At 35.9% G+C, this 144,179-nt stretch overlaps 5 protein-coding genes and 1 pseudogene across 13 annotated transcripts in view; 3 read left to right on the top strand and 3 right to left on the bottom strand.

The window, feature by feature from the left end:
* The window catches only part of LOC140517023 (P2R1A-PPP2R2A-interacting phosphatase regulator 1-like), a 39,009-nt gene extending 17,883 nt beyond the window's left edge, over nucleotides 1-21,126 (top strand). Inside the window, exons 4-8 of the mRNA XM_072627871.1 lie at nucleotides 4,903-4,995; nucleotides 5,124-5,212; nucleotides 10,103-10,167; nucleotides 11,933-12,029; nucleotides 20,557-21,126. Coding sequence (XP_072483972.1) covers nucleotides 4,903-4,995; nucleotides 5,124-5,212; nucleotides 10,103-10,167; nucleotides 11,933-12,029; nucleotides 20,557-20,707 — 495 coding nt within the window. The 3' untranslated portion in view covers nucleotides 20,708-21,126. The remainder of the gene's footprint in view (nucleotides 1-4,902; nucleotides 4,996-5,123; nucleotides 5,213-10,102; nucleotides 10,168-11,932; nucleotides 12,030-20,556) is intronic.
* Nucleotides 21,127-45,540: 24,414 nt separating this feature from the next.
* LOC140517015 (RNA-binding motif protein, X chromosome-like) lies at nucleotides 45,541-53,748 on the bottom strand. The gene is made up of 9 exons (XM_072627857.1): nucleotides 53,590-53,748; nucleotides 51,660-51,779; nucleotides 51,358-51,464; nucleotides 49,081-49,249; nucleotides 48,051-48,203; nucleotides 46,947-47,061; nucleotides 46,720-46,872; nucleotides 46,542-46,630; nucleotides 45,541-46,100 (listed from the first exon to the last, which is right to left on the bottom strand). Exons 2-9 carry the CDS (start codon nucleotides 51,763-51,765, stop codon nucleotides 45,784-45,786), a joined length of 1,209 nt encoding a protein of 402 aa, XP_072483958.1. The 5' UTR covers nucleotides 51,766-51,779; nucleotides 53,590-53,748; the 3' UTR covers nucleotides 45,541-45,783.
* Nucleotides 53,749-59,944: 6,196 nt separating this feature from the next.
* LOC140517019 (PHD finger protein 6-like) lies at nucleotides 59,945-90,475 on the bottom strand. 3 transcript variants are annotated; one of them, XR_011971441.1, is made up of 8 exons: nucleotides 89,047-90,475; nucleotides 88,797-88,840; nucleotides 80,778-80,923; nucleotides 80,476-80,619; nucleotides 67,775-67,879; nucleotides 66,626-66,759; nucleotides 61,198-61,335; nucleotides 59,988-60,074 (listed from the first exon to the last, which is right to left on the bottom strand). XR_011971441.1 is itself a non-coding variant. In XM_072627866.1 (7 exons), the coding sequence occupies exons 1-7, from the start codon at nucleotides 89,178-89,180 to the stop codon at nucleotides 59,945-59,947; spliced, it is 837 nt and encodes a 278-aa protein (XP_072483967.1). In that variant the 5' UTR covers nucleotides 89,181-90,475. The 3 variants fall into 3 exon arrangements, 2 of the variants coding, with proteins under 2 accessions (XP_072483967.1, XP_072483968.1); XM_072627866.1 differs by lacking the exon at nucleotides 61,198-61,335 and having other exon boundaries at nucleotides 59,945-60,074; XM_072627867.1 differs by lacking the exon at nucleotides 61,198-61,335 and having other exon boundaries at nucleotides 59,945-60,074; nucleotides 80,778-80,920.
* LOC140517018 (PHD finger protein 6-like) lies at nucleotides 90,475-136,548 on the top strand. Of its 7 annotated transcripts, none has more exons than XM_072627860.1 (11): nucleotides 90,475-92,185; nucleotides 93,996-94,160; nucleotides 94,324-94,425; nucleotides 105,579-105,712; nucleotides 105,919-105,962; nucleotides 113,836-113,981; nucleotides 114,140-114,283; nucleotides 126,879-126,983; nucleotides 127,999-128,132; nucleotides 134,685-134,814; nucleotides 135,036-136,548. In XM_072627860.1, exons 2-10 carry the CDS (start codon nucleotides 94,023-94,025, stop codon nucleotides 134,812-134,814), a joined length of 1,077 nt encoding a protein of 358 aa, XP_072483961.1. In that variant the 5' UTR covers nucleotides 90,475-92,185; nucleotides 93,996-94,022; the 3' UTR covers nucleotides 135,036-136,548. The 7 variants fall into 7 exon arrangements, 6 of the variants coding, with proteins under 6 accessions (XP_072483961.1, XP_072483964.1, XP_072483963.1 ...); XM_072627863.1 differs by having other exon boundaries at nucleotides 90,489-90,573; XM_072627862.1 differs by having other exon boundaries at nucleotides 90,489-90,573; nucleotides 91,620-94,160.
* On the bottom strand, nucleotides 96,198-96,822 carry LOC140517017 (G kinase-anchoring protein 1 pseudogene; annotated as a pseudogene).
* A 4,500-nt stretch (nucleotides 136,549-141,048) lies between the features above and the next one.
* Nucleotides 141,049-144,179, top strand: part of LOC140517016 (RNA-binding motif protein, X chromosome-like) — an 8,122-nt gene continuing 4,991 nt past the window's right edge. Inside the window, exons 1-3 of the mRNA XM_072627858.1 lie at nucleotides 141,049-141,173; nucleotides 142,932-143,051; nucleotides 143,247-143,353. Of these exons, the coding sequence (XP_072483959.1) occupies nucleotides 142,946-143,051; nucleotides 143,247-143,353 (213 nt within the window). The 5' untranslated portion in view covers nucleotides 141,049-141,173; nucleotides 142,932-142,945. The remainder of the gene's footprint in view (nucleotides 141,174-142,931; nucleotides 143,052-143,246; nucleotides 143,354-144,179) is intronic.

Here is a 144,179-nt window from a genome sequence, read left to right as displayed (position 1 = left end):
CTGGGCACTAGGGCAAATATGATGACAGGAATGTTCAAGACTTAAACCCAGAAGAAGAAAATTACTTCAAGGCACTTACAAGCAAAGCCACAAAGCAAAGAACAACTTGTGCACAAGCTAAACCACAGTTCTTGCAAAGTATGAAGCCAAAGATGATAAAGCAGACCCTAAATTGTTTTAATATGTTGTATGAAAGCACTGGAGGGAAATTTTGGAAAAGAAATGAGACCTTTGGAAAAAATAATTGGAAATAGAAACAACAGCTTGGCACAAGAAGTAAAAAAGTAAACAAAAAATACTTCGTCAGCCAACAGAAACCCTAAAAAAATAAAATGAACCAAAAGAAAAGTCAGTGACCTCATGTGGCAAGAAATATTAAAGAAAAGCCAAAACATGGAAGAATAGAAGAAAAATGAAAGGTATCTCATGTCAGAAACAACTGATGGGTAAAATATTTGGAGAAAGATAATTTTAAAATCATTGGATTGCCTGAAAGCCAAGGACTCCTTCCCCACTCTCTACCCCTTAAGGGGTTTCGACATTCAGCAAATAGATACATTTATTTCAATACATGATAAAAACTGTGCAGATTTCTAGAACCCAAAAGGAAAAGGAAAATAGAAGAATCCACTGAGCACCTTCTGAAAAAAAAAAAACAAACCAAATTGTGAATTATGACAGTTGTTATAGCCAAAATCCAGATATATCACAAGAAAGGAAAAAGTGCAAGCAGGCAGAAAGAAAGAATTTGAGCATCAAGGTGCCACAATCAAGATAGCAATTACATTTAGAAAATATGTTAAAAGAGTAGAGAGTTTGGAAGACAAAATTCCGAAAGAAATAAGACAGACTCTGATGAACAATTCACTCATCAAAATCGATTATAGTCACGTAGGACATAGGGAGGGAGAACACATGGACCTTCAAAAGAGTACTTTTAAGTATTCCTGATGCAAAAAAAACCCCCGAGCTTTTCAATATAAACCCAGGAGTCAAGAGAAACATGAAAAGATAAATATGAGGAACGCTCTTGAGGGGCTATCATTGGCATACTGCTTAAAATCTAATATAGGAAAATGGTACATGTCACTTCAGATCCCTATCATCATTGGCTGTCACAGAAGTATTGCGGTTTCATGGTGTGTCATGGTGACACCATCTCAAAGAATTCAGAGTCAGACCACCTCGGATCCAAGACATTTATTGAAGACTGATGCCCCTCAGAAGTGGACTAGGTTCCAGGAGGAACCAGCAACTTCAGAGAAAGCAAGATGGGTTTCTTATAGGGCACAGATGCAACTACATAACAGAAATTATGAATATTAAAAAGGCAGGAAGAATTTGTTAAGGGATTAGGTAATGGGGAAAGGGTCCCTTCTGTGGTTTAGTGGTCAAACATCCTGTTCATACGGCTTTCTGATTGACTAGCTGTTATCTTGACTGGTCAAGATGGACAGTTAGGTATCGTGTCCTGTCTTGGATGGTTGACGTGATTGTGGTTGAGTACAAGGACGTACCCGTTCAAATATGTGAAATAGATCTGGGGGCAATGGTTATATTGAGTCTGGGGCCTGAGATGTGGTTAAAGCTAGACTGTGTGGTCAAATCAGGACATGCCTGCTGTTCCACAAGGAGGTTAGAATTGTTGGGACTGGAGGCAGCTTTTTTAGGATTCCATCAGAAGGAGTCTAATAAGGATGTGTTTTGATGTTTGGATGATCTTAAAGGATGAGTAGGAATGGAGGAGAAAAGGAATATATTTGAAGGGAAAAGAAGAAGATCCATATACTATGCACTGAATGCTGATGGTATAGGGAAAGACAGGCCAACAGCCCCTCTTCTCAAGGATCTCATGAGCTAATGGAGTGGAGAAGGCTAGGTACAAAAAGATCTCTACCCGATAAATTCAAGATAAATCTCAGAGGAAAGGGATTGAGATTAAGGAGGACTGAGAGAGGCTTCTTACAAAAGGTAGAAATTTAGTTGAAGAAATTTAGTGAAGGAAGTCTGGGAAGCTGGGAGATTGGGATGCAGAAGGAGAGCGTTCTAGTCATGGGTGCCAGCCGGGGAAAATGCCTAGAGTTGGAAAATGGAGCATCTTGTGAAGAACAACATGTCAATGTATCATAGTGTTTGTGGAGGGACATAGAATGTAAAGAGATTAGAAGGGTAGCTAAAGGGCCAAGGTACGAAGGGCTTTGAAAACTAGGATATCTTATCTTTGATCATGGTGGGTGGGAATAGGGGTCCTTTGAAGTTTATTAAATAGGAGCATAATAATGGTGAGATCTTCATTTTAGGGAAATCAATCTGTCAAGTGAGTGGAGGATAGATTGATTTGGGGAGGGACTTAAGGCAAGACCAGGTAGTAGGGTTTTTTATTTTTTTATTTATTTTATTTTATTTTTTTAATTTTTTTTAAATTTATTTTATTTTTTTATTTTTTAATGTTTAACAATCACTGCCATACAATTGTGATTTTATCCCCCCCACCTACCCCCCACTCCCCCCTTCCCTCCCCACGACTGCATACAATTGTGTATAGATTCTACATATACTTTCCTATTGAGTATATTTTCACTATAGTCATGCTATGTAGTCAGACTAAGCTAAATGAAAGAAATCGTATAACAAATCAGAACATGATACACAAACACATACACATACACAAACATGATCTGTTACATTATGTGAGTGACTTCCATATTTCTCTCTCTGAGTGTGGAAGGCATTTTGCCTTGAGAACCACCATTGGGATTTTTTTTTTTTGTAAGAAGTTCTTGTGTTATTACAAAAATCTAAGTCTACCAGAAAAAACTCTCACACACTGTGGTCGTTGCTGTGCATAAAGTTCTCCTGGTTCTGCTCCTTTCACTCAGCATCAGGTCATATAAGTCCTTCCAGGCCTCTCTGAAGTCTTCTTGTTCATCATTTCTTATGGCACAATAGTACTCCATTACATTCATATACCATAATTTATTCAGCCATTCCCCAATTGACGGACATCCCCTTGACTTCCAGTTTTTGGCAACTACATAGAGTGCTGCTCTAAATATTTTTGTACATGTGGGACCCTTTCCCATTTTTATGATCTCTTGGGGATATAGTCCTAGTAGCGATATTGCTGGGTCAAAGGGCAGGTAGTAGGGTTTTGTAATCAACCAGGCCTGGTGATAAGGGCTTGCTGCAAGCTGTCTCAGAGAAAAGAAGGAGGCACGTACAGTAGCACCTCGGTTTACGAATTTAATTTGTTCCAAGATTCTGTTCATCATGCGATTTTTTCGTATTGCAAAGCGAATTTTCCCATAGGAAATAATGTGAAGTCACATGATCAGTACCTCATCCCCCAAAACATTCATGTAAAAATAATTATATATGTATATATATATAGAAAGTACACATAATTATTTATGATTTTAAGTAAGCGTTTTGTCCCTCATGCACCTGAAATACAATAGCAATGATTAATGCACAATACGAACCAAAAATAAAGTAAATTCACCTGCACTTTACCTTTGAAAAGAGTTGTGGCTGGCATAAGGGAGTTGAGAGGGAGGAGGAGGAAGAAGGGATATTGCTTAGAAGGAGATTGAACACTGGGGACATTGGGGAACAATGGGGATTTCAGTGTCAGGAGTGTTCTCTCCTATGCTACTTTCACTAAAAGCAAGACTAACATTACTGTCTTCACTTTTTTTCATTTGTTCGAATCACTTTCATGTTTTGACTCAATGTGTTGTTTTTTTTCTTTACGTTCGCTTCTGACTAGGACTCTATCTAATGATACTTCTTTTTGACATTTTTTCAGACTCACAGAAATGTGACTTTGCATTCTAGTTAAAAATATTTGTGGTTCTCCTTGCTACAGCCTTACTTGGGTGACGTTTTTCAACAAAATTTTGCACTTTTCCCCACATCTGATAAGTTTCCCTACTCTCACTTGACATGAGGCAGTCCTCCGAATTCTCCACCTCCTCCTCAGATGAGATATCCTCCGCAACCGCTCCCTGATCTCCTCATGCAGATCCATCAGTTCGTTGATCGTCAGCTCCTGGCTGTGTTCTTCCACTGGCTCTTTGTTCTCGGTTCGGTATCATCTGCTAACTACTTCTCACTGATCCACATGAGAAGCAGCTTTTCAACATATTCTGGAACACGTGGCCTTTGCTTTGATATTCTCGTGACCCCTTTCGCTGCATCTACTGCCTTTATTTTGTCCGTCTTCCTCAAAAAGGTACAGATTGTAGATGCATTATAAAACCGTGAGAGGTCGGTCACACGCACGCACGCACGCCAAATTCATGCTTCTCAGTGATTTCTTTTTTTTCATTTCCAACGTAGTGGTCTCCTTCTTCTTTGCACCTTCCTTTTCAGTCTTCTTCTTCATTAGAGCCAGTGTTACAAACATTGTTGTAGATCTCTGTCCTTACCCTACACTTTTACGCAAACACATGTGAACACCCTTGCAATGGTACTGTTAAGAGCGAACAGCGCTACCTTCCCGAAGGGTCAGCGCCCTTTTGGTTACCTGGCTTTTCCAAGAGATCAGTAGCATTTCTGATTCTTTGGTTTCCTTCTGCGGTTATTGTGTTTTGTTGTTCTCAACATACCAGGTCTTATGAGAATCGCAATGCCAAGAAATACTTCCCCCCACAGAAAAGGATTTCCTGGAGACTAAGTAAATGTCGACTATGGATCATATTTTGAGCGTACTAGATCTTAGAATCATCTAGTCTAACTCCCTTATGAGAAAACAACCCAGGGAAGTGAAGTGATTTATAAAAGGCTACATAGATGGGGCTTCTGATTCCAAATCTCTTTGCATTACATTAAATCCTTTCAAATGTCTTGAGTCTAAATTAATTGACTATCTGAAATTTTGTAACTTTAAAAAAAAAATAGAGTGGTGGTGATGCCGAGAAGTCATCCTTTCGGAAGTTAATTGATTTCGTTCCAGTTTCCCCAGCACCTTCACCCACCAGGGGAGTTGGCAAGGTAAGCCAGGAAAGCAGAAATTTGAACCGCTTTACGAATCTTTCTGGCAGTTTTCTTTTGCTTCGACTTATTTCAAATTAAAAAAAAAAAACATTGTTTGTTTTCCTTAAACTTTTCCTTTTTTAAAGCAATGTTTCTCACCATCATTACAAAGTTTTGTGAGCAGCAGTGGATTTCCTCCAAGTCCTATTCCTAGCCAAACAAGACGATTTACAACGTAAGTACGTATGTACTGCTCAACTGCAAATTCTTTGATTTCACAGTTGTTAGGACTCTCCCTTCAATAATATAAATTGAAAATCCTTCATGCTTTAATACCAGATCACAAGCTGTCATGATCAAAAAAGTTCACTTGTTACACCACTAACTAACGACAGACCTCTCTTTCAATATTAACTGGTTTAATGCTTGGAATACAGGCGTAACTTTCTAATGCAAGACCTGAGAACCTGGTACAATGTGGTAAATTTAGTGCTACTTTCAGAGTTTTGAAGAATCTTGACTTGCTGTAGGACTTCAATGGAGGCTCTGTAGTTCTTGTTTTTGTTTTTGTTTTTACAAATATAAGTATTTTGAACACTTTTTTCTACATTGTGAAATCATGGGGCTGTATTCTTCACACTTCAATAAACTATATTCATTGAATGCCTTTTACTATTACAATATGAGGAATTATTTATCCACTAGTAATACCCTAAAATTCCACTTGCAGCTATTATTTATTACATTGTTTCCTTCTTCCAACTTTCTCATAACACAGTAGTGTTCCATGACATTCATATACCACAACTTGTTCAGTCATTCCCCAGTTGATGGGTATCTCCTCAATTTCCAATTCTTGGTTACCACAAAAAGAGCTGCTATAAATATTTTTGTACATGTGGGTCCTTTTCCCTTTTTTATGATGTCTTTGGGATGCAGCCCTAGAAGCGATATTGCTGGGTCAAAGGGTACACAGTTTCATAGCCCTTTGAGCATAGTTCCAAATATGTCTCCTAAAGGATTAGATCAGTTCACAACTCCACCAACCATGAATTAGTGTTCCAATTTTCCCACATCCTCTCCAACGTTGATCATTTTCCTGTTTTGTCATGTTAGACCTTCACAGAGTTGTCTTGATGTACGTTTGTCCAACCAAAGGTGATTTAGAGTATTTTTCATATGACTATAGATATCTTTAATTTTTTCATCTGAAAACTGCCTGTTCATATCCTTTGAACATTTAGCAATTGGGTCATGACTTGTATTCTCATAAATTTGACTCAGTTCTCTAGGTATTTTAGAAATGAGCCCTTTATCAGAGACACTGGTCGTAAAAATTGTTTATCATTCATTTTTAAAGCTGAGTTCCAAATTCTCTCCCTTCCTCCCTCTTCACCCCTTTACATTAAGAAGGCAAGCAATTCGATGCAGGTTATGCACGTCTAGTTATGCAAAACATATCCATAATAGTCATGTTGTCAAAGAAAACACAGACAAAAAGAAGTATGTTGCAATCTGTATTCCGACAGCATCACTTCTTTCTCTAGGGAAGGTTAACATTTTTCATCAGAAGTCCTTCAGAGTTGTCCTGAATCATTGCATTGCTGAGAATAGCTAAGCCATTCGCAGCTGATCACCTCTTAGAGCATTGCTGTTACTTTGAGCAGAGCACCTTTCATTTTACATCAGCTCAGATACGTCTTTGCAGGCTTTTCTGAGAGCATCCTGCTCACCATTTCTTATAAAGCAATAGCATTCCATCATAATCACATACCACAGTTTGTTCAGCCATTAATGAATTGATGGGCATCCCCTCAATTTATGATTCTTTGTACCCAGAAAAGAGCTGCTACAAATATTTTTGTACATATAGGTCCTTTTCTTTTATCCCTTTTGGCATTCAGACCTAGCAGTGGTATTGCTATGTCAAAAGGTATCCATGGTTTTATAGGCAGAGTTTATAGGAACTTTGGGCATAGTTCCAAATCGCTCTACAGAATCAGGTCACAACTCCACCAGTAGTGCATTACTGTCTCATTTTCCACACATCCCCTCGAACATTGGTCATTACCTTTTTCTGTCCTATTAGCCAGTCTAATAGGGATGAGGTATCCTCTGGATTGTTTCAGTTTGCATTTCTCCAATCAGTAGTGGCTGTAGATAGCTTTGATTACTTCATCTGAAAACTGGTCATATCTTTTGATCATTTATCAACTGGGGAATGACTCTTATTTTTATGAAGTTGACTGAGTTCTCTATATGTTTAAGAAATGAGACTCTTATCAAAGAAACTTGCTTCATAATGTTTTTTCACAGTTTCCTTTGCTAATAATATTTCCCACCTTCCTATCTCCACCCCATTTATTCCAGTCTCTTTCTCCTTTCACCCTGTCCCTCTTTAAAAGTGGGTTGCTTCTGACTTACCCCTTCCCTCAATTTGCCATCCCAGCTATCACCGCTACCCCCCTTCTCTCTTTTCCCCTTTCCCTCCTACTTTCCTGTAGGGCAAGATAGATTTCTACACCCAGTTGAAGGTGTATATCATTCCCTCTTTGAGCCAGTTCTGATGAGAGTAAGGTTCACTCCCCCTCACCTTTGCCCTTTTCCACTCCACTGTAGAAGCTTTGGCTTGCCTCCGTTATGTGAGATAATGTGCCCCATTCTACCTCTCCCTGTCCCTTTCTTCCAATCCATTCCTCTTTCTCACCCCTTATTTCTTAGGTATCCCTTCATATTCAACTCACACCCTTGCGCTCTGTTTATATATACTCCTTCTAACAACCCCAATAATGAGAAAGGTCTCATGAGTTATAAATATCATCTTGCAGTGTAGGAACACAAACAGTTTAATCTTATCTTTTTTATGTTTCTTATGAATCTTGTATTTGCAAGTCAGTTTTTCTATTCAGTTTTGATCTTTTCATCTGGAATGCTTGAAAGTCCTCTGTCTCATTGAATGTCCAACTTTTCCTCTGAAGGATTACATTCGGTTTTGTGGGGTTGGTGATTCTTGGTTGTAATCCTGACCCTTTTGTCCTTGGGAGTATCATATTCCAAGCTCTCTGATCCTTTAATGTAGAAACTACTAAGTTATCCTGACTGTTGCTCCACCGTACTTAAATTGTGTCTTTCTGATTGCTTCTCCTTGCCCTGGGAACTCTGGAATTTATAACATTCCTGGGAGTTTTCATTTGGGGATCTCTTTTAGGGAGTGATCAGTGAATTCTATCAATTTCTATTTTCTCTTCTGGGTCTAGAATTTCAGGGCATTTCCCCCCGATAATTTCCTGAAAGATGATATCTAGGCTCTTATTCTGATCACAACTTTCAGGTAGTCCACTAATTTATAAATTATCTCTCCTGGATCTATTTTCCAGTTCATTTATTTTTCCAAGGAGCTATTTCACTTTGCCTCCTATTTTTTTTTCATCTTTTTATTTAATAATTTCTTGGTTTCTCTTGGAGTCATTAGCTTCCTTGTGCTCCATTCTAAGTTTTAAGGAATTATTTTCCTCAGTGAGCTTTTGGACCTTGTTTTCCATTTCTTCAATTCTGCTTTTTAAAGCATTCTTCTCCTCACCGGATGTTTTGGACCTCTTTTGACATTTAGCCTAGTCTGTTCAACTCTCTTACCATCTTTGGGCTGAGAGCTCCAGACATAGCCACCGCTGCTGCTGATTGATTCACTCCTAAGTGCTGCTCCAGCCTGTGCTGGACTGTGCTCCTCTCTCACTCTGCTGCAACAGCAGACGTTTCCCGCCAGAGTTCTACGTTGTCATGGGCTAGAAATATGTTTTACTCCATCTTTTTGTGGAGAATTTGTCGAGAGTCATTTTTAAAGGTATTTGGAGGGGTTTGGGAAACAGCACAATCAAGAGCCTGTCTTGGCTCCACTTCCCAGGAAAGCTTCCTGATCATTACAAAAACAACTCATTTTTAATTTTTCCATTTACATCATGCATATGTTTTTTAATGTTTCTCTTTATGTCACCTTCTATCAGTTCATCCAAGTCCTCCTAAGTTTCTCTTAATTCTTCATATTTGTTTTCTTTTCCATATTTGCTTTCATATTTGTTTTTCTTATCTAGTCATTCCCAAATTAGCGTACTTACATTTTGTTTCCAGGTTTTTTTGCTACTCCACAAAATGGGACCTCTCTTTGTGACTTTAGCCTCCTTGGATTTCCATTCATAATCTTAGGCTAGGGGTAGGGAACCTTCAGGGGGAAAGGGAAGCCTACAGGTTAGGTTCCCACCCTGACTTAAACAGTCTGGCAAAATTCCAGGTGCTTTTTTTCTCGGTGGTTGGACCATTCCTAGTTTATTTAAAGCTGAGGTGGACCACTTTTAAGAAATGGTAAAACTAAAGTGTGAGTGTCTCCTTGGACAGCCAAGGTAAAATGAAATTTGGGCTCATGAAAGCTGAGGAAGCTAAGGAACTGACAGGCCTAGAATAGTAGCAGTTTCTCCATTATGAGCAATGAAATACAGGGCATGTGGAATAAATAATAATTGAAAAAAATCATTGAATAAGGCCAGAGAGTGAGGAAAAACACAATTTTACCATTTTAACTACAGATGAGATAGTATGGATGGGTTTGCATTCTCTTTATTGGTAGAGAAAAAATTCTACATTGATGTGATGCTGGATGTAATATCTTACCTAGCATAGTTGTCCTTAATGATTTCCAACACAAGCGCATGTTGAGCATTTAATAATAAAATGTCTGATACACTCAAGTAATGCTTCAGTAACATTTACCTAATTAAAAATTGAATCCAGCACAGTTTGTTTTCTCAGCCAGATACTACCTAGCTTCTTTTGCTTAGAGTTTATTTTAAACAGTATAAAGCATCTTGAAAACAGGAAGGTTCTGTTTCAAGATTCATAACCTTGAAATAACTTTTTAAAGCATTTTTAAGGGAGCAGTGAAATATGAGAAATGGGCTACATAAACCATAATTATATGATTATGATTAGCTGATAGATCTGGAACTAGAAACTTTTCTCTGAATTGTAATAACTTTTCCTTTGTCTTATAACTCTATTCTTTTGTTACTACTGTTATTTCTAATTATTAATGACATATCTACCACTGAAATTATACTGTTACATATAACTTTAGCAGAAGAAGCCACAGTCCCGTCAACTGTATTAGACCAGGGATTCTTGGAGCAGTGAAAAGAAAAGGTTCTGTGTGTATACCCGAATTTCAAAATAGAATTGTAAAATTTATTTAGAACATATTTATCAGTCTGTTGTCATTCCATCTCTCCCTCTGCAACTCCAAACTCTCACTGCTCATCTTTACCAGGACCTTTGGCCATCACTGTTATTCTCTTCTCCTTTTCCCATCTTGACCATTTTATCTCTATACTGTTTTCTTGCGTTCTTTGTCCCTTATATTGCTGTGCCAGGCCGTGAAGCCTTTCACTATCTACTTCTTTTTTCATTCCTACACACTCCAAATTTTTGTTATCTAGCCTCAGCTGGGCCCTTTCTTTAAGTGACTGTCCCACCTCAGCTTTCCCAAAATGTTTCATCTCTCCTGAAACCTCCCATACCTTTTCCTTTCCCCATATTCTTAGCTGAGAACCTTACCCTGTGTTTTTCTTTGGAGGAAAAAAAAAAACGATACCTCCCTCTTCACTACTTTTCATATCACATCACAGAGATGCTTTCTTGCTGCTGTGTTTGCTTTAATCTCTGCCTCATGTCAAAAGGCTGTTCTCCTTGCCAATGCAGTAATGCAACTAATGCACAACTGACCGCATTTCATCCTGTCTTCTCCACAGGTTTCACCCTCCATCATTCATAATAGTAATAATAGCTACCATTTATATGGTGCTTACTTGTATGTGTCAGGTACCATGCGTAAGCATTTTAAAATTAATGTCGTATTTGATGCACACAACCTGGGAGGTAGGTGCTATTATTATCCCCATTACAGAGATGAGGAGACTAAGGCAAGCAGGGCTTAAGTGACTTGCCCAAGGTGACCATGGATGATAAGTGTCTGATGTTAGAATTGAACTCACATCCTCATGTCCTCGGGCCCAGCTCACATATTCCATTCTCTACACCTTTCATTTAGAAGCATGTTTATGAAGGCATGAGACAAGTCTTTCATTAAGGATTTGCTACATTTAAATCTAGAATAGACTCTTTTGACACCCCCAAATCATGTCACCTACACTTCAGTCTATTCTTTCTCTGTCCCAAGAGAACCCTCTACCATCCTTCCCTCCCTCTTTCCAGCTGTATCTCTTTTATATGTACATGGCTTTTCCTATACACGCCGGTGATACCTCTATAAACAAAAGAGCCTCTAACCTCAACAAGTTTATATTTTAAGCATTTTAACAAAAAAAAAGTATTAAAAATAAAGTATTATAAATCTGGGAAAGTAAGTGTAGATTTGCTGCCCGTTTTTGATTACAACAGTTGCCAGAGTTTGTTTCTTTCCTAAACCGTTAGCATCCTACTCCTTTTCAGCTATCTTGAAAGTCAAACCTTCAACGGACTAAAAAAATAAAAGGTCACCTTCAAAAGGAAACTTTCTTTGTATACTTGCTGTAGTTGCTCTAATTTTCTCCTCCTTGTTTTCTTTATTGCCATATTTCCTTCCTTGTACAATATATCAGAGACTGTGGTGTTGTAGCCTAAATGTAATTAATGCATCCACTTTAATTTGTTTTAAAAGACTTTTCTACTTTTAATCTGTTTCTTATTTTCTGCCCAGTTGTAGCTTTAAGTGCTCTGGGAATGACGTGACTTAGTTTCGTCTAATTTATTTTAGTTTCTTTTAATGTTTTTACTTCACTTAAATTTTTTACTTCCATTGCTTTTCCCGGTCTCATGAAGTGATTCCACTTACAGTGACAAAGAGAGAGGGAAATGATAGACACATAACCAAGCAGATTGTGAGTACTTTTTCATTGCTACTCTCCCACAGGTGAAATGGAAACAGAAGATCAGCCAAAGAAATCTTTTCAAGGCATAACCAACATGCTTTATTCTGATGTTACACATCTGTCAGAGCTAAATGCATGGTGAGTACTATCTTTGATTGATATTGATTAGATATTAATCAGTAAAAGAATTTTTTGAAAGCATCCTAGTTTGAGTTTTTTCAGAAAAAGCTCAACTCCTGATTTCTAATATGTGAATACGAGATCTGACATTCAGTACAGTCTTGATTTCACTTGCCCTTGACAAACCCAGCATGGGACTTACCTTCACCATCCAAATGCTTACACCTCTCACAGATAGGGATAACTGAGTGCTACTGGAAAACAACAATGGTTGCCAGCTATTACAGAACATTTCTTTTATTCCTATCTGTTTGATACACTTTCTATGGAAACTATTTCAAACTTCCTCCTGCGCCCCCTGCACTCTTCCTTCATTCTCAGTAGAAGTCTTTCCTAGTTTAATTGAGCAAATATTCCTCATCTCTCCTGTCCTCTAAAGCACATCTTAGCAATAATCACAAATTCCACGTGTGTGAATTGTACATTATTAGATACTACTAGAAAAAAATGTGTAGCAAATTCCTTCTAAGGACAAAAGATCACCTACTGCAGTAATTATACTGGTAATAATCATTAATTTGATAGCCATTCGACTCTCCTTTGTAACTTGCTTCAACAAAAACCAATCACTTTCATCTTACATACTCAAAATTGTATGCTATATCATGTCCCGTCATTTATTTATTAGTATCATGCCCTAAATCATGAATAATAAAACATAAATGCAAATCAAACCCACCTTGTGGTTTTACCTCATGCTCTGCAAATTGACAAAAACAACAAGAAATGGCAATATTTGATGTTGGGGGTGTGGGGATGTGAAATGATAGGCGTCACAATAATACATTATTGGTGGAGTTGTGAAATGATCTAGCTGTTTTGGAAAGCAATTTGGAATTATGAAAATAACGTGACTTAAATATTTGTACCCTTTGAAAGGGAGGTCCCTTTACTGGATTTATATATGAAGGAAGCCACTGATAAGAAAAGATTTCCCAAACACCCCCAGAATAATTACAACAGCTCTTTTTGTGATAGCTAGAACTACCTGGAAATCAGCATTTCCCATCAACTGGGAAAGGGCTACACAAACTGTGGAATACGAATGTAATGGAATACTGTTGTGATGTAAGAAGTTATGTGAGATGAATAAGAAGAATTATGCAAAGATCTGTATGAACTGATGCAGAGTGAAGCAGAGTCAAGCAAAGAGTACATGCAGCAACAGTAAATGGAAAGAAAGTGACAAACCAAAAAACTCAAAAGTAAATGTTACAAAATGTGATAAAACTCATAAGATGAAGCAGGTCTCAAATGAAGAGAGAGGAAAACCCACTGCTTTGTGGACGTGGAAAGACCACAGTTTTTACACATTGCGTGTTTCGAGATGTTTTTAAATCCATTAATCCAATGTGCCTGATTTTTAGAAAATAATTATTTGTTAGTCAGGATGATTCTCTAGACGGAAAGGAAACAATTATTTGTTAGCCAGAATGATTCTCTAGATGGGAAGGAGTAAGGCTACTTGGGATAACTTCGATGATGTCAACAACACAAGATAGCAATAGCCAGTTTTCTTTTTTTAATAAGATCTGAATTTCTTTTTTATTTTTCCCAGTTACACATAGAAACGATTTTAAGCATTTCTTGTTACATTTTGAATTTCAAATTCTACCTCCCCCGCGCCCCCCCCCCCCCGCAGCCCCGTGAGACAGTAAGAAAATTGGTGTATGTTCTACAGGTGTAACCATATAAAAATATTTCCAGGGTAGTCATTTTGTGGGGGGAAACGTCGAACAAAACAAACAAAACAAAGGAAGTGAAAATAGCATGTTTTGGTCTATATTCAGATGCCATCAGTTCTTCCTCTGCATAGAGACAGCATTTTTCCTCACGAATCCTTTGGACTTGGATTATTGTGTAGCTGGGATGAGCTAAGTCATTCACAGGTGTTCATCATTCAGGATTGCTGTTATTGTGCACAATGCTCACCTGGTTCGGCTCACTTCACTCTGCATCAGTGCATGTAAGAGTTTCCAGGTGTTTCTGAAATCAACCTGCTTGTCATTTCTCATAGCACAATAATATTATATTCCATTATAATCATACCACAACTTGCCCACTCATTTCCCAGTTGATCGACATCCCCTCAATTTCCAATTCTTAGCCATTATAAAAAGAGCTGCTATAAATAGTTTTTTGGAAATAGCTTCTTTTCCTTTTCCTTTTTCTTTTTCTTTTTTCTTTTTTTGGTTTAAATGCCCTTGGGACACAGACCTAGATGTGGTATTGCTGGATCAAAGCTATGCACATTGTTATAGCCCCTTGGGCATAATTCCAAAGAGATCTCCAGAATGGTGGGATCAGTTCACAACAGTGCATTAGTGTCCCAGTTTTCTCACATCTTTTCCAACATTTATCATTTTTGTTCTTTCATTATAACAGGCAACCTGATAGGTGAGAGAGGTGGTACTTCAGAGATAAATGTATTCTGGAAACAGTTCAGGGATCGAGAGCAGTTCAGATCTCCTGCAAAGCAAATGAATACTTTAATCCCAAAATATTTTGCCACCACACTGTTCACAATATTTACGAAACATTTCCTTGCCTTTAAAATTTAATCCCCATTTTCTGTGCAGGTTTTAAAGGCAATCTTTTCATGATGTCTCAATATATTAGCAAGTACAAATACTGTGATCCTGTCCCCCATTTATAGGTGGGAAGTAGGTCATGGAGAGAGAGTCACTTGCCGTAGGACATAAAATTTACTTGTTTTTAGGGGTGGAACTGAATTGTGAGATCAAGTCCAGTGCTCTTTCCAATATGTCTGGCTGGCTCCCAATCTGATCTTCAAGACTATGAATCAAGAGCAAAAGAAATGCGGATCATTCTTCTCAATGGATTACAGTTTACTATTTGTGCAAATCCACAATCCACACTGTTCTAAATAACAATCTATTTCCATGCCTCAGAGTTGTTTTGTGCTGGGGCTTTGTATTGTTCTAAGAACAGTAATCCTCCACAGAATGAGTTCTTTCCTAGCCATGTAAGGTTTATGGGTTTTTCATAGTTTTGTAAAAAATAATAATAAACAGTAATTATCCAGACCTTCACTGATGTTCTGTGCTGAGCTCTGCATTGTTTTTCCCTCCTTTCTCAGTGAACTCAACATCTGGCTCATTCTTCCTCTGATCCCAAGCATTGCTTACATATTTAAGGGATTCCAGTATACAGACTGATGTCCCCTCAAACGCAGTGGCCTCTCTCTTGCCATAATTTGCACATTCACTTCCTACCCAGCAACAAGCCACAAGTCTTCTACTTACATGATCTAGAATCCTTAAATTTCTCTCTGGGTAATAATTTCCTGTCCTTCCACCTTGGCTTCCACCTCATAAATCTATTCTGGACTTTCATTAGGATGTGAAGTCGTCCTGTTACTCAGTGCCCTCCTGCTAAATTATTTCTCGTGCTCTGACTTCATCTTCCTCCCGCTGAAGTCTAGGCATTAAACATAAGCCATTCAATCAAGTAAACGCTGTCCTTTACCAGTGAAGTAAGTTTTCTTTCTATAATCTTTGTCTATGCTTCTTCCCTGAAATTTGTTTTGTTCTTCTGTCTCTTTAGCACTTATGTAATAGTGATGACAGTGGGCACCTTTGCTTTACCCTAACCTGAGTAGAACAGCTTCTGCTTCTCACTTTCAAATAACACTTTTCCTTGGCTTTAGAAAGGCTATGGTCACCATATTTATGAAGAGTCTGTGGTTATTCTGTATTGTGAGAAAGGGATTTTTTATTTAATGAGATAATTACATATTATCTTACAGTTTTTGTCATTCATGTAGTGTGTTATGTTTATAGACTTCCTGCATTGCTCTTATAAATCCAGATCACCAGAAAGTTAGAGAATTAGCTACTCCCTTCTCCCAGTGTTCTCTCGCAGAAAGTCCTTAAATGAAGAATTACATATGAGACATAGGACAGTTAGAAAATTATTGCCACACGACAAGCAATAAAGAAGACTAAAAAGGTAACAGCCTTAAGAATTAAAAGTGGAGAATTAAAGCAAAGCAGCTAAGAATGGAGAAATACTCACTGGAACATTTCTGAGGTGCCACCTTACACCCATCACGTTGGCCAACGTAGCAAAAAAGGAGAATGACAAATGCTGAAGGGACTTGTTGGAAAGTAGGTGCGTGGTGTATATTACTACAGGTGTATCGTTGATAGAATAGTGTAGCTATTATGGAAGGCAAGTTGGAACTGGGCTTAAAATCTACTAAACTGCATATAGATATATATACACATACAGACATACATAAACACATATATACATGTCTGAACACACATATTTATACATATAGGTCTAAACATTATATACACACATTTTCTATATATGAAACCTGTACATATAAAAATTTATCAACTGGGGAATGGTTCTTTCTTTTATGAGTTTGACTCAGTTCTCTATATGCTTGAGAAATGAGGCTTTTATCAGAGAAACTTGTTTTAAAATTTTTTTCAGTTACGTGGCTAATTGTATCTCCCTCCGTGCAACTCCCGCCCGCCTCCGCTTTAATTCTGTTCTCAGTCTTCATTCACCCTGTCTCTCCTCAAAATAATTTTGCTTCTAACTACCCTCCATCTGTCCTCTCTTCTCTCACCTCTCCCCTTCTCTTATTCCCTTCCCCTCACTCACTCACTCTCACCTCCCACTCTTCCCCCCTATGGCACCTACACCATATCCACAGCGCCTCCCGTGCTCGTGAATATGCTGGTGCAATTCTGAATCGTGAAATGCAACAGGTTCTACTCACGAAAAGCAGAACCAAAATATTTTTTTTTTGGACACCAGAAAGCCATATCCATCATAGTAACAAAAATCTTTATGCAATAACAAGGTAGAGAGCAGCTTCCCACAAACCAGCTCCATTAAGCAAATCAGAAGCATGCTTCCCTTAAACAAAGAGCCCTTCTCTCACTTGCAACCAGCTGCCTGCTTTTAGAGTTCAGTTCTGATTGCTCTCTCACTAGCTTGCTCTGCCTTGGCTCTGCCTCTTCCTGTTCCACTCATTCAGCAACCTTCTCCCATCGCAGCCTGCTTGGGATTTCATGTGACCCAGGCAGGTGAGTTGGACCTATTAACGAATGGTAAAGATCTTCCCATTTAAATGAGCGTGATACCCTCCACTGGAAAGACTTTTTCTTGCCTCTTTTGTGTGGGATATTGCCCCATTCTACCTCTCCCTTTCTCCCAGTACATTCTTCTCTCACCCCTTAATTTTATTTTTAGATATCATTCCTTTATATTCACCTCACACCTATGTCCTCTGTCTGTACACACCCCTTCTAACTACCCTAATAATGAGAAAGGTCTCGTGAGTTACAGACACCATCTTGCAATATAAGAAAGTAAACAGTGTCACCTTATGATTTCCCTTTCTTATCACCAACTTACATTGTTGTAAAAGTAGCTAAGTGTCATAGCAGATACAGTGTTAGGTCTGGAATCAGGGAAACCTGAGTTCATCTCCCAAGTCAGACAAGTCACTTAATCTTTGTCTGCCTCCATTTGCCTAGTGGAAAGTTGAAGTAATACTTTGAGCACCTACCGTCCAGAGTTGTTGTGAGGATTAAATGAGGTAGTGTTTGTCGAGTGCTTAGCACAATTCCTGGCTTATAGCAGCCACCATAGAATTGCAAGTTTTTATTATTAGAGGATTGGGTGGTAGTGCCTTTAAGAAAAAGGGGAAAGTTGAGATAAAGGATATGTTTAAAGGGAAGAATAATGTGAGGTGTCGTTGATTTGCATGGGAATAGGGTGATGGCTTCCTAATTGGTTTTCCTTTCTCAAGTCTCTCCTTTCTCCCCTCTGTCCTTCACATAGCATCAAACAGATTTCTCTAAAAGGCAGGCCAGACCACATCACTCTCTCCAAACGACAGGAGTTTCCTTCCATTTTCAAATATAAATTTGGTTTGGCATTTAAAGCCCTTCACCAGCTACCTGCAACCTACCTTTGTAGCCTTATTTTGTATTTTTCCCCCTTTTTCATCCTCCTCCCACTGGAATTTAAACTTTCTCCCTGGTAGCCTGGTGTTTTGTAGGTGAGCTTTAGAGAGTCAGCAAGCATTTATATTTGCATTTTTAAATATTCACTATATGCAAGACATTATAATAAATACTGAGGCTACAAAGAAAGGACAAAACATGGTTCCTGCTCTCAGGGAGTTCACAGCAGGGAAACAACATGCAAACAGCTATTGTACCTTTAAGGAGTGGATGTGTGGTTGTGATCTAAGTCAAAGATAAACCTCAGAGGGGAGAAGGGAGAGAAGGAAACAGCAACAGCCTCTTGAAGAAGATGCATTTTGAGCTGCATCTTGAGGGAACCTGGAAATTAAAAGGGAAAACATTCCATGCATAGGAGGCCTCCAGTGAAAATGCACACAACTGGGAATTGGAGTGTCATGCGTGAGGAACAGCAAGGACAATATAGTTGTGTCATTGACTTTGTGGAAGCCGTTAGGTGTGAAAAGACTTCATTAATTTCAAGCCAGCACTCCTCAGTCTCTCGTACTGTTTCAACAAAAGTAATTCACCCTGGAATCACACTCCACAATACAATCCAGTCCTGTACTTCACACACTGAAGAGACCCTTTGCCCCTAAGTCTTCTGATGGGTTGGTTCTCTAAGAACCTCTGTGTTAAGGAGGAGCCATGTCTTCATTCCTTGGCAAGTGCATTTCTGAATCTCCCACACTATATACTGACGGCTAACGATAAGTTCAGGGGGCACTCTAGGAATGCTGGGTTGCCACTGGAAAGAGTGGAATAAAGACTGGTGAGTCCTAGTGTCCTGAAAGAAATTCACTGAAACAGGTGTCTGTTAAAGAAAGACATTTATTGAGGTGACACCCAGTGGGCCTGCTCCCCATGAAGTACAGCCCTAATGGGTTCTACTCCATGTATGAGACAGAGTATAGGTGGTGGGCCTGAGGAAAGCAGATTAGCTGTATTCTACATACAGTTTGACGGGACAGAGAAAAGGGGAAAAGGAGAAGGGAGAAGGGTCAAACACAACTCTGGAATGCCTGGAATACCAGGTAGGCCTGAGCTGTCTTTGTCATACATACAAACATAAGAATATCAGGTAAAGGGGTGCTTTGTGAAGGGGGCTTCAGCGCATGGTCTCTTTTGATCACTCCTCTGATTTTGCACATCCTGTCAATCTTACCTCATATCTCACATCTTGTATTCATGCCTTGAGCACTCTTTTTTACCTCATCACCTACACAGAGTAACATCATTACTCCAACTCCTTTCCTTTTTTTCCCCTCCTCTTTATGTGTTTTCTCCACCTCATTAGGGTGTAAACACCTGGAGTTCGGACACTTTCTTGCATTTGTATTTCCAGTGTTTAGCACAGCACCTGGCACATAATAAGCATGTAATGAGTGATCACTGACTTCACTTGAAGGTCAGAAAGGGTAATATTGTGAAGGGCTTTAAATTGCCAGAAGACTTTATATTTAATTTTGATAAAAAAAAGGTTGTAATTTATGGAGGAGGAGGAGGAGGAATAGGTGACATGGATTACAAAAATCACTTTGGAGGATTTGTAAAGATAAATTTGGGGCAGTTAGAAAGTTATAGCGTTGGTGGTTATTTGAGTGGAGAGAAGGGGGCACATACTAGAGTAATTGTAACAGGACTATAACTGATTGGTTACGGGGAGTGATTGTAAGTGATGATGCCAACACTTCAACTGGGTTAGAAATGGGAAGTTATTTCCATGGGAAACTGAGAAAAGGAGAGGGTTTGGAGGAAAAGATAAAAATTGTGACTTGGACCCATTGAATTTCAGATGTATCTATCAGACAGGTTATGCAGGTGATTAGATTTGTTAATTAGAGAAATTATCTGCTTAGAGATGATTATCAAATCTGTGGAAATTCATGAGTTCAGCAAGCAGTTTTATTACGTAGAGATAAAAAGATGAGAGCTCCTAGGACAGACACATCCAGTAAAAAGTACTGAGGAGTGGGACAACATCTGGGAAAAGAATCTGGAGAAAGCAATGTCATGAATACCTAGAGAACTGAGAGCATTCAGGAAGAGTAGATGCACTTCATAAATACTTTTTTTATTCATTCACTCCACTGCACGGTGCTGCCACTTAATTACTGGAGCAAACAAAGGAAACTCTTTCTGTCAAATCTTATGATTACCTTCCCCCTCCCCTCCCCCCCACCAAAAAAGGGAAATCCTCGTAAAGTGATTAAATGTGTAAATTGTACCAGCTTAGGGATCAAATACTTATTTGAGGGAAAAGAAAAGGGTATTGTCAGAAGGACGTTCAGCTTTGCTAAGCAAACACAAGAAGAAAAAAATTCTCGTTTGTCTTGAAATTGTTTTCCTTTTAATTTCACTCCAAATGCCTTTAAAGACAATTGCACTAAATATTTTTCATCATATTTGAATTATTTAGTGGGGCAAATCATTTCACACATCTCAGCTTCCGTGCCATTTATTTCTTCCAGTTTGTCTTCAGATACCTTTGATGGAAATAATCCCACTGCTGAATCTTCTTGCAGTTCACCAGCTAAAGTCCCTACGACCACTGATTCTCTCATACCACCTTCTGAATCCAGCTCTCCATTTATGTCAGTAGATGAACTTATATCTAAGTGATCCTCCTATCTGAGACTTAGTTTTTCCAGTGAGGAGATATCATCCTGGAGTGAACATGAAAGTCTGAAAACAAAGGTTTAGTTATTTCCTACATGGCTATACTCTGTGTCTTTGGATTGTTGCTGTATTTTTTTTTTTTAATTTCCAGAGAACTTCACAATGTTTTCCAAAACACAGGCACGGAGTATTAAGAACACAAGTTTTCTTTCTAGTCACCTATGACGAATAAAGGAAATGGATACCTCGTTTGGTTTAAAAATCCATCGGATGGGTTTTTTAAAAAAATATATCAGAGTACTTCTGTAAGCCCATTAAAACTTCACTGCTGTACAGTAAGAACTCACAAAAACCATCAAAGAAAAATTACATGACCTTCCATAGTTTCAATGCTAAGTGAACTTTGTTGTATTCTAATTTTTTTCAGCCCATTTCATTGTAGGCAAATATTTATTGAATGCTTGATAGAAGATGTTCCCAGTACAGTGGAAGTCATGACTCTAAATGTTATTATATAGCTTTTTGATGACTCTTAAAATAACTAGCATATTCAGTTACAGGGAAGCCCCTAATATTTATTTATGTTTTTATGCTATGAATACACTTATTTAAACCACTAACTACTAATTTAAGTTGCTAATATTTGTTGTAAATATTGTCCCTTCCTTTTATTAGTCTAAAGTTTTATGAAGAAAATTGATTCTGATAAAATACAGTCTTTAATCCTTTTCAAAAAGATTTTGAAAATTATGTACACTTTCACCTAATGGGTATTTTAAATAATTATTTCATTACTGTAGATAAGGCTAGATAAGAAATAAAAAAAAAGAAAGAAAAGAAAGAAATTTGCCTTTTGGAAGGTGATTGTTGACAGTTCAGATGACTATATTACCATGTCCTGGTCTGATATTTCCCCCTTACTCCAGAAATCTTGGATGTGTCTTTTGATTTAGGGGGTGGGAGGGGGTGTGGGGGCAGGTGATACAAACAGTAAAAATGAAAATAAGAAACGAGAAAAATAATTGACTCAGGTTCCACTCCAACAGTCATCTGCTTTGAACAATTTTGAATTTTTATGTATGTAAAAAGCTAATTATTAAAATTGTGTTCTTAAAAACCAGTATTTTATTATTTAAGAAGTTGGTAAGGCTTTTTTTTTTTATCAGCTACAGAGAGAATAGCTTGAATAAAAAGCCAGTTTCCAAGCACTTTTTATACTGACACAAGTATTACAGTAGAATAAAAAAGCCAAACAACTGAAGGTGGTGCCAATGAAGATTTGAGATGAGAACTTTGCTGAGCTTATATATGAGTTTTCATCATAACAGGATTTGTTTTTCCTAGTTTTCCAAGTTCAGATAACTTCTTCCCTAGTCAGAATTAAAAATCACATGTAAAATCACATGTATGACTTACTTAAGGTGTCCTTTATACTACTCCATTGTTGTCTATGCATTTTTGTTGTAAGGTTCATAGGTGTTGTGTTATAGACATATTTAATAGATGAATCCTTTACTTAGAATTTTTTTTTACATCATTATTCAGGCCATAAAGTTATTTAATATTACGAGCTAGTTGTGCTAAGGTTTTGTATTCTTGTTATGTGAGATTTACCAAAGGTTTGCTTTTCTTTCTCTTCTGGAAAGACTATTTAAATTGTCTCTCTTACAAGCGTCCTGAAATAAATTACAAAGGGGCAAGGTCAGGTTTGTGCTACAGATTTGTTATACTTTTCCTCTTACATGCAAGGTGGTGTTTCCCGCCCCCCCCCTCCCAAATTCCAATAAAAGAAAAAATGAAAAGCAACTGCTGTTTTTACTTAAAAATTGTATTGACATCATTGTTTTTATAACCCTCCCTCTCCTTAACCACAGGTATGCTGTTCCTTCTTACAATGAATTTTTTTTAAAATGAAGGGAAAAGAGCAATTCTTCAAAACCAGTCAGCATATCAATTAGTCATCCAGTTAACTCAATAAAGCATAAACTATGTACAAGTCATTTTCTAGCTCGACGTTTAAAAGCAGTGGGTACCGGGTGAGCCTGGAGTCAAAAAGATTCCTCTTCCTGAGTTCTAATCAGACCTCAGGCACTTATTGCAGTGTGACCTTGGGCAAGTCACTTAACTTGCTTATTATTATAATATAATAAGCTGATCATTAATGCTTATTTGGCACAGCGCCTGGCACATTGAGATCTCTAGAAGTGCAAGGGTTCTCAAGTAAGGTTTTCTGTAGAAGCCAGCCCTTGAGCTAAGACTTAAAGGAGGCTTCCGGAATGGTACCTTAAGATTGAAGTGAAGAAAGCAAATTCCTGGTATAGGAAATGACTAGTGAAAAGGCAAAGAGATGGTAATAATTTGTGAAAAATAGAGAGAGGGACAGTTTGACTGGAACATTAGCGTGTGGGAGAGATAGTAAGTGTACAATGAAGCCATAGAGATAGATTGACGCTAGTTTGTGAAGAACTTTAATTAGAAGCCAGGGATCCAAACAAAGGTCAAAGTAGTACCTTTGGGAGCTGACGATCTAATGGAAGAGACAACATGAAAACAACTGTGTACAAAAAAGCTGTTGATAGTTTAAATGGGAAATAGTTTATAAGAAAGAAAGGAAAAGTCTTGTAGGACTTAAAGGGATGGGAAAGGTGAGATTTTACATAGCTGGGACCTTTTTTTTTTGAAACTTGACCGGTGAGAAAATTTGTTTTGCTTGGCCACATATGTTTGTAACAAAGGATATTATTTTTATCTTTCAAGCAAAATTTGGAGAGGAGGAGGATGAGATAGTAATCTCAGTCTTGATAATTACAAATGAGGAATTAAGAAGTAGTATGTGGTGAGAAGAGTTGGAGGAGTAGATATCAAGTGGACATCTTGTTCTTGTCTGATGTGGACAAAAGAGGATTGAACACAGACATACACAGAAACACATGGATAAACATGCAAAATAAGTTCGACGTAGAACTATATAAGTCTTAACAAGGAAACAGGCTGGGATGGGGATAGGGTTAGGGAAGGAAAATACTGGGGAGAGAACAGTAGCAAGCAAAGTAAACTGCCTGATCCTGAAAGGGAGAATTAAAAGGGCAAGGAAAAGGAAAAGAAAGCAAGAGTAACTTAAGTGACTTGAATATGCAAATGAGAAGTGTCTAAACCAATTGATATTTGACTTTAATAAAATATTGTGCTAAAAGAAATGATGGAAGAGATAATTTCAGAGAATCTTAGGTAGTGAGAATTGACACAAAATGAACAGCAGAATTGTTTATATGGGTATATTTATATAAGTGTGTAATCATTTTACCGGACATAAGGGGTGCCACAGTGCACAGAGGGCTTGGCCTGGAGTGAGAGAAATTCATCTTCCAGAGTTCCAGTGAGGCCTAAGACTCTTACTAGCAGTGTGACCCCGGGCAAGTCACTTCACCTGGGTAGCCTCAGTTTCCTTCTCTGACAATCAGTTGGAGAAGGAAATGGCAAACCATTCATGCATCTTTGCCAAGAAAACGCCATCTGGTCAAGAAGAGTTGGATGTGACTGAAAAATAAAAATAATCTTTCTAAAAAAATGGCTTTGAAAGACAGCAACGTTGATCAAAGTAACGACCAGCAATAATGACCAATAATCTCTAGAAAGTTTATGATGAAGCCATTCCTAACACAAAGAGACATACATGTTTTCAAACAGGTAAATTTTCATGGGGGATTTTTGACTATGCTTATCTGTTGTTGATGTTTTTTTTAAAGGCAAGGGAATGGAGTTGATTCTCAATTTTTAAGGGGGAAGTAGCTCCCCCATCCAGAAGAGGTTCACTTGAAAGTCACTCTTTCACTAGGGATGATGAAGGAATAAAGGCCATTGAAAAAATTTTTAAAATACTTAGAATAAAAAAATAAAGTTCAGAAAGGAACATAGAAAAGCAGAACCATTTCAAAAGTTATAAGTAGGACTGTTGTATAGTTTGGGGTTTTTTTTAATCAAGTAGTGTTAAGTGGAAATACTAAAATTAATGATCTAACCATCAGATCATAGCACCTCAGTGGACTGCCATGGAGAAAATAGGCCAGTAGCTAGTGGGGGGGGGGGGGGGGGGAAGTATACCTGTCCTCTTCACTGGCTTTCAAAATCATTGACATATTTCCCCTGAATAAAATGATGAAAGAGACAGCTTCAAAGAAAAATGGGAATCTTTATATCAACATGAATGGTGTGGTAGGATGGAAGCTGAATCAGTGTAACAATTTATGCAAGGATGACACTGTTGTAAAAACAATCCACTCTTAAAGATTTCAGATCTGAGATCAATTGAATGACCAATTATAACTTCAGAAGAGCAATGATAAGGTATGCTTCCAACCTCACGGCAGGAAGGTGGTGATCTAGACATACAAAAGAAAAAAAAATATTAATTTGGTTTGCATGGTTATAACTATTTGCTACATAAGGAGGATTTTAAAAGTTGGGTATAGGGATAATTAGGAAAGTGGGTGGAGAGCATAGTGAGAACGATGTTTTTTCAACAGTGACCATCCACTTAAAAAAATGAGAAGCTACAGGAGGTTTGGAAGTACACAAAAGCAAGCAAGTGTTAGAAAAACCATTTTTACATAAGGGACATAATTAGTTTAAAATACAATCTTTTTATTCATAATCATTTTAGGGTTATGAAATTTTTTATTTAATATCTTAAAATGTTGATTAAGTTCATGATTAAACATAAAGTAAGAAGACTGAATCTTAGTTTAGTTATATCCTAGTTCTTTCCAATGGCTTAGAGCAGAGTTTATCTGAGCTTCTCAAGATGAACTTTTCAAAAACTCTACAAAAGTGGAATAACGGATGCTTCTCTATGGAGATTAAATTTCCTGTCCATTTCCCCCTGACATTTAGCAGCAATATTTACATCAGGCCAGTAACCATATCAGAGGAAGGAAGACAGACCTATGTAGATCTATACATGATCTGTCTTCATTTTTTTTTTTTACATATGTGCATCTGAAATATATATGAATAGTAAACATATGTGTATCTGTGTGTATGAAAAAATGCCCCGTATTCATGGGAAGATTAACTACCAGAGAGATGCTGATAATGCAAGTACTATTTTTCCCTTTATTTCTTTATATGACAGGAAGCTGGAGGCTCCCAAGTTCTTTGTCCCATCCAACCCAGTGAAGCCTGAAATCCTATAAGATGTTCTCCCAGTTTCATCCTTGCAAAATAAAATTCAGTGTTTTGCACAGTTTTCTTTCTTCCAAAATTTTTATCTTGTCCCATGGATTCAGGGATGGAGACCAAACTCTGATTTGGAAACAAAGGAATTATTGGAGCTTGTAACAGAAACAAGGTGTAAAAATCATTGAATACAAATAGTTCTTAATGCTACTTAAAATGGTTCCATTGAAAGACATAGCAAGTTTTAAAAACAGTTCCCCTAACTACCTGGGATATTAATAGGTTTGGATCGGAATGCAGGCCTTTCTCATGTCCTTTGCGTTTAAAAGAGGGTCAGCATGAAAGTAGCACCAAAAGGAGAGAAAAATTGCTTAGCAGAACACTAGGTATTTTAGTACCAATGACTTGCTGAAGGCATGGCTGTAACTGCAGCGCTCTGCCCTCAGATTGGATGTGGAGACAAAAGGTCTCACAAGTCACTAGACATTGAATGCAAAGTTTACTATTGCATGGGTCTTCCTACCTCAGATCTCTTCCCACTATAATTCGTGCTCCATTTGACCACCAAAGCAATTGCCCTAAATTACAGATGTACAACACAACACACACACACACACACACACACACACACACACACACACACGCTTCCATATCCAGTAGCTCCAGGGTTATAGGGTGTATTCAGGGAAATCTGGTACCTCTAACGTGAGGGTCCTGAACCTTTCTGAAGTCTGCTTTTCACTTTTCGTGTCCACCTGATTCACCTAACTCTCACCTAGAGCTCCAAGAAGCTGTAGCATTGCAGCCACACCCCAGTAAACTATTTCAGCATACAGGTTAAACCTGATTGAGGGGAACCAAGAGGTCTCAAACTCATTGTCGAACTGGAGTGTGTCTATCCCAAGCAGGGATAGACACAGTTCCTCTGGTGGAATGGGCATATGAAACCAATTGGTTCCAACGGCAATAGCAGGTGTTGAGGAGCTTGGCTAGAGATCAAAGATGTCAAAGTTATCCATCACATCTTGAACCATCACCAGTCATCTTGTCTCTGTCCTGTCACGGGACTGAGATGAGTCTGAGTCAACTTTGTGCACCTGTGCCTCACTTAAATCCAATTTACTGCATGAACATCACCCATACCATTATACCAATTTTATTTATCTCAAAATCCTGTGGCAACAGGCCAGTGATGAAGAAGCAGGTATGGATACACTGGGAGCCGTAGTCACAACCCTGCACATGGGGGCCCAGACCACAGAGTCATCTTCTCCCTGGAAACAGTAGTGGTATTCAGCAGTTCCCTGGTTGTCTGAGTGACCTTCTAATGATCACACTGCTCATCTCCTGGTCTGAGGAAGGAGCCAGAAAAGCTGCCTTAAAAATTGTCTACTTACTCAACCCTTTCCTTATTACCATGAAGGCAAGGATCCCACTATGCAGTGGGAACACAAGTGTTACAAAAACATCTGCAAAGATGATTCCATTCACCATCAGCACGTGGAATATGTGCAGATTTATAGACAAGACAGCATACAGCAGACCTGAAAGCAAATAGCTCTTCTTGTGTGAGAACTCAGCAGATATCGCATCCAAATAGCAGCCCTGAGTGGATCAAGACTGTCAAATGAAGGTCAGCTTGCTGAAGTCAGAGCTGGATATATATTTTTCTGGAGTAGCCTCAGGCAAAGGGAGCACCATGAAGCTGGCATAGGTTTTGCGATCAAAACTAATCTAGTCAACAAGGTTGTATGCCTACCAAAAAGAGTGAATGAAAGGCTCATGACAATGCAATTGCCGCTTTCAGGAAAATTGTCACCCTCATCAATGCCTATGCTCCCACCATGATGAATCATGATAAGGTCAAAGAAAAATTTTATGAAGACCTGGAGACCCTGATCATCAATGTGTATAATGGTAATTTAAATGAGATCTTTCCCATTCATTAATAGGCCCATGTGACCTGCTTAAATCACATGGAAGCCTAAGTCACAAGTAGTGGGAGGAGCTTGCTGAAGGGGTGGAGCAGCAAGGGTGGAGTAGAGCTGGGAGGAAGTGAATGAGAGCAGTTAGGGCAGAGGGAGAAGAGGATGCAGGCAGGCACAGGTAGGCTCATGACTATTTGTTTGTGGGAAGGGCCTGGAAGGGTGGGGAAGGCTTGACAATGGTGTTGTCCCTGCAGTACTAATGTGTATTGACTTCTTAGCTGTTATGATGGACTGGCCTTTTTGGTGTCTGAACAAATGGCTTTCTTCTGCCTTCTCTATGGAGTCTCTTATAGTTTGCAATTGAAAGCTATGCAGGCATTTTCATAGTCACCCTTGGGGCTGTGAATATTGCATGGGTGATAAAATGTGCCAAAAGAAGACAAGCTGATAATTCTGGGTGACTTTAATGCTAGAGTAGGCTCAGACTCCTAGACTTGGCAGAGAGTCCTAGGGAAGAATGGAATTGGAAACAGCAATAGCAATGGTCACTTTCTAATAAAGACTTGTGCAACTCATGACCTTGTCATCACCATCGCTGTCTTCTATTTACCTAAGTGCAATAAAACTTCATGGATGCATCCTCACAGCAAATACTGACATTTAATAGACCGTCTGATTGTAAGGAGAAGTATGTGAGAGTGATGAAGGCAATGTGTGGTGCAGACTGCTGGACTGATTATAGAATTATCCTCTCCAAGCTAAATATTCCCATTCAGCAAAAATGGCATCTGCAAGACAAAATGAATACCAGAGGAATTAATATCAACAAATAAAAGCTGTTCTCTAAATGAGAACACTTTGTTGCTAATTTGGAAGGAAAGTTGAGCCAGCACATACTTGGCAGCAGTGGAACAGAAAAGGAGTGGGCAGCTTTCAGAGCTTTGGTGTACAGCACTGCATTTGCTCATCTGGGTCAGAACACTCACAAACACCAAGACTGGTGTGATGAAAATGATGGGGAAATTCAGAAGCTACTAAATGAAAAATCAGAACTCCACAGGGTTTACCAGCAACACAATTCATCCGTCTCTAAGAAGGCAGCATTTAATTCCATCTAAAGTAAAGTACAAGTGAAGCTTAGAGACATGCAGGATTCTTGGCTCAGTAAGAAGGTAGATGAAATCTAGTTATATGCTAATCCAAATCCAAAGTGCTTTTATAGTGCGCTAAAGGTAAAGAGCTATGGTGCATCTCAACTACTCAGTGCTGATAGAGCTGCATTGACTAATGATAAGGAAATTTTTCTAGACAGATGGGCTGAACACCTCCATAGTGTTCACAACAGACCATCAATTAAAGCTCCCTTTTGTTGCAAAGCACCTGGTGCTGATTCTATTCCAACTGAGATTTACAAGGTAGGGGGTCCATTGCTCATGCAAAAGATGGCTGAAATTTCATGGGTTATTTGGCAAGAAAAGGTTATCCGCCAGGAGTTCAAGGATGCCTCCGTTGTCCATCTCTATAAAGGTAAAGGAAATAGGTTTTCCTCTGACAATCACGGGGGGTGAAGGGGTGTTTTCCCTTAGTCATTGTTGACAAGATTCTTGCCAGAGTCCTCCTTAATAGGTCGAACCTTAAAGTGGAAGATAGTCACCTACCATCCAGTGTAGTCTCAGAAAGGGCCAAAGAACAGTTGAAATGGTGTTTGCTGCCCAACAAGTCCAGGAGAAATATCAAGAGCAGAGAGAGGTCTGGACACAAGATCTGACCAAGGTCCTTGATACTCTCAGCCATGAAGACTGATGGAAAATTATGTCAAAATTTAGTTGACCAGAGAAGTTCATCAGCATTGTACAGCAATTTCATGATGACATCCTTTCTATATATTCCTTTATATGCTGTTTACCCCATTAGATTGTAAAGTCCAGAATGGCAGGGAATGTCTTTTGCCTCTGCATCCTCAGCACTACTCATCTGATCAAAGGAAACATAGCTCCTGAGACCACGACAACCTAGTCCAAACCAAGAGAAAGAAAATATATTACAAGCATCCAGAAAGAAAGGAACCAATCAGGATCACACAAGATGTGGGTGTATATGTATAGAGGGAGAGAGTCGGACCGTTAAAGGACAGAAGAGTGTGAAATTAGCCTACAGAGGAAGGAAGGATAGAGATAAAAAGCATTTACATAGTACCTACTATGCTGTGGACATGAGCAAAGCACTTTTTTGCAAATATTATTACAACTGCTATCTCATTTGAACATCACAAAAAGGTAGGTATTTTTATGACCACCATTTTGCAGAAGAGTAAACAGAGGCAGACAATGACGAAGTGACTTACTCAAGATCATGTAGCTAGTATACTGTCTGAAGCCATATTTAAATTCAGGTCTTCCTGACTCCAGTCCCAGTGTGCTGAGAATCCCACTTCTAAAGTAAAAGTACTAAAAATTCTAACAAAATACCAGAGTTCTGAACATTCCTAAAGGAAAGAGAACGTGCATGAGAGAAAATGAAAAAAAAGGGGGGGGGGAGATGTTTAACGAATTAAAGGACTTTCAGGTATTTTGATGAAAAAAAACCTAAATGGAAAATTTAACCTATGGGATTCACGAGAAGCATAAGAAAGAAAATATTAGAGACCAATTATAAGGATTATAATGTCAGACTGTTTGCTTCTTATGTGGGAAAACATTTTCAGTAACTCTTAGGATTATCATTATTCCAGCAGTGTGAAAGAGCATACCTAGAGAGAGGGCTTGGTGATGACTTGAGTATTATCAGATGATGTTAAAAAAAAATGAAATTAACAAAGAAGGCACAAATGGAAGGATTGTTGCAGTGGAGTAGAGTACAGCATAGAAGACTGGCAGTGCTAGAACCTTATTCTCAGTAGAAGTGGGTTAAGGAAGGAATAACATCTAGATATGTACAAAAGTCTTCTTAACTTGAAATATCAGGTAGGGGATATCAGGTAGGGACTCTTAGAAAGTGTGCTAATTAGGGAGGCAGAAGTAAATTTGAGGAGGGATAAGGTAAAAGAGAAGGAGAGAAAGATAAATTGAAGAAAAATAGGAGGGAGGGAAATACACAACTAACAATTATAACTTTGAATGTTGACGTATCAAAAGTCAGACTCAACAATATGTTACTTGCAAAAAACTCATTTAAAAATGAGAGATTCACACAGAATAAAAATACAGGGCTTCAGGTGATGCAATAAAAATAGGGGTAGCAATCATATCAGATGTAGTTACAGGGAAACTGCATTATGATAAAAGGTCCCATAGGATAAATGAAGTAATGTCAATACCTAATCTATATGTACCTAATGCTATAGCATTCAGATTTTTAAAGGAAAAGCTGAATGACTTACAGAGAGAAAGAGATAGCAAAACTGTAATAGTGGGGAACCTCAATCTTCCCTTCTCAGTACTAGATAAATCTAACAAAAGAAAGATGTCAAGGAGATAAATAGAATCTTACGTAAGCTAGCTGTGATAGATATCTTAAAAGAATTGAATGGAACTATAAAGGAGTACACCTTTTCCTCAGTGGCATATAGTAGGTTTACAATGATGAACTATTTATTAGGGCACAAAAACTTTATAGTTACATACAAAAGAGCAGAAATATTAAATGCAATCTTTTTGTGGCATAGTACAATAAAAATCATATTTAATAAGGATCCATGGAAATGGAAATTAAAGATTAGTGGGAAACTAAACAACCAAATCTTAAAGAATGAGTGGATTAAAGAACAAATCACAAAAATAATCAATAATTTCAGTAAAGAGAGTGACAATAAGACAATATACCTTTGGGATTCAGAAAAAGCAGTAGTGAGAGGAAAATGTATTCTCTGAATAGTGATACCAGTAAAATAGAGAAAGCACAGACCAGTGAATTGGGTATGCAATGAAAAATACTACAAGGATAAAAAACAAAAAGAACAAATTAAAAATCAGCAATTGAATACCAAATTGGAAATCCTTAAAATTGAAAGTGAGATTACCAAAACTGAATCTGAAAAACCATTGATTTAATAAGTCAAATTAAGAAGTAAAAACCCAAATAGTTGGTTTTATGAAAAAAATACTAAAATCAGATAAATCATTGGTTCATATGATTTTTGAAGAGAGAAGAAAATCCAAATCATTAGCATAAAAAATTAAAAGGGTGAATGCACCAAAATGGAGAAGAAATCAAAGGAATTATATGGAGTCATTTTTGCCCGATTACGTGCCAATAAATTTAACAATTCAAGCAAAGTAGAAGAAAACCTGCAAAAATATTAACTGCCTTGATTAACAGAATAGGAAATAGATTGTCTAAATAAGCCTGTTTGAGAAAAAGGAATTGAGCAGATCATAAATGAACTTCCAAAGGGAAAGAAAAACCAGCCATGCCAGATTAATTTACAAGTAGATTTTAAGAAACATTTGAATATCAACTACTTCCAATATCAAATAATTTGGAATAAGAGGGAAAAAAAGGGAGTCCTACCCAACTGCTTTTATGAAACAAATGTGGTGCTGATACCTAAATCAGGAAGGCCAAAAATAGAGAAGGAAAATTATAGGCCAATTTCATTATCTAATGTGGATGCAAATTAAATAAAATTAAATAAAATACTAACTGGAAGACTTCAACAATGTCTCACAAAGTTTACATATAGTCACAAAGTGGGATTTATACCAAGAATTCAGGATGGTTTAACATAAGGGAAACTTTTAACATAACTGATTGTGTCAATATTAAAACTAATACAAAAATCATAAGATTATATCAATATATGCTGAAGAATTTTTGAAAAAATACAAAGTTCATTCCATTAAAAATAGTGATGCCCAGTCAACTTGAGGTTTACTGGCTAGATTTCTTCCTTTTTGCCTTTCTTTTCTTCTTCTTTCCTTTTTTCCTTTCCTTTCCCTTCCCCAAACATCAAATCCATTGCACTCTGAAGCTCATAGATTGGACAACACTAGGCCCCAGACTAAGCTCCACTTAAGGGCTGTTTTCTGGACCCTCCTGGCTTAAGAGTGACTGTCAATAGTAACTGTGGCTGTTTCCCTCCCAAGCTGATGTAGTTATTTTTCTTTGCCTCATTAAAGGGGCCATCCCCTGACTATTTATTAAACAGGCCTATGCACTGAATGGGCATTACCTCACTCTAAGTGAGTACCTGAATAGACCTTGGCCTAAAGCGGCCAAGGTCTCTCACTACATCCTGGGCCATCTGCTGTCATCTTGGTGAATATCTGGTCACTGGATTTAAATGGTTTCTGAGGACAAGTGAGGCTAGTGACCTTGTACAGCCTGCCCTCACTCAAAACAAAGTCAAGTGCACATCATGTCGTCATTTCTCTGATGGCATGGTCTTCTTCAGAAACGAAGGACAAACACGACACAACAACAGCACAACAACTTGAAAACACAAATATAAATGGATTTTTTCTTAAAATGATAAGAAGCATTTGCTTAAAATCAGCAGCAGTCTTTATTTGGAATGGGGACACACTAACCGCCTCCCCAATAAGATCAGAGGTGAAAAAAGGTGGTTATTTTCACTGTTATTATTCAATATTTTATTAGAAATGCTAGCAAGACCATGAGAAGAAAAAGAAATTGAAGAAAGCAGAATGGGTAATGGGAATATTAAACTATGTCTTTTTTCAGATAATATGATTACAATTGGAAAATGCTAGAGTTTCAACCAAAAAGTTATTTGAAACAAGTAATCGTTTTAGCAAAAGTAGCAGTACATAAAATAAACATATATAAGCCACCAACATTTCTATATATTGTCAACAAAACCCTGCAAGGTCATAGTAAGTGATATCCCATTTAAAATACTGACAGTTTAAAATATCTCGCAAGACAAACCAAGGAGGGGCATAATTATAAAAATACTCTTTTGTACAAAGAAAGTCAGATTTAAATAATTGGAGAAACGTTCATTGTTCATTGGTGGTCAGAGTCAATACATCAAAAATTACAATTCTGCTTTGATATACTTATCCAATGTCATCTCACTTAAGTTGAAAAAAAAACTTATTTTAAGCCAGAAAAAAAATAAAATTTATTTGGATGAAGAAAAGGTCAAGAATATAAAATGAACTGAAAGAATAGAAGCGTAGAGGAAGAAATAATGATTAAAACTATCTGGTATTACTAAGAAACAGAAAGGTAGATCACTGGAACAGAGTAGTCATTCAATACACAATAGTAAATCATTATAGTACCCTTGTGTTTGATACATGTAAAGATGTAAGCTTTGGGGATAAGAATTCATTATTTCAAGAAGCTGGAAAATGTCAGTACAAACATACATAGAACAAATGGCATAGCATCTAAATTTTTGAAGGAAAAGATATATAAGTTACAGTAGGAAATGATAAAATTATACTAGTGGGGAACCTCAACTGTCCCCTCTCATGGCTAGATAAATCTAAACAAAAAATAAACAAGAAAGAAGTTAAGGAGTTGAATACAAAGTTTAAAATGTTAGGTGCAACAGACTTCTAGAGAAAACTGAATGGAAATATAAAGGAATATACTTTTTCTCAGCAGTTCATGATACGTACACAAAATTGACCACATATCATGGCAAAACCAAATGCAGAAACGCTAAATGCATCCTTTTCAGATCATAATGCCATAAATATTACAATCAATAAAAGGGAGTAAAAAGATAGGTTAAAAATTAAGTTGAAACCAAATAGTCTAATATTAAAGAATGAGTTTGTCAAAGAAAAATCATAGAAACAATAATTTCTTCGGAGGGAATGACAACAACGAGACAACATAACCAAATTTATGGGGTGCAACCAAAGCAGAACTTAAGGGAAGGAAAATGTATTACTCTAAATGCTTATACTGACAAAATTGAGGAAAAAATACAGATGAAGGTCATTGCAACTAAAAAGACTAGAAAGAAAACAAATTAAAAATCTCCAGTTGAATGAAAAATTGGAAATCATGAAAATAAAAGGAGAAATTAATGAAACTGAAAGTAAGAAAACCATTGAACTAATAAATAGAACTGGAAGCTAGCTTTGTAGAAAAATCTACAAAGTAGGTAAACCATTGGTTAATTTGATTTTTTTAAAAAAAAAAAAGGGAAAGAAGAGAACAAAAATATCAGCATCAAAAATGAAAAGGATAACTTCACTACCAATTAAGAAAAAAATTGAAACACTTATTAGGAGTCATTTTGTCTAATTAAATGTTAATAAATCTGACAGTCCCGGGGGAAATGGACTGCCCAGGTTAAGAGCAGAAGAAATACCATGCTTAAATAATCTATTCTTAGAAAAAGAAATTGAACAAGCCATCAATGAACTCTGTAGGAGAAAGTCCCCAAGGCCAGATGGATTCACAAGTGAAATCTGCCTAACATTTAAAGAAGAATTAATATTAAGATATGGATTGTGCTATATAAACTATTTGGGGAAAAATAGACAGAGTCCTACCAAATTATTTCTATGACAAAAATGTGGTGCTGATACCTAAACCACAAAGAGCAAAAGCAGAAAAAGAAAACCCAAAGATATAAGGTTTGGGAATAAGCACTCATTATTTGACAAAAGCTTCTGGGAAAACATGGAAATAGTAAAGCTGAAAGTAGGTACAGTAGGTACAGTATCTTACACCATATAGCAGGACATGGACAAAATGTGTATGTGATGATTTGCAAATAGTGAGTGAAACCATATGCCATTTAGGAATAATTTACCTCCCAGATCCATGGGTAAGGGAAGAATTTAGGATGAAACAACATATACAGAGCATTACTAAAGATAAGATAAAAACAACCAATTTGTACAAAAAAAAAAAAATTTCTAGAAATCCTTTTTGTGATGGCAAAGAATTGGAAATTAAAGGGCTGTCCATCAGCTAGGAATAGCTGAATGAGTTGAGGTATACGGTCATAACGGAATATTATTGTGCTCTAAGAAATGACAAGCAGAATGATTTATATGAAAGACTTACATGAACTGATGCAGACTGCAGAATGATGCAGAATATCTTAGTTATTTTCAGCAATACAATGATCCCTGATAATCCCAAAGAATAAATGATAAAAAGTACTATCCAGCTCCAGAGAAAGAACTGAATATAGATTGAAGAATACTAATTTTCACTTCATTCTTTTTTCTTTATCTCTATTTTTTCCTCCTTCTTTGTTTCTTTCCTCTTTTTTTTTCTTATGTCAAGTCTTCTTGCACAAAATTACGACCATGGAAATGCTTTACATCATTGCAAATGCATAACCCATATCAAATTACTTACCGTGTCAGGTAGAAGGCAGAGGAGGGAGGGAGGAATAGAGTTTAGAACTCAAACATTTATTTTAAATGTCAAAAATTGTTTTTAAATGTATTTGGAGATAAAATTTTAAAAAGTTTTAGATGGAAAGCAGAAAACTGGGTGGGAAATTTTGTAGAAAGTTTCTCAGATAAAGATTTCATATCTCAAATAAAGAGAACTTTATCAAATTTATAAGAATAGGATTTGTGCCTCATCTGATAAGTGGTCAGAGGAAATGAACAGGTGGTTTTTTAATGAAGAAATCAAAATTATATATAGTCATACTAAAAAATGCTCAAAATCAGCATTGGTCATAGAAATGCAAATGAAAACAACCTTAAGATAATATTTTACACCTACCAGATCTGTTAAAATGATAGAAGGGGACAGTGACAAATGTTGGAGGCAATGGGAGAAAAATTGGGACACTGATACACTAATTGGTGGAACTTTAAAGTGATCCAGTCATTTTGGAGAACAGTCTGGAATTATGCCCAAAAAGTTATTAAAATGTATAAATCCTGTCATCCAGCAATTCCACTAGTAAGTCTCTTTCTCAAGGTGATTAGAGAAAAAGAATCCACATTTTCTAAAATGTTTATAGAGCCAAGGTGATGGAGAAAAGACAGGGACTCACCTGAGCTCTCCCCCTTCCAACACCTTTCAAACACCTCTAAATAAGGCCCTAATGGCAGAACCTACAAAAGGGTGGAATAAAAAACTTTTGCAGCACAAGACAACTTAGAAGGTCACCAGAAAACAGGGGTGAGGGTGAAGCTCAGTTGCAGTGCAAGCAGTGCAAATATGGTTTCTGGACCTCTTAGCCCACAGATGGTAAGAGGGGTGGACAACTGATCAAAAGATTACAGGGGTCTCTGTTGTCACTGAGGCAGGACCCGGTTGTTTTTTCCACACTGAAATCCAGTCACAGTGCTGGGTGGCAGTCCCAGGGCAAGGAGGGGCACTGGCAAAGCAGAGCTTGTGGCCACATGCTCCTCACAGTTTCAAGTCAGAAAAGAGTGTTTGTGGCCACTGACTGACCAGAGCACAGGCCAGAATAGGAGTAAATATCCTTCCCTAGATCATACTAACTTGGAAAAACTGAAAACTTACAGGTCCTTAGAAGTGTTTCTGAAAAGAGCTGCACAAAGCCACTGAAGTCTGGGACAGTGAGTCCTCCACCCTCATTTTCACATGCATTTAATGGTCATGAAATAGGTTGGGAAATGAGCAAACAGGAGAAAAAGATCCTCTCTGTAGAAAGTGACTGTGGTGACAGGGAAGATTAAAAGAGATACTCAGAAGACAACAGATTGAAAACAGCTATATTCAAGGCCTCCAAAAAAAAAAAAAAATAGGTCTCAGGCCATGGAGAAGCTCAGAAAGGATTTTACAAATCAAGGAAAAAAGGTAGAGGAAAAACTGGAAAGAGAAATGTAGTAAAATGAAAGAAAGATGGACACAAGAAAACATGGAAAAGAAGTCAAAATACTGAAGAAAATAACACATTAAAAAAACAAAACAAAACCACAGCAGTTCAAACAGTCAAAGAGGTCTAAAAAGCCACTGACAAGAAGAATGCCTTAAGAAGCAAAATTGGACAAATGGAAAAGGAGATACAGAAGCTCACTGAAGAAAGTAATGCTTTAAAAACTGGGCAAGTGAAAGCTAACAGCTTTATGACAAATCAAAAACAATAAAACAAAATCAAAACGAGGAAAGAATAGAAGACGATGTGAAATATATCATTGAAAAAAACAAGTGACCTGGAAAATAGACTCAGAAGAGATAATTAAAGAGTTATTGTACCACCTGAAAGCCATGATCAGAAAAAAAGAGCTTAAACACCATTTTTCAAGAAATTATTAAGGAAAACTGCCCTGGGATTCTAGATAGAGAACTCCAAAGGAACACTCCTAGGAATATTATAGTCAAATCCCAGAGTTCCCAAGTCAAGGGGGAAATACTGAAAGCACCCAGAAAAAAAAAGCAACTCAAATATCTTGGGGCCACAATCAGAACAACACAAGATTTAGCAGTGTCTGCATTAAAGGATGGAGTTACTAGCCAGCAAAACTGGGGTATATTCCTTCAGGGAGAAAATGGACATTCAATGAGATAGAGGACTTTCCAGCATTCTTGATGAAAAGACCAGAGCTGAAGAGAAAATCTGACTTTCAAATATGGGCCTCAAAAGAAACATGAAAAGAAAATGGAAAAAGAAAAGAATGAAAAAAGAAAAAGGAAGGATAAATTATAAGGGATTCAATAAACTCTTTACATTCCTACAAGGAAAACTGATTACTTGCAACTCCTAAAAACTTTCTTACTAGTTAGAAGTAATGTGGATGGGGGGGCACAGGTGTGAGTTGAATGTGATGGGCTGATTATCATTAAAATAAAATTAAGGGGTGAGAAAGAAGACTTCCCTGACAGAAGAGGAAAGGGAAAGGTAGAACAGGGTAAGCCATCTGACAGTAAAAGGGACCAGAATGAGATTTTACAGTGGAGGAGGAAATGGGAGAAGAGAAGAGAGGAGCATGTGAACCTTACTCTTATTAGAATTGGTTTAAGAGGGAATAACAGACACATTCAGCTGGTTGTAGAAATCTATCTTACCCTTCAGGGAAGTAGGAGGGGAAGGGGGTAAGGAATGAGGACTGATAGAACAGAGGGTGAATTGGGGGAATGTAAAACTCAGACGTAAAACACTTTTGAATATAGAAAAAAGGTGAAAGGAGAGACAGTTGAATAAACAAAGGCAAATAAGGTAAATTAAAATGGAGAAAAATACATAATTGGTAATGTCGACCTAGAAGTTTGGTTAAAAAAGGCAAAAAGACTAAGTGCATATTGTTTATTCCCTTAAAGCTAGCAGTTACATGATCATGGAGTCAGAAGAACTTCTGACTGCCTAACACAAGAATGACCAGGCTTAAATCTGTTTCAGACAGTCCAAGGTTGTCTGTGTCCTCCTCCCATGAGTGATTAACTATGCCACGAGAAAGAAATTTGTTAATTGGTTAGGTGGTAAATACAAGAAGATAAGAGAGTGAAGAAGGTGTTGATTGAAATTACAACTCAGAATATCTGCGTTTTCTTTATCACTAATACGTCATAACATAGAACATGCCCACAAAATAATAATAATAAAAAAAAAAGTCCCACTATTCACAATAGTGTTTCAGTTTCAGGGTCTCAGAAGGAATGCTAAGTCAACCCCATCTGGCCTTGTTGATGTAGGAAGAGGTATTCATTCTCTGGGTTTACTTCAGAGAACAATGAGACTGTTGGATCCAGGCATTTCTTAATTCAAGCTCTGGCCCTTATTAAAGTCCAAAAATGATATTAAATATTGTCAGTAATTATTACTGTGAAAACAACTTTACAGCAAGTGTTCTCTGATAAAGACCTCATTTCTCATACATAAGGAGTCAAGTTTATAAAAATAAGAGCTATTCCTCAATTGATAAATGATGAAAAGATATGAAAAGGCAGTTTTCAGATTAAATAAGCAAAGCTACCTATAATCATATAAAAATCATTAAATTACTATTTATTAAAAATGCAAATTACAACAATTGAATATGGTAATATGATAGAAAAGGAAAATGAAAACTCTTGGAGGGGATGTCGAAAAATCAAGACATGAATGCAATGTTGATAAGATTATATACTGATTCAACCATTCTGTAGAGCAATTTGGAACTACATCCAAAGACCTATAAAACCCTTTGACACTACTAGGTCTGTGTCCCAAAGACGGGGGGGAAATGGAAAAGGATCTCTATGCACAAATACATTTATAGGAGTTTTTTTTTTTTTTAACGGTGGCAAAGAATTGGAAATGGAGGGGATGTCCATCAACTGGGGACTGGACTGACTGAACATACAGTACATGATTGTGATGGAAAACTATTGGGCTATAAGAAATGACAAGCAAGACACTCAGAAAAACCTGGAAAGACTTATACGAACTGATGGAAAGTGGAATGAGCAGAACCAGTACAACATTATACATAGTATTAGCAATATTGTATGGTGATCTGCTGTGAATAACTTAGCTATTCTCAGCAATACAATGATCCAAGAAAATTCTGAAGGTCTTATGATGAAAAAATGCTGTCTCCAGAGAAAGAACTTACAGAGGCTGAATACAGATTAAAACACACTTTCTGTTTAACTTATTTGTTTTTCCGTTTTCCTATACAATATGACTAACACGGAAATATGTTTTGCGTGACTGCACATGTATATATCAAATTTCTATATCAAATTCCTTGCCTATTCAACAAGGGGGGTGAAGGGTGGTAGAGAGGGAGACAATTTGAATTCAAAGTTTAAAAAAAGTTAATGCTAAAAACTGTTTTTACAAGTAGTTGGGGGAAAATAAAAATTAAATCATTAAAATATTTATAGCATCTCTTCTTATGGTAGAAAAAAAAACCTGGAGAGTGAGGATATGTCCATCCTCTCCAGTTCTTTGCAATCACAAAAAGAGATGCTATAAATATTTTAATTTGGTCATCACTGAACAAATTGTGCTATATGATTATAGTGGAATAATCCTGTGCTATAAAGAAGTCATCACTTTCAATGGCTGATCTTTAAAAAAAACAGTGGAAAGAGTTGAATGAAATAATGAAGAATGCGATGAAAATCAACAGATTCTTGTATACAGTTACTGAAATGTGATTCAAAGAAACAACCATGAATGACTACATTATTTTGATTATTATAAATGCTGAAATCAACTACAAGGGATCTAAGAAGGAAGAAGCTATCCACCTCCAGAGAAAGAACAGTTAAACAGAAATTTGTAAAGTATGGTTTAATGGTGGCCTTTTCTAGTGCAGGATGGGGAGGGAGGGAGAAAAGAATTACAAGTATATAACAGAGAACAAAAGGAAAAAAGAGACGGAATAAAGCAGAATTCCCCTTATCACTATAAGGCTAAATAGGGTGTGGCAGAATCAATAGCTTAATCCTGTCCCCAAGCCAATTAAAACAGCTGTCCTCAAGATTTTGCTTATTCTAGGGACTAGTTCAGGTAGTGATGTCACTCCCTGGTTGCCTGAGGTATAAAGCAGTCACAGTACTCCGCAGGCATTCAATGAACCTGAAATGCCCTCCTTCAATTTGTATTCTTTTTTTAAATACCTTTCTTGTACTTTAGATGAATAAATCTTCTTTTGTTAACTATGACCTAAGAGTATGTACCAGCCTGTCAGAGCCAGCCCAGTGGGGATAGCATAGACCTCGCTTTCTTCTGAATCGAACAAAGGAGGGCTGAACAAACACACAATCACTCAAAATTTAGGTTACTAAAACATCACAGTGATACAGGGAAAAGTGAGAGGATAAAATCAGAAGGAAATATTAGTTGTAATATAATATAATCATTATATATAATTATAATTATGTAATATACAATATTAATATATGTAATATTAATATAATCATAACAATATAATATGATATAATAATAAGCAAAACAACATTTGCTAATTACTAAGAGGGGTTAAAAAAGAAACAGAGGCAGGAAGATAAGATGATCAGAGTATAGATAAGAGGAAAAAGTGGTAATGGAGAGAAGCAGATCATTTACTACCCTTTTCTTTACAAGGTGGCAGGAGAAAGAAGAGAAAAAAAGCATAGCAGGATGGAATGAAATACACAATTAACGATCAAAATTCTTATAGATGTTATCTCCCAGGTCAGTCCCCTCCTTCCCCTTCCTTCCTCAAAGAGATTAATTACCTGGCTTATGATTTTTCTCTCCTCCCTAAGTTTGCCCTTTCACTAGGAGACTTTAACAGACTTGTCAATTCTCCTTCAAATACCACTCATTTCCTCAACCTACTCTCATCCCATGGGTTACATGTCCACTCTACCTCAGCCACCTACAAAAAAGATTATACTCTTAATGTTGCCGGTATCCACATGTACAAGCTTCATGATCAAGAACCCTAAAATCCCCTTATCTGGCTCTCTGCCTTCCCTTACATAGCTGCTAATGTTTATCTGCACTGTGACCCTTAACCCTGTTACTCCTCAGTTTTCTCCCAGGACTGGAGATCCTGCAATAGATCTTCTTCTCTCCATCTTGACTCCTTTTTTAGTGAAGCAATTCAGCTCTGTCCTCTTCTCTTGAATACCTCGTACCCTTATCATATTGTTGATTATGCTCAGTCAAGCCTCAGCCTTACAGTTTTCATACCATGTCTCATTTTCACCTTTTCTCATTTGTTTAAGTTATTTCTGTCATGTCCAACTCTTTGGGTCCCCATTTGGGATTTTTCTTGACAAAATGTGATTTGCCATCTCCTTTTTCAGCCCATTTTACCAATGATGTAACTGAAGCAATTAGGGCCATTATTTGCTCCAGGTCACATAGCTGGTTGGTATCAGAGCCAGATTAGAACTCAGGCCTTTAGATGTAAGCATTTGGACTTTATTTCCTTTTGAGTGTTGTTTTGATCTTCCTTGTCACCATGGTCCCTTTCTAGGGTCAGGAGTGTTTTTCTGTTTATTCACTTCCCAGCCCATTTCTTGACTATTAACTGTACGCTAAAGTGGGGCTCTGTTTCCAGCGTGGGTGGCTCACTATCCCAAGTTTTGTGTGCATCTGTCTTCAGATACTTCTAGGGACTGTTGACCTGAAAACTTGGTTAAAGAAAAGGCACAGGCTAAATGCATACATTTCATGATTTAGTTAATTAATTCCCTCTTAAAGATAGCAGTCATAGAGCTATAGAGTTAGAAGTTACTCTGACTACTCGGTACAGAAATCTTCTGGCTTATATACATTTTACTGTGGGAAAGGAACTCTCTTAGGTGGACAAATTGTAAATTTAGCGAGACAAGACAATTAACAAAGCAATGATGGTTGGGCCTTCATGATTCCAGGCTGTGTAAACATGTCTCTGTGACACACGATAAGAAAGTAAATCCCACTACTCTAGGGGCAGGCTTCCTGTCGTAAACAGGTACTTGAAATAACTGACACAGAAAAGGGTAAACAAAGTTTCGACTGAAATTACAACCCAGGACATCTTTTTTTCTTATCACTAAAACGCCATTAACATTCTGTAACTCAGAATATGTGCACAAAATATGAAGATATGGAAAATGTCCCACTATTCAGAGAGGTCAAAGGCCTTGCAAGGAATGTCAAGTCAGCCCTGGCTTGCCTCTGTTGACATAGGAAGAGGCACTCTCCGAGTTTGCTCCAGAGAGAATAAAGAAATCATTCCAAAATTTTACATTAAATGTTATCAGGACCTACAAGTTTTCAGTGCTTCCAAGGTAGTATGTCCTACGAAGTGCATCCTCATCTGCAGGCCTGTGCTCTGGTCAGTGTGCATCACAGACTCTGCTCCTTATTTGAATACGGTATTGTACATTAGATTGTAAAGTCCTTCACCTTTGTTAGTAACTACTTAGCATAGTGGATGCTACATCTTTCAGCTTGATTATCTTCCAAGTCAGGTTGTTGTTGTTTTGGTAACTCAGCTCCTCTTCTCCTGTCTCCCCCTCCCCTTCCTTCTCCTCTCCAAAGGAAAGTAAGTTTGGATGGACAGAGGATGCCCAGTTAACTTGAGGTTTACTGGCTAGATTTCTTCCTTTCCTTTCCTTTTCCTTCCCTTCCCTTCCCAAAACCTTAAACCTACTACACTCTGAATTGGACCATAGATTGTACCACACTAGGCCCCTGCCCAAGGTCCACTTAAGGGCTGTTTTCTGAACCCTCCTGGCTTAAGAGGGAATATCCACAGTAACTGCTGCTGTTTCCTTCCCAGCCACATTTAGTTATTTTTGTTTGCTTCATTAAAGGGGCCATTCCGTGACTACTTCTTAAACAGCCCACTCATTGAATGGGTGATACTCCACCCTTAGTGAGTACCTGAATACACCTTGGCCTACAGGGGCCAACATCTCCCTTTGCAACCTGAGCAACCTCCAGTCATCCTGATGAATATCTGGTCACTGGATCCAGATGGCTCTGGAGGAGAAGTGAGGCTGGTGATCTGCACAGCCCTCCCTCACTCAAAACAAAGTCAAGTGCAAGTCATGTCATCATTTCTCTCATGGCGTGGTCTTCTTTGGCAACGAAGAACGAACACAACAATCTGTGAATAGCAATCCCATTAGATTATAAACTCCCTGAAGGTATTTTATTTTTCCCTTTTTCTTTGCTCACACCTAGCACAGTACTCTATCATGTTAGTAAATACTTGCTGACTTTTAATACAGAATCATAACAGGGTCTTTGCTTTAAATCATATGGATCAGTGTCCCAAAAATTCAGCACCTAAGATGGAGAGAGTGGGAACAAACGTATGTTGGAGATATTGTGCTAAATATTTTACAGAATCTCACACCGCATCTGCAACATTGCTGCTATTAATATTAATATTAAATTATTAATAGGTATTAAGGAAACAAAAGCATAGCTTAATTTGCCCAGTGTCTAACAATCTGCATCTTGACCACTCTCCCTGACATTATCTTCCTTTTATATATGCCTTTTCAGTACTGTATGTATTTTACATGTTACATGCTGTTCCTCCCATTACATTACACATCAAAGGCAGGAATTATTTGGGGCTTTTTTTTTTTTTAAATGAGAGTTCCAGTTGATGTCATTTCAGTCTCATCGCATCTTCATGACCCTATTTGGGGTTTCCTTAGCAAAGATAACATAATGGCTTGTCACTTCCTTCTCCGGCTCAGTTTACAGCAGAAACTGAGGCACACTTCGAGATCCTCTTTCAAAAGGAGCCACTTAACTTGCCCAAGGTCAAAGGACATGTGTTCCTGACTGCCGCAGGCCCAGCGCTATTCCTAGCTGCCATCCTCAGGTACAAACTGCTAGATAAATTACCACTGCCACTAATTTCAAGAGGCCTGATGAGGGACATTAAAAGTTTTATCACCAAAGTCACATCTTCACCTGTTCTGAGCTCATTTTTAACCTTCATATGAGTATTCCCACTACTTTTTTTCACAAACCACAAAAAAAAATATGATCTCACATTGAGAAAATGACAAATCTTTATAAAACATTCTACTTAGCAGTTATATTTTAAAGGCATTTATCTGGTGTTTTGTAGTGTCAATGTAAAATGACAAAGTTTTCATTTTTCCAGGACAATTTCTTGAAAATTTATGCTGTATTTTAGTTTTACTCAATACCTAGAATTTTATATAAAGTTAATTCTTAATACATGAGCACATGTACACGTGTGTGTGTGTCTGTGTCTCTATTTCCCCCACCCTCTTAAAAATCTGGTATGGACTAAAACTAGGACAAACCACCCTCAAACCACAGAATTACCCTACCAGTTTAGTTTCCATTTTAAATGTCTTGGTTACTTCAATCTCAGAATATATAATTCAGCATGAAAAATGAAAGAAGCTCAGAAAAACTTTACTTTCAAAATCACAACACTTAACTTCAAATTTTATAACACCAACTTCAAATGTTGTAATTTAACAACTGCATAAGAGAAATATAAACTCTTTTTGAACTTTTAAAGACAATTTTAGCTTTCTTTAACAAAAATGGTAGTAATCTTCTGTTAGGATGGAGAAAATAAAACTCAATTCTTAAATCTCTTTGAAAAGGCATTTTGGTCGCACAAGCTCATATTTCTTTTAGTATCTGCTTCTGCCTCCTCTTTCAGATCGGCTTCCACCACGGCCATCACCTCTTCGTGCGCCACGACTTGAACTGCTGTATGAATCATGGGGGGCAGGATATCCCCTACTCATAGCAGAGGGAAGCCCTCTCTCTTGTCTGCCAACACAATCACGACTACTTGAATAGATACCACTTCGGCTACTTGAATAGCTTTTCTGACTTCCACCACATCCATATCCATATCCATCTCTTGTGCTGCTATAATCTTCATAGCGACTACTTCCTCCATAACAGGAAGGCCCTCGAGGAGGTGGAGCTCTACGGGAATAACCTGCAGAATCAATAGGTAATTATTAAATAGCAAATACCCAACACTGAAATCTAATTTTACAAAAACACTTCATTACTTTTGGCCTTTACAGCAGATTTATACAGAGGACAGTAAACAAATTTAATGAGGATTAAAGACACAAAATACGTAATAAATATCATCTTTATTTTAAGACTAAAGCAGACATTTTTCAGAGATAAGCTACAATTTTTCACTACTAATCCTCCCTTGTACTTTCTCCAGCATTTTCACCACTGGGAGGAAAGGCAGTGAATGCCAATTCTTTCACGAAGACTTTAAAAAGTTTAACTAAAGCAACTCTTGAGAAAATAAAATTTGCAAATTCCTCAAGCTAGCAAAAGACTAACTGGATACTTTTAAAAAACTTATTAATAAAGGCTGTGGGCTTGTAGTTTATGATCTTAAAAATTGTGTTCTTACCATAACTCTCATAAGAATCTCTGTAGCGCCCTCCGCTTTGATGATCTGAGTAATCTCTATCACGACCTCCACCATAGCTGTCACGGTCACTGAATACAGAAAATGTACTAAAGTAAAAACTACTAAAGCTTAAATCATGTACATCCCCGTGAAATAGACCAATTTGGTGATACTGCACCTATATCCTCTGGATGTATACTCATCACGTGAACTTGAATGGCCATAGTCACGGTATACATACTCCCTTGGAAGAGGAGCATAATCTCTGGGATCCCGAAAACTTGCATAACCTCTGACATCCCAAGAACTTGCATAATCTCTGCTGGAATAACTAAAATTAAAGGGCAAATTAGATAACATAAAATGAAAATGAGATGCTCAACTAAAATATTATATTTGATTTACCTCTCTTTAGTACTGTAACTGTCATCTCTTGGTGACATATGCACATCTCTGCGTGAGGACAATGATTCTCGTCTTGGAGGACCTCCATAGCTATCTCTTCCACCAGACAGTTGCCCTTAAAAAAAGGTTGAAAATTTTCAAACACCATTTGAACTAATGTAGGTTAAGTGGCAGCTACAAAAAAGATGAAAAAAAGTCAAGTGGCCAATTGAAGTAAGGATAAGGAATTAAGACTAATAAATGTTGATAAAATTATCACCACAACAGTTCCTCCCATCAACAGTCTTACAGGAGGGATAATACAAACTCACATGAACTTATATGCACATAAGAGAACTGGAGGACTGGAATAGCGAAAACTAAAGTAATCAGACACAGATATTTAATGACTGTGAGACTGTCTGGAAATCATTTCACCCCTCTAAGTATCAATGTGTTTACAAGTACTAAGCCATAAAACTCAGAATAAAGTTAGGATGTGGCATAAAGTTAGGAAGGCAGACTTCTGGAAATATTTGCTAGGTGAATGAAATATCTGACCTCACAATTACTCCACTATAATCAGGGAACTGTGTCCACTCAAACCTTTGCTTTTTCCAGACTTAATTTTATGCATGCAAGAACATTAAGAAGGGATCCAAACTACACAACTTTGCTCTATCTACCTTTCAGATCACTTTCTCCCATTACATCCCAACAAACACTTCCTCCTGCCAACAATCTTGTGGCATTCTTACTAGAGATTGTTCTTTTTCTCACCTATAAAATGTCGAGCCACCTTTCAACCTCAGCTTTCATGATTCTAGAACACATCAACTATCCTTTACTGTAATTATGAACACACTTTCTATGATTTTTAGGAGTGATTTTGTACTGTTAACATTTAAAGTGTGTGTAAATATATTTTATGCCTATCACTTTAATTGTCTCAAAGAAAGAAATACAATGGGTTTTTTTTTTTTATGACAGAAACTTAGTATCCGGTAGTCCTCCATATGGAACTCTCTTAGATATATTCTCTCTTCCCAATGAAATTTTATTATTAAAGTTACTCACCCTAAATGATCTACATATATGAAGCTTTCCAAAGTACAGAGAATTTACCTCTTCCTCCCATTTGTCTACTGCTATACACTGGTCCAGAAGGTGCAGATCTTTTAGGTGAAGGTTGCCCACTTTGTGGAGGTGCACCCCTTTTAACTAGGAGGGGCCCCATGGAAGAACCCATGTTGAAATTAAGAGAATATCCACTGTCATCTATGCCAAAAAAGAAAATTGAAAAAAAACTTCAGTATGATTACCATCAACTGAATCAAAATGTATGATCAATAATACTGAATTTCAATTTCAATTTCAATTTGAATGGTATCTATTTCTTGCTATAGCTTATTCTCACCTCACATATTTTCAAAAAAGCAGTAAATTTATTTACCTGGATCAGACTGATACATACCATCAACTAATAGTCCACTTTTAAAAATGTTAAGACTCCAGCTAAAAACAAAATCATTATACAAATATTCCAATCCCATGCTGAACATCACATTATCATAAAGAAACAAATCTGAATTCTTAAAGGTGCCACCAACATACACAAAATCTTTCAGAAACTGCCAAACACCAATAAGATGATAATTAGAGCATAACCGCATGAAGCGTGAAATCACAAAATTTTTTCTGGGTTTTGGAAAGATTTTTATTTCCATCAGTAAAGCACATAAACATATTATAGATTTTCTTAAGTCTTGAAGAAACTACTTCTCTATCAAGGAGCTCAACTATATGACAATAATCTTTTTGCTGTACCTAGGAATCCACATGATTTACGATACAACAAAATGAATTTTTTCAAATATATTTTCAAAATTGGATATAATTTTTAGTGGCATTTCTCTTCTTTTCCCCTTTGAGGGAAAACAAAAGCATGACAAAACATCAACTATAATCTACTTTTTGGGATCAAAAAAATGTTACCTGTATTTTAAGTTTTCAAGAAAATAAACTTCACCCACATTTGCACAGAAAGTGGTTTTTTCCTCCTTCTTAATTTAAACTAAACAAAGGCTCATTTAACAAAAACAAATATTTTGATGTTGACTTTTTTGTCAGTTTGTGCATTTGTTTACTACATTACCCATGTGCCCTCCACGAGGTGGCCCTCTTGCTTCACCACTACCTCCTCTTCCATGTCTAAGACCTCTTGGAGGACCTCTGCTTCTTGGAGCGGGTGGTGGCCCTCGTCTACCACTTTCAAATGATGGTTTGTTGGCTTGTTCCACCTTAATTGATTTTCCATCTAAGGCCTAGAAGGAACAATTATTTTATCAAATATTATAAATACCTTCAGTTCCAAAAGCTCACTTCAGATTTGTTTTCAACTTGTTTTTAAATGCTATTTTATTGTTCAGTTTTCCTGAAAGACAGCATTGAATTGACATCTTCTGATAAATCTTGCAAATACTGGACAATTTTACAAAACCCAAGAATAGCCCCTCAAAAATACCTGTGTTTGGTGTTCTTATAATGACTTTAAGAACTCCCTCTTGTATCAAGAAAAAAAAAAAAGGCCCACAGCCACCTTGTCCTGGTTCCTAATTTGAAATGGGTTATGTAGTAGGAAAAATGTTGGATACCAGGGTGAGTAAACCCACATTTTAGCCCCACTTACTAGTTGCATACAACCTTAGTTAAGTCAAATTAACCTCTCTGGTCCTCAGTTTGTTTCATCATCCACTTCACAGGGCTGTTGTAAAGCAAAAATGAACTTTGCAAACAGAAAAATCATTATGAATTATGGTGATCAAATATTTGAAATCAATCATTCTGTAATTTTTAAAGAAAATATTTTATACATTTTTATAACTTTTAAGCATTATGGTCAATAAATAGTAGCTTGATGTACTATTATCTATCTATCTATCTATATTATATATATAACTTACTTACAAAAAGCAAACAAACACAAATTGCCTTTTGTTTTTCTTGGCCTCAGTTATACACTAATATTACAAACCATGAATATATGCCATACATTAAATTATTCCTTTTTGGGAGGGAGAGGAAATTTATTTATAATAATTGCCTATCTCCTTTGCTGATTTGCTGCAGTCCATTTCAGCTGTTTGCAGTGTTCTTTTAGAGATGTTATATTTTTGCAGTTTTTATCACCACTTACGTACTATTTATACTAAGATATTTATTTTTAGTTATCTCACTTTTTATTCAAAACACTCATGTACTAAGAAGTGAACATTGCAGCATTGCTCAAATTTTAAAAACAAGTTTATTTTTGCCTATGGAAATGTGAAGCTGTTACTCCAAGTTAGCCAACCAGCTACCTACAGACACCTTTCATCTCCCTTCTTGGTTAATGTAAAATATTTGTATAATTTGATTTCAAAGGATTTTTTGGAACTCATGGTTTAAATGTTTTAGAAGTCAGTCCTTTTTTCTTTGAAATTTTCTGATTATTGGCTTCTGTGATAATTCTTTTTTAAAACTTATTTGAATTGGATTGCTTGAATACTTTTAATTTCTTCTTCCTATGATTCATAAATATTTTCTAAAGGTTATCAGATAAAATGCAAACTTGCTTTTCATCTAGACCTCATCTCTTATTATGACTAATCAGTAATTTTTCTGTTACAATTGGGTAAGCCTCCTTTGCGTTTTAAGTATCACACTCATCCAATGTATTTATTCATTTTTAATTATTTTAGAATGTATAAAAACATGAAGTGTAATAAAGCTTCCAAAGTGGCTGGGTTGGATTCCTTTGACATAGTCTGGCACACAAAATTATAATTTAATAAGAACTGAAAAAGAAGAAATTAGTTTGAGTTGAAACATTTTAAAAAATGGATTGAAATAAGGATTTTAAGGATTAAATGTGATAGTTCTGTAGTTGATAATATATTTAAAAATCTGTGTCATAAATGATGTTGTTCAAACCACTGCATCCTTTTGTATAGAAATCGAAATTTGAGTTTAAAAAATTAATGAGGTATTAACAGGGAAGAAGACTCTGCCTTTGCGTTAGGATGACACCGAACTTCTGACGACACTGTAGTTATGAAAGAATATAGTAAAGAGTGTTATTCATCGAACTGTCATCCTGATAAAATAAAGGATACACTAAAATCAGGATAGGTGCAATTCGTGTTTCAAGTAAATGACAGAGACCTTGATGTAGAGAAGTACTTTGATTCCTTAAAATACTATTTTGAAATGTTAAGTTATTTAAATTTTGGAAATAATTTAGGAAATTAAAGGTTGGGGCTTTTTTGAGACGATGCAACCATTGTGATGTAATTTATCCATACAACAAATATATTTGCCTAGGATCTAAGTGGAATAAATTACAAAAAGGAACAAGGCTGGAATAAAGTTAGAGGTGTAAATGAAAAATTACCTTTCCATTCATGTCTCTTGCAGCATCTTTTGCAGCAGCAGGACTCTCAAACGTAACAAAAGCAAAGCCCCTGGATTTGTTGGTTTCCTGATCTTTCATCAATAGAACTAAAGAAAAAAGTTTTTAAAGGAAATTTGTATTAAGATATTAAAGAAATTTAGAGATATTAGGTAAAGATTTTTAAGGGAGGTTTGTCTTAACTTTTCAGATTTGAGGAGCAAGGCATATTGGATCAATTTTATTTTCTACAAAATCTGAACCAATTGTAGTATTTGCATGGGAAGTATGTCATTCATGGTTACCTTTCACGATGTGGCCATATTTTCCAAAAACTGACTCAAGATCTTTTTCATTCGTTCCTACATTGAGTCCTCCTATGAATAACGTCCCTGGACAATGTGCTTCCATCACTGTTTTTAAAGCTGTAAGGAAAATATTTTGAAATTCGGTTATTTCACAGGAATGTCCTTAACCGAAAACTTTTATCTAGTTATCTTCACAAAATTTCAAATTGTGACTTTCCAGTTTTTAAAAATTGTGAAGGGTACAATGAAACGCTATGTGGTCTTTCTCAACGACTCTGACTAAATTTTCCAGTGATCAAGTTTTTAACTAATGTTTCTGTGAATAAATTTTACCTCAGACTAATTCCATGGACTCAGAGCCTGAAGCCAAGTGAGGCTCAGGGCCCAGGAGGGAGGGGGCGGAGGGAGGCGAGGAGGGAGGGGCGGGGCCGGGCGCAGAGGAGGGAGGGGGCGGAGGGAGGCGAGGAGGGAGGGGCGGGGCCGGGCGCAGAGGAGGGAGGGGGCGGAGGGAGGCGAGGAGGGAGGGGCGGGGCCGGGCGCAGAGGAGGGAGGGGGCGGAGGGAGGCGAGGAGGGAGGGGCGGGGCCGGGCGCAGAGGAGGGAGGGGGCGGAGGGAGGCGAGGAGGGAGGGGCGGGGCCGGGCGCAGAGGAGGGAGGGGGCGGAGGGAGGCGAGGAGGGAGGGGCGGGGCCGGGCGCAGAGGAGGGAGGGGGCGGAGGGAGGCGAGGAGGGAGGGGCGGGGCCGGGCGCAGAGGAGGGAGGGGGCGGAGGGAGGCGAGGAGGGAGGGGCGGGGCCGGGCGCAGAGGAGGGAGGGGGCGGAGGGAGGCGAGGAGGGAGGGGCGGGGCCGGGCGCAGAGGAGGGAGGGGGCGGAGGGAGGCGAGGAGGGAGGGGCGGGGCCGGGCGCAGAGGAGGGAGGGGGCGGAGGGAGGTGAGGAGGGAGGGGGAGGGAGGAGCAAAGTAAGGTGCCCGCAGAAAGGCGGGGGAGAGCAAGGAGGGAGGCTGGAGGCGGGAAGAAGAGAGGGCGGAGCCTGGGAAGGTGACAGTGGAGGCCAAGGCTGAGGGGGGAGGGGGAAGGGTGACTAACTTTCAGTAGTATTTTCTATTTCGGTAAATTTAAAAATGTTTTCTATCCCATTGCCTCAGAAAAGCTTTGATAATTCTGCGGTTTTTTTACCTCAGAAAAACCTTTTTTGACTCACATTTAAGCACCTGTCGGGTGATAAAAACTGTACAAAAGTGGATCGTCGTCCTCATACATTATTTAAGCACATGCTGAACACAACGAATTCTTTACAAAAAACTGGCCATTATGTAATGAAATATCTTATTCCGCACACATCTTCTTATTCTCCCTTTGATTTTAAAATGCGTTACCACGCGCCCGTTTTGAACTAAAACCACGCGCCCATGGATGACAAAATGGCGCCTAGCCAATCCCTAACACAATTCAGACCTCGTTGGGCCCTCATCCTTTTTGTGTCTCAAAACGGTCAAGAAGCAAACTCGTACAGGTTTTTTATAAACTGGATCCGTTTTTTACCTCAGAGTTCCATGTTTTCTCGCTCCCCCCCTCTCCCGGAACCCCGCGCAGTTCGTACTAAAACCTATCGCGAAGAGAAAGCTGTGCTAACCCCAGCGGTTGTTTAAGGCTCTCGTACCTCCCCAAACCCCTCACCTTTTTTCCTCCCCTCTAAATTATTTTTAAAAGACCAAACAGCAACCACGGGATGTTCCCACGGTCTAACACTGCCACTGAATATATTTTGGTGACTTAGGCTACCGGCAGTTTTAAATCTGTACCTTTTTGAAGTCGACACAAATTACCAGAAAAAAACACGAATTTAAAAGTAATCCCCGGTGATGAATAGGGTAGTTGCGTGTCTTTTCCAAGGACCAAGACACCACGAGTCTCTCACAAAAGCCTTACCTTGTCTTTCTTCGGCAGACACCGACTACCTACAAAGCCGCCCAGCGTCCCAACGGCGCAAGGAATAGCCCCCCCAAAGGCGGACGTCTGATTTTATGCGGTCTGAGAACGAGGCTGAAAGACCCGTATGCAAGACGTGCTTTGCGTCTAGTCTGCAGGGGTGGGGGCGGGGGTGGGGCTGCGGCGGGGGTGGGGCTGCGGTGGGGGTGGGGCTGCGGTGGGGGTGGGGCCGTTGCCTAGAACGCATTCTGTTTCGTTCTAGACTACTTCCCAATTTTTGGCTTTCGGACTCTCTAGAAATAAAAATTGAACAACTATGAAAACAATCAATTTCTCTCGTTAAATATAATCAACCTTTTATCCAAAGATTTTTAAAATAGACAAAATTCTTAACCATTGGATTAACTTTTTGATTTGGAAACTGAACCGCATCAACTTTAAAGAACCTCTCAGCAATATTTTCTGTATATATTGAAATATCCAAAGAGAAAAATACAAAAAACAGAGGAATACCAATTTCTGTCATCAAAATCCTGCTAATCACTGAAAAAAAATACCAAATGTTAACACTCCTTTTCTCATCAAACCACTGCCAGCAATCATCTAGCTGCTTGCCTTCTTTCTCCTCATAATCTAACACAACATTAAATTTAAACAAGTGAAAAATGTGCAAAAGAAAGCCACAGTACCAAATACAAAGAAGTGCATTTCTTGAAAACATGGAAGAGCCTCATTTATTCAACTCACATTTTTTCCTGAACCGAAAACAGATCACTAATGAAAAAAAATTTTGAAAATAAATTTACCAGGTGAAAAAAGTTAAATCAAGGGCAAATCATTTCAGCATCATAAAAGATGAGGAAAGGCAATAAATTAAATTATATTGGAATGGAACTTAAAATAATGTAGGACAAACGAATTAAGAAGAAATAAAAAATTTCAGTACAAGTATAATGAAATAAAGGAAAGCATACGATACTTTAAAAGAAGAAAATTAATAACTAGAAAAGAATGTGTAAATCTAAAATATTACTGGTCCATGAAGTTAAGATAATCCCAAATTTCATTACCTTTAAGTGCCAAACTAAAATTTAACCTTGATTGATAAATTACCTAAAAATTCTGGGGTTTTGAATTATGTAATATGCCTAAATTTAAGCAAAGCAAAATTTGTCTTTTAGTGGCTCTTAGTTTTGCTCTGATGCCAGAGACAAACTTCATCTCTCTGGCACATTATGCTCCTCAAAATATTATTAAATACCTACTAAAATACTTGTTACTTGATTAATTTGTTGCTAGCCCAGGAGAGTAAAAAAGAACAATTGCTTCTTTATACCTAAAAATTATAACTTTTTTAATATAGAACAAAATGTTATTAGTATCTTTATGAATTCTAAATCAGTATCAATAAAGGCCTAGACACAACTGAGACAACTCAACAACAAAATTAAATTGAACAGTAAGAAGGATAGAAATGTATAAGTAAAATGTTTTGATCAACTAAATATATTTATTATCCAATCCAGGAAGATACATTTTTTTTTAAAGAGGAAATTATAAGTATTGATTGAATTAATAGTCAAAGAATCATAGATTAAAATAGTAATCTCTTAATATTTACAATTACTATTTAAAGTCTATTACTATTATTATTTTACTGAGCTTTTGAAGCAAGCTGTTGAACTTGGAGGTCTTTGGGTATTAGTTCTTGATCGATGTAATTACTATTAGATCATAGTTTTTAACATGGGATCTGTGAACTCTTTTTCCTTCCTTCCTTCCTTCTTCCTTCCTTCATCCCTCCTCTCTCTCTCTTTCTTCTTCTCCTCACTTTCTCTGTCTCTCTCGTCTCACTTTCTCTTCTCTCTCTTTCTCTTTGTCTCTTTCTTCCTTTCTTTTCTTGTCTCTTCCTTTATCTTTCTTTCTCTTTTTTTCTTTCTTTCTTTCTTTCTTTCTTTCTTTCTTTCTTTCTTTCTTTCTTTCTTTCTTTCTTTCTTTCTTTCTTTCTTTCTTTCTTTCTTTCTTTCTTTCTTTCTCCAACTAAGCCCTGGTGACCATCACCTATGACCCATAAAGGTACGCACCACTTTAACCTTTGCTTTATTATTTAAGAGTCAAGAAATTGTTGATCGTTTCTATAATTTGTTGTTTAACCCACTCTTTCTTTAGGGTTAGATTGTCTAGTTTTCAATTAGTTTTTGGTTTATGTTTCCATTGCCTTTGATTACGTATAAGTTTTATTGCATTATGATCTAAGAAGAATCAAAGGCATGCATGTTTTAACCACTTTAGTTGTATAATTCCTAATTTCACAGTTCCACCAACAATGCATTAATGTGTCTGTTTTCCACAACCCTTCCAACACTTAATATTCCCACTTTTTGACACCATTGGTTACAGGATGTGTGAAATAAAACCAGTCATTCTGACATGAATTTTTCTTTAATTAGTAAATTGAAACATTCTATTAAATAATTTTCGATTTTTTGAAGACTATTATCCCTTGATTTCTTAGCTACTGGAGAACCAGTGGCCTATATAATCTAAAATATTAAACTTAATCAGAAGAAATCGTATAAAAAGATTTTATTTTCATTCAACTATCCTTCTTACAATCCTAAATGCATTAATTTTGTTTGTGCTCTTGAATTTCATGTTGAATTTTTAAACTCTCAACAAGGTGGAGCATGCCATAAAAATGCGACTTTTGCTTTGCTAGTCTTCTTCCAATTGTCTTGTGGTTCAGAGTTGCAGCTTACCCGACTCTAGCTTTTGGTGAGCGTTGTGGACTGATGTGTTTTATTGTATCTTTGTCAAGAAAAACACAAATGGACTGACGAAGAGTTGGACAAGACTGAAATGCCTGAATAACAAGAAAAGGATAACAGAGCAGACAAACTGCTGCTGAAAAGAGAACGTAACAGTTTATGGTTTATGTGGAAGGCTTTACTTCGGCTGAGAGAAGAGTCACTTTTGTCAGGTGGCACAGGGATGGAAGAGGAGATAAGGAGGGAAAATATCTCTGATTTGAGAAGAGAAAGAGAAAAAAAGAAGGAGCCTTGAATTGCTTCTGGTTTTTCAATGAAGTATGAGGTTCTCTGTTAACAGAGTTGGGGGGAAGGGTGTAATAGGAAGCTTGAGGAGAGATGAAAAGTTTGGAAATCGTGCCTGCGGTGAGATATTTGAGATAAATTGCTTAGGGACATGTGAAGAATTTCCCTTCTGCTGTGGGGGCCCTTTTAATGTTATATAATACTAATTTGTGGACCCAGTTAGTACGGTGTGGGGATAGTTCTGTTTAATAGTATAGGAAAATGAATGAAAGCAACCGATGGTTGGAGTAATCCAAGGTTAGAGCTTGTCAAGGCCTGATCACTGAATGACAGGATAAACGAACAAGGAATTTGAGCGCAGGGAGGATAGCTGTGAGTTCAACTGGCACACAAAGGGGTTGAAATGGGTTAGAGAGAAGAGAATTGCTAGTGCAGAGATAAAGGCTTGAAAAAAAAATAGAGCGGTGGAGAAAGGGGTTGCAAGGCAGAAGTTGGAAAGATAAATAATTATGATCAGGTTAAGAAATTTTGGAGTTTATGGATGGATCATTGAGGAGTAATGGAGCAATCAAAATGATATAACCGCCTCTGTAGTTGAGTTCAAGTATAAAATTAGGTCATGAGAATTGAGTAAATGGAGCAATTGGTAAATCAGAGTCCTTGAGGGAGAATCAAGAGGTATACAGAATTCCTCTAGTATGAGGACAGTTTACAAACCATTTAAACATTTTGATTTAATGTTATGAGCTCAAAATTCTATCCCTTCCTCCCCTGTCCCTTCCCTGAGATGTTAAGCAATCCAATACAGGTTACACATGTGTAATAATGCAGAACATTTTCATCTTAATTGCTTTTTACAAGAAAACTCGAATAAAGGGAAAAAATGAAAACAAAAAAATACATGCTCAGGATGCATTCAAGTAATATCACTTCTTTCTCTGGAGATGGAGAGTATGCCACATCATTAGACTTTGGGATGGTCTTAGGTCATCATATTGCTGAGAATAACTAAGTCATATACAGTTCTTCATCAAGCAGTACTGCTGTTACTGTGTACAACGTTCTAGTTCTGTTCACTTCATTCTGAATTATCTCATGTAAGTCTTTCTATCTATTTCTGACATCATCCTGTTTTTCATTTATTATGGTACAACGGTATTCCAACACAATCATATACCGCGGCTTGTTTAGCCATTCCCCAGAGGGGTCTCCCTTTGATTCCAATTCTTAGCCACCACAAAAAGCACTCCTATAAATATTTGTGTATAAATAGGACTTTTTCACTTTTTTTAAAGTGAAAGTTTTAAAGTAGAGAAATACCATAAATTGAGCACGGAACACAACTGTCCATTCTACTATTAAAAGTCTCCATATTCTTAGGGCAGACATCCCCTTAACTCTGAGGTCCATTTATTACCCTCAACCTGGTCTACCACATCTGCTGAGGTGGTTTCACCAGGAGTGCCCTCTGTGCATACTAATACTCTTTAACAAAGTACGGTACTTTTCTATACTAACAAGTACTTATAAACTATATTACTACATACATTCACAAAAAGAACATGCAAATATTAGTAAGAGTTCATTTATTGAATCAACAATACTACTACATGGTTGCCAGTAAAATATGTATGTAGGTATGTCTGTGTGTGTGTATCTATATATGTACATATATATGTACATATATAGATATACATATATACATATACACACACACACATTAACAATTATATGTAGAAATAAAGACAATAGAAACAAAAGTATACATACTTGTGAGGAAATGTGCTTCCTTGTTTTACTGTTTCATGTCAATGTGAAGAAAAAAGGTCTTTTACTTAATCATATTTCAAAAACCAAGAATATATTGTCCAATATTTCACTTTTTAAAAGTGTAACTTATTCATCCAGTGATTAATTTTGAATTCTCTTAACTTGACTCTCTATGGATAGGCAACACTCCTGAGGCAGAAATGTATATTATTCTAATGCTATGAGAGAATTTAGGCATACATAAATTTCAGAGGGTGAGTTATTTTTAAACTTTGTATGTGTGCACATACATCTTAAAGGAATAACATAAAATTAAAGTATTTTACTAACATTTCTTCAAAAATGATAGTATTCCAAAGTAATTTTAATACGTTACTCAGAATACAGGATCAAAAAGTTTTCTTTAAAAAATGTAACGAATATGTTTATATGAAACTTCTAATGAAAACTAAAATAAAAACTGCATACCAAATAATTTTTACTTTTACTGAAACTACCATTCAGGGCAGAGGGTAAATACAAGATTATAGAACATTTAGTTAATTACATATTACAATTAGTACTCAGCAAATCATATTGGGGAACAAAAGTATAATTTTTGTAGTGTAAGGCACTTTTAACCAAGGATATTTGACAAAATACAAATGTACTTAATTATAATTTTTACATTTATAATTAAAGCAATTTCTCATAAGAATTTAACTTTTCTTTTTAAGCATATTTTAGTTGCCAAAAAAGACAACAGCTAGACTAACCAGATATCAAGCCACAAATTACTACATTCAACAACTCATATCAAAATGTACTTTTAAAAAATTTTGTTTATATAACGTTAAATTAGGTAACACCATGAAGCACTTGTTACATTTTCTCTATTTAAAATAACATTGGATAAGTTAAATAAATAAAGGAATTACTGGCAATCATTTTTGAAGCCTAATACAAAAACAAACTATAAGGACTACTAGAAAACTTAAATCAACTTTTCTAAAATACACTTTTAATAAAAACATTTTTAGGGACTAATTTGGAATTTTACTAAATCACATTCAAAGTAATGGATAGTTTATTAAATTTCAAAACTACATGTAATAAAGGAAAATTATACTTAGAGAAAGGGAGCCACCTTATTTACTTTTAAAAGGTATTTTCTTTTTATCATTATGCAAAGAACACATTAATGGGGTAACACAATGTTGTAGACAGAAGGTGGTACTTGAAGTCAGTTTGACTGTTGGCTCTCCAATGCTTAAAGCCATGAATTTGATGGTAGTCAAGTGACTCGACTCCTCTGAGCCCCATTTTGCACATCTGCATTGTGGGGAAAATAAAATTTTTATGGTTAAAGATAACCAATTGTAGTACACTCACTTTTACTGAAAACACATCATATACATATTATTAAATAACAAAAAACCTTATTGTAAAATACTGTTGTTTTGCATCAACTGCCCTTACTAACATAATAAATGTTGGAAATAAAACACAGTAACATGTCTTTGTGATTAGGCAACCAGGATTAACTCTCTTACCTAGTTTCCATTAAGTTGCTGTTGAGAAGGGTCACAACAGTCAGCCACTTCTTTTCCTTGACTTTTGCTTTCTCGTTCTTCATCTTCTTCATCTCTCTCATCAGTGCCACTATGGTTTTTACAGTATAATCTAAAAACAGCAGAAGAAATAAAACTGAAATGTTCAACAAAATCTAGCTCATGATGAGGTAAAGCTAACTCTCTACTGAGGACATGTCTGTGTATATGTATATCTGAAGGGTCTTATTTAGAAATTCGCAGAATTTCTCTGTCCACTCTTCCCCTCCAACAGATTATAAACTGCAAGCTATAGTGTGAAACTACACAGAAGAATGTGATACTTGATTTCTCAGTATTTACTTTTTTAAAAAGTTTGAATTTTATTTTAACCTCCACTAAATAATTGAAATCCATAACTTTTTAAAAAACAGGAAAAATATTCTAAATATCACATGTAAATGCACTTCTCTATAAACTTTTGCTCTTTTCTAATCCAACATTAGTTGGTAAATGAGATAAATTAGCATAAAGTGACACAGGCCTAAGACGTTTTACAATCTTTTATTTTAGACTTGATGAAAATGATTGCTTAGGACTTAGGGACCTTAACTCTGCCACTGATTCACTAACTAATAATGATTAAAGTATTATCTATTATAAGTTAAAGAATTAAATATAGTTACAAAATTCAAACAAAATCTCATCTTAGAATCTTTAACCTTTAATAATACAGAAACAAAGGAATAAATAACAAACAGAATACTTTCTATTGTAACCTCAGACACGTAGAAGACAGCTGGGGGATCTTTACAAGTCACTTAATCTTCACTTACTTCAGTCATCAAATGAGGGTATATACCTACCACATGGGTCTGAAAAGGATCACAGCAGGCATTTTTTTCAAAGGCTTATTTCTTTACGTTTGCCTTTCTCTTCCTCTCCCCCTGTATTCTATGTCCACCTCTAGACTTGAACAAAGCTCCAACAATGCTTTTTGGATATTTTGTTGGGTGAAATATGGTATCTTAGAATCCTTGCATTCTGTATTTTTCTGATTTTTTAGGGAACTTAAACATTTTTTCACATGTCTCCCTCTTTGTAAACTGTATTTATTCACTTGGACTACGGATTCTTTGTTGACTGCATTAGACTTTGGGGGTTTTCTGGGTTTCCAGATACTGGAGTGGTTTTCCACTTCCTTTTTCAGCTCATTTTGCATGGGAAACTGATGCAAATAGGGTTAAATAACTTACCCAGGCTCACACAGTCTCAGATCAGATTTGAACTCAGTTCTTTCTGACACTAGGCTTGGTATTCTCTCCAGTCTACCACCAAGCTGCCTCAACAATGGATGTCAGAAGCCCAGTCTAAGAGTAGGCAGCCTCTGGAAACTTCAGTAGAATAACAGAAGTTACCAAAGAATTAAACTTTATCAATGAATGGAGAAAGATGACACAATTAAGTTCAATAAGTGGAATGAAGTTGTTAGTGAGGAAGAAAAAAATACAATGAAATTATGTTACTGTGACTAAGGAAATAGATGATTCTTCACGAATTTCTTCTCTAATCCTTCATCACAGACTGGAAATAACTCTGGGTTCTGGATAGCCATGTGAGCATGAGTTCTATTATTCTAAAAAGATCTGAAGTATGGTTCTGAAAACAGATTGCTCCTGCTTTCTGAGGATGAGCCTACCTCGGTATAAACTCTTTGGCCATGGTACCCATGAAACAAGAACAAATAGAAAATAAAACTTTAAAAAAATCAAGGGGTGAATGGCCTCTTAAGAAAAAAAGGGAAATTGCAAGCATTGCTATTTAAAAGATCAGAGCTCAATAAAAAAATTTGATGTTCAAATACATGACTCAGGAGAACCAAAAAAAAAAGGTAAACAGGAAAGAGAAAACAACAAATTCAATAAGGTTAAACTGTTTACATTCCTACACAGGAAGAATTTCTAACCCTTAAGGACTTTTTAAGGACTTTACTATTATAAGTGTAATTACAGGGTATCTACAATTAGTATATGCAGACAGAAGGGATGAGAATAAGCTGACTATGATGGGATGATATAAAATATTAAGGGGTGAGAAAGGAGAAGAAGGAAGGAAGTAGCACTGGGGAAAGAGGCAAAGAAAAGGTAGAATGGGATAAATAATCTCACATGCAAGAGGTGTGAAAAATCTATTACAGTGCAAGGATGCAGGGCGTGGTGGTCAATATTTGAATCTTACTCTCATCAGAATTGGCATAAAGAGGGAATAGCATACACTCAGCTGGCTAGAGAAATCTATCTTGCTCCACAGGGAAGTAAAAAAAGAACAGGAATAAGAGAAAGCAGGGATGACAGAAGGACGGGTGGACTGAGGAAGGCCCTGGCAAAAAAAAATGAAACACTTGTGAGTAGGTACAGGTTAAAATATGAGAGAGAGAGAAAGACAGGGGAGACAGAGAGAGAAAAAGACAGAGAGAGGGAGAGAGAGAGAGAGAGAGAGAGAGAGAGAGAGAGAGAGAGAGAGAAAGTAGACAATTAGCAGGCATGGGTAGCAATCTTGATTGCAGACAAAGCAAAAGCAAAAATAGATCTATTTGAAAGAGATAAGGAAGGAAACTGTATCTTGCTAAAAGGTAACATGGACAATGCAGTAATCTCAATACTAAACATATATGTACCAAATGATATAGCATCTAAATTTTTAAAGAAGAAGTGAAGAAAGTTACAGCAGGAAATAGCAAAATTAAACTTACTGGGGGTCTCAACTCTCTCCTCTCAAAATTACATAAATCTAGCCAAAAAGAAGAAACAAGAAATAAAGAGGTGAGTAAAATATTAGAAAAGTTAAATATGATAAACCCTCAAAGCTGAATGGGAATAGAAATGAATATTCCTTTTCCTCAGCAGTCCAGGACACCTGCATAAAATTAATCAAGTATTAAGCCTGCAGGGGTGAGGAACCTGCAGCCTCAAGGCTACATGTGGCCCTCTAGCTTCTCAAGTGCAGCCCTTGACTGAATCCAAACTTCACAAAACAAAGCATAAAAACCTCACAACCAAATGCAAAACAGCTGAAATGTTAAATGAATCACTTTCAAATCATAATGGAATAACAATTAAATTCAGTAAAGCGCTGTGGAAAGACAGGTTAAAATTCATTGGAAACTAATTAAATTAATTAATCTGAAAGAATGAGTGGGTCAAAGAACAAACGAGAGAAACAATAATTTTGATTATATTGAAATTTTAAAAAGCTTTTGCAGAAACAAAAGCAATACAACCAAAATTAGGAGAAAGGAAGCTAGGCAAAAATTTATAGCAAATATTTTTGGTAAAGGTCTCCTTCTCAAATATAGAGAGAACTGAGTCAAATTTATAAGAATACAAGTCATTCCCCAATTGACAAATAGTCAAAGACTATGATCAGGCAATTTTCAAAAAACAAAAAACAAAACAAAGCTATCTACAGTAAAAGAACTCTGAGGTACCATTTCACAGCTCTCAGATTGGATAATATGACAGAAGAGAAAAATGATAAATGTTGAAGGGGATGTAGGAAAACTGGGACAATAATGCATTGCTGATGGAGTTGTGAACTGATTCAGCCATTTTAAAGAGTGATTTGGAACCATGCTCAAAGGGCTATAAATCAGTTTCCTTGGATCCAGCAATGCCACTGTGTCAGTCTCCCATGTTCAGTTCTGTCTCTTCTTGGTCCACATAAAGTTTCCTCAGGAGATGTGTAAAATGACCTGGTACTCCTGCCTCTTTAAGTATGTGCCACATTTTGTTGGGACCCACACAGTCAAAGGCTTTTATGTACTCAACGACACAGAAAGAGATGTTTAATTCTGGCACTCTCTTGCTTTCTCTATAACCCATCAAATGCTGGCAGTCTGGTCTCTAGCTCCTTTGCCTTTCTGAAAACCAACTAGCCCTTCTGGTAATTCTCAGTTCACACAGCGCTGAAGCCTAGTTTTCAAACTCTTAAACATAACCTTCTGTCATGTGAAATGTTCAGTAATTTGATCATTCCTTGGCACTGCCCCTCTTTAGGATTGAGACACAGACTGATCCTTCCCAATCCCGTAGCCACTGTTGAGTTTTCCAGATCTACTGGCATAACGAAGTGCTTTAAACAGCACCATATTTTACCGTTTTAAATAGCTCAGTGGGAATTCCATCACCTCCACTAACCTTATTGTTAGTAACACTTCCTAAACCGACTTGAATTCATTCTAACCAGGATGTCTGGCTTTAGATCAGTAACTACATCATCTTTCTCTGATAGTTCCGTTGTGTATGTTTGCCACCTCTTCTTAATCTCTCCTACTTCTGTTATGTCTACCAATATTTTGTCTTTTATCATGCTCATTTTTGCACATAATGTTCCCTCAATATCTCAGATTTCCTTGAAGAGAACTCCTGTCTTTCCCATGCTTCTGTTTTCTTCTATTTCATTCCATTGCTCTTTTAAGAAAATCTTCTTAACTATCCTTGCGATTCTCTGGAATTCTACATTTAGTTGGGCATGACTTTTCCTCTCGTCTAGACCTTCTGCTTTCCTTCCCTATTTATAAAGCCCCATCAGGCGGCCATTTTTCTTTCTTATTCTTGCTTATCTTTGGAATATTTTTGGTTGCTGAATCCTGTATAAGATTAGGAACTTCTGTCCATAATTCTTCAGGCACTTATCTTTTGGATTTAATCCCTTAAATCTATTCATCAGTTTCACTTCATAAGGGACGTAATTCAGGTCATGCAGATACAATCTGGTGGTTTTTTCCTACCTTCCCTACTTCAGCTTCAAATTTATAGACCTGCGTTTATTGGCTTTTGAAGATATGGAAAACATGAGCATGTTAAAATGCAGTAGCTAAGTGCTCATTCAATAAGGAGAGACTGAAGGATAATAAAAAGAGCTATGACAGAGGAGACCAGGGGATTACTTGTGCATGTACAAGTACACACCTTGAAAAGCAGAAGGGCTACCTCTTCATGGGAAACAGGGGTAAAGGAAAAGAGAGCAGCAGGAGGCATCTGAGGTATAGTATATGAGGAAAGAAGAGAAGGAGCTTAGTAAATGGTCTCAGTTTTTTCTGTGGAATTTTTAGCTAAGATGATGGGAAGACGGGGAGACAAAGGAGGTCTGACGATATGAAAGGGTCACTGTGATGAGTAAATCAGTGAGTTACTGAGGAATGTATAAAAATACAGCTTCACCATTACCGATGAGGACTCTCTTGAGATTATTTAATATGAATCTGTAGTGCATCCAGTTAACATTGTTTTTTGTTTTTCTTTAGCTTCATTCAGGAGGATGGGAGCAAGAACAAAGCCAGCTGATGTCATTACTACAAGGGTGATGGTATTAGAGAGAACCAAAGGATGAAGGAATAGGAGGACATGATGAAGATAAACAAAGCATGAGGCTGCATGGCAGAAGGAGAGCTGGAATGATAACAGACTATGATCTGATCCCTGATAATGGAATTTCAGAACTTATGAACATGGAAATTGGTACATTTGTGGATAATGTGGATAACTGCAACATCAAAAGTGTGTCCATGTCTGCGCGTGGTTAAGGGTAAATGTGGTAGAAGGTCATGGGAAATAAGTAAGCTGAAGAACATTTAGTTTAGGATATTTGGAGAAGTATCAATATGTATGATGAATTCCCAAAGTGTGACAGTAGGAGTTGGAGAAGGAACATGAGTCAGGCACTAATGTTATTAAAGGAAGAATGTCGTAGGGTAGTAGTTAACAGCTACAAGATTTTTTTATTGGGGTGTAAATACAGACGCAGAAAACTTCAGGTAAGTGGAATTACTAAGTGACAGTAGTAGCTGGAGAGCCTATAAATGGCATGGAGAGGAAGGATTATTTCAATTCTCCCAGCTCCAATGGTGTATCAAGGAGAAAGAGTGAAAGTACAATCAATGCTAGAAAGAGTGATGTAGATGAACTTTATCCACTGTACTATGATGTAGTAAAGAGAGAAACAGCAAGATTTGGCAAATGATGTTGGTCACGTCCTTTAAGGAAGGATGCTGAGAGTTGGGAGAAGGCCTTCGACAGAGACAAGAAAGTTCGTTAGAGGAGTGAATTTGAGGGAAAAGATAGATAAATTATCTTCCAAACATGCTGAATTTGAGCTATCTCCAAGACATCCAGTTTGAAATGTTCAAATGGCAGCTAGGGATGAAAGACTGAAATACAGGCTGGAACAGTGAGGTTGGAGAAAAAGGAGAGAACAATATTACAAAAAACTCAAAGAATTTAAGAAAACATCCAGAGGGTGATCAACAAGCAGATAGTTCAAGGAAGATCAGGACTAAGAAAACACTGCAGATCTGACTAATAAGAAAAGCACTGAAAAGAGCTATTGTAGTTGAGAGATGAGACCCAGAGCAAGATTTCAAAGTCTGCTTAATATGTGAGAGGAAAGGACACAAGAGAAGGGAAAATCATGAATGAGTGAGAATAGCCTTCTTTTCCCTTGAAAGTCCAGAATTTACCAAATAGCAGAGTTACTAAAAAATATTTCGTTAAAGTAGATTTTCTCTCAATTATTTCTCTCAATTCAGACTCTTCAGAGCTATGTTTGGAAGGAGTCTGGAATAAAGTTCTCATACAACTCAAAAGAAGGGACTGGCATTTTGTAAAGGATCATTTGGTGGCTTACTTGTAAATTCCTCGTGACATATTTTCAATATATTTAGCTTTGTCTTGTACTCCACAGTGGTAATGGTATGTTTTCACACAGGCTTTTATCTCACATCCAATAGTTGCACCAGGTTGACCACAGAGGGTACACTTCTGTTACAAGAGATAGAAAAGAGTGTCCTTACTAGGATTTAAGTTAAGTTCATAATTCCTGTATGACATAATTGAACTACCTTAATTCAGATATTTAAAACAGCACAGTCAAACTACTGTAATGCTTTGGGATAATCATCTTTATCAAAACCGTATTATAAAGCGGTTTCTTGATCCTTCTAATAATTATTAAATATTTATTGGAAACCACCTTGTTGCTTATATTCAGGAGCAGTTTTCCTACCAAAACTTAATACTCTAACATAAATAAGATAAATAATGCCTAATAAAAAAAGAAATTTGCCCAGTAAGAAAAGTTGTTTTGCGTTACATATATATGTTTTAGGTTTTGAAAGGCATCTCTTAAGTGTAGTGCTTCAATGTTTTAAAAAAGTTACCAGGCTTCTAAGAAAAGTTACAGAATTTCTATCTGTTAACTATACATATTTCAAATAATTTGCTTTCTTCATTTCAAAAATGTACCCAGATTATGTGAAGATCATTATATCTGTATAAGATATAACTCATAAAAACAATGCATTCATAAGGACAGAAGAAACTGCAATTATCTTTAAATAAAAGAAAAATGTGTCTAAGACAGCTATAAACACATTACAAAAGATAAAATAAAAGTAAGTTGAATGTAAAATGTAAAAATATTAATTGAAAAGAAATGTTTCTCCTCTTTTCCAGGACCCTTCATGAGGTTATGAGAGTGCCAAATAGTTAAAATTAATTTAAATAACAGAGTACAATTTCTCACAACTCTGTACGATATATTCTATGCCTACATCCGCTACACATATGTACTCACATATGTGTCTATTTGTTTGGGAAAAAACTGCCCACATGATTCCATTTTTTACAACTTTGAGAAACAGAGGCTGTGAATAAAGGAAGAAAAGTAGCTGTTAAGTTACCGTTGAGGCCAATGTGATCATTTTCCAAAAGCTTTTAATATAAAACACTGGCCAGGTTAACCTGAATCAGTTTTGAAAAACAGAAAGGTACGTACCATCCGTTTTCCTCGCTTAATCTCCTGAAGCACAGTTTTAATATCAAAATCACCAAATTCAGCCCGTGATGTTGTTGTAAGTTGAACTGTGCCAGAAGAGAATAACTACAGAAGAAATCCAAATGAATCAATTTGTTTTGGCTAGTATGAGACAATTTTTTCATTAATAAATTAATAAATCAATAATAAACATAAGTGCCCTTGATATGCCTTTTGTAATAATTAAGTTTAAAAAATGTGAAGTATAATTTAACATTTTTTTACATTTAAACATTTTCTTTTTAATTTACAGTATAATCAAGCATTTCTACAATAGTAGAATAAAAAAGATGGTTGCACATGAAGCTACAAATGCACAACTTGCCATTCCTTTCAAATATAGAAATTATCATGTAAATTTCATTCTTTTCTTCCCTCAACCCACTAGATGTCCTAGACACAAATAGGTGTGTGTGTGTATTATCTGCCTATCTGTATGTAGTATGGATGTATATACAGCTGTAAAATTTTTCAGTTCTTTCTCTGAACGCAGATAGCACCACTATTCATATGTCTGTTATAGCTGATTTGGATACTTAGACCAAAAAAAGAATCACTTATTCGGTTAAAATCTGCTAGGCATAAACTGATAACTCAAGGCTGTTTTAACTTGCATTTTTCTAATCAGTAATGATTTATAGCACTTTAATTTGCTGATAAATTGTTCTGATGTCTTCACTGGAAAACTGCCTTTGACATAAGTCTGATAAATTATGTGTTCCACATTCTTCTGATTTTCTTGTAAAATCTCTTTATATCTGGGTCACATATCCATTTTGGTAGATGGTGTGAGATATTTGATCTGTGCCCAGTTTCTGTCCTGCTGTTTTTCAGTTTTTCCATCTTCTACCAAATAATGAATTCGTATCCCCAAATCTTATTTCTTCACAGTTGTAAAATATGTCACTTATTTGCTGCTGTAAATTGTATGTCTATTCTTCCACCCATCCCAGATAGTTATGATAATTACTCCCTTATAATACAGTTAAAGATCTGGTACTGCTAAACATCCTTCCTTTAATTTTTTTTTGTCATTTTCTTTCATATTCTTGACTTTTTGTTTTTCCTAATGACTTTTGTCATTTTTATTATGTTAGCCCTGTTATTTCAATCTGATTTGATTTGTATAAAAAGTGATTTATAATTTTGCTTATATTGCACCTAAAGATTATCTGATAACCTAGCTATAAAAATTCGTTCATAAATTAATATGAATAGGATAAAAACAACTTTTCTATGTCATTTATAGTAAAAGCACTGGGGTTTATAATATTTAACCCAAAGCATAATAAAATATTTCTGCTTGGATTAATTGCTAATGCTGAAAAATGGTTAATTCTTCTACTTTTGCTTAAAACTTTTTTTAAAAAGGCTTGACACCTTCAGACTGAATGAATAAATTAACAAATAGGCATGTACTCAATACTTATTATGTGACCAACAGTGTGCTAACTATGTAAGGTTAATCAGAGAGTTAAAGATCTTCCTCACCCATTAATGGGCTTGCCCTTTAAGGGAAGCTTGATTAGGGGAGACCCACACCTTTTGTTAATTTCTAATGCACTGCTTCTCCACTGTTGAGATGCACTCTGGCTCTGTAAATTGTATATATACTCTGAGGTGAGGTTTTACTTTGGGGCTTAGAAGGTTTGTGTGCCATACAAGAGTCTGCACAGTCACTAAGGAGCTCCCCAGTTTTGAAAACCCAGATGCTGGCCTTTCCCTCTCTGGTAACTATGTATTTGTCTGTTGATCTGTAGATTACATCTGTGATGTAGGTACTGCTTATAGTCAGGTAGCTGGAAGCCCTGTCTGTTGATCTTTATTTCTCTGTGTTTTCTCTGAAGTCCAGGGTGCTGACTTTTCCCCCTGGACTTAGTGAATGATATAGGTGCTTGATTAAAGTAATTGTTGACCCCTCAAAAGTTGTCCTTCCTTTTACAAAAGCAGATCCAAGAACCTGTACAAGCAGCTCCTCCTGGATGTGTCAGGGTGCTTGTTTTTACAGAATACAATACAAAAAGCAAGATAATTCCCATTCTCCAGAAGCTAGCTGTATGCACCTGGGCAAATCACTTAACTTCTGTTTGCCTCACTTCCCTCATCTGTTAAATGGGAATAATAGTACCAGAGTTGATGTAAGGATCAAATAATATTTGTAAAGCACTATGTGTATCTTAAAGAGCTATATAAGAGCTAGATATTGTAAGTGTTATTGTTGTTGCTTCTCTTCCACTACCACCACTATAATTATCATTAATTATTACTGAGACAACAAAGTTCAACTACTGGAAGTGTTTTTAAAAAAGTCTTTCTCCCCAGTCAACCAGCATTTTTTTCTCTTTCCCGAAAACTGTAGGGGCAGAGGAAATCAAGGTAATCAAATTAGGGAAAATCAAATTAATGTCCTGTTAGTAAGACTATGAACTGGAACGATCATTGTGGGGGGAAAAAATTTAGAACGATGTTTCAAAATTCACTAAACTATGCATATTGTCTGAATGAGCAACAGCACCAATAAGCCTAAATGTCCACAAGAAAAATGTTCTATAGGTACAAAAAAAATATTCATAGTGACATCTGAATGGAATAGAGTACTTAAAAGAAATTAAGCAAGGAGCGATTCACCTTAACGGGATTGATACAGTAAAGTGAGCACAACTAGGAGAATGATTTGTATTCTAACACTATAAGAGCAATTAATTTTGAAAGACATGTTTCCACAGGTTTGATGCTATCATTTCCCCATTTTATAGAAGAGGAAATTGAGGCAAACAGGGGTTAAATGATTTGCCCAGGTTCAAACACCTAGTGTTTGCTTACACAAATAAAGGCAGACGTAAATAATGGAAGAAATATTAATTGCTCATGGAGGAGGGCCAAAGAAACATAATAAACATGTCAGTCCTACCTAAATTAGCTTAAATGGCGCCATGCCAAACAAACAGCGACTAATTATAAAACTTACCTCCAACAACAAAAGGTACAACATCAAAAAGTCAAGAAATGCCACATCTCAAGTTACATTACAAAGCTGCCGTTTTCCAAACAATTCAGTAATGGGTGAGAAATAGAGTGGTTGATCAGTGAAGCAGATTAGGCAATTAAATTTTTGACGAGCCCAAAGGTCCCAGCAACTCGAGCTCTGGATAAGAACTGCTGAGAAAATTGGATTTAGACCAACATCTCACATATATACCAAGATGAGCTCAAAATGGATGCATAATTTCAATACAAATAGTGACAACATAAACAAATCAGTGGAGCATGGGAATCACCTGACATATCTATGCATAAGAGTTCATGGCCAAATAAGACAGAGAGAGTTTCTAGTGAGAGCAGGTAGAGTGAAAAAGTTTTTGCACAAAAGAAACCAATTCAGGTAAAATTGGTGGGAAAGAAGTGGGGTGGGAAAAGTATCCATCTTTTGGATCTAAACAAAAATCTTTATAGCAGCTCATTTTGTGGTGGCAAAGAATTGGGAATTGAAGGACACCCATGAGTCTGTAAATGTTGAACAAATTATGGTCTATGTAAGTGACAGAATACAATTGTGCTACAAGAAGCAATAAATAAGACGGTTTCAGAAAAAACTGCAAAGAAGCATAAAGGGATGCAAAAAAAAATAATGACCACCACAATTCCAAAGAACTCATGAGGAAACATGCCATCTGAACTCTACACAGAACTCTGCACTAAGTGCAGAATGAAGGCTTTTCTTTTTTAAGGGAGGAGGTAGGGGTTTGGGTAGTAAGAGAATTCATTTTGTATGATTACACACACTAATAAAAGATTTCATTTATGACTGAGCTTTGGGAGAGGATTCTGGGAAGATGGCAGAGTAGGTCAGAAAATTCCAAGCTCTCAAGAGCTTTCCACCTCGATACAGTTAAAATGGCACCTTAGGGTGAACAAACAAAGCACGGATGTAGTTAAGTGAGAATAGGGGCACAACTGGAGTCTTCCTGAGACAATCTGTGAAGACGACGGAAGAAAAAATCCCAGGATGAGGTTTGGTCTCCATGAAGAGCAAACACACTCAGGCTATGTATTGACAAGCATTCATTATGTTTATTTGGCCTCCCCATGAGCAATTAATACTTCTTCCGTTATTTACACATTTGCCTTTGTGGAAGCAAACACTACCTGTTTGAACCTGGGCAAATCAACTTGTGGCACACAGTGAGAGAGAGACAGAGTGAGAGAAGAGAGAAACACAGAGACAGATGCAGAAGCCAGAAACTAGGAGAGAGAACAATGGGGGAAAGTAGAAATAGAAAAGTTCATTGATCACCAGTTAAAAGAGATCCTATGAGGAAGAGTCATAGGAGTATCAAAGTCAAATTCCCAAACCCCCAGCTCAAGGGTTAAAAGCATCAGGATTAAAACAATTTAAATACGGTGCTGCCACAAGTAGAATCACACAAAACCTAGCAGCAGAGACATCAAAGGAACCTCAGATCTTGGAACAATCAGATATCAAAGAGCAGAAGAACTGGGGCTCCAGCCAAAAATGTCGTACTCAGGCACAGTTACATATTATCCTGAATGAAAAAAAAAATGGATATTGCATAAACTCTCAGACTTTCAAGACTTTGTTTAAAAGAATGCTGAACTTAAAAGAAGATTTGACATACAAGAACCAAGAGAAATATAAGGTACATACCAAAGACTGATTCATCGTGATAATGTTTAATATAAAATTTTGGAATAATCTCTTTGTTCTCTCTGAAGCAAACTCAGAGAATGCCTCTTCCTATGTCAGCAAAAGCCAGCCAAAGCTGACTCTGCACTCCTTGGGAGACCTTTAACCTAAGACACTATCTTGAATAATGGGACTTTCCTTTGTATCTTATTATCTATAGACACGTACTATGTTATGGCATATTAATGGTAAAAAAAAAAAAAAATAGGCATCCTGGGTTTCTATTGAACATTGTTTGCCCTTTCCTGTGTCAGTTACCTGTTTGGGGCAGGAAGCCTGCCACTTACTAGTGATGGGATTTCCTTCCTTCCTTATCACCTGAGACATATGTTTACCCAGCTTGGAATCTCAAGATTTGACTGACATTGCTTTGTTAATTGTCTTGTCTTACTGAACTTATGATTTGCTTAATTAGGAGAGTTTCCTTCTCATGGCAAAATGTACTTAAGACAGATGTTTTCTGTACTAGGTAGTCAGAGTCACCTCTGACTCCACAGCGCTATGTAACTGTTTTCTTTATGGGGAATTGATTAATTAATTAAATTATAAAATGTATGCATTTAGCCTGTTGCCTTGTCTCTAACCAAATTTTCAGGTCAACAATGGGAAGGAATTCATAAGGACATTTTACTGTGATTTATTTTTATTATATTTTTACTATATATGTATATACATGTACATATATATATACATTTTTATGTATTATTTATTGTTTATTTTTACTATATATGTACATATATATGCATACAAATATGTAGATGTAGAATGTATGTCTAAGATTCTTATTAATAATTGGTCAGCTCACAAGTAAGACTGGGGAAAACCTGAGTAGATGAATTTAAAAAGTAAAGCAATTTAGGAAGAGCTAAAAAGAGTAATTATTTTATACCAATGAGGTGCAAGAGTGAAAGAATCTAGACTGAGAAATTAGATGGGGGAGAAAGGATGGTAGTTCTGGTAACTTACTTTCAATGGGAATGGGTTTAAGAGGGGACAATTCATATGTATTTAGAAGTGTGTTAAAGTCTTCTAAATTCAGAGGAAATAAAACAGTAGAGGCACAGGGAGGGGGAAGAGTTCAAGGGAGGGATCTTTAGAGGGGAGGGGGAGGGAATCCTTGGAGGGGAGTAGGCAAGTAATAGGAGGGCAAGGTAGTGGATAGAAGTAAAGTAGAAGAGGCAGATGGGTTAGGAAACAAGATATGCAAAAATAAAAACAAAAAACATCAGGAATAGAATATGTTTGGGAAAGCACATATGTATATATCTATAGCTATAGAGAAACATATCTAAACTTTAACACTCTAGGGGAGGGGAAAGAAATAAAGTTAAACAGTGCACAGCAGAGAACAAAAGAACTCATCATGGAAAAGATCGACAATTTTCAATGCAACAAGGATTATTTATTTATATAGGCTTTCTTGAAATGGAAATTTATTGTTGGCTGCTATGCAAGACATGCTTTTTTTTCTTTTTAACTTTGTATTTAAATTCCAATATTTAAGTTTATGATATGGTTTTGGTTCTTTTCTCTGCTGTGTATTTGTATTGAGGTGTTTGAGTCTAAAGTAAGAAAAAGAAAAAAAAAAAAAAAGAAAGCTCTTACCACTATATAGAGTAGGGCACTTGGAAAACAATTCTCCAAAAGGCTGAAAACCAAGAAAAATGTAACCAGTAAAGGTCAGTATTATCTCAGAAGGGGGAGAATGAAATTTTAATGAAAGAATATTTCCAAGTATTTCAGATTAAAAAAAAAAAACCTAGAATTTAGAGTGAAATATAAAATGGTAAATATGAGAGAGTAACATTAAGGGACTATGCAATTCAATAAATGTTGAGCACCTACTATGTGCCCCAGGCACTGTGCTAAGCACTAGGGATACAAAAAGAGGCAAAAGACAACCTCTGCCCTCAAGCAGCTTATAATCTAATGGGAGAGAAAAGCAAATAAATACATACAAAGAAAACTATTTCTAGGATTAATAGGAGATAATCAACACAAGTGAGGCACAAGAATTAAGAGGAACTTGGAAAGGCTTTCTCAAGAAGCAAGAAGTGTTTCAGGCATGAAAGAAAGTTTCCAGGAGTTGGAAGATGAAGGCTCTTGTTCACAGAACAGCCTTGAGGGCAGTGACACTGATCAGAAGAGTATGTGTTGGAAAGTAAGGAGTAAAAAGATGGGGAGAATATGAGGAGGGTCAGGCTAAGAATGGCTTTGAATGAGCATTTTGTATTTGATCCTGAAGACACTGGAGACTGCTAAGTATGGAGACTTGATATGGTCAGAACCACATTTTAGTAAAATGAGTTAAATGGATGAATAAACGATGGACTGGAGTGGCGAAAGAGCTGAGGCAGTCAGACTCACTAGCAGCTTGGATATGAAGGTGAGGGGTGTTGACCTGAAAACTTGGTTAGAGAAAAGGCAACAGGCTAAATGCATACATTTTATGATTTAATTAATTAATCAATTCCCCATAAAGACAACAGTCTCTCAATCCTATTATCCAGATTATTCCATTTGCTTTTGCATTTTAACCATAAGACAAGATAGCTCCTAAGTTATTATTTTTCACTAGCATAACTGTACCGGAATCCTCTTCCAGCTTAAACAAAGCAAGGAGGTTAATGACTAAACTTACAATTTGATGGAATTATGTCTTTGTTTCACAAGTTGTTATTCTTCCTGGAATTAAATCTTTTACATATAATAAAAATTCACACGCAAATTTTAACTCTGACTTAGACCATAGAATGACTACAAATTCAGATCAAAACAGTTTAATTTAACAGTATATTATTTTTGAAATTTTAGTAGGCCTCCAAGAATCACACATGATTTTTCAAAACATTTTTTTTCTAAAAGTATTTCCCTTTCTTAAAAACAGTTGAAACTTTATTTTGATATTCACTAAATATTTATGAAGGAAACTAGTTGGATACTTCTAAAATGCTTGATATCTCTTTTTTTCTTAAGCAAAAATAAACCCTTAAAACTGGAATTCATTAAAGCTGAGTTGTTACAAATATGCTCTTAAGTTATATGAATTTCCAAAGTATTATAACAAACTGAATTCTTAATTATTGCAGTATTCCTAGATGTAAGAGACTGACTCACAGAAAAACACTGTTGCTTTTTAAATCCCTTTTTTTTTTTTTAACAATGGGAACATCTTAAGGTGAGTCTTAAGTAGTTTACAAAAATTTCTGCACATGTTCTAATTTCAGATAAAAATAATGTTAGCTTTACCAGTAAGATTACACAAAAGGTTCACATGTTTTGCTGGTCACTTGTTACTGACCACAGAAATTTGCTATAGAAGGAAAAAGCAGGGACATGTGACAAACCAAATGTGACAGGATAAAACATTCTTTACTCTGTTTGAATTCAGATGGGAGTGAAATTCTCCAATGATGCGGTATCTATTTCGTAGCCAGACGCAGGAATAGACAGGTGAGAAACATTCCTTTTTAAAGGAACACAATAGGGAAACTGAGCCAGGGGGATCCCATCCTAGATTGAGTCTAGAACTGTCCCCTTGGTGTTTCCTTTCCAGATACAAACTTCACCTGTTAACAGTACAGGATCACATTCCCTCTGAGTAGCTTGTGGCATTTGTCTCAGACACTGATTTAATACGGACAACTACACCCAAATTCAAACTCAAAACCCCCCAAAATAGTTATGGTCCCAAATGCCTTTTACCTTAAACAGCAAGTCTCACTAATCACAGCTTAGAGTCAGATAAACAGTTATTTCCACTCTCTTGGAGTTACAATAAACAATAAAGATTTACACACACACATAAGGGATTCCATTTAACATCTCTCCTTCTCAAATTTAAAACTTTACTGATGTAAAAGCCAATTATTATTACAACTTCTATGCAAGTAATATTCATTGTTTAGAATTTGCATTAACCAACCAAATTCCTTTACTAAGACTGATGATCTTGCCCACAGGAATGGGAGGACTGTTCTGAATGAACAGAAGGAATTTAAATAAAGTTTTCACTCCACTGTGGGACTGTTCTGAATGGGCAGAGGGAATTTAAATAAAATTTTCATTCCATTCCCTCCTTTCCATACACAGGAATCACTTAACAATTTTAGATTTCAGTATTAAAACAGTAATCCCAAATAACTTAGTTAACAATCCTACAACTTTACAGAAGATAGCCAAATTGTTTAGCTTTTAACTTTTTTAACAGACAAGGGTGAAAATACCTTGTTTTCTAAATGGCCATTACAAAACATTACAAGACAAAGTTAGCAGGAGTGATAAAGTAACATAACTGGTGTTACACAATTTTCCCAACATCTTTGACAAAATTCAGATTAAAAATTGCTTTGTCTAACACCATTTCTAGATTACAGTGGTCACTCAATTTTCACAATCTAAGAGGAATTCAGAAATACAATCCTAGAAACAGTTTTAACACAACAATAACTGCAGATGGTATAATTTGCATTTCCAGAAATTATTGGTGTTATTACTTTTAGCAATTAAAACCACTTCAAAGGTAACAATTACATTAGAGAGATAATAATGTTGTATGTAACATATACCAGTCATTATGTTAAGCATTTTACAATCATTTTATCATTTTGATCCCATAACAACAAGCACAATTATTTTTACAAATCAGAAAATGGGTCAAACAGAGATAAAATACTTTTTTGCAACTGGAACAAAGAAGTGAAGCTTACCAAGAGCAGAGAAACCGATGTCCCAGTAGTGATTTTTGTAGGCAGAGTTTAAAGAATGCTCACTACAGGCCTGATTCTTCCACATTTCCCCCAACCTCCCACAGCAGCAGTATTTACTGAGCCCCTAAGGCGATATGCAGGTGTTGGGACAGGGTGAGCGGAATGTCTAGGACCTAGGTGGCATTTCCAGACTTTACCTAGAAAGGTGGGCTACCCACAATCTTAGGAGTTATTTCAAATGATCAGTTCCTGAAATGTTTTATGATTAATCTCACAACGTACAAATATGCTAAAATGATTTTACCTAAGATGATCCAACTTTCCATTGTAATTCCAGGTTGGCCAGACCAGAATAACAAAGAAAAGTGTTAAAATTTTGTCTATTTTCCTAGCTGCAGCCCCTAAAGTCTGGCTGCTTGCATTTAAATCTTACAAGATAATAGACATTCAAAGCACACACGATATGGACAGGGACATATACTGACGGACAGATTGACATCAGGACAAATACAAACTGAGCTCACAAAAAAACAACCCAGAGAGAGAAGGCAATTAGAAGCTTGCTAGAAATCCTCATCATGAATTGGCTATTATTATTCTGAGACAAAGAGGTTGCAAGAATTCAAGACCTGATAGTAAAGGGGAATCCTACAGCCTTTGCTCAGAGCACCCCTGTGGTCGTTGGAGGGGTGGGGAGCCTTGATGCCCCAAAGTTTCTGAGTATCTTAAAGAAACAGGACCTATGGGAATAAGCTCAAGGCCTCTAGTTCTTAGGTGGATTGTAACTGTCCTCTTCAAGACCAGAGTCCTTAAAGGAAAGTGGGGAGAGGGAATGGGGAGGAGGGATAGGGAGGAGGGAGGCAACGGAGGCTTGAACAGAGGCTGCCTTCCTCAGGGCTAAGGCAGGTAAGGGGAAGGCGAGGAGAAAAGATTGCATCTAGGTGCCGTCAGTTTCCCCAGATCAGAGGCCTTCAAGGGGAAGGGGAGGGAAGAAAGGGGCAAGGAATAGGACGGAGGAAGTGAAGAGAAGGACAGACTGGAGCCCTTGAAGAAGAAAGGATTTTTGCCAGGACATGGCTAGGTGCTGAAGCAGCTCCCAGCCTTTGTTCTCGTCCAGCTAAGTCAGAAAGCCCAAGATGAAACATTCTCGCTACTGGCTAGTTGTAGGTTCAGGCCTTTAAACTTAATTTGGTTGTAAGATAAAGATACAGTGACCCTTGCTCAGATTAAACTCAGATGCTTCTCAAGGTAGAAGGCAAAAAGGAATTTATTACAATCTCCTGAGAAGGGGCACTTCCCATGAGACCATGGGTGGTGTCAGCAAGGGTGTGCACCTGAGCAACATTATATAGTCCGTAATGCCCACTAGCTTTTCTTCCCATTGGCTGGGGATCCAGGTGGACAGTCGAAGTGCAGGAATCTACCCCAGAGACAAAGAACACAGAAAGGCTCGTTTTTGTTACTGGTAATATTTAATATAAATTTTGGACTTTAGTAAGGGCCAAAGTTTGAATTAAGGAGAGCCTGGACCTAATAGTCTCCTTTGTTAAACTCTGAGAATGCCTTTTGGTGTCAAGCAAACAAATGGGACTTCCTTACCGGACCCTTCTCCTGCCATCTTAGTGGTAAGGAAAAACACAGATGTCCTGAAACTTTGTTAAAGGTACCCTTTCCTGTGTCAGCAGGATGTCTGTCATCAGAGTGGTGGGATTTTCTCCTTGTCCTACGTCACTGAGACATAGACACGCAGCCTGGAATCGCAAGGCCCAACTGACATTGCTTTGTTAATTGTCTTGTCTTACTAAATTTATGATTAACTAAGAGAATTCCTTTCTCACGGTAAAATGTATATAAGCCAGAAGATTTCTGTATTGGCTAGCCAAAACATTTTTCTGGCTCCATAATGCTGTTATGTTACCATTTTCTTTAATAGGGAATTGATTAATTAATTAAATCATACAATGTATGCATTTAACCTGTTGCCTTTTCTTCATCCAAGTTTTCAGGTCAACATCACCAAATATGGAACTTAAGGGAAGAATGCTGATGTGGCCGGCATAGGCGGAAGGGTACACCAGGTCCCATGACCAGAACTTTGATGGTTCTCCTCCACCCTGGAGCATTTTATTTCCCTAAGGGAAATATTATTATTTTGCCCACTCAGATATTTTAGCTTTGGCAGGAAGGGTGGGAGTTTCGGGGAATTCATGCCTGAGGGGTCTTCACTTAATCTGATTTCACTCAAGTGGTCTACAGAGTCCAAAGCTCCAGAGAGGTCAGGGGCGGAAGATGGCAGTGTCTGAGGTGAGCTTTGAAGAAAAGTAGAGACTCTAAGAGAAAGGTGAGCCAGGACAATGTTCAAGGCAAAGTGGAGATAATTTAGTGCTAAACAGAGGAATGTGTATTTGATCTTAGAGCCATCTAAGTTCCAGCACTGGATCTGAACTCAGAAAGATAAGTTCAACTCTGGTCTCAGTCTGTGACCCTAGGCAAGTGCCTATGTTGATTTCTTCATCTCTAAATATGGTTGTTGTGTAGACAAAATGAGCTAATATTTGTAAACACCCTCTTCCCTGCACAGACCTTAGCCGTTACTGTCCCACCCCTCAAATTATCTCACCCATATTGAGTAGTTCATATTCTTAGACACAAACGTGATGTTTCCTCACACATCCACAAATCCCAAAAAGGTCTATGTCTTAAGGGAAGGAAATGCTTCGTATTTGTCTTTGAATCCCTATTACTTGTCATAATAACTGGCATCTAATAGGAGCTTAATGAATAATTGGTGACTGTTCACCAGTAATATTATTCAAAAAGAATTTAGCAAAATTAATCCTAGGAAAGAGAGCAAGGCATAATGGATAGAAAGTTGGCCTCATCCAAGAAGATCCGGGTTTGAGACCTGCTTTTGTCTGACACATACTAAGCAAGCGCATGGAATAATCTAGATAAGTTAGAGTATAAACTGCAAAGAAAAAAGTGCTTCCCTACCCAGGATTTTCCCGTACTAGTGAAATCAGAGGACCAGTTCCTATCCTAATCAGAGATAAACCAATCCCTATGAATACAGCAGGCATCTCATTTAATCCGCCTCTTTTATCAACAGTTAAACTACTTGTCACACCACTGAGGTGAAAGAAGAATTTGTTATTTTTAGGGACTGTTCTTTAGAGGAAATGTAATCATTCTTTTCCAAAATGCGTGTTATGAAAGTTTAAAAACAAATCAAAACATATCACTCTTACCATGCATTTATAATGTGCTGCTGCCTTTTTGGAAGTAAATATGTGAAGCTTTCCCTTTGCTTCATTTTCTTCCTCACCTACATGACAGAATCCACACTTAGGCCTGGAATCACTGGGACTATTTCTGTGGGGTGACCTATCTCTCTGCAAAAAAAAGGTATAAAAAATGAAAAACAAAATATTTATTTTTGAAAACACATCAAGTAATCTATAAAATAAAAGATTAGTCACTCACATGTTTCTCAAATACAAAGTTAGACAGTATTTTTTCAAATAAGGATCAATAGCTTTTTCCTTCTTACATGTGTCCCATGAGAGGATGTGGATTTGTTATCTTCTGACTGCCCTCTTGAAATAGCTTTTCCTGGCTTTCTTTTCCTGCTCTTCTTTCCCTTGACTGGTGAAGGTGCCAGTTCATATTCATTGAAATGTTCTTCTAAGTCAGCTTCTTAAAAGTAAAAAAAACCCCACAAAGTTTGCAAAAGGATCCCTGTCTCAACCTCTCCTGCCTAACTGCTCACTTCTGTATCTTCAGATTTAAGAACATATTCCCCAACAAAGCACTGAATCAAAATGTAGTGGAAAACATATACAAATATAAGTAAAACAAAAGGATCCATTTTCATTTAAAGTAACACCTAGGAAGAAAGTTTAATACAAGTATTTCATTGTACTCTTATTTTGTATATATTTTGTATGTTGTATATACTTAGACTAGCCTTGCTGCCTCCCCTGTTAAAAAAGACACATTAACTCCTCAAGAACAGAGCTAGTGGGGATATAGAGGAATATACTGGAAATTTTTTTTGTAATGTTTAAAATCCCCTCTGTTTGGAATGCTTTCTTTTTCACTTGTTTTTGTGTTACTTCTTCAATGGTCTATTAAAATGTTTTCAAAACATTTTTATTTAAAGTTTTGAGTTCCAAAATCTAACCCAGTCCCCTCCCCTCTCCTGAGATTGTAAAGGCATCAGATATAGGTTATATTTATATGCAATTGTGTAAGACACCGAATAGGTTTCTTAGAATTTTCCTATATTTTCCTCTTTAAAATTATTTTAGAAGTATATATGCACATATTTAAAATGTGAATAAAACAGTATCTACTCGTAGAGTTGTGAAGATCAAATAGGAAAATGTATTACATTATTACATCATTAGTGCTATCATGACATATTTCTCTACATGTATGCAAGTTTCCTGAAGGTATTACATTTTTAGTTTTACAAACATGTTTATCTGTCACAAATAGTTTTTTTTTATCTTGTAGGAGATTAAAAATGTGTTCAGTTGAACTTTTCATTTAAGTAAATTTCTTGTTTCTTGAATGCATGGATTTTTTGTGGGATCAAAACAGGACTATAAAGAATCCCCTAATCATCTCTTGAAAGCAATTCCTTAAGTGAAAACTCCTAGGAATAGTATAATCAAATTCCAGAGTTCCCAGCTCAAAGAGAAAATATTGCAAGCAACCAGAAAGAAATAATTCAAGTCTTGTGGAAACATATTCTGGATAACACAAGATTTTAGCAGCTTTTACATTAAAGGATTAGAGGGCTGGGGACATGATATTCCGAAGAAGAGCAAAAGAGTTAGGATAACTTACTCAGCAAAAGTAGGCCAAATTTTGCAGGAAAAAAAGGACATTCAATGAAATTTAGAATTTGTGAGAAATTATAAGTGATTCAATAGTTAAACTCTTCACATTCCTACATGGAAAGACGATACTGTGATTCCTAAAATCTTTCTCATTATTCGATAGGAGCGTACACAGAAAGAGAGAACAGGTGTGGATTGAATATGATGTGATGATTATCTTTAAACATAAAATTAAGAAGAAAAAGGAATGTTCTGCAAAAGGGGAAAAGGGAGAGATAGAATGGGGTAAATTATCTGCCAGAAAGAGTAGCAGGGGAGGAAGAAATGGAGGTGGGAGAAGGACAGGTTGAACTCTTAGCAGAACTGGCTCAAAGAGGAAATAAAATACTTAGCTGGATACAGAAATCTATGTTACTCTACAAGAAAGTATAAAGGGAAGGATATAAGAGAAGGGAACTGAAAGAAGAGAGGGTGGGTTGGTAGTCTGAAAGCAAAAACAATTCTAAGGAGGGACAGTGTGAAAGGAGGGAGAGTAGGATCAATAGAAGAAGATCAACAGGGAGACACAGAATGAAGGCAAATAGTAATCATAACTGTAAAAAAGAATTTATATCAAGTTTCTCTAAAGATGGCTTCATTTCTCAAACATATAGGGAACTGAGTCAAATTTATAAAAAAAAAAAAGTCATTCTCCACTGCAAATGGTCAAAAGATATGAACAGGCAGTTTTCAGACAAAGTAATCAAAGTTACCTCTATTCATATGAAAAAAAGCATTCTTAATCACTAAGAGATTAGTGAAATGCAAACTAAAACAGCTCTAAATTACCACCCCACACCTACATCAGTCAATAAGACAAAAAATAAAAATAACAATATGTTGGAAGAATAGTTGAGACACTAACGCACTGTTGGTGGAATTCTGCAGAAGGATTTTGAAGTATGTTCAAATGGCTATAACACCCTCTGACAGAGGAGCACCACTACTAGATCTATATTCCAAAGGTGGAGAAAAAGGAAAAGGATCTATATGTAAAAAAATATTTATAGCAGTTATTTTAGCACTGGAGAAATATTGAAAAGCAAGGGGATGGTTGTGAATTGGAGAATGACTGAACAAAATGCGAGATATGATTCTGATGGAAGACTATTGTTACTAAAAGAAATGATGATCAGGATGTGTTCAAAAAGCCTAGAAAGACTTACAAGAACTGATGCATAGTGAAGTGAACCAAACCAGAAGAACTTTGTACACAGCAATTGCAATGCTGTTGGATGAAGAGCTATGAATGCAATGAAATGATCCAAGATAATCCCAAAGGACTCATGATGAAAAATAATATACCCATCTTCAAACAACTCTTATAATCTAAATGCAGATCAAAGCATACTGTTTTTACTTTATTTTTCTTGTTTCTTTTACTGTTTTCTTTCACAACATGACTAACACGGAAATGTCTGGCATGAGTGCACACATACAACCCATAGTAAATTGCTGGCCTTCTCAATGGGGCTGAGGAGGAAGAGTGAGACAGGGACCAAATCTGGAACTCAAAATTTTAAAAAAACAAATATTAAAAATTGTTTTTAAATGTAATTGGGGAAAAAAAGAAATGTTAAACCAAATAATCAAAGAAATATAGGAATTGAGGAACAATGACAAAAACAGAATCAACATTAGTGACAAATGGAGGAAAATATAAACCTCTCATAACTTTTACATGTGAAGAAATTAAAAAATATATTAAAAAACAGGCGTAGATCAGAAAAGAAAGAAAATAAAACCCCACATGCTGGTGCTGAGAAGTGACACATTAAAGAAACTACTGACAGAATAAAAATGAAGGGCTGAAAAATATTTTTTAAACTATGCATCAAGTGAATCTAAAAAAAGCAAGACATGAAACTGTGTATGTCTTTTGGTCCAACAATGCCACTTGTTAGGTCTATATCCCAAAAAAACCCAGAATAAAGGGGAAAAGACCTATCTGTACAAAAATGATTATAGCATCTCCTTTTGTGGAGGCAAAGAACTGGAAACTGAAGGGATACCCATCAATTGGCAAGGCAGAAATTGGAAGAATATATCAATGGCTTCCTGACAGAAACACTCAAATGAAAGTTTCCAGGAACATCATTGTAAAAATTCATAACTCTAAAGTAAAAAAAAAAAATAAAAATACTGCAAGTGGCCAGAAAGGAAGAGTTCAACTACTATAGAGGTATGGTCAGAACCACATAAACTTAGCAGCACAACTTTACAGAAGCAAAGAGCTTGGAATACGATCATCTCAAAGGCAAAAGATATAGGTTCATAATCATGAATTACCAACCCCAGCCACAAGGAAAAAAAATGGACCTTAATGAAAAAGGATTTATAAGGCATTCTTGATACAAAGACAAGAGCTGATTGGCAAATCTGATAGGAGACAAGAAGTAGAAACATGAATAAGAAAGCATAAAAGATTATCACGATTAAATCACTAACATTCTTATATGGGGAGATGATATATGTAATCTCTCAGAATTCTGTCATTAGTAGGCATTATTCAGTCATTTTTCAGGTCACATTTAAAACCAACTCTTCATGACCCTGTTTGAGCTTTGGGGGTTTGGGGGTTGATTTTTGGGTTTTTTTGCAAAGATACTAGAAGGGTTTGCCATTTTTTCCTCCAGCTCCTTTTACTGATAAGAAAAATGAGGTAAACAGGGATAAATGACATACATAGTTAGTAAATGTCTACGGACAAATCTGAACACTAAGGATGATGAAGATCACTGATTCCAGATCTACCCATATAAGGTTAGGTGGAGAACTTGTGTGTGGTTCTTTTGTTTTTGTATGACATTGATAGAAGAAAAGGGTTGGAAAGAGAATTGAGTAGATATAAGGGATGTATAATAGATATAGATATATTAGGTATAGAACTGAATAAATATAAAGGGAGAGAAAGAATGGGAAAATAGTGCGTACAAATGGGATGCAGGAAAAGAAGTGTAAATAACAGAAAAGCAGACAATAGCGGTAGACAAAATTTCAATCTCATTTTCATCTGAACTAGTTAAAAGAGGCAAGAATACACAGACAGTCAAAGATAGGTACACAAATACATTTCACCCACAGGAAAGAAAGGGGTTGGGCACAAGGAAAGGCAAAGAGAGAAAATTGTCTAAGAGAAGCATTAATCAGAAGTAAAATAGACTCTTAAAGATGGGGCAAAAAAAAAAAAAAAGAGGATAAGCATAAAAGAATAGGATTGACGGAAACACATAGTATTCATTACTGAGAACTACAACAGAACAGGATAATACAATGAATTAGAAAAAAAATTGTATGTTGTTTACACAAACACATTTACAATTAAAATAAGCCTCCAGAACAAAACCTATTTTGCACGAGATGAAGAAACAAAAGCAAAGATAGCAATCTCAGGCAAAGCAAAAGCAAAAATAGGTCTAAATTAAAAAGGATAAACAGGAAAACGTTTTTCAAAGATGAATGAATACAAAACATATATGAACAAACAGCATCTAAATTCTTAAAGGGAAAGTTAAAAAAGTAACAGGAGGAAATAGTAAAACTATAACAATGGGGGGACCTTGATTTATTTCTTTCATACCTAGATTCACTTAGGCAATAAATGAAAAGTGAATGACCTGAACAAAATTTTAGAAAAGTTAGATATGACAGATCTCTGCAGAATAATCAATGTGAAAAGAAAGCTATATGTATTTCTCAGCTGCGTACATTCACAAAAATGAGTTTAGGACACAAAAACCTCACAAACACATACGTAAGAGCAAAAGTACTACCAACAATAATGCAATAAAAATTACATTAATTTAAGGACCAGCAAAGGCCAAAAATTAATAGGAAATTTTAAAATGCAAAAAAAATGTGATGGCCCAGGCTGCAAATAAAAAAAAAAAATTAACAGGAAACTAAATAATTGGGTACTAAAAAATGCACAGATCAAAGAAAAAATTACAGAAACAATCAATAATTGTATTAAAGAAAATTACAATTATAAGACATACAAAAATTAGAGTGATGTAGCCAAAGTAATGCTTAAGTGAAAAATTTCATCACTAAACTCATTTTTAAATTTTTATTTACTTTTAATAGTATTTTATTCTTTTGAATTACACATAAAGACTATTTTCACCATCCATTTTTAATATAATTTTGAGTTCCAAATGTTTCTTCCTCCCTCAATCAATCTGATATATGTTACAGATGTGCAATCATGTAAAACATATTTCTACATCCAAACTCTTTTGTTAATTTAAAAAAAAGGGGAAAGAGCACATCAACAAACTGAGAAAAAAAACTAGAAAATCAACCATTTAAAAATCCCCAACTAAATCAAACCAAAACAGAAATCCTGAAAATCAAAGCAGAGATACATAAAATTGTAAGTAAAGAAACCACTGAATAAATGAAACTAGGAGCAGGTCTTTAAGAATAAAATAAAATACATAAGTGATAAATTAACAAAAGGAAGAAAATCAAATTACCAGTATCAAAAATGAAAAACCTGAGTTCATAACTAATAAAGAATAAAGATAATTATTATTTTGTTCAAATGTATATCAATAAAACTTATAATCCAAATGAAATGGAAGAATATTCGCAAAAATATACCCAGATAAACAAAATAGATATTTATCACTTATCCTTGCTGTAGAAAAAGAAATTAAACAAGCCACAAATGAACTCCAAAGTAAAAGTCATAGGAACAAATGGATTTGTAAGTGAATTCTATCAAACACTATCGGAACAATTCATTCAAATACTACACAAAGTGAGAAAAGGAAAAGACAAATTATATAACAAATTACATGACACAAATAACATCTTTAAAATTAATGTCTTAGAGTCAAAGGAAATTTAAAAAACTAGAGATCAATATCCCTAAAGAATATTGGTATATAAATGTTAAATGAAAATTTAGGTATGAGGCTATAATCACGTATTACAAAGATCATAAACTACAACCAAGCTGCAATATATTGTCTGTTCTTGACTGTTGTTGTACAATTAGTGAAGTTTTTAATCTCCACAAGAAAGCTTCCTAGGAACCAGGGAATCTGTTATCCCTGGTTTATTTACAATATTCTTATGATGCACCAGTCCATAAATCTATCACTCTGTATTGACAGACAGGGCTGATTACTAGCCCCATCTGGGTGTTAGCCCACTTTCTTCAGTGTTATCAATCATAGTGTACTCTGTCCCCCAATGTTGTTTATGGTGTAGTCTCTTGTATTGTTGTCTCTTCCCCAGTTTACCCTGCACTGACCAAAAGTATGTTAGAGCTTACGAGCCATGCCTTCAGGTCTTTGGACACTGACACAGTTCAACTGACCCAATTTGTTGGTTACTGCTTTTTGTTGTTCGCTAATTTTTCAGTAATGCCCAAGTCTTTATGAACTCATGTAGGGTTTTCTTGGCAAAGCTGGTGGTTTGCCATTTGCTTTTCAAGATCCTTTTACAGAAGCAGAAATTGAGGCAAATAGGGTTAAGTGACTTGCCTGTCATTATAGAGCTGGTAACTGTCTGAGGGCAGATTTGAATTAAGGTCTTCCTGACTCCAGGTGTAGCATTATCTAGTGTACCATCTAACTGCCCTTAATTACTGCACAAATTGTTTATACTCAAAGCACCGTCTGTCAGTTTACCTTAATTTTCAAACATAACAAGTTCTTGACTAAACAAGAGATAAGGAGGAGGTGCAAAGGTGGTAAATGATTTTGAGTTCATAAATTAAAAAGACTGTACACAAACTGAATGCAGGTAAAATAAGCAAAGCAGGTAATTGGGAAGTGTAAGATATTCAGTGCAATTTTTTCTTAATAAGATGTCATTTCTAAGGTAAATGTGGAGCTGAATCAATTTCATGAGAATAAAAGGTATTTCCCAACTGATAAGCTGCAAATAACAACGAGGTAAACTAGCTAAGAAGCAAAAAAAAAAAGTATAGTTAGAAAAGGTGGAGAGTCCATAGGAACATAAGCATACTAATGTGCTGTTAGTGGAGCTTTGAAATGGATCATTACGAAAAGGCTGTTAAACTGTGCATTGCGTTTGTTTTTGTTTTTACAAAAGTAACTCTTTGTCACTTTCCGCTACCACTCAGTGGGTACCTGTGGAAAACTGTGATTTCTGACATGAGACTGGCCTATCTTCTTGTTTTTGCTGTATAATTCATTGATAACACTGCTTGCTGTTGTTCTTTTTCCATAGTTCCTTCTTGGTTTTGAGTTGTTTACACTCACTATTATCGTGTTGTCATTAGAAGAGATAATGGCATGTAGTTGAAGTTTTACATTGGTCTGCATAAAATGTTAGAATAGGAATAACGAAAACAAAGATATCTTGTCCAATGGGTAGAGCCTCCTTACTGTTATGTCACAGAAAAAACATAAAGAACAAGCACACAAAATAAAAAGGAATATGGGGAAAGGGATATGTATCCCTACTGAACTGAAGTGTACAAGTTTTAACCCTTCTTTTATTCTTCTATGAAGATTGCTGTAATAGTGGGTATGTGCCACAGCCTTTCTGGATCTCAATTATCTATCAAAGACAGTGTGACTAAACATCATTCAAAGTTCCTTTCACCTTGCAATCATATCTTTTCAGACCATGAATCTATCACTAATTTCTTCAACTCTACAAAATTTGCATTTTACCAAAAAGGAAAAGCATTAAGTTTTTACCTTCAGAGTTTTGTCCAGGGTTCTTATGGTTTTTACAATAAAGCCTATAAAATAAAAGTTAAATATTATGCAAGGAATCAACCACATAAACCATTTAAATTTTGTAAAAAGGTAGAGTTTCTTGTTCTTTGTAAAACTCTTAGATTCGAATAAATTCCTTATATTCAGTTCACTAATAGAAAAACTGATTACATATTTACAAAAAAAGATAGAACATTAAAAAAACTGGAAAATAAAGGAAAGTAATCACATGTAAATCCCTTGTGAAGGTTCCTCTTGCATCTGAGCTCTGTCATGTAAGGCACAGAGGTAGTGATATGTTCTGTGACATGTTTTCACATCACATCCAATTGTTGCTCCTGGACAATGGCATAAAGAACACATCTACAGCAACATAAAATAATTACAATCAGATTTTACTAAATGTATATTGCTAGATATTATTAGAACAGATATATAGCACATTTTTTCTAGGAAAAAAAGATCACTTACTGCAGCAGTTGTGATTGATAGTAACAATCAGTGATTTCATAGGGATTCATATTGCCTTTGCAACTTACTTCAAGTAATTACTTTCACTTTATGTACTGAAAATTGTGTCCTGTATCAAGCCCCATCTATTAGTTATTAATAAAATTAAGTGTAATAATCATGCTGTAAATCAGAAATAATGAAGGAAATGCAAATCAAAAGTACCCTGTAGTTCTACCTCATGGTCTGCAAACTGAAAAAGCAACAACAAAAAGTTGATGTTAAGTATGTAGGGATGTGGAATGATAGCATAATAGTAATAATAAGTATACATTAATGATAGAGCTGTGAAATGGTGCAAAATTTCGCAAACATCCCCCAAATAATTATAACAGCTGTTTTTATGGTAGACACTGGAATTGGAGATAAACATTTCCCATTAAGTGGGAAATAGATAAACTAACTGTGGTATATGAATGTAATGGAATACTAATGTGATGTAAAAACTTACATGTAATGAATGTAAAGGATTATGCAAAAGTCTGCATGAACTGACACAGACTGAAGTAAACAGAGTGAAGCATATATGGCAACTATGGCAATGTAAATGAAAAGAAAGTGACACACCATACAATCAAAAGTAAATGTGACAAAATTCATGAAATCAAAAAGGACTCAGATGGAGATACAAGACTTTCCTACTGCCCAATTCACTTTTTTGTAGAAGTGGAAAGACAAGTATTACACACCTATTTCTTTAATATTGCTGTTTAGTATAACATTTTTTCGATAACTGCTATCGAATAATTACTACAAAACAGAAGTTTTATACTAATTCTTATTTGTTTCAATTATTTTTTCTTTTTATTTGAAGATTGTACATAAAATGCTACCATGTGCAATATCAACAGAAATCTGGAACATAAGGTTGCGCTGAATTTGGAGCACAAGTTAAATTTCTTTATAAATGCTTGGTACAGGAATATTATTTTTGTTATTTTCCCTGTGGTTTTTAACATTCTTTAAAATCAGATACATTGCAACTTCCAGAAGTCAAGATTTTTCTGTTATAAAAATAAATGTGGCCGTTTCAATTTAACCACGCATGTGCAATAGGAAGGCTGGCGCATTTAAAAAAAAAGCGGGCGGGGGAGGGGCGGACAAGAAGGGAGACTTGCGCATGCTCTGTAGCTAGGTGACTGACGCGCTGTTTACGCCGAGGAACGTGCCCACGTTATCATACGTCTAGGTAATTTTTCGAGTTGGTTCTTTGTCTAACGCTTAAATTTTCTTTTGGATTATAGAGGTGAGTTACTGCGTTTGAGATGCTTCGTTTTTTTCCTGATTATAGAACTATTTCTAGAAATTGGGATATAGTGGGGTCTACGAAGGGTGGAGCACCTTTTTAAGAACAAACATAGATGACAGTAACGTTTTACTCTGAAGCTCATCGTAGTGTAATGAGTAGAAAACAGTTATTATAGGTAAAACAAATGATCAAATTTGAGCTATTGTTTACCAGTTAATTAGCTGTTAAATATTATTATATATTTTTATATTTCTGAAGAAAACACTTCCTTTTCTGAATTCTGCCCCCAGGGATTTCTCTAGCCTCCTTTTAAACACAATTTTTCTTCTTTTGGGAGTTGTTTTTCTTTAAATATTACTCCTGCTTCGCTTTCTTGCTTTCATCATTAAGTATTTTAAAATTATTTCAAAAATAATCCAAAGTTCTAGTAACAGAAATATTTCAATTAAGAACTTTGTTACATTATTGCAAATTTCAATTTCTGTTCTATGTAGTGAACGATACTAGTTAATAAACAAATGTATACATCATTTTTTAAAATCACAAAAAATTGGAAAGATAAATTAAATATATAAAATACTATGATAAATACAAGTGAAAATGAAGCAGTCCCTGTTCTTACACTCAGGAAATTATGCATAAAGAAGATTTAAGATTCAACTCTGATAAGTTCCATTATTTTTAGTGTATGGTGACAAAACAAATGAAAATCTCTTTTTTCCACAGACAGAATCATATCAACTTCCTAATTCTGAACTTGAAACATTTGACAATCAAAAGAACTTTGGTGGCTATGACTTTAAATTTCAGGGTGTAATCTTTGTGAGGTAACTAGACCAGAACTTCTGTATCCACAATAATATTTCACACATAACATTTCCTAAATATTTTAAGCACATGTTGATTCTGTATGAATAGTGACTGACTCATGACTGGAAAAAAAAAATCTAGAAGTAGGGCATTAGGCTTCATGAAATTAATTGCTTTTAATTTCATAACCTAAAGTTGTGTAAAGGTTAAGATTTCTGATTTGTTGACTTCAGGTTCTAAAGGGAGCTACTGTTTAAAGTGCTTTGATTCGGCCTACCACATGCTGTCTCCTATATTTCCCAGAAATAACTATTTGAAGAACATCTTGTGCAAAATCACAGATTTATGGTTGGGGTACAACAAATAATACAATGTAGCACAAATACAAGGTAAATAGAAATGACTGTAAACAAAAAAAAGATTATCTGAAGTTGAACTAATCTTATAAAGCATCAATAGTCACTCAAAGTTCTACAAAACCAAACTGACAGACTTATGCCTTAAAACATTGACCTGATAATTTATATATGTTGTGTTTTGTACAATGAAAAAACAGAAGTCAAGTTACAAACTTGTTATCCTACTCAAAAAGAATGTAGGTCTAATCTATCATTACTTTTCAATAAAAAGAACGTGGATTCCAATCCACATTAAAGGGGTATCAGTGCCCCTGCAAACCCTAAATCTGTGATTCTTGTAAGGCTATATATGATTTTCTTATCAACTGCTACCAGCCCTGAAAGTGGAACAAACTGCCTAGCTGAAGAAAGATAGACAAACAGCAGGCACCTTATGTCAGGTAAGTCAAACCACCACCACCTTAACCACTATCACACCTTGATGGGGATAGACCACGACTGAGAACAACAGTCTTGGGAATAGCAATGCCTTCCCCTTCCTGCTCTCTGTGGTGATGCAGCCTGGGGACAGTGCTGCAGCTACAGAAGATCCAGCTGGTCCTTGCTACCACATTCCTTTCCTCTGGCCAGTGGTTCCACGCCAGAGGAGTAGATTTTATCAATGGAAGTGACATGAAGGAAGAAACACTAGCATCTACTTTGCCACTGAATTCCTCTATTAGATTACAGTTTGAGAGTCAGAACTAATTGATTTTCTCTGTATATACCTAGTACTCAACACAGTGCTTGACACAAAGTAGGCACTTTAATGAAAAGATTATTCATTCAAAGAAATTCTAAATATATGTAAATACACAAATGACTTTCTCATTTATATAAATATAATGACTTCCTAAAGATTACAGAACCTTTATAGGGTAGAAATGGGATTCAAAGTTTAACACTATTAACATGAAGTGCCAAAAAATTTTTTTCTGAATTAAAAAATAAGTGAGCAAATTTATAATTGTTTTAAAAACTAAAATATATTTTATCTTTACAGGTACTTTATATTATTATGTGACAAATCATTAAAGTTAAATTTAGCAGTTTCCTAAGAAATACATTCGTTTGTTAGGGACGGCATAGGAAATATTTTTTAAAAACCCACATGAATCATTCTCTCTTCACACGTAAAATGAGTGACTTTATCTAACCAAATACATGAAACACATGATTAGATGCTTGAATATCTCTGGGAATATCAAAACGCAATCCATTTTGTTTTATATTTGTTTTTTTATCAGTAGGACTTCTCATGCCCATAATACACAATAAAAGCTTTTCATTATTATTTTTCAGAGAGGTTATTTGTTAAGAATTTTTTAATGTTGAGCTTCAGTTGCATCTCTTGACTTCCAAATAATTATTGGTTTCCCTCCAAAACCAAGCAAAAAAATCCAACCTAATCTTTCTTTTACTTGATATCATATCTTTTATTTCAACAAACCTACTTTATACTCCTCAAGACATCTCCTTCCACACACATGGCTCCAGAATTCTTCAAAAAAGGAGAAGCATATGGATGTTTTCAATTTTTTTCCATAATTAGATTAGGTGATTATAAATACATAATGTTCAGTTTTGTTTTAATTTTTTAAAGAGTGTAGTAGTTATTGTGTATTTTGTTTTTCTGATTCAGATTACTTTATTCTGTATCAATTCAAATGATATCCCATTACAAAATTTAGCTATTCCTTAGTAACTGGACATTAGACTTGAAAGGAATCTTATTTATTTTGGTTAACCAATTTTTTCAGAGGTAGAACTTCATATGTACATAGAGGAGAGTCATCAGAATATAGTATCATAAGGAAAAGATCTTAGGGATCATTTTAAGATAAAAGTTCTTATCATGGGAATCATGGCTAGATTTTAGAGGATCCATGCACTTGAATGGATAAAAATTACAACTTTGTTTTCAGTAACTCTGTAGTTGAAATTTAGCTTTTCCTTCAATTAAAAACATGATTCTGAGAAATACGCCAATATAGTCCATGCCATTAAAAACAGTTAAGAATTTCTGAAAAACCTGGAAGCATTAAATGACCTGAATTGGATTGTACAAAGTCTTCAAATGCAGTAGTGTTTCTAGTTTACCATATGAAGTTCATACAACTTTGAGTAAGACATATCAGGTGTCTCTGTTTATGGCTAATAAGATTTTGCCTCAAAATTAATGACCTTGCATTTTTTGTGTGTGCGTTGTAGTTTTTTTTCAGTTATTAATCAAAAACTATGTCAAGCTCAGGTGGACAGAAGAAAAGCTGTTCAAGATTGCATAGATGTGCGTTTTGTAAATCTAGTAGTGACAAGGAATGTGGACAGCTATTAATATCTGGAAATCAGAAAGTAGTAGCTCACCATAAATGTATGGTAGGTATAATTTTGAAAAATAAATTATGAAAATATAGATAGTTGCTAAATGTTAAAATCTTTCCTTTCTATTGAATTATATCCATTTTATATATTTTAAAATATGCATGATGTGATGGCAAGATCTGAATGATTTTTCAAGTGTCTTTTTGTATAATTGTAGCTGTTTTCATCTGCTTTGGTATCATCATATTCTGATAATGAGTGTCTTGGTGGATTTTCTGTTGAAGACATTCAAAAAGAAATAAAAAGGGGCAGTAAACTGGTAAGTCAGAATTTCAATATTTAAAAGATAAAAAAAAATTTAACTTTAACTAAAACTTTAAGGCACTGACAGGTTAAATAACATGTTTTTAATCACCTGGTTATATATTAGTGGCAGGTCAGGTGTTTCTGTTCCAAAGCTGACCCTTATTGGAATTTAAAGTTTGCTGGATATTTGAAGCAGGTAAAAGTATGAACAGAGATAATTACAGTAAACATTTAGTAATAGCATCAAAAACTGGGTCCAAAAGAAAGAACTGCAGATGGAAGTTGTATGGAATTGCACATTCCACATAGGGTTAACAGAATGCAATAGACAGTAGGTTACTTTGTCTGGTACACAGTGGGAAGAGCAGTGAAGGAGAGTAAAGCCATAAGAACTGGATACATAAATTATTATTATTGACTGAACCACAGAGAATACAAAGAAAAATGAATAGGTACCTGCTCTCAAATTGATCCTATCCATTTGATCTGGGAAGACAACAAAAAATAAAAAAAAATGCAAGAAGATGTTTTTTTGAGCTTAGTCTGAGATATGGAGGTTACGAAGAATGTGAGTTCACATTTTTAGGAATTTTGAATAACAAAAGGTCTTGGTGTTAAGATAAAAGTTTTAGTTTGAATTTCTAGAATGGTAGTTCTTAATCTTCAATGAGAACTATTTAATTCCTTCTATGATTGTTTACCTTCCTAAAATCAATATATACTTTCTGAATAAAAAAGAGGTTACTAAGGTGGATGGATCTTCTCCCAAATATTCTACTTTAGCCCTATTCTCTTTTTCCTCAGATTTTATAGGTTGAATTATAGTGTTTATGCAGATAATTTTAACATCTACCTAACTTTTTAATATGTTCTGTAGCTCCCCTTCTGTCAATCCTCAGCAGTGCCTTATGTTTTACAGAAAAAATAATTTATTGTGGCCTCCTTTCCTCTTCTGTTCTGATCTCTCATCACTCTTGGGCTTTCTACCTGTCCCCTTTCCTTCATCTCTGTTTCACATCTCTACTTCTTAAAATGATCTCATTCCAGCCTGTGTCCTCTAACATATTGCCTCCATTGTTACGGCCACTCTTTCACTTCTTTTTTTAAATTTTCTTTCTAATTTAAAGAATAAAACAAGTATTTCCATAAAAGAAGCTAATAAAAAACATGATTGCACATGAAACTGCAAATTAACTGTGTATAAACTTGCTATTTCTTTTAAATACTCAACAAATTTGTCATGTAAATTTCTTTTTTTCTACCCCCTTCTGCTCTAAAATGACCACCATTAGACACAAATATGTATGTGAAATCATTTTGTACACATTACAATTTATTTGGATGCAGATAGTATCTTTGTTCATATGTCCTTTATCATTAATTAGGGTATTTATTTATTCAAAATCATTCTTAAAACAACATTGATGTTACTGTATACAGTATTCTTCTTGATTCTTCTCTTGTTTCTTCCACTTATTTTCAATCTTTCCTGTTTCTCTTGACTATTAATCACCTGGTTATATAAAAAGCCTTTTTTAGGATAGATTCCTTAGCTTTTTCTCCTCTTACTTTTTTTTTGGAAGAGTAAGCTTTATTGACTAATGAAAAACTGAAGTGATGAATGTGGAAAACAAATGAAATAGTTTTTATTTGGTTAATCAATTAGTTATTTTAGTTTATTCTTACCAACAAAAACTGCATAGTTCAGCAGTTGTACAGTATTAACCTTACACATTTTTTTAAAACCTTGAAAAGTTTGTGTGTGTTGATCTTAATGGCTAATGATCACCTATTCTGATCAGACCTTTCAGTTTCTTGTGCTTTTTCTGTGACCCTGATATTTTTTAATTCTGCTTGTAATGACTTCACTTTTGATCTTTCTTGATGTGCTACAGCATGAAGGTAGCTCATTTTTGATACTTTGTGATTCATCAAGTTCAAGAAGTATTTCTGCTTTGTCTTTCATTTCACCTTGTAACATTTTCAGTAGTGAAGAATTTCTTGTTTATGCTTCTTTATATTTATATTTATATTACTCCCACTGAGTAATATTATTTTTCACCTTCTGAATTTTAGCATCTGTCCTTTCAAGTTTCAACTTTAGTTTTTTGGTTCTTCCATGCTTCAGCAACATTGTCAGTTATTTGTCTTTTGGTTGATGATTCTTTCTTTTTTCCTTTTTATTCATACTTTTTGATTGAGGTAAAGCATTTTCATATTCTTTTTTATGCTCTGTTTTGCTTAGTAACAATGACATCAGCTTCAAACATTCCAGGTATAAGCTGTTCATCTCTTCATCTCCACTCTTGCTAATTTCCTTCTTGGAAGTCTTTCTTAAAAGCAATAAAAGCTCATGTTGAGAGCTACAAACTGCCTGGGAGAATTTCTTTTTTCTTCTTTTTTTTGTCATTTATTTATTTTAAATTTTCAACATCCATCTCCATAAGATTTTGAGTTCCAAATTTTGTTCCCATTTCTCCTTTCTGCTCACTGCAAGACAGCATGCATTCTGATTACCCCTTTCCCCAATCCACACTCCCTTCTATTACATCCTTCCATTCTGTCATCCCCATCTTCTCTCTTCTCCTCTAGGAAGAACTCCATTACCTGTATTTCTTATTTCTCCTGGCAGAGTTTCTGAGGAATCTTCTTAAAAGCAGTATTTCTGAGCTCATTTGTTTCACTCTCCTGCTGTTCGTTCTTTTTTTTTTCTTTCTTTTCTTCTTTTCATGTGTGGTTAGTTTGCTCCTCAAAGTTTGGGACTTTCCAAGATTGTGACCTCTTCGCTTCCAAGGCTCAGAATCAGAACCACCGACATTGTTTACTAGGAAGAGACTAAAATGAGAAGCAGTAGTGGGAACAGAAGCCAATGTAAAGACTTAAGTCTTAAGTTAAGTCTGTCAAAAAAAAATTTCTTATTTGTGAACAAAAGCCAACTTTTCCAGTCCTGTAGTGTTAACAGGTGCACCAAATCTCCTAGCACAAGGTAAAGCAATGAAAGAATCTGGATAGGCTGTATTTAAGACCACTGTTCTCCTCTATAGTTTCCCCCTCATTCTGTCCTCTTCCTCTTCCTCAGCTTACTAACTACATGGCAGCTCCTCAAGCCAGATTTTCTACACATTGAGTCTGTGGCTTCTCTCCTCTTACTTTCTTAATCCTTACATTCTGGCTTCCAACCTCATCATTCTACCAAAACTATTTGCATGGCCAAAAGATGGCTACTCTTTTACTAGTTAGTCTCCCTTCGCTGGAACTGAAACTGAACTTTAAACCTACTGCACTCTGAAACTGAGACACTATAGGGCCCTTACCCCCAGTCTAAAGACTCTGGTCTGGACCTTCCTGGCTTAAGAAGGAATATCTACAGTAACTGTTGCTGTTTCCCTCCAAGCCTGATGTCTTTCTTTTCTTTGCTTCATTAAAGGAGCCATCCCCTGATTACTTCTTAAACACACCTATTCATGTGCATTGCCTCACTCTAAGTGAGTATCTGAATACATCTTGGCTTAAAGGACCCAAGATCTCCGGCTGCAACCTGAGCAACCTCCATTCTACGTGACGAATATCTGATGACTGGATTCAAATGGCTCTCAGAACAAAGTGAAGTGCAACTCATGTCATCATTTCTCTGATGGCATGGTCTTCCTTGGCAGGAAGGATGAACACAATACAACAACCCTCTCCAAAGTTACTGTTGACCTCATAGTTGCCAAATTCTCAATGCTTATTTTCCTTAACCTCTCTGGTTTTGGCACTTGAACACTACCTAAGTGCTGCCACTCTGCTTTCCTTTTGCCCTTTGTCATATAACCAAAAATATCCCCTTGGGCCCTCTTTTGCTCTCCTTCATTTCATTCTCTTTTTCATTTGCTGATCTCATCAGCTTCCACAGATTCAGTTATCATCTGACTTTCCTGCCACAATCTGTGTGCTGACTTCTAATCTCACACCTCCAACTGTCTTTAAGGCATTTTAAACTACATGTAGTAGATTACATTGTATATGTTTTATTTGCATAGTTTTTTTTTCTTCCATTAGATTGTGAGTTTCTTGAAGGCAGAAACTGTCTTGGCTCTTTTTTGTCTCACTAGTGTTTAGTCTCTTGTAAGGAGATACAAATAACAGGATTTATGTAATTTGTTTACCATATTGTTTTGTTGACACCTCTTCTGACCTGTCCCTCCCCTTCAGTTTGAGCTTTCCTTTTGTGTATTATCTTTCCTCATTAGATTATAATCTTCTTGAGTATGAAAGAACTGTTTTTCTTTTTTGTATCTTGGCACATTTACTAAATATGTATTTGACAGACTTACTGACAACTGCAAAAAATGATCTTCCTAAAGTACATGATACACTAACTACAAGACTCTCTTTTACTTCCAAGATCAAATATTGAATTCTCTATTAGGGTTTAATAGACCTTCATAATCTTTCCCTCCTAACTTTCTCTGCTATGCCTAGAATGTTCTTTATTGTCATTTCAATTCACATATTGCCCTCTGGAAATGATTTTCTCTGTCATACTCTGTACAACCTCCCCCTATGTTGTCATGTATATATTTCATATATATGTAATTGTTTGGATGTTGTTTTCCCCAGTGAATTATGACCTCCTTGAAAGTAGGGACTTCTTTGATTTTCTTAGAATCTCCAGTGCTTAGTAACCCCTTTCTGTCCTAAATGGTGGTTTGTATTTTTAATCTAGTATCCTGACATCTTTTTTCTCATTTGCTTTTAAGAGAATGATATGGGTAAGTGGTTTTTGGAGCAGTGAAATGTTATTTAATATTTCAAGCAGAAACTAAAAAGAAGACTTTTAATAGACTCTACATTTTCCTTTCCTTTTACGCCTGATACTGTTATTTTCCAAGAGCAATCTGTATTTATGAATTCTGATGTACTTCCTTCATCTGCTTGTATGGCTCTTCAAAATATATTACTTAGTTTATTATAAAATGGTAAAATGAAAAGGAATATGACTATGTCAGTATGTCTTGATAAAATCAAATTATTGTTTGAAGTATGTGATGGGTTATATCACTATGAGCATAGAAAGAAGCTGAGTTTTGGTTTGATGCATACCATTATTGCAAATCATACATATCTTGTAAATCATGAATTTGAGATTCTAATTTTTTAATTTTTCAGATAGCAATAAAAAATTATTCACATGAGCAAATCATTTTGGAATTAGGTGACACTTTTTTAGAGGATATGTAAAAATTAAAATGATCCTGTTTTGCCATTAGAATGAATTCCTTTGTCTCTGAATATTATAATATTTATTTCTTTAGTGTTACTATCTGCCCTGAAATAACATTAGTTCCCATATCCAGCAACAGTGTATTGTATACCTGTTTTCTTATGAATTTCCCCATCCTTTATAGCCATCTTGTCATTTTGCTGTTGTTTTTTTGGCATCTTAAGCAATCTGTTGTAGTGTTTGGTCATAAGCTCGTCCATCAATAAATCTCTCAGAAAATGTATTACTTGTCCAACTAAGGATGACAGCCTTTTGTTTTGAAAATCATGCACCAATTTTGAGCTTATTTTGCTGTCGAGACTTGCTTATTTTTTTGAACAGTTTTTTGTTCAATGGTAAGTTTATCTGTGGACATTTTCTTCTGACTATCATGTACCTAATCTGTCTTTTTCTTAAGCGATATCAAATTGTTTTGATAAGTTCAGTTTGTAATGTAGTTTGAGAAGTGGTACTGCTAGATGCCATTCCTTTTCATTTTTTTTTATTGCTTCCCTTCACACACAAGCTTTTGTCATGATTTTTTTTAGCTTTATGAAATGATTTTTTGATAGATTGGAATAGCAATAAATTGGTAAATTAATTTAAGGAGTATTATCATTTTTATAATACTGATTTAGACTAGATATGGCAATTAATGCTTCCTGAATTATTTAGATATCTCTTTCCTTGTATGAAGAATGTTTTGTAATTGTGTTCATATAGTTTCAGTGTTTTCTTGTCAGATAGATTTCCAAGTATTTTGTACTGCCAAAAGTGATTTTAAACTAAATTTTTCTCCCTATCTCCTCTGGCTAAGTTTTTGTTGGTAATATATGATGATTTACACAAGTTTGTTTTGTATCCTGCAACTTTGATGAAGTTGTTAAATGTTTAGATTAATGTTTTCCAAGTAAATCTTCATAACCTCTGCAAAAAAAAATGATAGTTTTGTGTTCTCTTTACTTGTGTTTACTCCTTCAATTTCTTTTTCTTGTTTTATTGGTATAGTTATTATTTGTAGTACCATATTGAATAGTAATAGTGAAAATGAACATCCTTCACTTCAATCTTGTTGTAGAGCTATCTAGCTTATCCCAAATACAGATATTGCTTGCCCTTAGTTTAGAGAAATACTACTCATTATTTAAAGAAATCTTTGTCTCCTTCTATGGTTTTTAGCATTTATAACAGGAATTGCTGTTGTATGTTGTCCAAAGCTTTTATTGCATTTCAGTAATCATACAATATTATTAACAATCAATTATACATTTTTCTTAACATTAAACCAACACTACACTCCTGGCATAAATCCATCAGGGTGTAGTTGATGATCTTTGTAAAGTGTTATTGGTCTCCTTGCTAATATTTAATTTAATTTTTTTTTTTTTGTATCAGGATTCAGTAGGAAAGTTGGAGGTTTCTTAATGCTTGAATTGTTTACTTCTGGCTCCTTGCTTTTTTTTTCTTTAACTGGACTTCTGGGAATTTTCATTTAGGGATTTCAGGAAGTCACTAGTATATCCTTTCATTTTCTACCTTGTCCTCTGAATCTAACATTTAGACAAATTCTTTTTATGATTTCTTGGAAGTCATCTAGGCTCTTTTTTTGTTTTGTTTTGTTCTGGTATTAGGGTGATTCTTAAATTGTTCTTCAACCTCTTTCCCAGGGTCAGTTGTTTCTCCTATGTAATAATTCATATTTCTGTTTTTTTTCCTGTCTTCTTTTCTTACTTTATATTATTATTCATCGACTATTTAGACTCCTTTTGGTGAGTCCTATATTTGGAGGTGTCATTTTTCTTCAATTGGATTTTTAATTTTTTCCAAACTATTAGTTTTCTTTTCATAGCTTCCTAATTTTTGCGTCTTTTCTTATTTTTTGTATGCTGCTTTTACTTGGTTTCTACAATAATATTTTAGTTTCCTGTTTAACTCTTAGTGTAACTATTACTGGAATTCTTATCTTTGAGGATTTGTGTTTTCAAGTCATTTCGTTCTTTTGTATTTGTGACCAGTTTTTCTTTTGAGATTATAGCTATTTTTAGTTTTTGATTTTTTACAACCTATTTGTCTTTGGACCATGAGTGGACTATGTACATTTATGGGGGATTGAGATATCTGGAGTGAATTTCTGTTCTCTTATGTCTTTCAGTTGTCCCAAAGTTGTATGATCCAAGGGTAGGTCTGTTCACTGCCCTAGTGGTCTGAGATCTGCAAGTTTCTGACCTAGGTTTGTTTTTTCCAGTAGATTTGACTCCATCATTTGGGACTCACTGAACGTCTTTTCTAGGTTTAGTGACACTCACTTACCAGCTCTGTTTTGGTTTTGGCTTCCTCATTCTGATTCTGAGACTAGAGATGCACATTTGTTTCCACAACTTGTTCCTTGCTCAATCAGAGTGAAGATTCACGGTGCAGGAGAAGAGAATCCAGGATAGAATTTTGAGGGACACTTATGGATAGAGGGCATGATCTGGAGGAGGATGTAGTAAAGGAGACAGAAGGAGTGGTTAGAAAGGGAAGAAAAGAATGAAGAAAGAGACTTGTCCAGAAAACAGAGAATGGAGGATCAAAAATGAGATGCTGACCAACACTTTCCAAGGCTGCAGAGCCATCAAGAAACTGAGAAAAGGTACCAGGAGATCACTGGTAACTTTGGAGAGAATAGTTTTTGTGGGATGATAATGTGTGTTCTTAGATAGTGAGGGATTAAGAAGAGAGAGTAAAAAGAGGCATGTGTGGTAGATGGCCTTTTCAGAAAATCCAGGTAAAATCTAGCCCAAAAAGGCAAGTTTGCATCTAGGGTGGAATGAATGAAACCCCTTTTTCCATGATGGTTAAAGTTTTCTTTAAAGGGTAAACCTCAAATGTCTCTTGGTTTTCTCTGAATATAAAAAGGAAGCAAATCTATTGTCATCACTATGTCTTCCCTTCCCTTCATTCATTCCTTTATAGTAGTACTGATGATTTTATGTAGACTAAGCTTATATCTTGCAAGTTTTCTGAAATTGTTATGATTTTTTAATTTTTAGTGGGCTTTAGAATTCTGTAAATACATTGTAATATATTGCAGAAAACTTGAGATAATGTTGTTGCTTTACTGTCATGTTGTTAGACAGCCCAAGTTTTTTGCATTATATGTAATGTTTGTTGTTGGATCCAGATAAAGATTAGTTAGTTTTTTAAGAAAACTTTTATTTATTCCTGTGATTTTTATTGGATTTTGACAAAAAGCTTTTCACCATCTGTTGATACAATCATAAAATTTATTTTGTGCAATTGCTCGTATTCATTTCAATACAGTAAACATTTATTGAGCACCTACTTTTTGCTAGGTACTTTGTTAACATGATTTGTTGAATTTTAAATGGAGCTAACCAATCATTCCTGTTATAAGCCTATTCTGGTCATAGTGTATAATCTTTCTAGTGAATTGTTTTATTGTATTTGATAATACTTTTGGAAATTTGTATATGAATCTTAGTAGGTATTGTTCTGTAATTTTCTTTTTGTGCTTTGTTTCTCTTTAGTTTAGGGGGCAACACCATATTTTCATGTCATAGAAACTGGAAAATTTTTTCATATTAATGAAAACAGTTTATATAGTGTTTGAAGGAATTTTTCTTTCAATGTGTGATAAAATTTGTGAATACAGTTGATGTTCAAGCTGCGCTACTACCCCAAAATGTTCATTCATTTCTAGTTTGTCCAATATTGGGTTATTTACAGTGTTAATATGTTAAATTTTTTAAGTATTCCTCTATTTCTGTAAGTGATCATTTTTGTCAGTATCAAGTGAGCATCAAATTAGTTTCTTAAAATTTTTTTAATTCCTCAGTTTTTCTAAGTTTTCCTCTTTGTTTTGGTATGCAAAATTGTATTTTTTTTTTAGTTGATTTAAAAACTGTAGTTAGCTAGCTATCAATCTGTTTTGTCAGGTTTTTTTTTAAATAGGTGCTGTTGAAGTTTATAAATTCATTGTTCGACTTTCATTTGGTTTTATTTTTAATATCTTTTTTTCCAGTTCTGAATTCTCTGCCTTCCACATTGAGAAGACAATAACAATAAAATCCATTACTGATGTATACGGTGAAGCAAAACAAAGTCCTGTGTTATCCATGTCCAAAAAATATATACTCAAAATATTTTGTGAGGCTCTCACTTTTCTGTTACCTTTCATGTTTATTAATAATATATTTATGCTTTTAATTTTTGATACCATTGATTTACTTTTTTTCTTTTTTTGTAATCCGTGTTTCCTTTAGTCTTGATTGATAATTTTGAAGATTTGTAGATAATATTGAGGACCAGCTACATATATTGGAATGGTCACTGAACGTGATCTTACATTTTAGTTCCAGCCCTAAAAAACAAGTAACTATATGTTCAGGGCAAGGTATTTCATGTTTACGAGCGTTTCTTACCTATAAATTGAGTATGAGATCAAAGTCTTTGTACATCGTACTAACTTCAGCTATTATGACAAAATTGCATTTAAAACTTGAAAGCATATAGAATTTTAATTGAATCTTAAAGGCAAGGAAGTGTTACAAAGATATCATGAACAGTATTAAGTATTAATTATTATATTATTATAGAACGTGGGCACGTTCCTCGGCGTAAACAGCGCGTCAGTCACCTAGCTACAGAGCATGCGCAAGTCTCCCTTCTTGTCCGCCCCTCCCCCGCCCGCTTTTTTTTTAAATGCGCCAGCCTTCCTATTGCACATGCGTGGTTAAATTGAAACGGCCACATTTATTTTTATAACAGAAAAATCTTGACTTCTGGAAGTTGCAATGTATCTGATTTTAAAGAATGTTAAAAACCACAGGGAAAATAACAAAAATAATATTCCTGTACCAAGCATTTATAAAGAAATTTAACTTGTGCTCCAAATTCAGCGCAACCTTATGTTCCAGATTTCTGTTGATATTGCACATGGTAGCATTTTATGTACAATCTTCAAATAAAAAGAAAAAATAATTGAAACAAATAAGAATTAGTATAAAACTTCTGTTTTGTAGTAATTATTCGATAGCAGTTATCGAAAAAATGTTATACTAAACAGCAATATTAAAGAAATAGGTGTGTAATACTTGTCTTTCCACTTCTACAAAAAAGTGAATTGGGCAGTAGGAAAGTCTTGTATCTCCATCTGAGTCCTTTTTGATTTCATGAATTTTGTCACATTTACTTTTGATTGTATGGTGTGTCACTTTCTTTTCATTTACATTGCCATAGTTGCCATATATGCTTCACTCTGTTTACTTCAGTCTGTGTCAGTTCATGCAGACTTTTGCATAATCCTTTACATTCATTACATGTAAGTTTTTACATCACATTAGTATTCCATTACATTCATATACCACAGTTAGTTTATCTATTTCCCACTTAATGGGAAATGTTTATCTCCAATTCCAGTGTCTACCATAAAAACAGCTGTTATAATTATTTGGGGGATGTTTGCGAAATTTTGCACCATTTCACAGCTCTATCATTAATGTATACTTATTATTACTATTATGCTATCATTCCACATCCCTACATACTTAACATCAACTTTTTGTTGTTGCTTTTTCAGTTTGCAGACCATGAGGTAGAACTACAGGGTACTTTTGATTTGCATTTCCTTCATTATTTCTGATTTACAGCATGATTATTACACTTAATTTTATTAATAACTAATAGATGGGGCTTGATACAGGACACAATTTTCAGTACATAAAGTGAAAGTAATTACTTGAAGTAAGTTGCAAAGGCAATATGAATCCCTATGAAATCACTGATTGTTACTATCAATCACAACTGCTGCAGTAAGTGATCTTTTTTTCCTAGAAAAAATGTGCTATATATCTGTTCTAATAATATCTAGCAATATACATTTAGTAAAATCTGATTGTAATTATTTTATGTTGCTGTAGATGTGTTCTTTATGCCATTGTCCAGGAGCAACAATTGGATGTGATGTGAAAACATGTCACAGAACATATCACTACCTCTGTGCCTTACATGACAGAGCTCAGATGCAAGAGGAACCTTCACAAGGGATTTACATGTGATTACTTTCCTTTATTTTCCAGTTTTTTTAATGTTCTATCTTTTTTTGTAAATATGTAATCAGTTTTTCTATTAGTGAACTGAATATAAGGAATTTATTCGAATCTAAGAGTTTTACAAAGAACAAGAAACTCTACCTTTTTACAAAATTTAAATGGTTTATGTGGTTGATTCCTTGCATAATATTTAACTTTTATTTTATAGGCTTTATTGTAAAAACCATAAGAACCCTGGACAAAACTCTGAAGGTAAAAACTTAATGCTTTTCCTTTTTGGTAAAATGCAAATTTTGTAGAGTTGAAGAAATTAGTGATAGATTCATGGTCTGAAAAGATATGATTGCAAGGTGAAAGGAACTTTGAATGATGTTTAGTCACACTGTCTTTGATAGATAATTGAGATCCAGAAAGGCTGTGGCACATACCCACTATTACAGCAATCTTCATAGAAGAATAAAAGAAGGGTTAAAACTTGTACACTTCAGTTCAGTAGGGATACATATCCCTTTCCCCATATTCCTTTTTATTTTGTGTGCTTGTTCTTTATGTTTTTTCTGTGACATAACAGTAAGGAGGCTCTACCCATTGGACAAGATATCTTTGTTTTCGTTATTCCTATTCTAACATTTTATGCAGACCAATGTAAAACTTCAACTACATGCCATTATCTCTTCTAATGACAACACGATAATAGTGAGTGTAAACAACTCAAAACCAAGAAGGAACTATGGAAAAAGAACAACAGCAAGCAGTGTTATCAATGAATTATACAGCAAAAACAAGAAGATAGGCCAGTCTCATGTCAGAAATCACAGTTTTCCACAGGTACCCACTGAGTGGTAGCGGAAAGTGACAAAGAGTTACTTTTGTAAAAACAAAAACAAACGCAATGCACAGTTTAACAGCCTTTTCGTAATGATCCATTTCAAAGCTCCACTAACAGCACATTAGTATGCTTATGTTCCTATGGACTCTCCACCTTTTCTAACTATACTTTTTTTTTTTGCTTCTTAGCTAGTTTACCTCGTTGTTATTTGCAGCTTATCAGTTGGGAAATACCTTTTATTCTCATGAAATTGATTCAGCTCCACATTTACCTTAGAAATGACATCTTATTAAGAAAAAATTGCACTGAATATCTTACACTTCCCAATTACCTGCTTTGCTTATTTTACCTGCATTCAGTTTGTGTACAGTCTTTTTAATTTATGAACTCAAAATCATTTACCACCTTTGCACCTCCTCCTTATCTCTTGTTTAGTCAAGAACTTGTTATGTTTGAAAATTAAGGTAAACTGACAGACGGTGCTTTGAGTATAAACAATTTGTGCAGTAATTAAGGGCAGTTAGATGGTACACTAGATAATGCTACACCTGGAGTCAGGAAGACCTTAATTCAAATCTGCCCTCAGACAGTTACCAGCTCTATAATGACAGGCAAGTCACTTAACCCTATTTGCCTCAATTTCTGCTTCTGTAAAAGGATCTTGAAAAGCAAATGGCAAACCACCAGCTTTGCCAAGAAAACCCTACATGAGTTCATAAAGACTTGGGCATTACTGAAAAATTAGCGAACAACAAAAAGCAGTAACCAACAAATTGGGTCAGTTGAACTGTGTCAGTGTCCAAAGACCTGAAGGCATGGCTCGTAAGCTCTAACATACTTTTGGTCAGTGCAGGGTAAACTGGGGAAGAGACAACAATACAAGAGACTACACCATAAACAACATTGGGGGACAGAGTACACTATGATTGATAACACTGAAGAAAGTGGGCTAACACCCAGATGGGGCTAGTAATCAGCCCTGTCTGTCAATACAGAGTGATAGATTTATGGACTGGTGCATCATAAGAATATTGTAAATAAACCAGGGATAACAGATTCCCTGGTTCCTAGGAAGCTTTCTTGTGGAGATTAAAAACTTCACTAATTGTACAACAACAGTCAAGAACAGACAATATATTGCAGCTTGGTTGTAGTTTATGATCTTTGTAATACGTGATTATAGCCTCATACCTAAATTTTCATTTAACATTTATATACCAATATTCTTTAGGGATATTGATCTCTAGTTTTTTAAATTTCCTTTGACTCTAAGACATTAATTTTAAAGATGTTATTTGTGTCATGTAATTTGTTATATAATTTGTCTTTTCCTTTTCTCACTTTGTGTAGTATTTGAATGAATTGTTCCGATAGTGTTTGATAGAATTCACTTACAAATCCATTTGTTCCTATGACTTTTACTTTGGAGTTCATTTGTGGCTTGTTTAATTTCTTTTTCTACAGCAAGGATAAGTGATAAATATCTATTTTGTTTATCTGGGTATATTTTTGCGAATATTCTTCCATTTCATTTGGATTATAAGTTTTATTGATATACATTTGAACAAAATAATAATTATCTTTATTCTTTATTAGTTATGAACTCAGGTTTTTCATTTTTGATACTGGTAATTTGATTTTCTTCCTTTTGTTAATTTATCACTTATGTATTTTATTTTATTCTTAAAGACCTGCTCCTAGTTTCATTTATTCAGTGGTTTCTTTACTTACAATTTTATGTATCTCTGCTTTGATTTTCAGGATTTCTGTTTTGGTTTGATTTAGTTGGGGATTTTTAAATGGTTGATTTTCTAGTTTTTTTTCTCAGTTTGTTGATGTGCTCTTTCCCCTTTTTTTTAAATTAACAAAAGAGTTTGGATGTAGAAATATGTTTTACATGATTGCACATCTGTAACATATATCAGATTGATTGAGGGAGGAAGAAACATTTGGAACTCAAAATTATATTAAAAATGGATGGTGAAAATAGTCTTTATGTGTAATTCAAAAGAATAAAATACTATTAAAAGTAAATAAAAATTTAAAAATGAGTTTAGTGATGAAATTTTTCACTTAAGCATTACTTTGGCTACATCACTCTAATTTTTGTATGTCTTATAATTGTAATTTTCTTTAATACAATTATTGATTGTTTCTGTAATTTTTTCTTTGATCTGTGCATTTTTTAGTACCCAATTATTTAGTTTCCTGTTAATTTTTTTTTTTTATTTGCAGCCTGGGCCATCACATTTTTTTTGCATTTTAAAATTTCCTATTAATTTTTGGCCTTTGCTGGTCCTTAAATTAATGTAATTTTTATTGCATTATTGTTGGTAGTACTTTTGCTCTTACGTATGTGTTTGTGAGGTTTTTGTGTCCTAAACTCATTTTTGTGAATGTACGCAGCTGAGAAATACATATAGCTTTCTTTTCACATTGATTATTCTGCAGAGATCTGTCATATCTAACTTTTCTAAAATTTTGTTCAGGTCATTCACTTTTCATTTATTGCCTAAGTGAATCTAGGTATGAAAGAAATAAATCAAGGTCCCCCCATTGTTATAGTTTTACTATTTCCTCCTGTTACTTTTTTAACTTTCCCTTTAAGAATTTAGATGCTGTTTGTTCATATATGTTTTGTATTCATTCATCTTTGAAAAACGTTTTCCTGTTTATCCTTTTTAATTTAGACCTATTTTTGCTTTTGCTTTGCCTGAGATTGCTATCTTTGCTTTTGTTTCTTCATCTCGTGCAAAATAGGTTTTGTTCTGGAGGCTTATTTTAATTGTAAATGTGTTTGTGTAAACAACATACAATTTTTTTTCTAATTCATTGTATTATCCTGTTCTGTTGTAGTTCTCAGTAATGAATACTATGTGTTTCCGTCAATCCTATTCTTTTATGCTTATCCTCTTTTTTTTTTTTTTTGCCCCATCTTTAAGAGTCTATTTTACTTCTGATTAATGCTTCTCTTAGACAATTTTCTCTCTTTGCCTTTCCTTGTGCCCAACCCCTTTCTTTCCTGTGGGTGAAATGTATTTGTGTACCTATCTTTGACTGTCTGTGTATTCTTGCCTCTTTTAACTAGTTCAGATGAAAATGAGATTGAAATTTTGTCTACCGCTATTGTCTGCTTTTCTGTTATTTACACTTCTTTTCCTGCATCCCATTTGTACGCACTATTTTCCCATTCTTTCTCTCCCTTTATATTTATTCAGTTCTATACCTAATATATCTATATCTATTATACATCCCTTATATCTACTCAATTCTCTTTCCAACCCTTTTCTTCTATCAATGTCATACAAAAACAAAAGAACCACACACAAGTTCTCCACCTAACCTTATATGGGTAGATCTGGAATCAGTGATCTTCATCATCCTTAGTGTTCAGATTTGTCCGTAGACATTTACTAACTATGTATGTCATTTATCCCTGTTTACCTCATTTTTCTTATCAGTAAAAGGAGCTGGAGGAAAAAATGGCAAACCCTTCTAGTATCTTTGCAAAAAAACCCAAAAATCAACCCCCAAACCCCCAAAGCTCAAACAGGGTCATGAAGAGTTGGTTTTAAATGTGACCTGAAAAATGACTGAATAATGCCTACTAATGACAGAATTCTGAGAGATTACATATATCATCTCCCCATATAAGAATGTTAGTGATTTAATCGTGATAATCTTTTATGCTTTCTTATTCATGTTTCTACTTCTTGTCTCCTATCAGATTTGCCAATCAGCTCTTGTCTTTGTATCAAGAATGCCTTATAAATCCTTTTTCATTAAGGTCCATTTTTTTTCCTTGTGGCTGGGGTTGGTAATTCATGATTATGAACCTATATCTTTTGCCTTTGAGATGATCGTATTCCAAGCTCTTTGCTTCTGTAAAGTTGTGCTGCTAAGTTTATGTGGTTCTGACCATACCTCTATAGTAGTTGAACTCTTCCTTTCTGGCCACTTGCAGTATTTTTATTTTTTTTTTTTACTTTAGAGTTATGAATTTTTACAATGATGTTCCTGGAAACTTTCATTTGAGTGTTTCTGTCAGGAAGCCATTGATATATTCTTCCAATTTCTGCCTTGCCAATTGATGGGTATCCCTTCAGTTTCCAGTTCTTTGCCTCCACAAAAGGAGATGCTATAATCATTTTTGTACAGATAGGTCTTTTCCCCTTTATTCTGGGTTTTTTTGGGATATAGACCTAACAAGTGGCATTGTTGGACCAAAAGACATACACAGTTTCATGTCTTGCTTTTTTTAGATTCACTTGATGCATAGTTTAAAAAATATTTTTCAGCCCTTCATTTTTATTCTGTCAGTAGTTTCTTTAATGTGTCACTTCTCAGCACCAGCATGTGGGGTTTTATTTTCTTTCTTTTCTGATCTACGCCTGTTTTTTAATATATTTTTTAATTTCTTCACATGTAAAAGTTATGAGAGGTTTATATTTTCCTCCATTTGTCACTAATGTTGATTCTGTTTTTGTCATTGTTCCTCAATTCCTATATTTCTTTGATTATTTGGTTTAACATTTCTTTTTTTCCCCAATTACATTTAAAAACAATTTTTAATATTTGTTTTTTTAAAATTTTGAGTTCCAGATTTGGTCCCTGTCTCACTCTTCCTCCTCAGCCCCATTGAGAAGGCCAGCAATTTACTATGGGTTGTATGTGTGCACTCATGCCAGACATTTCCGTGTTAGTCATGTTGTGAAAGAAAACAGTAAAAGAAACAAGAAAAATAAAGTAAAAACAGTATGCTTTGATCTGCATTTAGATTATAAGAGTTGTTTGAAGATGGGTATATTATTTTTCATCATGAGTCCTTTGGGATTATCTTGGATCATTTCATTGCATTCATAGCTCTTCATCCAACAGCATTGCAATTGCTGTGTACAAAGTTCTTCTGGTTTGGTTCACTTCACTATGCATCAGTTCTTGTAAGTCTTTCTAGGCTTTTTGAACACATCCTGATCATCATTTCTTTTAGTAACAATAGTCTTCCATCAGAATCATATCTCGCATTTTGTTCAGTCATTCTCCAATTCACAACCATCCCCTTGCTTTTCAATATTTCTCCAGTGCTAAAATAACTGCTATAAATATTTTTTTACATATAGATCCTTTTCCTTTTTCTCCACCTTTGGAATATAGATCTAGTAGTGGTGCTCCTCTGTCAGAGGGTGTTATAGCCATTTGAACATACTTCAAAATCCTTCTGCAGAATTCCACCAACAGTGCGTTAGTGTCTCAACTATTCTTCCAACATATTGTTATTTTTATTTTTTGTCTTATTGACTGATGTAGGTGTGGGGTGGTAATTTAGAGCTGTTTTAGTTTGCATTTCACTAATCTCTTAGTGATTAAGAATGCTTTTTTTCATATGAATAGAGGTAACTTTGATTACTTTGTCTGAAAACTGCCTGTTCATATCTTTTGACCATTTGCAGTGGAGAATGACTTTTTTTTTTTTATAAATTTGACTCAGTTCCCTATATGTTTGAGAAATGAAGCCATCTTTAGAGAAACTTGATATAAATTCTTTTTTACAGTTATGATTACTATTTGCCTTCATTCTGTGTCTCCCTGTTGATCTTCTTCTATTGATCCTACTCTCCCTCCTTTCACACTGTCCCTCCTTAGAATTGTTTTTGCTTTCAGACTACCAACCCACCCTCTCTTCTTTCAGTTCCCTTCTCTTATATCCTTCCCTTTATACTTTCTTGTAGAGTAACATAGATTTCTGTATCCAGCTAAGTATTTTATTTCCTCTTTGAGCCAGTTCTGCTAAGAGTTCAACCTGTCCTTCTCCCACCTCCATTTCTTCCTCCCCTGCTACTCTTTCTGGCAGATAATTTACCCCATTCTATCTCTCCCTTTTCCCCTTTTGCAGAACATTCCTTTTTCTTCTTAATTTTATGTTTAAAGATAATCATCACATCATATTCAATCCACACCTGTTCTCTCTTTCTGTGTACGCTCCTATCGAATAATGAGAAAGATTTTAGGAATCACAGTATCGTCTTTCCATGTAGGAATGTGAAGAGTTTAACTATTGAATCACTTATAATTTCTCACAAATTCTAAATTTCATTGAATGTCCTTTTTTTCCTGCAAAATTTGGCCTACTTTTGCTGAGTAAGTTATCCTAACTCTTTTGCTCTTCTTCGGAATATCATGTCCCCAGCCCTCTAATCCTTTAATGTAAAAGCTGCTAAAATCTTGTGTTATCCAGAATATGTTTCCACAAGACTTGAATTATTTCTTTCTGGTTGCTTGCAATATTTTCTCTTTGAGCTGGGAACTCTGGAATTTGATTATACTATTCCTAGGAGTTTTCACTTAAGGAATTGCTTTCAAGAGATGATTAGGGGATTCTTTATAGTCCTGTTTTGATCCCACAAAAAATCCATGCATTCAAGAAACAAGAAATTTACTTAAATGAAAAGTTCAACTGAACACATTTTTAATCTCCTACAAGATAAAAAAAAACTATTTGTGACAGATAAACATGTTTGTAAAACTAAAAATGTAATACCTTCAGGAAACTTGCATACATGTAGAGAAATATGTCATGATAGCACTAATGATGTAATAATGTAATACATTTTCCTATTTGATCTTCACAACTCTACGAGTAGATACTGTTTTATTCACATTTTAAATATGTGCATATATACTTCTAAAATAATTTTAAAGAGGAAAATATAGGAAAATTCTAAGAAACCTATTCGGTGTCTTACACAATTGCATATAAATATAACCTATATCTGATGCCTTTACAATCTCAGGAGAGGGGAGGGGACTGGGTTAGATTTTGGAACTCAAAACTTTAAATAAAAATGTTTTGAAAACATTTTAATAGACCATTGAAGAAGTAACACAAAAACAAGTGAAAAAGAAAGCATTCCAAACAGAGGGGATTTTAAACATTACAAAAAAAATTTCCAGTATATTCCTCTATATCCCCACTAGCTCTGTTCTTGAGGAGTTAATGTGTCTTTTTTAACAGGGGAGGCAGCAAGGCTAGTCTAAGTATATACAACATACAAAATATATACAAAATAAGAGTACAATGAAATACTTGTATTAAACTTTCTTCCTAGGTGTTACTTTAAATGAAAATGGATCCTTTTGTTTTACTTATATTTGTATATGTTTTCCACTACATTTTGATTCAGTGCTTTGTTGGGGAATATGTTCTTAAATCTGAAGATACAGAAGTGAGCAGTTAGGCAGGAGAGGTTGAGACAGGGATCCTTTTGCAAACTTTGTGGGGTTTTTTTTACTTTTAAGAAGCTGACTTAGAAGAACATTTCAATGAATATGAACTGGCACCTTCACCAGTCAAGGGAAAGAAGAGCAGGAAAAGAAAGCCAGGAAAAGCTATTTCAAGAGGGCAGTCAGAAGATAACAAATCCACATCCTCTCATGGGACACATGTAAGAAGGAAAAAGCTATTGATCCTTATTTGAAAAAATACTGTCTAACTTTGTATTTGAGAAACATGTGAGTGACTAATCTTTTATTTTATAGATTACTTGATGTGTTTTCAAAAATAAATATTTTGTTTTTCATTTTTTATACCTTTTTTTTGCAGAGAGATAGGTCACCCCACAGAAATAGTCCCAGTGATTCCAGGCCTAAGTGTGGATTCTGTCATGTAGGTGAGGAAGAAAATGAAGCAAAGGGAAAGCTTCACATATTTACTTCCAAAAAGGCAGCAGCACATTATAAATGCATGGTAAGAGTGATATGTTTTGATTTGTTTTTAAACTTTCATAACACGCATTTTGGAAAAGAATGATTACATTTCCTCTAAAGAACAGTCCCTAAAAATAACAAATTCTTCTTTCACCTCAGTGGTGTGACAAGTAGTTTAACTGTTGATAAAAGAGGCGGATTAAATGAGATGCCTGCTGTATTCATAGGGATTGGTTTATCTCTGATTAGGATAGGAACTGGTCCTCTGATTTCACTAGTACGGGAAAATCCTGGGTAGGGAAGCACTTTTTTCTTTGCAGTTTATACTCTAACTTATCTAGATTATTCCATGCGCTTGCTTAGTATGTGTCAGACAAAAGCAGGTCTCAAACCCGGATCTTCTTGGATGAGGCCAACTTTCTATCCATTATGCCTTGCTCTCTTTCCTAGGATTAATTTTGCTAAATTCTTTTTGAATAATATTACTGGTGAACAGTCACCAATTATTCATTAAGCTCCTATTAGATGCCAGTTATTATGACAAGTAATAGGGATTCAAAGACAAATACGAAGCATTTCCTTCCCTTAAGACATAGACCTTTTTGGGATTTGTGGATGTGTGAGGAAACATCACGTTTGTGTCTAAGAATATGAACTACTCAATATGGGTGAGATAATTTGAGGGGTGGGACAGTAACGGCTAAGGTCTGTGCAGGGAAGAGGGTGTTTACAAATATTAGCTCATTTTGTCTACACAACAACCATATTTAGAGATGAAGAAATCAACATAGGCACTTGCCTAGGGTCACAGACTGAGACCAGAGTTGAACTTATCTTTCTGAGTTCAGATCCAGTGCTGGAACTTAGATGGCTCTAAGATCAAATACACATTCCTCTGTTTAGCACTAAATTATCTCCACTTTGCCTTGAACATTGTCCTGGCTCACCTTTCTCTTAGAGTCTCTACTTTTCTTCAAAGCTCACCTCAGACACTGCCATCTTCCGCCCCTGACCTCTCTGGAGCTTTGGACTCTGTAGACCACTTGAGTGAAATCAGATTAAGTGAAGACCCCTCAGGCATGAATTCCCCGAAACTCCCACCCTTCCTGCCAAAGCTAAAATATCTGAGTGGGCAAAATAATAATATTTCCCTTAGGGAAATAAAATGCTCCAGGGTGGAGGAGAACCATCAAAGTTCTGGTCATGGGACCTGGTGTACCCTTCCGCCTATGCCGGCCACATCAGCATTCTTCCCTTAAGTTCCATATTTGGTGATGTTGACCTGAGAACTTGGATGAAGAAAAGGCAACAGGTTAAATGCATACATTGTATGATTTAATTAATTAATCAATTCCCTATTAAAGAAAATGGTAACATAACAGCATTATGGAGCCAGAAAAATGTTTTGGCTAGCCAATACAGAAATCTTCTGGCTTATATACATTTTACCGTGAGAAAGGAATTCTCTTAGTTAATCATAAATTTAGTAAGACAAGACAATTAACAAAGCAATGTCAGTTGGGCCTTGCGATTCCAGGCTGCGTGTCTATGTCTCAGTGACGTAGGACAAGGAGAAAATCCCACCACTCTGATGACAGACATCCTGCTGACACAGGAAAGGGTACCTTTAACAAAGTTTCAGGACATCTGTGTTTTTCCTTACCACTAAGATGGCAGGAGAAGGGTCCGGTAAGGAAGTCCCATTTGTTTGCTTGACACCAAAAGGCATTCTCAGAGTTTAACAAAGGAGACTATTAGGTCCAGGCTCTCCTTAATTCAAACTTTGGCCCTTACTAAAGTCCAAAATTTATATTAAATATTACCAGTAACAAAAACGAGCCTTTCTGTGTTCTTTGTCTCTGGGGTAGATTCCTGCACTTCGACTGTCCACCTGGATCCCCAGCCAATGGGAAGAAAAGCTAGTGGGCATTACGGACTATATAATGTTGCTCAGGTGCACACCCTTGCTGACACCACCCATGGTCTCATGGGAAGTGCCCCTTCTCAGGAGATTGTAATAAATTCCTTTTTGCCTTCTACCTTGAGAAGCATCTGAGTTTAATCTGAGCAAGGGTCACTGTATCTTTATCTTACAACCAAATTAAGTTTAAAGGCCTGAACCTACAACTAGCCAGTAGCGAGAATGTTTCATCTTGGGCTTTCTGACTTAGCTGGACGAGAACAAAGGCTGGGAGCTGCTTCAGCACCTAGCCATGTCCTGGCAAAAATCCTTTCTTCTTCAAGGGCTCCAGTCTGTCCTTCTCTTCACTTCCTCCGTCCTATTCCTTGCCCCTTTCTTCCCTCCCCTTCCCCTTGAAGGCCTCTGATCTGGGGAAACTGACGGCACCTAGATGCAATCTTTTCTCCTCGCCTTCCCCTTACCTGCCTTAGCCCTGAGGAAGGCAGCCTCTGTTCAAGCCTCCGTTGCCTCCCTCCTCCCTATCCCTCCTCCCCATTCCCTCTCCCCACTTTCCTTTAAGGACTCTGGTCTTGAAGAGGACAGTTACAATCCACCTAAGAACTAGAGGCCTTGAGCTTATTCCCATAGGTCCTGTTTCTTTAAGATACTCAGAAACTTTGGGGCATCAAGGCTCCCCACCCCTCCAACGACCACAGGGGTGCTCTGAGCAAAGGCTGTAGGATTCCCCTTTACTATCAGGTCTTGAATTCTTGCAACCTCTTTGTCTCAGAATAATAATAGCCAATTCATGATGAGGATTTCTAGCAAGCTTCTAATTGCCTTCTCTCTCTGGGTTGTTTTTTTGTGAGCTCAGTTTGTATTTGTCCTGATGTCAATCTGTCCGTCAGTATATGTCCCTGTCCATATCGTGTGTGCTTTGAATGTCTATTATCTTGTAAGATTTAAATGCAAGCAGCCAGACTTTAGGGGCTGCAGCTAGGAAAATAGACAAAATTTTAACACTTTTCTTTGTTATTCTGGTCTGGCCAACCTGGAATTACAATGGAAAGTTGGATCATCTTAGGTAAAATCATTTTAGCATATTTGTACGTTGTGAGATTAATCATAAAACATTTCAGGAACTGATCATTTGAAATAACTCCTAAGATTGTGGGTAGCCCACCTTTCTAGGTAAAGTCTGGAAATGCCACCTAGGTCCTAGACATTCCGCTCACCCTGTCCCAACACCTGCATATCGCCTTAGGGGCTCAGTAAATACTGCTGCTGTGGGAGGTTGGGGGAAATGTGGAAGAATCAGGCCTGTAGTGAGCATTCTTTAAACTCTGCCTACAAAAATCACTACTGGGACATCGGTTTCTCTGCTCTTGGTAAGCTTCACTTCTTTGTTCCAGTTGCAAAAAAGTATTTTATCTCTGTTTGACCCATTTTCTGATTTGTAAAAATAATTGTGCTTGTTGTTATGGGATCAAAATGATAAAATGATTGTAAAATGCTTAACATAATGACTGGTATATGTTACATACAACATTATTATCTCTCTAATGTAATTGTTACCTTTGAAGTGGTTTTAATTGCTAAAAGTAATAACACCAATAATTTCTGGAAATGCAAATTATACCATCTGCAGTTATTGTTGTGTTAAAACTGTTTCTAGGATTGTATTTCTGAATTCCTCTTAGATTGTGAAAATTGAGTGACCACTGTAATCTAGAAATGGTGTTAGACAAAGCAATTTTTAATCTGAATTTTGTCAAAGATGTTGGGAAAATTGTGTAACACCAGTTATGTTACTTTATCACTCCTGCTAACTTTGTCTTGTAATGTTTTGTAATGGCCATTTAGAAAACAAGGTATTTTCACCCTTGTCTGTTAAAAAAGTTAAAAGCTAAACAATTTGGCTATCTTCTGTAAAGTTGTAGGATTGTTAACTAAGTTATTTGGGATTACTGTTTTAATACTGAAATCTAAAATTGTTAAGTGATTCCTGTGTATGGAAAGGAGGGAATGGAATGAAAATTTTATTTAAATTCCCTCTGCCCATTCAGAACAGTCCCACAGTGGAGTGAAAACTTTATTTAAATTCCTTCTGTTCATTCAGAACAGTCCTCCCATTCCTGTGGGCAAGATCATCAGTCTTAGTAAAGGAATTTGGTTGGTTAATGCAAATTCTAAACAATGAATATTACTTGCATAGAAGTTGTAATAATAATTGGCTTTTACATCAGTAAAGTTTTAAATTTGAGAAGGAGAGATGTTAAATGGAATCCCTTATGTGTGTGTGTAAATCTTTATTGTTTATTGTAACTCCAAGAGAGTGGAAATAACTGTTTATCTGACTCTAAGCTGTGATTAGTGAGACTTGCTGTTTAAGGTAAAAGGCATTTGGGACCATAACTATTTTGGGGGGTTTTGAGTTTGAATTTGGGTGTAGTTGTCCGTATTAAATCAGTGTCTGAGACAAATGCCACAAGCTACTCAGAGGGAATGTGATCCTGTACTGTTAACAGGTGAAGTTTGTATCTGGAAAGGAAACACCAAGGGGACAGTTCTAGACTCAATCTAGGATGGGATCCCCCTGGCTCAGTTTCCCTATTGTGTTCCTTTAAAAAGGAATGTTTCTCACCTGTCTATTCCTGCGTCTGGCTACGAAATAGATACCGCATCATTGGAGAATTTCACTCCCATCTGAATTCAAACAGAGTAAAGAATGTTTTATCCTGTCACATTTGGTTTGTCACATGTCCCTGCTTTTTCCTTCTATAGCAAATTTCTGTGGTCAGTAACAAGTGACCAGCAAAACATGTGAACCTTTTGTGTAATCTTACTGGTAAAGCTAACATTATTTTTATCTGAAATTAGAACATGTGCAGAAATTTTTGTAAACTACTTAAGACTCACCTTAAGATGTTCCCATTGTTAAAAAAAAAAAAAGGGATTTAAAAAGCAACAGTGTTTTTCTGTGAGTCAGTCTCTTACATCTAGGAATACTGCAATAATTAAGAATTCAGTTTGTTATAATACTTTGGAAATTCATATAACTTAAGAGCATATTTGTAACAACTCAGCTTTAATGAATTCCAGTTTTAAGGGTTTATTTTTGCTTAAGAAAAAAAGAGATATCAAGCATTTTAGAAGTATCCAACTAGTTTCCTTCATAAATATTTAGTGAATATCAAAATAAAGTTTCAACTGTTTTTAAGAAAGGGAAATACTTTTAGAAAAAAAATGTTTTGAAAAATCATGTGTGATTCTTGGAGGCCTACTAAAATTTCAAAAATAATATACTGTTAAATTAAACTGTTTTGATCTGAATTTGTAGTCATTCTATGGTCTAAGTCAGAGTTAAAATTTGCGTGTGAATTTTTATTATATGTAAAAGATTTAATTCCAGGAAGAATAACAACTTGTGAAACAAAGACATAATTCCATCAAATTGTAAGTTTAGTCATTAACCTCCTTGCTTTGTTTAAGCTGGAAGAGGATTCCGGTACAGTTATGCTAGTGAAAAATAATAACTTAGGAGCTATCTTGTCTTATGGTTAAAATGCAAAAGCAAATGGAATAATCTGGATAATAGGATTGAGAGACTGTTGTCTTTATGGGGAATTGATTAATTAATTAAATCATAAAATGTATGCATTTAGCCTGTTGCCTTTTCTCTAACCAAGTTTTCAGGTCAACACCCCTCACCTTCATATCCAAGCTGCTAGTGAGTCTGACTGCCTCAGCTCTTTCGCCACTCCAGTCCATCGTTTATTCATCCATTTAACTCATTTTACTAAAATGTGGTTCTGACCATATCAAGTCTCCATACTTAGCAGTCTCCAGTGTCTTCAGGATCAAATACAAAATGCTCATTCAAAGCCATTCTTAGCCTGACCCTCCTCATATTCTCCCCATCTTTTTACTCCTTACTTTCCAACACATACTCTTCTGATCAGTGTCACTGCCCTCAAGGCTGTTCTGTGAACAAGAGCCTTCATCTTCCAACTCCTGGAAACTTTCTTTCATGCCTGAAACACTTCTTGCTTCTTGAGAAAGCCTTTCCAAGTTCCTCTTAATTCTTGTGCCTCACTTGTGTTGATTATCTCCTATTAATCCTAGAAATAGTTTTCTTTGTATGTATTTATTTGCTTTTCTCTCCCATTAGATTATAAGCTGCTTGAGGGCAGAGGTTGTCTTTTGCCTCTTTTTGTATCCCTAGTGCTTAGCACAGTGCCTGGGGCACATAGTAGGTGCTCAACATTTATTGAATTGCATAGTCCCTTAATGTTACTCTCTCATATTTACCATTTTATATTTCACTCTAAATTCTAGGTTTTTTTTTTTTAATCTGAAATACTTGGAAATATTCTTTCATTAAAATTTCATTCTCCCCCTTCTGAGATAATACTGACCTTTACTGGTTACATTTTTCTTGGTTTTCAGCCTTTTGGAGAATTGTTTTCCAAGTGCCCTACTCTATATAGTGGTAAGAGCTTTCTTTTTTTTTTTTTTTCTTTTTCTTACTTTAGACTCAAACACCTCAATACAAATACACAGCAGAGAAAAGAACCAAAACCATATCATAAACTTAAATATTGGAATTTAAATACAAAGTTAAAAAGAAAAAAAAGCATGTCTTGCATAGCAGCCAACAATAAATTTCCATTTCAAGAAAGCCTATATAAATAAATAATCCTTGTTGCATTGAAAATTGTCGATCTTTTCCATGATGAGTTCTTTTGTTCTCTGCTGTGCACTGTTTAACTTTATTTCTTTCCCCTCCCCTAGAGTGTTAAAGTTTAGATATGTTTCTCTATAGCTATAGATATATACATATGTGCTTTCCCAAACATATTCTATTCCTGATGTTTTTTGTTTTTATTTTTGCATATCTTGTTTCCTAACCCATCTGCCTCTTCTACTTTACTTCTATCCACTACCTTGCCCTCCTATTACTTGCCTACTCCCCTCCAAGGATTCCCTCCCCCTCCCCTCTAAAGATCCCTCCCTTGAACTCTTCCCCCTCCCTGTGCCTCTACTGTTTTATTTCCTCTGAATTTAGAAGACTTTAACACACTTCTAAATACATATGAATTGTCCCCTCTTAAACCCATTCCCATTGAAAGTAAGTTACCAGAACTACCATCCTTTCTCCCCCATCTAATTTCTCAGTCTAGATTCTTTCACTCTTGCACCTCATTGGTATAAAATAATTACTCTTTTTAGCTCTTCCTAAATTGCTTTACTTTTTAAATTCATCTACTCAGGTTTTCCCCAGTCTTACTTGTGAGCTGACCAATTATTAATAAGAATCTTAGACATACATTCTACATCTACATATTTGTATGCATATATATGTACATATATAGTAAAAATAAACAATAAATAATACATAAAAATGTATATATATATGTACATGTATATACATATATAGTAAAAATATAATAAAAATAAATCACAGTAAAATGTCCTTATGAATTCCTTCCCATTGTTGACCTGAAAATTTGGTTAGAGACAAGGCAACAGGCTAAATGCATACATTTTATAATTTAATTAATTAATCAATTCCCCATAAAGAAAACAGTTACATAGCGCTGTGGAGTCAGAGGTGACTCTGACTACCTAGTACAGAAAACATCTGTCTTAAGTACATTTTGCCATGAGAAGGAAACTCTCCTAATTAAGCAAATCATAAGTTCAGTAAGACAAGACAATTAACAAAGCAATGTCAGTCAAATCTTGAGATTCCAAGCTGGGTAAACATATGTCTCAGGTGATAAGGAAGGAAGGAAATCCCATCACTAGTAAGTGGCAGGCTTCCTGCCCCAAACAGGTAACTGACACAGGAAAGGGCAAACAATGTTCAATAGAAACCCAGGATGCCTATTTTTTTTTTTTTTACCATTAATATGCCATAACATAGTACGTGTCTATAGATAATAAGATACAAAGGAAAGTCCCATTATTCAAGATAGTGTCTTAGGTTAAAGGTCTCCCAAGGAGTGCAGAGTCAGCTTTGGCTGGCTTTTGCTGACATAGGAAGAGGCATTCTCTGAGTTTGCTTCAGAGAGAACAAAGAGATTATTCCAAAATTTTATATTAAACATTATCACGATGAATCAGTCTTTGGTATGTACCTTATATTTCTCTTGGTTCTTGTATGTCAAATCTTCTTTTAAGTTCAGCATTCTTTTAAACAAAGTCTTGAAAGTCTGAGAGTTTATGCAATATCCATTTTTTTTTTCATTCAGGATAATATGTAACTGTGCCTGAGTACGACATTTTTGGCTGGAGCCCCAGTTCTTCTGCTCTTTGATATCTGATTGTTCCAAGATCTGAGGTTCCTTTGATGTCTCTGCTGCTAGGTTTTGTGTGATTCTACTTGTGGCAGCACCGTATTTAAATTGTTTTAATCCTGATGCTTTTAACCCTTGAGCTGGGGGTTTGGGAATTTGACTTTGATACTCCTATGACTCTTCCTCATAGGATTTCTTTTAACTGGTGATCAATGAACTTTTCTATTTCTACTTTCCCCCATTGTTCTCTCTCCTAGTTTCTGGCTTCTGCATCTGTCTCTGTGTTTCTCTCTTCTCTCACTCTGTCTCTCTCTCACTGTGTGCCACAAGTTGATTTGCCCAGGTTCAAACAGGTAGTGTTTGCTTCCACAAAGGCAAATGTGTAAATAACGGAAGAAGTATTAATTGCTCATGGGGAGGCCAAATAAACATAATGAATGCTTGTCAATACATAGCCTGAGTGTGTTTGCTCTTCATGGAGACCAAACCTCATCCTGGGATTTTTTCTTCCGTCGTCTTCACAGATTGTCTCAGGAAGACTCCAGTTGTGCCCCTATTCTCACTTAACTACATCCGTGCTTTGTTTGTTCACCCTAAGGTGCCATTTTAACTGTATCGAGGTGGAAAGCTCTTGAGAGCTTGGAATTTTCTGACCTACTCTGCCATCTTCCCAGAATCCTCTCCCAAAGCTCAGTCATAAATGAAATCTTTTATTAGTGTGTGTAATCATACAAAATGAATTCTCTTACTACCCAAACCCCTACCTCCTCCCTTAAAAAAGAAAAGCCTTCATTCTGCACTTAGTGCAGAGTTCTGTGTAGAGTTCAGATGGCATGTTTCCTCATGAGTTCTTTGGAATTGTGGTGGTCATTATTTTTTTTTGCATCCCTTTATGCTTCTTTGCAGTTTTTTCTGAAACCGTCTTATTTATTGCTTCTTGTAGCACAATTGTATTCTGTCACTTACATAGACCATAATTTGTTCAACATTTACAGACTCATGGGTGTCCTTCAATTCCCAATTCTTTGCCACCACAAAATGAGCTGCTATAAAGATTTTTGTTTAGATCCAAAAGATGGATACTTTTCCCACCCCACTTCTTTCCCACCAATTTTACCTGAATTGGTTTCTTTTGTGCAAAAACTTTTTCACTCTACCTGCTCTCACTAGAAACTCTCTCTGTCTTATTTGGCCATGAACTCTTATGCATAGATATGTCAGGTGATTCCCATGCTCCACTGATTTGTTTATGTTGTCACTATTTGTATTGAAATTATGCATCCATTTTGAGCTCATCTTGGTATATATGTGAGATGTTGGTCTAAATCCAATTTTCTCAGCAGTTCTTATCCAGAGCTCGAGTTGCTGGGACCTTTGGGCTCGTCAAAAATTTAATTGCCTAATCTGCTTCACTGATCAACCACTCTATTTCTCACCCATTACTGAATTGTTTGGAAAACGGCAGCTTTGTAATGTAACTTGAGATGTGGCATTTCTTGACTTTTTGATGTTGTACCTTTTGTTGTTGGAGGTAAGTTTTATAATTAGTCGCTGTTTGTTTGGCATGGCGCCATTTAAGCTAATTTAGGTAGGACTGACATGTTTATTATGTTTCTTTGGCCCTCCTCCATGAGCAATTAATATTTCTTCCATTATTTACGTCTGCCTTTATTTGTGTAAGCAAACACTAGGTGTTTGAACCTGGGCAAATCATTTAACCCCTGTTTGCCTCAATTTCCTCTTCTATAAAATGGGGAAATGATAGCATCAAACCTGTGGAAACATGTCTTTCAAAATTAATTGCTCTTATAGTGTTAGAATACAAATCATTCTCCTAGTTGTGCTCACTTTACTGTATCAATCCCGTTAAGGTGAATCGCTCCTTGCTTAATTTCTTTTAAGTACTCTATTCCATTCAGATGTCACTATGAATATTTTTTTTGTACCTATAGAACATTTTTCTTGTGGACATTTAGGCTTATTGGTGCTGTTGCTCATTCAGACAATATGCATAGTTTAGTGAATTTTGAAACATCGTTCTAAATTTTTTCCCCCCACAATGATCGTTCCAGTTCATAGTCTTACTAACAGGACATTAATTTGATTTTCCCTAATTTGATTACCTTGATTTCCTCTGCCCCTACAGTTTTCGGGAAAGAGAAAAAAATGCTGGTTGACTGGGGAGAAAGACTTTTTTAAAAACACTTCCAGTAGTTGAACTTTGTTGTCTCAGTAATAATTAATGATAATTATAGTGGTGGTAGTGGAAGAGAAGCAACAACAATAACACTTACAATATCTAGCTCTTATATAGCTCTTTAAGATACACATAGTGCTTTACAAATATTATTTGATCCTTACATCAACTCTGGTACTATTATTCCCATTTAACAGATGAGGGAAGTGAGGCAAACAGAAGTTAAGTGATTTGCCCAGGTGCATACAGCTAGCTTCTGGAGAATGGGAATTATCTTGCTTTTTGTATTGTATTCTGTAAAAACAAGCACCCTGACACATCCAGGAGGAGCTGCTTGTACAGGTTCTTGGATCTGCTTTTGTAAAAGGAAGGACAACTTTTGAGGGGTCAACAATTACTTTAATCAAGCACCTATATCATTCACTAAGTCCAGGGGGAAAAGTCAGCACCCTGGACTTCAGAGAAAACACAGAGAAATAAAGATCAACAGACAGGGCTTCCAGCTACCTGACTATAAGCAGTACCTACATCACAGATGTAATCTACAGATCAACAGACAAATACATAGTTACCAGAGAGGGAAAGGCCAGCATCTGGGTTTTCAAAACTGGGGAGCTCCTTAGTGACTGTGCAGACTCTTGTATGGCACACAAACCTTCTAAGCCCCAAAGTAAAACCTCACCTCAGAGTATATATACAATTTACAGAGCCAGAGTGCATCTCAACAGTGGAGAAGCAGTGCATTAGAAATTAACAAAAGGTGTGGGTCTCCCCTAATCAAGCTTCCCTTAAAGGGCAAGCCCATTAATGGGTGAGGAAGATCTTTAACTCTCTGATTAACCTTACATAGTTAGCACACTGTTGGTCACATAATAAGTATTGAGTACATGCCTATTTGTTAATTTATTCATTCAGTCTGAAGGTGTCAAGCCTTTTTAAAAAAAGTTTTAAGCAAAAGTAGAAGAATTAACCATTTTTCAGCATTAGCAATTAATCCAAGCAGAAATATTTTATTATGCTTTGGGTTAAATATTATAAACCCCAGTGCTTTTACTATAAATGACATAGAAAAGTTGTTTTTATCCTATTCATATTAATTTATGAACGAATTTTTATAGCTAGGTTATCAGATAATCTTTAGGTGCAATATAAGCAAAATTATAAATCACTTTTTATACAAATCAAATCAGATTGAAATAACAGGGCTAACATAATAAAAATGACAAAAGTCATTAGGAAAAACAAAAAGTCAAGAATATGAAAGAAAATGACAAAAAAAAATTAAAGGAAGGATGTTTAGCAGTACCAGATCTTTAACTGTATTATAAGGGAGTAATTATCATAACTATCTGGGATGGGTGGAAGAATAGACATACAATTTACAGCAGCAAATAAGTGACATATTTTACAACTGTGAAGAAATAAGATTTGGGGATACGAATTCATTATTTGGTAGAAGATGGAAAAACTGAAAAACAGCAGGACAGAAACTGGGCACAGATCAAATATCTCACACCATCTACCAAAATGGATATGTGACCCAGATATAAAGAGATTTTACAAGAAAATCAGAAGAATGTGGAACACATAATTTATCAGACTTATGTCAAAGGCAGTTTTCCAGTGAAGACATCAGAACAATTTATCAGCAAATTAAAGTGCTATAAATCATTACTGATTAGAAAAATGCAAGTTAAAACAGCCTTGAGTTATCAGTTTATGCCTAGCAGATTTTAACCGAATAAGTGATTCTTTTTTTGGTCTAAGTATCCAAATCAGCTATAACAGACATATGAATAGTGGTGCTATCTGCGTTCAGAGAAAGAACTGAAAAATTTTACAGCTGTATATACATCCATACTACATACAGATAGGCAGATAATACACACACACACCTATTTGTGTCTAGGACATCTAGTGGGTTGAGGGAAGAAAAGAATGAAATTTACATGATAATTTCTATATTTGAAAGGAATGGCAAGTTGTGCATTTGTAGCTTCATGTGCAACCATCTTTTTTATTCTACTATTGTAGAAATGCTTGATTATACTGTAAATTAAAAAGAAAATGTTTAAATGTAAAAAAATGTTAAATTATACTTCACATTTTTTAAACTTAATTATTACAAAAGGCATATCAAGGGCACTTATGTTTATTATTGATTTATTAATTTATTAATGAAAAAATTGTCTCATACTAGCCAAAACAAATTGATTCATTTGGATTTCTTCTGTAGTTATTCTCTTCTGGCACAGTTCAACTTACAACAACATCACGGGCTGAATTTGGTGATTTTGATATTAAAACTGTGCTTCAGGAGATTAAGCGAGGAAAACGGATGGTACGTACCTTTCTGTTTTTCAAAACTGATTCAGGTTAACCTGGCCAGTGTTTTATATTAAAAGCTTTTGGAAAATGATCACATTGGCCTCAACGGTAACTTAACAGCTACTTTTCTTCCTTTATTCACAGCCTCTGTTTCTCAAAGTTGTAAAAAATGGAATCATGTGGGCAGTTTTTTCCCAAACAAATAGACACATATGTGAGTACATATGTGTAGCGGATGTAGGCATAGAATATATCGTACAGAGTTGTGAGAAATTGTACTCTGTTATTTAAATTAATTTTAACTATTTGGCACTCTCATAACCTCATGAAGGGTCCTGGAAAAGAGGAGAAACATTTCTTTTCAATTAATATTTTTACATTTTACATTCAACTTACTTTTATTTTATCTTTTGTAATGTGTTTATAGCTGTCTTAGACACATTTTTCTTTTATTTAAAGATAATTGCAGTTTCTTCTGTCCTTATGAATGCATTGTTTTTATGAGTTATATCTTATACAGATATAATGATCTTCACATAATCTGGGTACATTTTTGAAATGAAGAAAGCAAATTATTTGAAATATGTATAGTTAACAGATAGAAATTCTGTAACTTTTCTTAGAAGCCTGGTAACTTTTTTAAAACATTGAAGCACTACACTTAAGAGATGCCTTTCAAAACCTAAAACATATATATGTAACGCAAAACAACTTTTCTTACTGGGCAAATTTCTTTTTTTATTAGGCATTATTTATCTTATTTATGTTAGAGTATTAAGTTTTGGTAGGAAAACTGCTCCTGAATATAAGCAACAAGGTGGTTTCCAATAAATATTTAATAATTATTAGAAGGATCAAGAAACCACTTTATAATACGGTTTTGATAAAGATGATTATCCCAAAGCATTACAGTAGTTTGACTGTGCTGTTTTAAATATCTGAATTAAGGTAGTTCAATTATGTCATACAGGAATTATGAACTTAACTTAAATCCTAGTAAGGACACTCTTTTCTATCTCTTGTAACAGAAGTGTACCCTCTGTGGTCAACCTGGTGCAACTATTGGATGTGAGATAAAAGCCTGTGTGAAAACATACCATTACCACTGTGGAGTACAAGACAAAGCTAAATATATTGAAAATATGTCACGAGGAATTTACAAGTAAGCCACCAAATGATCCTTTACAAAATGCCAGTCCCTTCTTTTGAGTTGTATGAGAACTTTATTCCAGACTCCTTCCAAACATAGCTCTGAAGAGTCTGAATTGAGAGAAATAATTGAGAGAAAATCTACTTTAACGAAATATTTTTTAGTAACTCTGCTATTTGGTAAATTCTGGACTTTCAAGGGAAAAGAAGGCTATTCTCACTCATTCATGATTTTCCCTTCTCTTGTGTCCTTTCCTCTCACATATTAAGCAGACTTTGAAATCTTGCTCTGGGTCTCATCTCTCAACTACAATAGCTCTTTTCAGTGCTTTTCTTATTAGTCAGATCTGCAGTGTTTTCTTAGTCCTGATCTTCCTTGAACTATCTGCTTGTTGATCACCCTCTGGATGTTTTCTTAAATTCTTTGAGTTTTTTGTAATATTGTTCTCTCCTTTTTCTCCAACCTCACTGTTCCAGCCTGTATTTCAGTCTTTCATCCCTAGCTGCCATTTGAACATTTCAAACTGGATGTCTTGGAGATAGCTCAAATTCAGCATGTTTGGAAGATAATTTATCTATCTTTTCCCTCAAATTCACTCCTCTAACGAACTTTCTTGTCTCTGTCGAAGGCCTTCTCCCAACTCTCAGCATCCTTCCTTAAAGGACGTGACCAACATCATTTGCCAAATCTTGCTGTTTCTCTCTTTACTACATCATAGTACAGTGGATAAAGTTCATCTACATCACTCTTTCTAGCATTGATTGTACTTTCACTCTTTCTCCTTGATACACCATTGGAGCTGGGAGAATTGAAATAATCCTTCCTCTCCATGCCATTTATAGGCTCTCCAGCTACTACTGTCACTTAGTAATTCCACTTACCTGAAGTTTTCTGCGTCTGTATTTACACCCCAATAAAAAAATCTTGTAGCTGTTAACTACTACCCTACGACATTCTTCCTTTAATAACATTAGTGCCTGACTCATGTTCCTTCTCCAACTCCTACTGTCACACTTTGGGAATTCATCATACATATTGATACTTCTCCAAATATCCTAAACTAAATGTTCTTCAGCTTACTTATTTCCCATGACCTTCTACCACATTTACCCTTAACCACGCGCAGACATGGACACACTTTTGATGTTGCAGTTATCCACATTATCCACAAATGTACCAATTTCCATGTTCATAAGTTCTGAAATTCCATTATCAGGGATCAGATCATAGTCTGTTATCATTCCAGCTCTCCTTCTGCCATGCAGCCTCATGCTTTGTTTATCTTCATCATGTCCTCCTATTCCTTCATCCTTTGGTTCTCTCTAATACCATCACCCTTGTAGTAATGACATCAGCTGGCTTTGTTCTTGCTCCCATCCTCCTGAATGAAGCTAAAGAAAAACAAAAAACAATGTTAACTGGATGCACTACAGATTCATATTAAATAATCTCAAGAGAGTCCTCATCGGTAATGGTGAAGCTGTATTTTTATACATTCCTCAGTAACTCACTGATTTACTCATCACAGTGACCCTTTCATATCGTCAGACCTCCTTTGTCTCCCCGTCTTCCCATCATCTTAGCTAAAAATTCCACAGAAAAAACTGAGACCATTTACTAAGCTCCTTCTCTTCTTTCCTCATATACTATACCTCAGATGCCTCCTGCTGCTCTCTTTTCCTTTACCCCTGTTTCCCATGAAGAGGTAGCCCTTCTGCTTTTCAAGGTGTGTACTTGTACATGCACAAGTAATCCCCTGGTCTCCTCTGTCATAGCTCTTTTTATTATCCTTCAGTCTCTCCTTATTGAATGAGCACTTAGCTACTGCATTTTAACATGCTCATGTTTTCCATATCTTCAAAAGCCAATAAACGCAGGTCTATAAATTTGAAGCTGAAGTAGGGAAGGTAGGAAAAAACCACCAGATTGTATCTGCATGACCTGAATTACGTCCCTTATGAAGTGAAACTGATGAATAGATTTAAGGGATTAAATCCAAAAGATAAGTGCCTGAAGAATTATGGACAGAAGTTCCTAATCTTATACAGGATTCAGCAACCAAAAATATTCCAAAGATAAGCAAGAATAAGAAAGAAAAATGGCCGCCTGATGGGGCTTTATAAATAGGGAAGGAAAGCAGAAGGTCTAGACGAGAGGAAAAGTCATGCCCAACTAAATGTAGAATTCCAGAGAATCGCAAGGATAGTTAAGAAGATTTTCTTAAAAGAGCAATGGAATGAAATAGAAGAAAACAGAAGCATGGGAAAGACAGGAGTTCTCTTCAAGGAAATCTGAGATATTGAGGGAACATTATGTGCAAAAATGAGCATGATAAAAGACAAAATATTGGTAGACATAACAGAAGTAGGAGAGATTAAGAAGAGGTGGCAAACATACACAACGGAACTATCAGAGAAAGATGATGTAGTTACTGATCTAAAGCCAGACATCCTGGTTAGAATGAATTCAAGTCGGTTTAGGAAGTGTTACTAACAATAAGGTTAGTGGAGGTGATGGAATTCCCACTGAGCTATTTAAAACGGTAAAATATGGTGCTGTTTAAAGCACTTCGTTATGCCAGTAGATCTGGAAAACTCAACAGTGGCTACGGGATTGGGAAGGATCAGTCTGTGTCTCAATCCTAAAGAGGGGCAGTGCCAAGGAATGATCAAATTACTGAACATTTCACATGACAGAAGGTTATGTTTAAGAGTTTGAAAACTAGGCTTCAGCGCTGTGTGAACTGAGAATTACCAGAAGGGCTAGTTGGTTTTCAGAAAGGCAAAGGAGCTAGAGACCAGACTGCCAGCATTTGATGGGTTATAGAGAAAGCAAGAGAGTGCCAGAATTAAACATCTCTTTCTGTGTCGTTGAGTACATAAAAGCCTTTGACTGTGTGGGTCCCAACAAAATGTGGCACATACTTAAAGAGGCAGGAGTACCAGGTCATTTTACACATCTCCTGAGGAAACTTTATGTGGACCAAGAAGAGACAGAACTGAACATGGGAGACTGACACAGTGGCATTGCTGGATCCAAGGAAACTGATTTATAGCCCTTTGAGCATGGTTCCAAATCACTCTTTAAAATGGCTGAATCAGTTCACAACTCCATCAGCAATGCATTATTGTCCCAGTTTTCCTACATCCCCTTCAACATTTATCATTTTTCTCTTCTGTCATATTATCCAATCTGAGAGCTGTGAAATGGTACCTCAGAGTTCTTTTACTGTAGATAGCTTTGTTTTGTTTTTTGTTTTTTGAAAATTGCCTGATCATAGTCTTTGACTATTTGTCAATTGGGGAATGACTTGTATTCTTATAAATTTGACTCAGTTCTCTCTATATTTGAGAAGGAGACCTTTACCAAAAATATTTGCTATAAATTTTTGCCTAGCTTCCTTTCTCCTAATTTTGGTTGTATTGCTTTTGTTTCTGCAAAAGCTTTTTAAAATTTCAATATAATCAAAATTATTGTTTCTCTCGTTTGTTCTTTGACCCACTCATTCTTTCAGATTAATTAATTTAATTAGTTTCCAATGAATTTTAACCTGTCTTTCCACAGCGCTTTACTGAATTTAATTGTTATTCCATTATGATTTGAAAGTGATTCATTTAACATTTCAGCTGTTTTGCATTTGGTTGTGAGGTTTTTATGCTTTGTTTTGTGAAGTTTGGATTCAGTCAAGGGCTGCACTTGAGAAGCTAGAGGGCCACATGTAGCCTTGAGGCTGCAGGTTCCTCACCCCTGCAGGCTTAATACTTGATTAATTTTATGCAGGTGTCCTGGACTGCTGAGGAAAAGGAATATTCATTTCTATTCCCATTCAGCTTTGAGGGTTTATCATATTTAACTTTTCTAATATTTTACTCACCTCTTTATTTCTTGTTTCTTCTTTTTGGCTAGATTTATGTAATTTTGAGAGGAGAGAGTTGAGACCCCCAGTAAGTTTAATTTTGCTATTTCCTGCTGTAACTTTCTTCACTTCTTCTTTAAAAATTTAGATGCTATATCATTTGGTACATATATGTTTAGTATTGAGATTACTGCATTGTCCATGTTACCTTTTAGCAAGATACAGTTTCCTTCCTTATCTCTTTCAAATAGATCTATTTTTGCTTTTGCTTTGTCTGCAATCAAGATTGCTACCCATGCCTGCTAATTGTCTACTTTCCTCTCTCTCTCTCTCTCTCTCTCTCTCTCTCTCTCTCTCTCTCTCCCTCTCTCTGTCTTTTTCTCTCTCTGTCTCCCCTGTCTTTCTCTCTCTCTCATATTTTAACCTGTACCTACTCACAAGTGTTTCATTTTTTTTTGCCAGGGCCTTCCTCAGTCCACCCGTCCTTCTGTCATCCCTGCTTTCTCTTATTCCTGTTCTTTTTTTACTTCCCTGTGGAGCAAGATAGATTTCTCTAGCCAGCTGAGTGTATGCTATTCCCTCTTTATGCCAATTCTGATGAGAGTAAGATTCAAATATTGACCACCACGCCCTGCATCCTTGCACTGTAATAGATTTTTCACACCTCTTGCATGTGAGATTATTTATCCCATTCTACCTTTTCTTTGCCTCTTTCCCCAGTGCTACTTCCTTCCTTCTTCTCCTTTCTCACCCCTTAATATTTTATATCATCCCATCATAGTCAGCTTATTCTCATCCCTTCTGTCTGCATATACTAATTGTAGATACCCTGTAATTACACTTATAATAGTAAAGTCCTTAAAAAGTCCTTAAGGGTTAGAAATTCTTCCTGTGTAGGAATGTAAACAGTTTAACCTTATTGAATTTGTTGTTTTCTCTTTCCTGTTTACCTTTTTTTTTTGGTTCTCCTGAGTCATGTATTTGAACATCAAATTTTTTTATTGAGCTCTGATCTTTTAAATAGCAATGCTTGCAATTTCCCTTTTTTTCTTAAGAGGCCATTCACCCCTTGATTTTTTTAAAGTTTTATTTTCTATTTGTTCTTGTTTCATGGGTACCATGGCCAAAGAGTTTATACCGAGGTAGGCTCATCCTCAGAAAGCAGGAGCAATCTGTTTTCAGAACCATACTTCAGATCTTTTTAGAATAATAGAACTCATGCTCACATGGCTATCCAGAACCCAGAGTTATTTCCAGTCTGTGATGAAGGATTAGAGAAGAAATTCGTGAAGAATCATCTATTTCCTTAGTCACAGTAACATAATTTCATTGTATTTTTTTCTTCCTCACTAACAACTTCATTCCACTTATTGAACTTAATTGTGTCATCTTTCTCCATTCATTGATAAAGTTTAATTCTTTGGTAACTTCTGTTATTCTACTGAAGTTTCCAGAGGCTGCCTACTCTTAGACTGGGCTTCTGACATCCATTGTTGAGGCAGCTTGGTGGTAGACTGGAGAGAATACCAAGCCTAGTGTCAGAAAGAACTGAGTTCAAATCTGATCTGAGACTGTGTGAGCCTGGGTAAGTTATTTAACCCTATTTGCATCAGTTTCCCATGCAAAATGAGCTGAAAAAGGAAGTGGAAAACCACTCCAGTATCTGGAAACCCAGAAAACCCCCAAAGTCTAATGCAGTCAACAAAGAATCCGTAGTCCAAGTGAATAAATACAGTTTACAAAGAGGGAGACATGTGAAAAAATGTTTAAGTTCCCTAAAAAATCAGAAAAATACAGAATGCAAGGATTCTAAGATACCATATTTCACCCAACAAAATATCCAAAAAGCATTGTTGGAGCTTTGTTCAAGTCTAGAGGTGGACATAGAATACAGGGGGAGAGGAAGAGAAAGGCAAACGTAAAGAAATAAGCCTTTGAAAAAAATGCCTGCTGTGATCCTTTTCAGACCCATGTGGTAGGTATATACCCTCATTTGATGACTGAAGTAAGTGAAGATTAAGTGACTTGTAAAGATCCCCCAGCTGTCTTCTACGTGTCTGAGGTTACAATAGAAAGTATTCTGTTTGTTATTTATTCCTTTGTTTCTGTATTATTAAAGGTTAAAGATTCTAAGATGAGATTTTGTTTGAATTTTGTAACTATATTTAATTCTTTAACTTATAATAGATAATACTTTAATCATTATTAGTTAGTGAATCAGTGGCAGAGTTAAGGTCCCTAAGTCCTAAGCAATCATTTTCATCAAGTCTAAAATAAAAGATTGTAAAACGTCTTAGGCCTGTGTCACTTTATGCTAATTTATCTCATTTACCAACTAATGTTGGATTAGAAAAGAGCAAAAGTTTATAGAGAAGTGCATTTACATGTGATATTTAGAATATTTTTCCTGTTTTTTAAAAAGTTATGGATTTCAATTATTTAGTGGAGGTTAAAATAAAATTCAAACTTTTTAAAAAAGTAAATACTGAGAAATCAAGTATCACATTCTTCTGTGTAGTTTCACACTATAGCTTGCAGTTTATAATCTGTTGGAGGGGAAGAGTGGACAGAGAAATTCTGCGAATTTCTAAATAAGACCCTTCAGATATACATATACACAGACATGTCCTCAGTAGAGAGTTAGCTTTACCTCATCATGAGCTAGATTTTGTTGAACATTTCAGTTTTATTTCTTCTGCTGTTTTTAGATTATACTGTAAAAACCATAGTGGCACTGATGAGAGAGATGAAGAAGATGAAGAACGAGAAAGCAAAAGTCAAGGAAAAGAAGTGGCTGACTGTTGTGACCCTTCTCAACAGCAACTTAATGGAAACTAGGTAAGAGAGTTAATCCTGGTTGCCTAATCACAAAGACATGTTACTGTGTTTTATTTCCAACATTTATTATGTTAGTAAGGGCAGTTGATGCAAAACAACAGTATTTTACAATAAGGTTTTTTGTTATTTAATAATATGTATATGATGTGTTTTCAGTAAAAGTGAGTGTACTACAATTGGTTATCTTTAACCATAAAAATTTTATTTTCCCCACAATGCAGATGTGGAAAATGGGGCTCAGAGGAGTCGAGTCACTTGACTACCATCAAATTCATGGCTTTAAGCATTGGAGAGCCAACAGTCAAACTGACTTCAAGTACCACCTTCTGTCTACAACATTGTGTTACCCCATTAATGTGTTCTTTGCATAATGATAAAAAGAAAATACCTTTTAAAAGTAAATAAGGTGGCTCCCTTTCTCTAAGTATAATTTTCCTTTATTACATGTAGTTTTGAAATTTAATAAACTATCCATTACTTTGAATGTGATTTAGTAAAATTCCAAATTAGTCCCTAAAAATGTTTTTATTAAAAGTGTATTTTAGAAAAGTTGATTTAAGTTTTTCTAGTAGTCCTTATAGTTTGTTTTTGTATTAGGCTTCAAAAATGATTGCCAGTAATTCCTTTATTTATTTAACTTATCCAATGTTATTTTAAATAGAGAAAATGTAACAAGTGCTTCATGGTGTTACCTAATTTAACGTTATATAAACAAAATTTTTTAAAAGTACATTTTGATATGAGTTGTTGAATGTAGTAATTTGTGGCTTGATATCTGGTTAGTCTAGCTGTTGTCTTTTTTGGCAACTAAAATATGCTTAAAAAGAAAAGTTAAATTCTTATGAGAAATTGCTTTAATTATAAATGTAAAAATTATAATTAAGTACATTTGTATTTTGTCAAATATCCTTGGTTAAAAGTGCCTTACACTACAAAAATTATACTTTTGTTCCCCAATATGATTTGCTGAGTACTAATTGTAATATGTAATTAACTAAATGTTCTATAATCTTGTATTTACCCTCTGCCCTGAATGGTAGTTTCAGTAAAAGTAAAAATTATTTGGTATGCAGTTTTTATTTTAGTTTTCATTAGAAGTTTCATATAAACATATTCGTTACATTTTTTAAAGAAAACTTTTTGATCCTGTATTCTGAGTAACGTATTAAAATTACTTTGGAATACTATCATTTTTGAAGAAATGTTAGTAAAATACTTTAATTTTATGTTATTCCTTTAAGATGTATGTGCACACATACAAAGTTTAAAAATAACTCACCCTCTGAAATTTATGTATGCCTAAATTCTCTCATAGCATTAGAATAATATACATTTCTGCCTCAGGAGTGTTGCCTATCCATAGAGAGTCAAGTTAAGAGAATTCAAAATTAATCACTGGATGAATAAGTTACACTTTTAAAAAGTGAAATATTGGACAATATATTCTTGGTTTTTGAAATATGATTAAGTAAAAGACCTTTTTTCTTCACATTGACATGAAACAGTAAAACAAGGAAGCACATTTCCTCACAAGTATGTATACTTTTGTTTCTATTGTCTTTATTTCTACATATAATTGTTAATGTGTGTGTGTGTATATGTATATATGTATATCTATATATGTACATATATATGTACATATATAGATACACACACACAGACATACCTACATACATATTTTACTGGCAACCATGTAGTAGTATTGTTGATTCAATAAATGAACTCTTACTAATATTTGCATGTTCTTTTTGTGAATGTATGTAGTAATATAGTTTATAAGTACTTGTTAGTATAGAAAAGTACCGTACTTTGTTAAAGAGTATTAGTATGCACAGAGGGCACTCCTGGTGAAACCACCTCAGCAGATGTGGTAGACCAGGTTGAGGGTAATAAATGGACCTCAGAGTTAAGGGGATGTCTGCCCTAAGAATATGGAGACTTTTAATAGTAGAATGGACAGTTGTGTTCCGTGCTCAATTTATGGTATTTCTCTACTTTAAAACTTTCACTTTAAAAAAAGTGAAAAAGTCCTATTTATACACAAATATTTATAGGAGTGCTTTTTGTGGTGGCTAAGAATTGGAATCAAAGGGAGACCCCTCTGGGGAATGGCTAAACAAGCCGCGGTATATGATTGTGTTGGAATACCGTTGTACCATAATAAATGAAAAACAGGATGATGTCAGAAATAGATAGAAAGACTTACATGAGATAATTCAGAATGAAGTGAACAGAACTAGAACGTTGTACACAGTAACAGCAGTACTGCTTGATGAAGAACTGTATATGACTTAGTTATTCTCAGCAATATGATGACCTAAGACCATCCCAAAGTCTAATGATGTGGCATACTCTCCATCTCCAGAGAAAGAAGTGATATTACTTGAATGCATCCTGAGCATGTATTTTTTTGTTTTCATTTTTTCCCTTTATTCGAGTTTTCTTGTAAAAAGCAATTAAGATGAAAATGTTCTGCATTATTACACATGTGTAACCTGTATTGGATTGCTTAACATCTCAGGGAAGGGACAGGGGAGGAAGGGATAGAATTTTGAGCTCATAACATTAAATCAAAATGTTTAAATGGTTTGTAAACTGTCCTCATACTAGAGGAATTCTGTATACCTCTTGATTCTCCCTCAAGGACTCTGATTTACCAATTGCTCCATTTACTCAATTCTCATGACCTAATTTTATACTTGAACTCAACTACAGAGGCGGTTATATCATTTTGATTGCTCCATTACTCCTCAATGATCCATCCATAAACTCCAAAATTTCTTAACCTGATCATAATTATTTATCTTTCCAACTTCTGCCTTGCAACCCCTTTCTCCACCGCTCTATTTTTTTTTCAAGCCTTTATCTCTGCACTAGCAATTCTCTTCTCTCTAACCCATTTCAACCCCTTTGTGTGCCAGTTGAACTCACAGCTATCCTCCCTGCGCTCAAATTCCTTGTTCGTTTATCCTGTCATTCAGTGATCAGGCCTTGACAAGCTCTAACCTTGGATTACTCCAACCATCGGTTGCTTTCATTCATTTTCCTATACTATTAAACAGAACTATCCCCACACCGTACTAACTGGGTCCACAAATTAGTATTATATAACATTAAAAGGGCCCCCACAGCAGAAGGGAAATTCTTCACATGTCCCTAAGCAATTTATCTCAAATATCTCACCGCAGGCACGATTTCCAAACTTTTCATCTCTCCTCAAGCTTCCTATTACACCCTTCCCCCCAACTCTGTTAACAGAGAACCTCATACTTCATTGAAAAACCAGAAGCAATTCAAGGCTCCTTCTTTTTTTCTCTTTCTCTTCTCAAATCAGAGATATTTTCCCTCCTTATCTCCTCTTCCATCCCTGTGCCACCTGACAAAAGTGACTCTTCTCTCAGCCGAAGTAAAGCCTTCCACATAAACCATAAACTGTTACGTTCTCTTTTCAGCAGCAGTTTGTCTGCTCTGTTATCCTTTTCTTGTTATTCAGGCATTTCAGTCTTGTCCAACTCTTCGTCAGTCCATTTGTGTTTTTCTTGACAAAGATACAATAAAACACATCAGTCCACAACGCTCACCAAAAGCTAGAGTCGGGTAAGCTGCAACTCTGAACCACAAGACAATTGGAAGAAGACTAGCAAAGCAAAAGTCGCATTTTTATGGCATGCTCCACCTTGTTGAGAGTTTAAAAATTCAACATGAAATTCAAGAGCACAAACAAAATTAATGCATTTAGGATTGTAAGAAGGATAGTTGAATGAAAATAAAATCTTTTTATACGATTCCTTCTGATTAAGTTTAATATTTTAGATTATATAGGCCACTGGTTCTCCAGTAGCTAAGAAATCAAGGGATAATAGTCTTCAAAAAATCGAAAATTATTTAATAGAATGTTTCAATTTACTAATTAAAGAAAAATTCATGTCAGAATGACTGGTTTTATTTCACACATCCTGTAACCAATGGTGTCAAAAAGTGGGAATATTAAGTGTTGGAAGGGTTGTGGAAAACAGACACATTAATGCATTGTTGGTGGAACTGTGAAATTAGGAATTATACAACTAAAGTGGTTAAAACATGCATGCCTTTGATTCTTCTTAGATCATAATGCAATAAAACTTATACGTAATCAAAGGCAATGGAAACATAAACCAAAAACTAATTGAAAACTAGACAATCTAACCCTAAAGAAAGAGTGGGTTAAACAACAAATTATAGAAACGATCAACAATTTCTTGACTCTTAAATAATAAAGCAAAGGTTAAAGTGGTGCGTACCTTTATGGGTCATAGGTGATGGTCACCAGGGCTTAGTTGGAGAAAGAAAGAAAGAAAGAAAGAAAGAAAGAAAGAAAGAAAGAAAGAAAGAAAGAAAGAAAGAAAGAAAGAAAGAAAGAAAGAAAGAAAGAAAAAAAGAGAAAGAAAGATAAAGGAAGAGACAAGAAAAGAAAGGAAGAAAGAGACAAAGAGAAAGAGAGAGAAGAGAAAGTGAGACGAGAGAGACAGAGAAAGTGAGGAGAAGAAGAAAGAGAGAGAGAGGAGGGATGAAGGAAGGAAGAAGGAAGGAAGGAAGGAAAAAGAGTTCACAGATCCCATGTTAAAAACTATGATCTAATAGTAATTACATCGATCAAGAACTAATACCCAAAGACCTCCAAGTTCAACAGCTTGCTTCAAAAGCTCAGTAAAATAATAATAGTAATAGACTTTAAATAGTAATTGTAAATATTAAGAGATTACTATTTTAATCTATGATTCTTTGACTATTAATTCAATCAATACTTATAATTTCCTCTTTAAAAAAAAATGTATCTTCCTGGATTGGATAATAAATATATTTAGTTGATCAAAACATTTTACTTATACATTTCTATCCTTCTTACTGTTCAATTTAATTTTGTTGTTGAGTTGTCTCAGTTGTGTCTAGGCCTTTATTGATACTGATTTAGAATTCATAAAGATACTAATAACATTTTGTTCTATATTAAAAAAGTTATAATTTTTAGGTATAAAGAAGCAATTGTTCTTTTTTACTCTCCTGGGCTAGCAACAAATTAATCAAGTAACAAGTATTTTAGTAGGTATTTAATAATATTTTGAGGAGCATAATGTGCCAGAGAGATGAAGTTTGTCTCTGGCATCAGAGCAAAACTAAGAGCCACTAAAAGACAAATTTTGCTTTGCTTAAATTTAGGCATATTACATAATTCAAAACCCCAGAATTTTTAGGTAATTTATCAATCAAGGTTAAATTTTAGTTTGGCACTTAAAGGTAATGAAATTTGGGATTATCTTAACTTCATGGACCAGTAATATTTTAGATTTACACATTCTTTTCTAGTTATTAATTTTCTTCTTTTAAAGTATCGTATGCTTTCCTTTATTTCATTATACTTGTACTGAAATTTTTTATTTCTCCCTAATTCGTTTGTCCTACATTATTTTAAGTTCCATTCAAATAAAATTTAATTTATTGCCTTTCCTCATCTTTTATGATGCTGAAATGATTTGCCCTTGATTTAACTTTTTTCACCTGGTAAATTTATTTTCAAAATTTTTTTTCATTAGTGATCTGTTTTCGGTTCAGGAAAAAATGTGAGTTGAATAAATGAGGCTCTTCCATGTTTTCAAGAAATGCACTTCTTTGTATTTGGTACTGTGGCTTTCTTTTGCACATTTTTCACTTGTTTAAATTTAATATTGTGTTAGATTATGAGGAGAAAGAAGGCAAGCAGCTAGATGATTGCTGGCAGTGGTTTGATGAGAAAAGGAGTGTTAACATTTGGTATTTTTTTTCAGTGATTAGCAGGATTTTGATGACAGAAATTGGTATTCCTCTGTTTTTTGTATTTTTCTCTTTGGATATTTCAATATATACAGAAAATATTGCTGAGAGGTTCTTTAAAGTTGATGCGGTTCAGTTTCCAAATCAAAAAGTTAATCCAATGGTTAAGAATTTTGTCTATTTTAAAAATCTTTGGATAAAAGGTTGATTATATTTAACGAGAGAAATTGATTGTTTTCATAGTTGTTCAATTTTTATTTCTAGAGAGTCCGAAAGCCAAAAATTGGGAAGTAGTCTAGAACGAAACAGAATGCGTTCTAGGCAACGGCCCCACCCCCACCGCAGCCCCACCCCCACCGCAGCCCCACCCCCGCCGCAGCCCCACCCCCGCCCCGCCCCGCCCCGCCCCCACCCCTGCAGACTAGACGCAAAGCACGTCTTGCATACGGGTCTTTCAGCCTCGTTCTCAGACCGCATAAAATCAGACGTCCGCCTTTGGGGGGGCTATTCCTTGCGCCGTTGGGACGCTGGGCGGCTTTGTAGGTAGTCGGTGTCTGCCGAAGAAAGACAAGGTAAGGCTTTTGTGAGAGACTCGTGGTGTCTTGGTCCTTGGAAAAGACACGCAACTACCCTATTCATCACCGGGGATTACTTTTAAATTCGTGTTTTTTTCTGGTAATTTGTGTCGACTTCAAAAAGGTACAGATTTAAAACTGCCGGTAGCCTAAGTCACCAAAATATATTCAGTGGCAGTGTTAGACCGTGGGAACATCCCGTGGTTGCTGTTTGGTCTTTTAAAAATAATTTAGAGGGGAGGAAAAAAGGTGAGGGGTTTGGGGAGGTACGAGAGCCTTAAACAACCGCTGGGGTTAGCACAGCTTTCTCTTCGCGATAGGTTTTAGTACGAACTGCGCGGGGTTCCGGGAGAGGGGGGGAGCGAGAAAACATGGAACTCTGAGGTAAAAAACGGATCCAGTTTATAAAAAACCTGTACGAGTTTGCTTCTTGACCGTTTTGAGACACAAAAAGGATGAGGGCCCAACGAGGTCTGAATTGTGTTAGGGATTGGCTAGGCGCCATTTTGTCATCCATGGGCGCGTGGTTTTAGTTCAAAACGGGCGCGTGGTAACGCATTTTAAAATCAAAGGGAGAATAAGAAGATGTGTGCGGAATAAGATATTTCATTACATAATGGCCAGTTTTTTGTAAAGAATTCGTTGTGTTCAGCATGTGCTTAAATAATGTATGAGGACGACGATCCACTTTTGTACAGTTTTTATCACCCGACAGGTGCTTAAATGTGAGTCAAAAAAGGTTTTTCTGAGGTAAAAAAACCGCAGAATTATCAAAGCTTTTCTGAGGCAATGGGATAGAAAACATTTTTAAATTTACCGAAATAGAAAATACTACTGAAAGTTAGTCACCCTTCCCCCTCCCCCCTCAGCCTTGGCCTCCACTGTCACCTTCCCAGGCTCCGCCCTCTCTTCTTCCCGCCTCCAGCCTCCCTCCTTGCTCTCCCCCGCCTTTCTGCGGGCACCTTACTTTGCTCCTCCCTCCCCCTCCCTCCTCACCTCCCTCCGCCCCCTCCCTCCTCTGCGCCCGGCCCCGCCCCTCCCTCCTCGCCTCCCTCCGCCCCCTCCCTCCTCTGCGCCCGGCCCCGCCCCTCCCTCCTCGCCTCCCTCCGCCCCCTCCCTCCTCTGCGCCCGGCCCCGCCCCTCCCTCCTCGCCTCCCTCCGCCCCCTCCCTCCTCTGCGCCCGGCCCCGCCCCTCCCTCCTCGCCTCCCTCCGCCCCCTCCCTCCTCTGCGCCCGGCCCCGCCCCTCCCTCCTCGCCTCCCTCCGCCCCCTCCCTCCTCTGCGCCCGGCCCCGCCCCTCCCTCCTCGCCTCCCTCCGCCCCCTCCCTCCTCTGCGCCCGGCCCCGCCCCTCCCTCCTCGCCTCCCTCCGCCCCCTCCCTCCTCTGCGCCCGGCCCCGCCCCTCCCTCCTCGCCTCCCTCCGCCCCCTCCCTCCTCTGCGCCCGGCCCCGCCCCTCCCTCCTCGCCTCCCTCCGCCCCCTCCCTCCTGGGCCCTGAGCCTCACTTGGCTTCAGGCTCTGAGTCCATGGAATTAGTCTGAGGTAAAATTTATTCACAGAAACATTAGTTAAAAACTTGATCACTGGAAAATTTAGTCAGAGTCGTTGAGAAAGACCACATAGCGTTTCATTGTACCCTTCACAATTTTTAAAAACTGGAAAGTCACAATTTGAAATTTTGTGAAGATAACTAGATAAAAGTTTTCGGTTAAGGACATTCCTGTGAAATAACCGAATTTCAAAATATTTTCCTTACAGCTTTAAAAACAGTGATGGAAGCACATTGTCCAGGGACGTTATTCATAGGAGGACTCAATGTAGGAACGAATGAAAAAGATCTTGAGTCAGTTTTTGGAAAATATGGCCACATCGTGAAAGGTAACCATGAATGACATACTTCCCATGCAAATACTACAATTGGTTCAGATTTTGTAGAAAATAAAATTGATCCAATATGCCTTGCTCCTCAAATCTGAAAAGTTAAGACAAACCTCCCTTAAAAATCTTTACCTAATATCTCTAAATTTCTTTAATATCTTAATACAAATTTCCTTTAAAAACTTTTTTCTTTAGTTCTATTGATGAAAGATCAGGAAACCAACAAATCCAGGGGCTTTGCTTTTGTTACGTTTGAGAGTCCTGCTGCTGCAAAAGATGCTGCAAGAGACATGAATGGAAAGGTAATTTTTCATTTACACCTCTAACTTTATTCCAGCCTTGTTCCTTTTTGTAATTTATTCCACTTAGATCCTAGGCAAATATATTTGTTGTATGGATAAATTACATCACAATGGTTGCATCGTCTCAAAAAAGCCCCAACCTTTAATTTCCTAAATTATTTCCAAAATTTAAATAACTTAACATTTCAAAATAGTATTTTAAGGAATCAAAGTACTTCTCTACATCAAGGTCTCTGTCATTTACTTGAAACACGAATTGCACCTATCCTGATTTTAGTGTATCCTTTATTTTATCAGGATGACAGTTCGATGAATAACACTCTTTACTATATTCTTTCATAACTACAGTGTCGTCAGAAGTTCGGTGTCATCCTAACGCAAAGGCAGAGTCTTCTTCCCTGTTAATACCTCATTAATTTTTTAAACTCAAATTTCGATTTCTATACAAAAGGATGCAGTGGTTTGAACAACATCATTTATGACACAGATTTTTAAATATATTATCAACTACAGAACTATCACATTTAATCCTTAAAATCCTTATTTCAATCCATTTTTTAAAATGTTTCAACTCAAACTAATTTCTTCTTTTTCAGTTCTTATTAAATTATAATTTTGTGTGCCAGACTATGTCAAAGGAATCCAACCCAGCCACTTTGGAAGCTTTATTACACTTCATGTTTTTATACATTCTAAAATAATTAAAAATGAATAAATACATTGGATGAGTGTGATACTTAAAACGCAAAGGAGGCTTACCCAATTGTAACAGAAAAATTACTGATTAGTCATAATAAGAGATGAGGTCTAGATGAAAAGCAAGTTT

Source organism: Notamacropus eugenii (genome assembly GCF_028372415.1).
Source record: "Notamacropus eugenii isolate mMacEug1 chromosome Y unlocalized genomic scaffold, mMacEug1.pri_v2 SUPER_Y_unloc_7, whole genome shotgun sequence".
NCBI lineage: Eukaryota > Metazoa > Chordata > Mammalia > Diprotodontia > Macropodidae > Notamacropus > Notamacropus eugenii.
Note: the sequence above shows the minus strand (reverse complement) of the source record. Positions and strands in the feature narration are given on the sequence as shown.

Coding starts and splice junctions, on each gene's coding strand:
- LOC140517015 (XM_072627857.1), bottom strand. CDS start 51,765: ATGGAAGCACATTGTCCAGGGACGTTATTCATAGGAGGACTCAATGTA. Junction 47,062..48,050: donor TAGACAAATGGGAGGAAGAG/GTAAATTCTCTG, acceptor CCTTTTTTTAAG/GGCAACTGTCTGGTGGAAGA. Junction 46,101..46,541: donor AGATTCTTATGAGAGTTATG/GTAAGAACACAA, acceptor TTGATTCTGCAG/GTTATTCCCGTAGAGCTCCA.
- LOC140517019 (XM_072627866.1), bottom strand. CDS start 89,180: ATGTGTTCTTTATGCCATTGTCCAGGAGCAACAATTGGATGTGATGTG. Junction 80,620..80,777: donor CATCCTCTCATGGGACACAT/GTAAGAAGGAAA, acceptor TTTTTTTTGCAG/AGAGATAGGTCACCCCACAG. Junction 67,880..80,475: donor CAGCACATTATAAATGCATG/GTAAGAGTGATA, acceptor TTTCTTCTGTAG/TTATTCTCTTCTGGCACAGT.
- LOC140517018 (XM_072627860.1), top strand. CDS start 94,023: ATGTCAAGCTCAGGTGGACAGAAGAAAAGCTGTTCAAGATTGCATAGA. Junction 126,984..127,998: donor TTAAGCGAGGAAAACGGATG/GTACGTACCTTT, acceptor CTCTTGTAACAG/AAGTGTACCCTCTGTGGTCA. Junction 128,133..134,684: donor ATGTCACGAGGAATTTACAA/GTAAGCCACCAA, acceptor TGCTGTTTTTAG/ATTATACTGTAAAAACCATA.